The 144,179-nt window shown below is 45.6% G+C and overlaps 3 protein-coding genes across 6 annotated transcripts; 1 reads left to right on the forward strand and 2 right to left on the reverse strand.

Moving 5' to 3' along the window:
- Positions 1-7,001: 7,001 nt before the first annotated feature.
- DRAP1 (DR1 associated protein 1) lies at positions 7,002-34,959 on the reverse strand. Of its 2 annotated transcripts, none has more exons than XM_073563256.1 (7): positions 34,939-34,959; positions 32,653-32,725; positions 30,510-30,603; positions 18,388-18,507; positions 17,548-17,638; positions 7,480-7,568; positions 7,002-7,300 (listed from the first exon to the last, which is right to left on the reverse strand). In XM_073563256.1, the coding sequence occupies exons 2-7, from the start codon at positions 32,705-32,707 to the stop codon at positions 7,168-7,170; spliced, it is 582 nt and encodes a 193-aa protein (XP_073419357.1). In that variant the 5' UTR covers positions 32,708-32,725; positions 34,939-34,959; the 3' UTR covers positions 7,002-7,167. The 2 variants fall into 2 exon arrangements, with proteins under 2 accessions (XP_073419357.1, XP_073419356.1); XM_073563255.1 differs by lacking the exon at positions 34,939-34,959 and adding an exon at positions 34,021-34,217.
- Positions 34,341-47,914, forward strand: CUNH11orf68 (chromosome unknown C11orf68 homolog). 2 transcript variants are annotated; one of them, XM_073563253.1, is made up of 2 exons: positions 34,341-34,516; positions 44,753-47,914. In XM_073563253.1, exon 2 carries the CDS (start codon positions 44,763-44,765, stop codon positions 45,486-45,488), a length of 726 nt encoding a protein of 241 aa, XP_073419354.1. In that variant the 5' UTR covers positions 34,341-34,516; positions 44,753-44,762; the 3' UTR covers positions 45,489-47,914. The 2 variants fall into 2 exon arrangements, with proteins under 2 accessions (XP_073419354.1, XP_073419355.1); XM_073563254.1 differs by lacking the exon at positions 34,341-34,516 and adding an exon at positions 35,308-35,500.
- A 4,109-nt stretch (positions 47,915-52,023) lies between these two features.
- On the reverse strand, positions 52,024-103,482 carry RELA (RELA proto-oncogene, NF-kB subunit). Of its 2 annotated transcripts, none has more exons than XM_073563238.1 (11): positions 103,255-103,482; positions 88,448-88,486; positions 87,596-87,744; positions 86,319-86,467; positions 86,008-86,099; positions 85,755-85,889; positions 85,348-85,452; positions 65,251-65,460; positions 62,653-62,733; positions 62,124-62,183; positions 52,024-59,810 (listed from the first exon to the last, which is right to left on the reverse strand). In XM_073563238.1, exons 1-11 carry the CDS (start codon positions 103,259-103,261, stop codon positions 59,218-59,220), a joined length of 1,620 nt encoding a protein of 539 aa, XP_073419339.1. In that variant the 5' UTR covers positions 103,262-103,482; the 3' UTR covers positions 52,024-59,217. The 2 variants fall into 2 exon arrangements, with proteins under 2 accessions (XP_073419339.1, XP_073419338.1); XM_073563237.1 differs by having other exon boundaries at positions 65,251-65,463; positions 103,255-103,479.
- Positions 103,483-144,179: the final 40,697 nt, after the last annotated feature.

Raw genomic sequence — 144,179 nt, forward strand, 5'->3', positions numbered from 1 at the left:
TGTCATGGACGACCGATAAACTCTCCTTGGGAATATCCATCTTGACGCAGGATACAGCCTCAAAATCTGCTGTTTTCAGCTCTACAAGGGTCTATACAACAAAATGCCATGAGACACGCCCATTAGGCGGGGCTTGGGTCCCAGAACATGTCATGGAAACATTTTACCAAATGGGAGGCATACAAAAAAAAAAAAAAAAAAAAAAAAAAAAAAGGAAAAACAGATGCATGCAAAAACACATGCAGACGCAGCGGTTTTTTTTTTGTTTTTTTTTTAACGTCTAGCGTAAGATGATGCGGCTAAAAAAAACCGCTGTGATTTTATGTGTTTACATACGTTCACGGCTGCGGATGATACGCAGCAGACTCAACCGCAAATGTGAACCTAGCCGAACAGCTGCAAAACACGGCCGCGGAGACTCGAACATGTCACTCGAGCACCCCAATACCCGATCCCAAACTCGAGTAAAGGGCACTTGCGCAAGTGACTAGTCCTACGTAATCCACACAGCTTTTCCCAAACTTGCGCAGGCGTACTTCTCTCTGCCATGCCGAGGGAAGCGCAAAGTACTTTAATGAGTATGCAACGGGAAAGACGAAAAAAAGCCGATGACCCAGAAGTAAAGCCTCTGCATGCGCACTACAGTACTTTAGGGTAGAGAAGTGCGCCTGCACAGAAGCGCAATGAATGACACTGGGAGGATGACGTAGGAAGCGACATCTACATAAAGCAGAGAAGGAGGATGGCATCACGAGAGGAGACCGCACTGGAGTACAATTATTGGTCGTTTGTGCTATGCAGAGGGGATTGGGGACTTGCATACAGTATTCTAGACCAGGGTTCCCCAACTCCAGTCCTCAAGGCCCACCAACAGATCATGTTTTCAGGATTTCCTTAGTATTGCTCAGGTGATAATTGCTTCACCTGTGCAATACAAAGGAAATCCTGAAAACATGATCTGCTGGTGGGCCTTGAGGACTGGAGTTGGGGAACCCTGGTCTAGACTAGTGCCTGAAAAGGTGGCGGCAGTACTTTATATTGGAAAACCTGGTGACAGATTCCCTTTAAAAGTGTTTTCCGGGCTACACAAATTTCTGCAGTCACTCTAGGAGACTGCAACCTATCAAGATTATCCAACAGGGGTGTAACTACCGTGGTTACAGCGGTCGCCACCGCAACTGGCGGGTAGGGGTTTCACCTACAGTACAGACCAAAAGTATGGACACACCTTCTCAAAGAGTTTTCTTTATTTTCATGACTATGAAAATTGTAGATTCACTCTGAAGGCATCAGAACTATGAATTAACACATGTGGAATTATATAGTTAACAAAAAAGTGTGAAACAACTGAAAATATGTCTTATATTCTAGGTTCTTCAAAGTAGCCACCTTTTGCTTTGATTATTGCTTTGCACACTCTTGGCATTCTCTTGATGAGCTTCAAGAGGTAGTCACCAGAAATAGTTTTCACTTCACAGGTGTGCCCTGTCAGATTTAATAAGTGGGACTTCTTGCCTTATAAATGGGGTTGGGACCATCAGCTGTGTTGTGCAGAAGTCTTGTGGATACACAGCTGATAGTCCTACTGAATAGACTGTTAGAGGCAAGAAAAAAAGCAGCCAAGTAAAGAAATAGAGTGGCTATCATTACTTTAAGAAATGAAGGTCAGTCAGTCCGAAAAATTGGGAAAACCTTGAAAGTGTCCTCAAGTGCAGTGGCAAAAACCATCAAGCGCTACAAAGAAACTGGCTCACATGAGGACCGCCCCAGGAAAGGAAGACCAAGAGTCACCTCTGCTGCGGAGGATAAGTTCATCCGAGTCACCAGCCTCAGAAATCGCAGGTTAACAGCATCTCAGATTAGAGACCAGGTCAATGCCACACAGAGTTCTAGCAGCAGACACATCTCTACAACAACTGTTAAGAGGAGACTTTGTGCAGCAGGCCTTCATGGTAAAATAGCTGCTAGGAAACCACTGCTAAGGACAGGCAACAAGCAGAAGAGACTTGTTTGGGCTAAAGAACACAAGGAATGGACATTAGACCAGTGGAAATCTGTGCTTTGGTCTGATGAGTCCAAATTTGAGATCTTTGGTTCCAACCACCGTGTGTTATGACAGGGTCACCGAAGAGGAAAGCAAGACCAAGCTAAGCCACAGAAAACCAGAGAGGTTGGTAACTAAGCGGATTGCATACCCCTGATCCTATCCACACAACTAGCAGTAGCCGTGGAGCGTACCTACGATGATTCTAGACGCCTCGACACAGCCGGAGAACTAAAGCAAGAAAGGGGAAATCTAAACTGCCCCAGAGCAAACCCCAAAGGAATAGATAGCCCCCAAACATATATTGTCGGAGACCAGATGAAAACACAAACGCAGGTAGGAAAATAGGCTGAGCAAACGATGGGGCCCACACTAACTAGACAGGAAAGGAAAGCCTGTCTGCAATCATGCAAAAAATCCTGCAAAAAATGCCCAACACGTCTGATAGAAAAATTACTGAAATCACTAGACTTCGCCCACTATATCAGCACTCTGGTATATTCTGAAAGCAGAGCAAAGAGAGGCAAATCTAATAAGGGACAAAAACAAACTGGCACAAACTAACATAAGGATGGAAATTCAGCACAGCCCCAGCCGGGGCTGGCTGACCACACAAAACTGAAATAGACAGAACCAAATCAAATGTAAACAATAGCAAAAGAACACTTAGCTTGAGCATGCAGGGACTGAGCTGGAAACTAAGACCTCAGGAGGCAGGAAAAAAATCACCAGCAGGGATAGAGGGAGTCAGCTGTCTTAAATCCAATCAGAAACTCCAGATGTCCAATCGTCCTCCTCATTATCAGGTGGCAGACCTCTGTTAATTAGATCAGCTCCATTACCTCCAGTAACCACCAGAGGGAGCCCAGAAAGTTCACTAGTAACCAGAGGTAGGCCAGAAAGTGAATTCACAACACCGTGTCTTTGTGCGACGCAGAAAAGGTGAATGGATGGACTCTACATGCCTGGTTCCCACCGTGAAACACGGAGGAGGAGGTGTGGTGTGGGGGTGCTTTGCTGGTGATACTGTTGGGGATTTATTCAAAACTAGCTGAAGAGCCCGGCGCTGCCCGGGCATAGTAACTAACTGTGGTTAGTTATAACAAATTATTATTATCCTCCATCCCATAGTCGAGTGCCCATATACCCATCACACATCCTTCATCTCATAGTCCCATGCCCATATACCCATCATACATATCCTCCATCCCTTAGTCCAATACCCATTATGACATCACCATGGCAACCGTTATGACATAAACGTCCCCATTGCAACCTATGACATCAGCGTCGCCATGGCAACCATTATGACATCATAATGAGGGGCAGGGCTTGATACACACTTTTTCCCATTATGTAGATAGGGTCAAAATGGTTTGGTGAATTGGAATGCGCAGGGTTAAAATTTCGCCTCACAACATAGCCTAGGACACTCTCGGGGTCCAGACGTGTGACTGCCAAATTTTGTGGCTGTAGCTGCGACGGTGCGGATGCCAATCCCGGACATACACACACATACATACACACACACTTGAGCTTTATATATTAGATTGAAGCCATACTGAACCAGCATGGCTACCACAGCATCTTGCAGCGGCATGCTATTCCATCCGGTTTGTGTTTAGTTGGACCATCGTTTACTTTTCAACAAGACAGTGACCCCAAACACACCCCCAGGCTGTGTAAGGGCTATTTCACCAAGAAGGAGAGTGATGGGGTGCTATGCCAGATGACCTGGCCTCCACAGTCACCAGACCTCAACCTAGTCAAGATGGTTTGGGGTGAGCTGGACCGCAGAGTGAAGGCAAAAGGGCCAACAAGTGCTAAGCATCTCTGGGAACTCCTTCAAGACTGTGGGAAGACCATTTCTGGTGGCTACCTCTTGAAGCTCATCAAGAGAATGCCAAGAGTGTGCAAAGCAGTAATCAAAGCAAAAGGTGGCTACTTTGAAGAGCCTAGAATATAAGACATATTTTCAGCTGTTTCACACTTTGTGAATTATATAATTCCACATGTGTTAATTCTTGTTTTGATGCCTTCAGAGTGAATCTACAATTTTCATAGTCATAAAAATAAAGAAAACTCTTTGCATTAGAAAGTGTGTCCAAAATTCTGGTTCGTACTGTATGTCAGCAAATACTTCAGCTGAATGTGCATCCTTGTATTGCGGCACAGAGATCCATTTGGTCCGTACGCGGCAATACATGATCCTGGCCACTCAGAGGCCAGAGCTGACGCCTGCGTGCACATAACTGAGGGCGCATGGCAGTGAAATCAGGCGCTCTTGAAGTCAGCTGCCAGCTTCAGAAGAGAACACCACGTGGCGGGGTAGCACAGGGAAGGGGATTATTTATTAGTGAGTACATGGTGGCCATACTACTACACGGAGGACTGTGGGCTGTGCATTATACGACACGGAGGACTGTGGGCTGTGCATTATACGACACGGAGGACTGTGGGCTGTGCATTATACGACACGGAGGACTGTGGGCTGTGCATTATACGACACGGAGGACTGTGGGCTGTGCATTATACGACACGGAGGACTGTGGGCTGTGCATTATACGACACGGAGGACTGTGGGCTGTGCATTATACGACACGGAGGACTGTGGGCTGTGCATTATACGACACGGAGGACTGTGGGCTGTGCATTATACGACACGGAGGACTGTGGGCTGTGCATTATACGACACGGAGGACTGTGGGCTGTGCATTATACGACACGGAGGACTGTGGGCTGTGCATTATACGACACGGAGGACTGTGGGCAGTGCATTATACGACACGGAGGACTGTGGGCAGTGCATTATACGACACGGAGGACTGTGGGCAGTGCATTATACGACACGGAGGACTGTGGGCAGTGCATTATACGACACGGAGGACTGTGGGCAGTGCATTATACGACACGGAGGACTGTGGGCAGTGCATTATACGACACGGAGGACTGTGGGCAGTGCATTATACGACACGGAGGACTGTGGGCTGTGCATTATACGACACGGAGGACTATGGGCTGTGCATTATACGACACGGTGGACTATGGGCTGTGCATTATACGACACGGAGGACTATGGGCTGTGCATTATACGACACGGAGGACTATGGGCTGTGCATTATACGACACGGAGGACTATGGGCTGTGCATTATACGACAAGGAGGACTATGGGCTGTGCATTATACGACACGGAGGACTATGGGCTGTGCATTATACGACACGGAGGACTATGGGCTGTGCATTATACGACACGGAGGACTATGGGCAGTGCATCATCGTATATTATAAGAAGGATATGGGTTGTGTATTTTACTAATATGGAGGACTATGGGCTTTGCGATATATATGGATGTGCATTACACTATATGGAGGAATAAGGAGGGTGCATTATATTATATGGTTGACTATAGAGTGTATTATACTATATGACAGACTAAGGGGGTGCAATACACTGTATGAAGGACTATGGGGGTGCATTATACAGGGTGGGCCATTTATATATTCCTAAATTAAATGGGAATGGTTGGTGATATCAACTTCCTGTTTGTGGCACATTAGTATATGGGAGGGGGAAAACTTTTCATGACGGGTGGTGACCATGGCGGCCATTTTGAAGTCAGCTCACCCAGGTGTATCCATATACATGACCCACCCAGTAATATAAGGAGGACAATAGGGGGCACACTATACTATAAGGAGGACTATGGGGAGTTCATTAAACTTCTGTTATGGGGTGCCATGACTTCTATATACACTCCTGGTGAGTATAATGATTTTATGTTCTATACATTAAAAATCAGCGTCAGAATGGGGGGGGGGGGGGGGGGGACATACTAGGATGGGGATATCAGGAAGGGCTCATCGTAATATATACCTATTAAAACATTACTTTTAATAAATATTAATAAAACCACATTTATTGAAATAGAAGTCAAGATCCAGAAATAGAAATTAAATAATCACATTACAAAACAAAAAAAAAAAAAAATCCACCCAATATCCATTATTATGGCCAATCTGAACATGAGTTTATGTGCTGCATTTATGCCAAGCTCAATTTTTGTATTTTTTCCCCAATATCTATTTAGTCTGGATATATCTCAAGCCCATCAGAAATATTTTTGTAAAATAGCCAAAGTCCAAGAGGGGTGATAATGCCACGAAGCTGAAAAACTAGTTGGTGTCAGAGTACTCCATTACAACCCTAGTTCTGCCCCTGCCATGCCCTAAAATTGTAAATGCCATCCCGCTCACAGCGGCCTGGCACCATTACACCTTAAAAAAGACTATTACTAATGTGCCCACAGATCAGCACCTAGAACCATAGAGAAAACCCAAGAGGGCAAATACATTACAGGTAAATAAAATAGCAGCCTTATATTCAATTTGCCACAAAAACTCAGTATATCACACAACAGGTTTCGCCTTCACAAGGTTCTTCAGGAGTGCATACTGGAAGATAAAAAGCCATAATACTTTGCTTATTCAAGTAGGTTTCTGTGATGTACGTGCTTTATAATAATGGGCTAAAGTGAATGCAGGAGAAAGATGTCCCAATGGATAGCGTGTGGCTGTAATACAATGGCTGCAGCAGGAGCCTCCCCCCCACCTCTTCAGTAGGAAACACTGATTGTTATCTCACCCTATTTTGCAAGCCAAAACTCTAATCAGTCATTCACTAGTTGAAAATGGAACTGAATTAACAGAAGAATTAACTCAGTTGAATACACACAAATTTCTCAAGACAAAAATGAATCCGAGTGGAATCAGAAGCGGGTGTAGCATTATTCACTTGCCTCAATTTCAAAGTTGCTGTACGAAAAGGACATTAAAATCTGTATGCAGAATCCCAATGTAAATTTTCCTTTCACTGGTCTCTTCTGGTAGTTTTCCTTTTTGAAGCGTCAGCATGATACGTGAATGACAACCAAGTTTTGTGAAATAACAAAAGTCGAATTCATCCACCTCCTTTTTTAATAAACTTAAGAACACATTTATCCCCCACCCTCCATCCCACCCAGGGGGCCCTTGGGCCCAATTTAAAAACCAAAAAACAATAAAAAGAACAAAACCAAAATAAGCAAATAAATGAAAACGGAAGTTGAACTGGTTTGTCCAGAGGCTACGAGTCATAATCTTCCTCCTCGTCACAGCCAACGGGCAACGATGGGGCTGGCATAGTGGGCAAAGCAGCAGGTGCAGAGGGCATGATTGGTACGGACTGAAAGTGTCGGAAAGTTGGAGCTGGAGGAGGACTGAAAAAAAAACAAAAAAACAAACAAAACCCCCCAATAATGAAATGTAAGAAATAAAAGACCAATGTGTATATACAATTATATTCCCCCCTAATGTTCATGCATAACTCTAGAGCTGGGATGTACCGATTTCTAATACTCCATTTATACAAGTCTGCAGATCATGCCACATTCAATACCTTTGAAATGAGACTTGGGATTGAATATTTGCAGGTGGGGCAGGACACATTTCTTCATCACCTTCCGACTCGGTGCCTTCTGAGTCATCCTGTTAAAAATAAATTTCTGATTAGCTTACAGAATAATAGCCCTTAAAGAGACTGCCCACTACTTTTACACTGATGGCCTATCCTTAGGGATAGCTCATCAATGTCTGATCGTCCTGTGTCTGTCACTCTCCACTCCCGCCAATCAGCTGTTATCGGTGTCACTGGCCGCAAGTACTCATTTGCCGAGCAGCTCAGTCCACTTGTAGTGACCACCGCAGGGTACTGCACACCCTCCTATTGATTTGCATAGGAGGCGGATGTGCAGTACCCTGCGGTGGCCACTGAGCAGCTCGGTGAGTACTTCTGGCCGGTGGTCACCAACACAGATAACAGCTGATTGGCGGGGGGTTCCGGGTGTCAAACCCCGGCCAATTAGACACTGATGGCCTACTTCTTTAAAGTGTGGATTGTGCAGTCAAAAGACCATGATGATCTATAGAGAATTGATATCACATTGCAGGGTGTCCGATACATGACACCCTGACCGATCAAGCTTCTCCAAGTTCAGGCAGCGCTCTTGGAGCAGTTCTGCAGTAACTTATACCAGCTGATTAGTGGGGTGCCAAATGTCCTGAACCCCCTACCCCAACTGATCTGATATTGATGACCTTTCCCAAAGATGGATTGTCGATATCTTTAGAGCAAATTAATGCTGGTTTCATACAAATACTTTTTAGATTGTCATTTTCACAGCATCTTAGCTCAAAATAGTTTTTGGGACACTTTTTTTTTTTTTTTTTAAACGTGTAACACTCGACATCCCCACCAACAGACCTAACCATTAAAACCAGTGGCTGCTCACTATCGACCAGTCCCACAAGCTCACTACCTCAGGGTAATCCTTGACTCTGATCTCACCTTCAAACTACATATCCAAGCCTTTTCCACCTCCTGCCAACTTCAACTCAAAAAAATTTCCTGGATCCGCAGATTCCTCAACCACGAATCTGCAAAAACCCTAGTCCATACGGAAGGTACTGGCATTACGGTGGATGGGAACTTTGTCCCTCTTAGAATTTGGGTTGACTTGCTGAATTCGATTATTCCATACGAGTGCACGTTACACCAAAACAGGGGATGCCCGGGTAAATTTGAAAAGATTTGGGGGAGGTGGAACTCCTCCCACCTTACCCTGCAAGGTTGAGACATCACATACGAGATAATATGCTGCAGGATGCTAGGCTGCGAAATAGTAATAATAATAATAATAATCTTTATTTATATAGCGCCAACATATTCCGCAGCGCTTTACAGTTTAACAGTTTCAAAACACAAGTCATAAGTAACAACGCTAACAATACAATAATTAAAGCAAAATAAGACGACCCTGCTCGTGAGAGCTTACAATCTACAATGAGGTGAGGGAGATACAGAGTACAGGTGTGTATTTACCATGGTGTATTTACAATGAAGGTCCAGCCATCTTGCAGGAGTGAAGGATGGATGGAGATAGTGAATGGGCTACGCACGCACAGATATAGGTTAATGTAGTGGTTGTTGTAGTTTAGGAATTTCTGATTAGATTTCCTCATCCGAATAATATGTTAAAAGGCTTATGTGATTTGTTCGATATACATGTTTTATGATATATAACCAACTGTCCTTTGCGCATACTGGCAAGGTTATATATAATACTACGGTGTTCTTTGAAGAAAAAAAATAGTGTATAATTATTTGGCTTTATATTCTAATAATGGATGGAAACATGTATGCTCTGTGGAAAATGTTTATTAACATCAGGGCTGTGGAGTCGGTAAGCCAAACCTGCAACTCCGACTCCTCAATTTCCCTTACACCGACTCCGACATATATTGCTTATATTTAAGTGAAAAATGTATTGTAGTACAATGTGAACATCAGACATTTAATCATTTCTATGATCCAATAATCAAGATATTTAGATAGAACATAATATCTATTTATTGGAATACAACTTTAGAACACAAAAAACTAATAAATTGTACATATGTAATACACTGCATAATATTGATTACATACATACAAGTACAGACCAAAGTTTGGACATACCTTCTCATTCAAAGAGTTTTCTTTATTTTCATGACTATGAAAATTGCAGATTCACTCTAAAGGCATCAAAACTATGAATTAACACATGTGGAAATATATAATTCACAAAAAAGTGTGAAACTGAAAATATGCCTTATATTCTAGGTTCTTCAAAGTAGCCACCTTTTGCTTTGATTACTGCTTTGCACACTCTTGGCATTCTCTTGATGAGCTTCAAGAGGTAGTCACTGGTCTTCCCACAGTCTTGAAGGAGTTCCCAGAGATGCTTAGCACTTGTTGGCCCTTTTGCCTTCACTCTGCGGTCCAGCTCACCCCAAACCATCTCGATTGGGTTCAGGTCTGGTGACTATGGAGGCCAAGTCATCTGGCGTAGCACCCCATCATTCTCCTTCTTGGTCAAATAGCCCTTACACAGCCTGGAGGTGTGTTTGGGGTCATTGTCCTGTAGAAAAATAAATGAGATGGTCCAACTAAACACAAACCGGATGGAATAGCATGCCGCTGCAAGATGCTGTGGTAGCCATGCTGGTTCAGTATGCAGTAAGTTTTGAATAAACCCCCAACAGTGTCACCAGCAAAGCACCCCCACACATCCTCCTCCATGCTTCACGGTGGGAACAAGGCATGTAGAGTCCATCCGTTCATCTTTTCTGTGTCACACAAAGACATTGTGGTTGGAACCAAAGATCTCAAATTTGGACTCATCAGACCAAAGCACAGATTTCCACTGGTCTAATGTCCATTCCTTGTGTTCTTTAGCCCAAACAAGTCTCTTCTGCTTGTTGCCTGTCCTTAGCAGTGGTTTCCTAGCAGCTATTGTACTATGAAGGCATGCTGCACAAAGTCTCCTCTTAGGCTAGTTTCACACTAGCGTTTTGGAGCGCAGCGACGGCCTGCGCACGGCCGCCGCTAAGCCCCGCCGGTAGCTCCGCCCACCGGCGCATGACGCTGCATGCGCCCTGCGTCCCCTATCTTTATCACAGGGGGCGCAGGCCGTGCGCAGTATGCGTTTGGCGGCGCATGCGTCCTTTTGACGGTGCGCCGACCTGCGCCAAACACAACCTGCTGCATTTTGGTTGCGTCGGCGCACCGTCAAAAAGGCGCATGCGCCGCCAAACGCATACTGCACACGGCCTGCGCCCCCTGTGATAAAGATAGGGGACGCAAGGCGCATGCAGCGTCATGCGCCGGTGGGCGGAGCTACCGGTGGGGCGCGGCAAGGGGCGGGGCTTAGCGGCGGCCGTGCGCAGGCCGTCGCTGCGCTCATAAACGCTAGTGTGAAACTAGCCTTAACAGTTGTTGTAGAGATGTGTCTGCTGCTAGAACTCTGTGTGGCATTGACCTGGTCTCTAATCTGAGCTGCTGTTAACCTGCGATTTCTGAAGCTGGTGACTCGGATGAACTTATCCTCCGCAGCAGAGGTGACTCTTGGTCTTCCTTTCCTGGGGCGGTCCTCATGTGAGCCAGTTTCTTTGTAGCGCTTGATGTTTTTTACCACTGCACTTGAGGACACTTTCAATCTTTTCCCAATTTTTTGGACTGACTGACCTTCATTTCTTAAAGTAATGATGGCCACTCGTTTTTCTTTACTTAGCTGCTTTTTTCTTGCCATAATACAAATTCTAACAGTCTATTCAGTAGGACTATCACCTGTGTATCCACCAGACTTCTGCACAACACAACTGATGGTCCCAACCTCATTTATAAGGCAAGAAATCCCACTTATTAAACCTGACAGGGCACACCTGTGAAGTGAAAACCATTTCTGGTGACTACCTCTTGAAGCTCATCAAGAGAATGCCAAGAGTGTGCAAAGCAGAAATCAAAGCAAAAGGTGGCTACTTTGAAGAACCTAGAATATAAGACATTTTCAGTTGTTTCACACTTTTTTGTTAATTATATAATTCCACATGTGTTAATTTATAGTTTTGATGCCTTCAGAGTGAATCTACAATTTTCATAGTCATGAAAATAAAGAAAACGCTTTGATTGAGGCGTGTCCAAACTTTTGGTCGTGTGTGTGTGTGTGTGTGTGTGTGTGTGTGTGTGTGTGTGTGTACACACACACACACACACGCGCGCTGAAGAACCCGGCGCTGCCCGGGCATAGTAACTGTGGGTAGTTATAACAAATTATAATTATCCTCCATCCCATAGGCCAGTGCCCATATACCCATCATACATATTCTCCATCCCATAGTCCCATGCCCATATACCCGTCATACATATCCTCCATCCCACAGTCCAGTGCCCATATACCCATCACACATCCTCCATCCCAGTCAACCATTATGACATCATAATGAGGGGTGGGGCTTGACACTTTTTCCCCAGTATATAGACAGGGGCAAAATTGTTTGGTGAATTGGAACGCGCGGGGTTAAAATCTCACCTCACAACATAGCTTAGGACGCTCTTGGGGTCCAGACGTGTGACTGTGCCAAATTTTGTGGCTGTAGCTGCGACAGTGCGGATGCCTATCCCGGACATACACAAACACATACATACACACACTTTGAGCTTTATATATTAGATATATACACATACTAGCTGAAGAGCCCGGCGCTGCCCGGGCATAGTAACTAACTGTGGTTAGTTACAGAAAATTATAATTATCCTCCATCCCATAGTCCCGTGCCCATATACCCATCATACATATCCACGATCCCATAGGCCCGTGCCCATATACCCATCATACATATCCTCCATCCCATAGTCGAGTGCCCATATACCCATCACACATCCTCTATCCCATAGTTCCATGCCCATATACCCATCATACATATTCGCCATCCCATAGTCGAGTGCCCATATACCCATCACACATCCTTCACCTCATAGTCCCATGCCCTGCCCATATACCCATCATACATATCCTCCATCCCATAGTCCCGTGCCCATATACCCATCATACACATCCGCCATCTCATAGTCCCATGCCCATATACCCATCATACATATTCTCCATCCCATAGTTCCATGCCCATGTACCCATAACACATCCTCCATCCCATAGTCCCGTGCCCATATACCCATCATACACATCCGCCATCCCATAGTACCGTGCCCATATACCCGTCATACATATCCGCCATCCCATAGTCCCGTGCCCATATACCTGTCAAACATATCCTCTATCCCAAAAGTCCCGTGCCCATATACATATCCTCCATCCCATAGTCCAGTGCCCCATAGTCAACCATTATGACATCATAATGAGCGGCGGCAGGGCTTGCAACCTTTGATGACATCAACGTCGCCATGGCAACCATTGTGACATCATAATGAGGGGCGGGGCTTGATACGCACACACTGCTTCCCCAGTATGTAGATAGGGGCAAAATTGTTTGGTGAATTGGAACGCGCGGGGTTAAAATTTTGCCTCACAACATAGCTTAGGACGCTCTCGGGGTCCAGACGTGTGACTGTGCCAAATTTTGTGGCTGTAGCTGCGACGGTGCAGATGCCTATCCCGGACATACACACACACATACATACACACTTTGAGCTTTATATATTAGATATACACATACACTATCACTTATCTCGGCTAAGAAAGTCTAGATCCTCAGGCTACATTCACACTATGGGCGTAGCCAGGATCAAACCTGGGGGGGGGGGGGGGGGGGGGCAGAACCTCATACTGTCCTGCAGAATTTCATACTGCACACCTCAGCTGCTGCAGAACCTCATACTGCACACCCCTACTACTACTGAAGACGAGTAATGCCTGTCCTGGGCGTCCTTTTGGGCAGCTATGAGGTGTACCTGACTGCTGCTAAAAAAAGGAGTGTATAGTCTGTGTGCTATCCGGCTTTCATTCTTTTTGTTACAGATAAGATATGGATAGACAGATATGGATAAATGGATATATAGATAGAGCAGATTTCTAATCTGCTTTTGCTATTGAAAACATTATCTATGAGCTCAAAAACCTTTCAGGTGATGCGGTTTTTTTAAAAAGCTGATCTGCTTTTGCAACTGAAAAACGTATACTCAAAAAACGCAGGAAAAACGCTGTGTGTGAATGTAGCCTTAGATCAGGAATAGAACATTTCATAACTTTCCCAAATTCCTATGAAAAAATATTCAGCACATTCTGCATTGAACTACTGTACCCAATTTATTATATATTTTAGGAGTCTGAGTCAGTCCATTTTATACCGACTCCAACTCCACCAAAATGAGCACCGACTCAGACTCCACAGCCCTGATTAACATGGGCCAATTGTATGTTGTACATGTTTTATGTCCTAAAGTTCAATAAACGAATTAAAAAAAAAACAAAAACAAAAAAAACAACACCCTAGTCCACGCCCTCATCTCCCTCCTTGACTACTGTAACCTCCCCTCTAACACTCTCGCGCCCCTCCAATCTATTCTAAACTTTTCTGACAAACTAAAACTTTTACCCCGCTATTCCCCGGCCTCTCCCCTCTGTCATTCCCTTCATTTGCTCCCCATTACCTAGAGGCTCCAGTTCAAAACCCTATCCATGACATAGAAAGCCATCCACAACCTGTCTCCTCCATACATCTGTGACCTAGTCTCCCGGTACTTACCTGCACACAACCCCCGATCCTCACAAGATCTCCTTCTCTACTCCTCTCTTCCCACAATCGCATACAAGATTTTTTCCCGCGCATCCCTCCTACTCTCGAACTCTACCACAACATATCAGACTCTTGCCTACCATGGAAACCTTCGAAAGGAACCTGAAGACCTACCTCTTCTGGACAAGCCTACAACCTGCAGTAACCACCAAACCGCTACACGACCAGCTCTACCCGCACCAATTGTATCCTCACCCATTCCTTGTAGATTGAGCCCTCGCGGGAAGGGTCCTCTCTCGCCTTCTGTACCAGTCGTGACTTGTACAGTTTAAGATTATTGTACTTGCTTTTTATTATGTATACCCCTCCTCACATGTAAAGCGCCATGGAATAAATGGCGTTATAATAATCTTAACCCCTTTACTTCCAAGGGTGGTTTGCACGTTAATGCCGGGGCCAATTTTTACAATTCTGACCACTGTCCCTTTATGAGGTAATAACTCTGAAACGCTTCCATGGATCCTGGTAATTCTGACATGGTTTTCTCATGGCATATTGTACTTCATGTTTGTGGTAAAATGTCATTCATATAACTTGCGCTTATTTGTGAAAAAAAAAAACGGAAATATGGCGAAAACTTCGCAGTTTTCCAACTTTGAACTTTTATGCCCTTAAAATCAGAGATACGGCACACAAAAAACTTGAGTAATATTTCCCACGTTTACTTTACATCAGCACAATTTTGGAAGCAAAATTTTTTTGTTAGGAAATTATAAGGGTTAAAAGTTGACCAGCGATTTTTCATTTTTACAACACCATTTTTTTTTTTTTTTGGGACATCACATTTGAAGTCACTTTCTGTGGTCTATATGATAGAAAATACCCAAAAGTGACACCATTCTAAAAACTGCACCCCTCAAGCTGATTAAAACCACATTCAAGAAGCTTATTAATCCTTAAAGGTGCTTCACAGGAATGCTTTGAATGTAAAAAAAAACAAAAAAACGAACATTTAACTTTTTTTCACAAAAAAATTACTTCAGGTCCAATTTTTTTTTATTTTACCAAGGGTAATAGGAGAAAATGGACTGCAAAAGTTATTGTGCAATTTGTCCTGAGTACGCTGATACCTGATATGTGGGGGGGAACCACTGTTTCAGCGCATGGCAGAGCTCAGAAGGGAAGGAGCGCCGTTAGACTTTTTCAATGCAAAATTGGATGGAATTGAGATTGGACACCATGTCACGTTTGGAGATCCCCCCGATGTGCCTAAACAGTGGAAACCCCCCACAAGTGACCCCATTTTGGAAACTAGACCCCCCCCCCCCCCCCCCAAGGAACTTATCTAGATGTGTGGTGAGAACTTTAAACCCCCATGGGCTTCACAAAAGTTTAGAACGTACAGCCGTACAATTAAAAAAAATCATTTTTTCCACAAAAATAATCTTTTCACCCTCAATTTTTATTTTCCCAAGGGTAACAGGACCCTAAAAGTTATTGTGCAATTTGTCCTGAGTATGCTGATACCCCATATGTAAACCACTATTTTGGCGTATGGCAGAGCTCGGAAGGGAAGCAGCGCCATTTGACTTTTGGCTGGAATTGAGATTGGACACCATGTCACGTTTGCCCCCCGATGTGCCTAAACAGTGGAAACCCCCCACAAGTGACCCCATTTTGGAAACTAGACCCCCCAAGGAACTTATCTAGATGTGTGGTGAGCACTTTGAAGCCTCAAGTGCTTTGCAGAAGTGCAGAAGTTTATAACGTAGAGCCATAAAAATAAAAAAAACTTTTTTTTCCCACAAAAATGATATTTTTGCCCCCAATTTTTTATTTTCCCAAGGGTAACAGGAGAAATTGGACCCTAAAAGAAGTTGTGCAATTTGTCCTGAGTAGGCTGATACCTCATATGTGGGGGTAAACCACTGTTTGGGCGCATGGCAGAGCTTGGAAGGAGCACCATTTGACTTTTTCAACGTAGAATTGGCCGGAATTGAGATCTGACGCCATGTTGCGTTTGGAGAGCCCCTGATGTGCCCAAACAGTGGAAACCCCCCAATTCTAACTGCAACCCTAACCCCAACACACCCCTAACCCTAATCTCTGCCATAACCCTATCCCTAACGGGAAAATGGAAATAAACACTTTTTTATTTTATTATTTTTCCCCTAACTAAGGGGGTGATAAAGGGGGGTTGATTTACTATTTATGGCGGGTTTTTATGTTTGGCAGCTGACACACGCTAAAAGACGCTATTTATTGTAAAAATAGTTTTTGCATCACCACATTTTGAGAGCTGTAATTTTTCCATATTTTGACCACCTTATATAAAAAATTATTATTTTTGCATCGCTTTATTCTGCGAGCTATAACTATTTTTTCGCTGATGACGCTGTGTAGCAGCTCGTTTTTTGAAGGACAAGATGACATTTTCAACGCTACCATGTTTATTTATATACGTCTTTTTGATCGCATTATTGCACTTTTTGTTCGGCGGTATGATTATAAAGCCTTGTTTTGTGCTTTGCTATTTTTGAAGAGGTTCACTAAAGGGGTTAACCATTGGGACAGTTTTAAAGGGCGGGTCGTTATGACGCAGCGATACTAAATGTGTTTTTTTTTTTTTTATTTACAAAAAAAAATTGGGGAATTTTTTTTTAAATTTATTTAGGAATTTTTTATTAATTATTTGTACACATGATTTTTTTTTAACTTTATTATATTGTCTCAGTGTGGACATTACAAGAAAGTGTCAGATCACTGATCTGACACTTTGCAGTGCACTGTGTCAGATCAGTGATCTGACAAGCACTGCAGGGGCTTTCTCAGTGCCTGCTCTCTGCAGGCACTGAGGAAGCCACCCCCTGAAGGACCCCGAAGGCCCTGGCGGCCATATTGGATCCGGGGGCCTGCAGGGAGGACACCATCGAAGCAGGGCGAGCACTTCGCACTGCTCCGATGGTCTTAGGGAAGCACGCAGGGAGCCCCCTCCCTGCGAGATTCTTCCCTAATCCCCCGGTACACTGCGATCATGTTTGATCGCAGTGTGCCAGGGTTTAATGTGCTGGGCGCGGTCCGTGACCACCCCTGACACAGTGCTGGGAGTCAGCTGTGATAATCTGGCCGCGATCAGCGGCGCTCCCACGTGAGCACCGCTGATCGCGTGTGACGTACTATTCCATCCATGGGACTTCGGTCCCAGGTCACATGGACGGAATAGTACGTCCAATGTAAGGAAAGGGTTAATGTAAAACAGAGAAACCTATGGTAAAAATACATGTAAAAATAGCCCCCAAAATCACAAATGCCAGTTTAAAGGGGGAAAAAGGGTTTTAAAAACAGCCCTAAAGTACCCAATTGTCCCCAAAAATGTGTTTGAAAATAACATTCTCACCTCTTGCTCGGAGTCTGTTTCTGATTGCTTCTTATCTTTTCCTTTCATAGCCGTACCTCCATTTTTTCGACTGCTTCCTGGTTTTCGACCCCTTAAATATATAAAATCAGTGTCTATGGTTAAAAGCCAAATGCGATTGCAAAGCATAAATGTGTAAGGTGAGGAAGTGCCATCAGACTAGAAAAATCTGCTGAAAGTACATATGTTTATGCAGGAAAATCATTAAAGTAAAATAAGTGCATTTTTTGCATGCTTTTTTGTTGTGCATTTTTTCCTCCTTCATTCGCAAGGATTGACATGCTGCAGCTTTGAATCTGCAAGGAAAAAATAAGCAATGTGTGCATGAGACGTCAAAAATCTCATTCACTACTTCCTTGCTCCCCTACTAATTTCCTAGCCCGTGCCATCAGCCTAATTTTACGTGTTGGGCACTGCACTCCTGCCATCGACAGGACTACGATCATTCGAAACTGAAAGAATTGGTTTACAGTCCCTAAATTAATTTACAGAGCGGATATTAAGTGCAGGAGGAGCTGTAAAACACAGGCAGTAGCTAGTAAAGCATGTGATCTTTTTAACAAAGCAATATGTGCGATCTCAAAAATATTTTGAATAAAAAAAAAACCAAAAAAAAAAACAACAACACAACCCCAAACAAATATTACCAGGCAATTTGTTTTTATTTTTTTAAATCGAAGATGAAGGAACCCTTGTGCAAAACAAGGGTTTCTTGCCAGTCTTATTTCCTCCGATTGTAAGCTCTTGCGAGCAGAAATCTTTCCTTCTGTTTGAACTGTAAGAGATGATAATTATTATTAAAAAAAAAAAAAACCTTGCTACCTGCGTGACACCCTTTCCCCTTCCGTGTGATTGTCTTCATTCTCTCCCTGCATATCTGGGACAGTGGCGACGAGATCTTTTAAGAAGTCAAACTGCTGCTCGAGCTCTATACACTGTTTCCTGTAGGGATGAAGACGGAGGAGGTGGTTAGGAAATCAAAGTCCGGAATAATAGCAATTATTATTCCAACAAACCTTTTGCAAATAGAGCAACTCATGGAAAGCGATAGAACGGCATTAAACCACTACTGTAAAAAAAAAAAAAGTGTGGTTAGGTCAAGGACAAATATAGCTGAAATGTTTGGCCCCGATAAAATAAAGCCTGTACTCCCCTCCCGTGCCGGAGCCGTTCCAAAGGTGTCGGCACTCGCTCTCGTGTGGTTGTATGACACGTGGCGAGGGGACAGTGACCCCAGCACTGATTGGGTGCCAGGCGCCAAGTGTCATAACCGCAAGGGAGCCCAGGGAACGCGAGTACCACCACCGCTGGAACGGTAGGGGAGTATAAGCTTTCCCAAACATTTAGATCAAGAAGGGGTTGTCCTAGTAGTGGACAACCACTTTAAAGCAAACAGGTCAGCTACAAAATAGGGATTTTTGTGTACTCACCATAAAATCCTTTTCTCCGAGCCAATCATTGGGGGGACACGGACAGTGGGTGTTATGCTGCTTGCCACTAGGACGACACCAAGTAAACCGGAAAAAAAGTTAACTCCTCCCTGCAGTATACACTCTCTCGCTGGATGAGATTTCTCTAGTTCGGTGAAAAAAGCAGGAGCATAAACAGTGAACAATATCCATAACTATGTCAAAACCTAAGAATGCTACAGTGAGCCAATAGGCTAAACAGGGTGGGAGCTGTGTCCCCCAATGATTGGCTCGGAGAAAAGAATTTTACGGTGAGTACACAAAAATCCCTATTTCTCCTACGCCTCATCGGGGGACACAGACAGTGGGACATCCTAAAGCAGTCCCTGGGTGGGGAGCATACATCTGCTAATACCCCATGTACCACTGACTCCCTGTGGTACTGCCGATTGTAGGATGCGTCTGCCGAGAGCTGCATCCGCAGAGGCCTCAGAATGAATTTGGTAATGTTTTGTAAAGGTATGCAGACTGGACCAAGTCGCAGCCTTGCAGACGTGTTCTGCCGAGGCCTGGTGCCGAATGGCCCAAGAGGCGCCCACTGAGCGGGTAGAGTGCACCTTAATCCCTGCTGGGACAGACGCGTTATTGACACGGTAGGATTCATGAATAGCCAAGCGAATCCACCTGGCTAGCGTTGCTTTTGAAGCGGCTAGACCCTTCCTATGCCCCTCTGGAAGTATGAACAGGGCATCTGACTTGCGGAAGGGAGCCGTGCTGTACCATCTCAAAGCCCTAACCACATCCAGGGTGTGGAGGGCCTTCTCAATGCGATGGACTGGTGCCGGACAAAAGGAAGGCAAAACAATTTCCTTGTTGAGATGGAAAGAGGATACGACTTTGGGCAGGAAGGACGGGGACATCATGAGAACTGCCTTGTCCTGATGAAAATTCAGGAACGGAGGACGGCAGGGCAGGGCCGCAAATTCAGAAACTGTGACGTAATTGCCACTAGAAAGACCACCTTCCAAGAAAGAATAGTCAGTGGCACGTCCAGTAGCGGTTCGAAAGGAGCCTCCTGTAAGGCCCTGAGAACCAGGTTAAGGTCCCATGATTCCAATGGCCTTCTATAAAGGAGGAGCAACATGGGAAACTCCCTGAATGAACGTCTTGACCTGAAGTTTGGTGGCAATTTTGCGTTGGAATAACACTGACAAGGCTGAAATTTGGCCTTTGAGCGAGCCAAGCGTGAGCCCTGACTTTAATCAGGATTGAAGGAATTCCAATATGGCAGGAATGGAAAACACTAGAGGGGATCGACCATGATCCTTGCACCACGAAAAAAAAGGTTTTCCAGGTGCGGTGATAAGATGCACATGGACACAGGCTTCCTAGCACTAATCATGGTGGAAATCACGTCGAGAGAGAACCCAGTCTGTGCTAAAATCCAGGATTCAGCAGCCACGCCGTCAAAGACAGGGCTTCAGAGTTCTGGTGGTAAATCGGACCCTGAGAGAGTAGATCCATGCGATCTGGAAGTTGCCTGGGGACTTCGGCGACTAGTCATATTAGTTCTGCATACCATGCGCGGCCAATCTGGCGCGACTAGAATCACCGGTTCTCCCTCTGTTTTGATTTTCTTGATGACCCTCGGGAGCAAGGGGAGAGGGGGAAAGATGTACGGGAGCCAGAACAGGTGCCAAGGCAGAACTAGGGCGTCCGCTCTAATGGCGCATGGATCGTGCGATCGGGCAATGAATGGAGGAACCTTGTTGTTTAGTCTTGAGGCCATGAGATCCACATCCGGAGTCCCCCAACGATGACAAATCTGCTGAAAGACCTCCAGATGAAGAGACCACTCTCCCCAGGCAAGGCCTTGGCGACTGAAAAAATCTGCCGCCCAATTCTCTATGCCTCGGGATGTGGATTGCTGAGATGGGCGAATGGTTGGTCTCGACCGAATGAAGGATGTGACTCACTTTGTGCATGGCCATCCTGCTCCGAGTACCCCCCTGACGGTTGATATACGCTACAGCCGTGGATTTGTCAGATTGGATCCTGATGGGGTGGCCTGCAAGGAGGTGGTGGAAACTCCGTAGGGCTAATCCAAAATGTTGATGGGGAGACGGGACTCTCGAGTTGACCAACGACCCTGTGCAGTGTGGTGGCGAAAGACCACACCCCAGCCCAAAAGACTCACGTCGGTGGTCACTACCAACCATCGTACTGGCAGAAAAGACCTCCCTTGATACAGGGAGGACTTCAGTGTCCACCACTTGAGGGCTTGCCTGACCCGTAAGGACAGAAGGAACCAACGGTCCAAGGACAACGGGTTCTTGTCCCAAGCCAACAGCAACGCCTGTTGTAAGGGACGGAGATGGAACTGTGCGAATGGGACTGCCTCCATCCCTGCCACAATCTTTCCGAGAACGCTCATGCTGAAATGAATGGAGTGAGAAACCGGTCGGGAAAGAGTCCGCGCTGCCTGTTGTAAGGCTCGGGTCTTTTCTGGAGGGAGAATGACCAACCCGCGGGAAATGTCCAAGATCATTCCTAAAAAAGATATCCGCTGAGCCGGTTTTGGGAAAGACTTCTCGAAGTTTATCTTCCACCTAGGGGAAAAAGTGTATTTACTGTTATATCCAAAGATTCCTCACAGGCTGGAAGGGATGGACTCTTGATGAGCAGGTCGTCCAAATACGGTAACACTACCACTCCCCGAGAGTGGAGAATGGCCATGACAGCCTCCATGACCTTGGTAAAGACCCTGGGGGTGGTGGCGAGCCCGAAGGGCAAGGTAACCAACTGGAAGTGTTGCTTGTGAATTGCAAATCGCAGGAACTGCTGGTGGGATGGGCAAATCGGAATGTGAAGGTAAGCGTCCTTGATGTCTATGGATGCTAGGAACTCTCCTTTTTTCATGGAAGCGACAACTGATCGGAGAGATTCCATTCGGAATCGAAGTACCTTGACAAACTGATTTAACAGTTTGAGATCCAGTATGGGCCGCATCGTCCATTCTTTCTTTGGCACCACAAAAAGGTTTCTTAGGAATAAATTCTTGGACTTTTTAGGTGCGCTGCCAGACAGATTTCATATCCAAACAAGGTTAATGAATTAACCCTTTATTCCCTACGCGTTTCGAAGTATAACACTTCTTCCTCAGGGGATGTCATCCCCTGAGGAAGAAGTGTTATACTTCGAAACGCGTAGGGAATAAAGGGTTAATTCATTAACCTTGTTTGGATATGAAATCTGTCTGGCAGCGCACCTAAAAAGTCCAAGAATTTATTCCTAAGAATCCTTGTTGCGGTCACCGATGTGGACCGTTGGACGTGCAGCAGGCTGACATAACGACTATACAGGCTTTACTCTCTCTTGGAAAGGGTGAGTATAAAAACCTTTTTATCATATACGGTTTACCCAGATAAGACCCTATTGCGCTCTTGTTTCAACCTATAGTGTGTACAACCACAAAAAGGTTGGAATAAAAACCTCTGAACCCTTCGTCTTGAGGGACCGGGATGATGACTCCGTCCCTTTGCAGAGCCTGAACAGCCCAAAGGAAGGCTGTTGTCCTTTTCTTGGGGGGAAAGAAAAGTCTATCTTGTATAGGGAGGACACCAGTTCCCTGACCCACTTGTCGGGGACGACCGAGAGCCAGGTGTGAATGAAGGAAAGTAGACGACCGCCTACTTTGTCGGTGTCCGCCGGATACCGCAATAAGTCATTGCGTAGAAGATCTGGGAGATCTGGCTCCCCGAGATCCAGAAGCCCTTGGACTAGGCTTCCAAGAGCAGTTAGGTCTGTATGAGACCTGGGAGCCTCTGTTTCCACGCGGAGACTGGCCTGAACTGGACAAGAAGGTAGAGGAGGACCAACCGGAGTTGTTGCGGAAAGATCGAAAACTCGTCGGCTGTTGGTTCCGAAACGGCCGAACAACCTTTTATTGAGGAAGGAAATTAACCTTTCCCCCAGTAGTATGAAATTAGCTGGTCCAGTTTCTCCCCAAAAAGATGACCAGTTTGATAGGGCAGAGAAGTCAACTATCTTTTAGATGTGGCATCCGCCCGCCAGTCGCGGAGCCATAGGGCTCTCCTAATGAAGATCGCATTAGCAGCAGTTTGGGCAGCGCAATTGGCGGCATCCAAACAAGCATCCACTACAAAGTCCCCTGCATGAATTATCTGCCAGGCGACACTGGTTGCCTCCGGAGGGAAATTGCCACCCTGGAAGGCAGTAATTAAGAACTTTGTCCAAGCGGCCATTGCCGTCGTTACCCAAGTCGCCGCAAAAAAACGGCTCCTGAAACTTCAAAAAAACTGAGCTGGCGAGGTAGTCAATTTGACGATCGGAGGGGTTTCTGACTGAGGAGCCCTCCAACACAGATAGGAGCGTTTTTAAAGCAAGACGCGATACAGGAGGGTCCACCGAAGGGGACTGTAACCAATCCTTTATTAGGTCTGGAGCAAAAGGGTATTTAGCCTCAGTAGACTTTTGCCCTGTGAACCTCTTATGTGGCCGATCCCTATGTTTCTGGACAATGTCCTTAAACTCCGGATGGCTGGTAAATAACCTGCGTACACGGTTGGACCTCTTAAATGAGATGGCGTATGCTGGAGCGGGAATATTTTCCTCATCCAACTCCAGAATCCTGTTGACCGATTCTATAAGGCTAAGTGCACACGTTGCAGAAATTTTCTGCTCAAAAACCTGAATCCCTTCCCAGAAACCGCACCTATTTTTCCGCGGTTTTGATGCGTTTTTTTCCTCAGCGGTTTAAAACCGCATGGAAGAGGCCTAGAACGGGGAAAATCCACAAAATTAATGAGCATGCTGCGTTTTTTACCGCAATGTGGTTTTTTCGCGGTAAAAAACGCATCAATGTGCACAAAAAGTGCAAAATGCATAGAAATGACTGTGCAGCTTATTTTTAGCGGTTTTATAGCGAAAACCGCGGTAAAAAACGCTAAAAAAACGCTGTGTGTGAACACAGCCTCAGAGAATGAAGCGACTTTTGGTCAGATGGAGGGTTCTGAGGGACTGATGTATCAGATTCGAATTCAGAGTCATGCTCGCTTCAACATTAGGAGAGGGGGAGCGAGAGACAGAATTCGCCGGTGCTGAAACGCAAGCTTGACTAGGGAACGCGTCATGGGTCCCCTTTCTAGCCTGACCATCCCTTGAATGAGTATGGCCCCTGCTGGTGGACGGTTCCCCGCCGTCGCCAGAACCCTGCTCAGCCGGTAAAGACGCTTTCTGACTTAAAGAGGCTTCCCGGAGGGAGTCTATAGCCTGGGTCAGTGACTCCACCGACCGTGACAGGGACGCAGCCCACTCAGGGGGACTAAACGTAGGAAGCCCCGCAGCGGCGGCGGCAAGGGGCGTTTGAGCGCAGGCCGGGTCGCAGTCCGTGCATAATGGATTAGTCTGGACACTGGGCAAGGCAGACTTGCAAGTGGTACACACGGTAAAAAACGCAGTGTGCTTCATAGCAGCCCGTTTAGCCTCCTTAGATTGAGACATAGCGCTCTGGAAAGGGTTAAAGGCAGAGTCTGGGCTGCAGAGAATGTGCAGGGAAGGGGTTAAGCTTTGTTCTGAGGGCAGAGCAGCTTACCCACGGTCCTGTGCTGTGTCCCCAGGAGGAATAGCGGTGGCCCTGTGGTGTCACCCGGTGTCTGTGCGATCTGGAAGTCGCCAGGTAGAGTGCGCGCCTCACGGCTCATCTCCAGACGCAGGCTAAGGTAACTTACATGGCCCCCGAGACTAGGATTGCGCCTCTCGTAAGGGACAAAAGGCGCCAAGGAGGGGGGGGGGGGGGGGGGGGGAGCGCTAGCGTGGGCGGCGCTATTCAAATTGTGGCCTAGTAGGCCGGAAAAGCTGGGGACTAAATCTTTGGCCTACACGCGGTAGGCGCCGAGAGCGGGGGGGGGGGGACCACGATGGGGCGCCAGTGTACCGCCGCTGAGACCCAGTCAGCGCTTCTCCCGGGGTCCAGGACCCAACCCCAAACCTCTACTCCAGTGCTCAGGCAGGCCGCGCTGTCCAGGACCATCCAGCTGCAGGGTCTCATCCTCCTGTGTGATGCAGCAGAGCTGGAGGAGTTCTAAAAAGGGGTATGCTCAATCTATCCACCCTATGGGCAGGGGGATGGAGAGGTATGGGGCAGATTCAGGGCATTTGAAAAGTGCTGCTCAGTCTTCTCCATTAGCCTCGCCGTTCCATGTTGCGTCCTGCGCTTGCCCTCGTATCCGTGGAGTACCGGTGGACCGTAAGGAACCATCGCCAGAGGAATCAGCCCCATTAGTCGCAGGAAAGTGTACGGGGAGGTATACTCTGCGTGCTTGCCTGTTGTTGGTTCGGGTGAGAGCGGGCCGTAGAAAGGAACCGTCGTCCCCTTCACTCCGTTAATTAAAAAATAAAAATTTACAGAAAAATCAAAAGAAAATAAAAATGGTGGGGTCTGAAGCCAGACCCAAGTGCCTCCTATAGACACTAAGCAAGACCTGGAGAAATCGCATTCAGTGAGAGGGTGTATACTGCAAGGGAGGAGTTAACTTGTATTCTGGTTTACTTAGTGTCCTCCTAGTGGCCCGCAACACCCACTGTCTGTGTCCCCCAATGAGGCATAGGAGAAAACGCTGTTTACCTGTAGGTAAAGTGGTAACCTGCTGGTAAAGGGCATTTAAACCATGTTAAGATGGTTAACTGAAGCATGGGTACAGGGAGAAAATTAAGTTTTATTCTCCCTGCAGCTGCTTGCAGTCATCAGGGATGGTGCCTGGAGCAACAACAGTGACTGCTCACTACATATTGAGAGTGCAGTTAACACTCTTCTGCCTTTTGAGCACCGCCCTGATGATTGGGAGTCAGCAGCTGCAGGCAGAACAAATCTTAATTTTCTCCCAATAGCTGCTCCTCCATATAACTAAAGGTAAAGAAAAGTGATGGGCTAGCATGCTGGACAAAGGCGTTATCCGAACAGCCGCGAGAAATGCAACCGCAGGGACTCGAACATATTATTCGAGCAGGCTGAAGTCACTCTATTAGCACATGAGCATGCTCAGATAATTTATCCAAGCATGCTCGCTCATCACTAGTAAAGAGCATTTAATTTTGCGGCAGGTTCGCTTTAAATACGGACAGCGAACTTTACAGTAACGGATGGCAGCTTGGGTCACATCTTACAACATGGTCCGGGACAACAACGGTATTAAAACTATACCAGTTGACTGCAAAATGCAGATTGAAACCTACATAGAATGACCAAAAACATAACATACAGCTTCTTTGCGCAATCCATTAAGAAGGAAAACGTGATTTTGAAAGACAAAAATTACTCATAACTGAAAATTGGAAATCCCCGTCACTCGCCCTATGAAGGGCTTCTCCCACGAATACCATTTATTGTCTAACTGCAGCATACGTGATAACAGCCGGAACGCTCGGATGAACCATAATCTACTAAAGCAAATTTTGCACCTATGTATTATTACATAGATCTCTTAGACATGATGAGGCTGGTGCACATTCTTTGAAACTCCGTCTCACCAGAGATGAATAATCCTTTCTGAAATATTAAACTCAGTCTCTGCCCACCTAGCCTGATGAACAGCTCCTCAGTGTACCTCCTTCCTGCTGAGTGCTCACAATGCTCAGAAGTTGCAACCATCAATCAGGTTCGGTGGGCGAAGACTGAACACACTTGGCCTCATTTCAGCTGAACTCCTAGGAGAATGATATAAAAATTCTGAGATGGGGTTTATTTATTTATTTTTAAGTACAGCAGGCTCATCAGGTCTAAGATCTGATTAATATTATATACAGTTTGCACGGTGAAATCTGGTGACAGATCGGCATTAACAAAAGCACTAGAGCATGCGGGACTTCTCTCAACATCGTGATAAAAATATTGTGTGCATAGCGAGCTCAATTAAAGTGCTATTTGAAAACCCCGGCGGGAGGCGTGCAGATTTATTCTCGCTCAATATTAAAGAAGCATGCTAATAGCACCAGATGATTGACAAGATCAAATCATGCAGGTTATTTCATCGCTTTTTTTGTCGACAAAGCCATATGAGGATTTGCTTTTGCAGTTTTGAATGACGCCATTTAATGTGCTGAAATGGGAAAAATTGTGGTGAAATTGTAAAGAAAAAATAAATAAATAAGAAATAAATACAAAGTATGAAAAGTTTTTTTTTTTTTTTTTTTTCCTACATTCATTATTTATTAAATAGGACTCAAATATTCTCCAGGTCCATACCATTATGGCGCAACTAAACGTGCCTAAATTTTCATTTACATAAAGAAAAACAAAATTCAGAAGTTTGAAAAAAAAAAAAAAAAAAGATTTCCCCTTCATGTCGCCATTTTCAGAGACCTGGTAACATATGTATTTTTCCGTTGATAGAGCTGTGCAAGGTCTTATTTTCTTCCATGGCGAGATGACGCTTTAATTAATACTAATTTGGGGCATATATGACATTTTTATTATTTTTTTATTGCATTTTTTGGGGAGGGTGGACCCGAGAGGGGGAGTGATGACTGTAGATCTGCCATTCTGCTTTTGGATCCCCCCTCTGCAGCTTTAACTGTATGGGTCAACTGTTACTATATTTTGTTAGACTGGACATTTACAGACACGCTAAATCCAAATTTATTTGCTCCTTTAATTCCTTTTTTTTTAATGGGGAAAAAAGTAAGGGAATCAAGTTTGTTTTTTAAACATTTTTTTTTTGTACCCTTTGGGAACTTAAACCTGCGATCACCTGAATGGCTTGTACTATAAACGGCAATATCAGAGCACTTAGTGAAAATCTTGGCCTTTCTATAGAGCTTGAAGTATAAGGCTATGTGCACACGTTGCGGATTTTGATGCGGATCCGCTGCGTTCTTTCCGCTTGGATTTGCATCAAATCCGCAGTGTAGTGCACAGGCAATGTTAGTCTTTGGTAAATGAAGAATTACTGTGCACATGCTGCGGAAAAATCCGCGCAGATTTGCAGCTTTTTTTCCGCAGCATGTCAATTCTTTTTGCGGATCCGCAGCAGCGTTTTCCAGTCTAGCACATAACAATTCTCTCTCTCAATACCACCTTACAAATCTGCACACCAGAAACGCATTACAATCCGCAGGAAATCTGCATCAATTCCGCAAGCGTTTTCCCCTGCGCTTTCTGCCAAGAGATGTGGATTTTGTGCAGAAAATTCCGCACACTAATCTGCAACGTGTTCACATACCCTTAAGGGGCTTCTAAGAAGTACCAAGATGGCAGTGATGGGAGTCTTCAGCAGGTCTCTGGCTGTAACGGTAAACCACAGCTGTATTGCAAGAAGCTGATGGGAGCTGGTGAGAGCAAGCACCAATGCTCATTCCAATTAATTGCCGCTATCAGACACAGATGACGGCTATGTAATATGCCGTGTGTGGCGGGAGCTCAGATCCAGAGCCCCCTTTAAAATATAGGAACCCCCGCACTCATGTACATAAAGAAGTGTTAAGGGGGTTAAAAGGGTTGTCTCCTCAAAAATGGCTAGAAGTACAAAATGTTTGAAAAAAAAACAAAAAAACTTTGCACTGTACTATGTAAAGCGTCGGAGAGCACATAGTTCAGACCAGTCTGAACTGTCAATCTCTGGAGTGTCCCACCCCCAGCAAGCAGGGAGTAGGGAGGCAGAGTAGCAGTGCGCTCCTGAAGAATGAAGATTAGCACATGTCTTTAATATAAAAAGAGGATAAAAATTATAAATTAGGATATAAAAATATAAAAGACGTGAACCCTTCATTAAAGCGATTAGTTTTTTTGCTCCATAACCTGAGCAGCATAATGTGAAAACAGACAGACACTCTGATTCTTGTGCTGTATCATTTACTAGGATGCTTGTTGTAGTTTTGATGAAATCAATTGTTTTAAATCAGCAGATTATCTCTAGAGGACTAGTAACCTGCTGTCATTTAGTCCTCCATATTCATGAGCCCTGTATATCCCTGCCCCCACCACGGACTGGCAGCTTTCTGTGTACACTGTGCATATGCAGAAAACTGCCAATCAATGGTTTGGGTGAGGGTTATACAGGGCTCAATATTCAGAGAACTGCTAGATCTGCAAACTACAGCAAACAGCCCATCACTGAAATCAGAGTCTCTGCCCCTACATCATGCTGCTCTCAGATGGTATAGCCAAAATTTGGGCACAGATTTCCTTTAAAGACGAGACGATGTATCCACCTTGCTTCATTCTTTATTAGTTGTGTTCTCCCTCCCCCCTGCAGCTTTTCCTCCTCAGATTGTGTATACAGTTTATTAGATACTCACTAGGAAGTCAATAAATTAGCTCTCCAAGCACTAAGGGAAATGTGGTTTGATAAACACTTAACCTTGATCCTTCCTTTAGGCCTTAGCTTTTGCAAGTCTAAAGCCCCCGTCACACACAGCGATCTCGCTAGTGGGATCGATGCTGAGTCACAAGTTTTGTGTCGCAACAGCGATCTCACTAGCAAGATCGCTGTGTGTGACAGGTATCAGCGACCGGCCCCCCTGCCGGGTATCGCTGATTGTCCTGGAATGGCCAGGACATTTTTTTGATCGCTGGTCTCCCGCTGGCCAGCACGCATCGCTGCGTGTGGCAGGTGGGAAAGCAGCAATCAGCGAGCTGGTAACTAAGGTACACATCGGGTTTCTAAGCGCCGGGCGGCGCTTAGAAACCCGATGTGTGCCTTAGTTACCAGCGCGCTGGTGCAGGGAGCTGGTCACCAAGGTAAACATCAGGTTTCTAAGTGCCGTGCGTCTCTTGTTACCGGCGTGTTGCTGTCCTGATCGCTGGTGAAGCTGCCTGTTTGGCAGCTCACCAACGATCATGTAGCGACACACCAGCAATCCTGACAAGTTCACATCATTGTCGGGATCGCTGGTGAGTCGCTATGTGTGACGGGGCTCTAACCCTCACCGATCAGATCAACCAGTCACAATGATCCTGCAAATTCAGCATCTTTTTTAAGGCAAATGATTGTTTGTATGAGTGGTGGTGTCTGGTACAGAACCTCAGTCCCATTCTTAGGGTTTGATATCGCATTACCCCTAGAAGAACCCATTTAAAGAGTTTGTCCACTACTTTATCAATGATGGCCTATCCAAAAGATAGGCCATCAATTTCAGATCGATCGGGGTCTGACACTCGGCACTCCCGCTAATCAGCTGTTCTTGGTGTCGCCGGCCGCAAATGCTCAATTGCGGGGAGCTTCTCCATCTTCTGATAGTAGCCTTGGCTGTGTACTGCACATCCAGCTCCTATTCAAATCAATAGAAGGCGGATGTGCAGTACTCTGCGGCGGCCACTCTTAGAAGATGGAGAAGCTCCACAATTGAGCATTTTTGGCAAGGATTGGCAGGGGTGCCGGTCCCCGACCGTTCAGACATTAATGACCCATCCTAAGGATAGCTCATCGATGAAAAAGTAGTGGACAACTTCTTTAACTAAACTCTTCAGCTGACAACTAACAAAGTAAAGATTTTTCGGACAAAAGAACAAAAACTCACAGATGTGAAGTAGTCATGGTCTTTGCACTTCGAGACTGCGTCACCTGACAAGCTTTCTTCAACAGCGACTCTAGGAACAGCTCAAGTGCACGGGCTGCCAAAATGTCAAGGAGTATAATCGTTTATAAAGGGTGGCTGTCCGTTCCGAAATCTGTAACAAAGTAGGAGCGGGTCCTTGTCTGGCGACGTTCTGCTAAGAGAAGCCATAGCCAAGGTTCTCCGAGTGCATCTTTTGCATGTAATTTAAACCTATCCAGCAGATTTCTAAAGTAACAATATGGCTTCTCCAAGCGAAAGGTGTCCCCTAAAAAAGGGAATACGTTCTCAAAAAAAAAAAAAAATTACCTACTGTTTAAATCAGGTTTATTTTGTGTTACCTGTACTTTAAAGTTAACAAAATCACCAATCCAGAGGTAACCTTTATATTTAAAAAAATAATCGCAGCCTGAGATGGATGATAATTACCGTATATACTCGTGTATAAGCCGAGATTTTCAGCCCATTTTTTGGGGCTGAAAGTCCCCCTCTCGGCTTATACACGAGTCATATACCGGGGGTCGGCCGGGGAAGGGGGAACGGGGGTGTCAGATCATACTCACCCTTCTCTGCAGCTCCCCTGCTTGTTCCATGTTTGTCGGCGCGGCTCTCTTCCTGCTTCAGCTGTCAAATGGCACCCGCTCATTAAATATGGGCATATTTAATGAGCGGGTACCACGTGACCGCTGAACCAGGAAGAGAGCAGCGCCGACATACATGGAACAAGCAGAGGAGCTGCAGAGACAAGCGCCAGGACCCGGTGAGTATGAACGGGGGGTTGGGAGGCATATTCACCTGTCCCTGCGCTCTGCTGTCTTGCGTCCTCTGCAGTGACATTCAGGTCAGAGAGCGCTATCGCTCTCTGCCTGCACAGTCACTGCAGAGCGCAACGCTGATGAGCAGGGGGCAGCGACGGAGGTGAGTATGCAGTTTTTTTTGTTTTTTTTGTAAGGGAGTCAGGGGCAGCAGCAGCATAACAGGGGCCACTCACTGTGCAGCATAACAGGGGCCACTCACTGTGCAGCATAACAGGGGCCACTCACTGTGCACCCTCGGCTTATACACGAGTCAATAAGTTTTCCCAGTTTTTTGTGGCAAAATTAGGGGGGGTCGGCTTATACTCGGGTCGGCTTATACTCGAGTATATACGGTAGTTAAATTGTTAAATTAAACAAAATGTTGGCAAATGTCTCCAATAGCCTCCTAAAAAGGTCCAGTGTTTAGAGCAAAAGTCAAGTCTGAATTTCCAGGTTGTGGGATCCAATCATGCAGAACGTCGCCCTTCTTGTAATGAAAGCACGAAATCTCACGCAAACACTGAGGGGCCACAGAGTGTAGTGGCATCCCACTTAACATGCCGGGTTGCCAAAATCCAGATGTTTGTACCCGATTTTTGCTAGTGAGGGGCAGTTATAGACATAGGCCAACATTTTAATACATTTTTAATAAATGTTAATTCGTAAAATCACCAAATCAGAAAAAAAAAAAAAAGGGGGCAACCACAGATTGGGGATGGGTACTCTATACATATTTGTAGGTTAAAAGATAGAATAGAACAGCCCTTTCTTAAAAAAAAAAAAAAAAAAAAAATCATAAAATTTACATTACATAATTCTTCAACACAAGCAGTCTATTCTCAGAGGTAAGCAAGTGAAAGAAAAAATTTTTAAGACATTCTGCAATTTTAAATAGAATTACACAGATTTTTTCCTCATTCCTTGAGGCTCTCATAGGAATGAATGGAGAAAATAACTTCCAAACATCACACGATTCAGCGCAGGTTTCGATATATAACGGCGTACCGGAACAAGGCTGATAATCTGACAAAGCATTCATGAATGACCAGACGCTGAAGGGGGTTGTACGCATTTGTCGGATTAAAGCTATAATTATTAATCCATTAAAGTCATCTTTTTACTGTGCAGACTAAAGAAAGAAGGTGGCGCTGGAATCGTATCTACTTTTTAGCATTTACTTAAACACAAAGCTAAAGACTTTTAGCACGTATAAATCATACAAGTAAAAAAAAAAGAAAAAGTTAAACAATAGCTATTAAAAGGGAATCCAGGCAATACATAAAAGTATGAATTACTATACTCAAGGATACAAATTATGACGGGGACCGCTGCAGCAACTTTGCCTATTTCTTCATCAGTTTGCATAATCTTCTTAATCCTTGCCTATAATAAATATAAAAAGATATATCTTTAATATGTATTAACCACATTAAAACCACATTTCCATTTGGTTCATTGCCACCAAATTCACACAGTCAAATACACTGCTCAAAAAAATAACTAAAAAAAAAACCACGAACCACTCCAAGTTGATTAAACTTCTGTGAAATCAAACTGTCCACTTAGGAAGCAACACTGATTGACAATCAATTTCACATGCTGTTGTGCAAATGGAATAGACAACAGATGGAAATTATTGGCAATTATCAAGACACCCTCAATAAAGGAGTGGTTCTGCAGGTGGGGACCACAGACCACATCTCAGTACCAATGCTTCTGGCTGATGTTTTGGTCACTTTTGAATGTTGGTTGTGCTTTCACACTCGTGGTAGCATGAGACGGACTCTACAACCCACACAAGTGGCTCAGGTAGTGCAGCTCATCCAGGATGGCACATCAATGCGAGCTGTGGCAAAAAGGTTTGCTGTGTCTGTCAGCGTAGTGTCCAGAGACTGGAGGAGCTACCAGGAGACGTGGAGGGGGCCGTAGGAGGGCAACAACCCAGCAGCAGGACCGCTACCTCCGCCTTTGTGCAAGGAGGATCAGGAGGAGCACTGCCAGAGCCCTGCAAGATGACCTCCAGCCGGCCACAAATGTGCCTGCGCAAACATGATAAAATGAACAGTCGTTAAAAAAAAAAAAAAAAATACATGTTGTGACGCGAAAAAAAACCCAAAAACCATACATAATAGCTAAGCTAAATTATATAATAAGTATAGCATATAAAAAAAATATATATGTAAAAAATAAATAACAGAATAATAGAATATAAAAATATAATAGAAATGTATAAAAAAAAATATAATAATTCCTCATAAGCTGCGGGTGAGGAGAAGAGTTGTGGCTCTGGGATAAAGAAGACGCTAAAAGCCAGAGAATTATTAATCCCCCCATCATGAAAAGGTTAATACACAGGCCAGAAAGGGCCCACTGGGGAGGCGGTGGGAGACCCAGTGCTGGGACTAGGGGGGAACACAACAAAATGATGGATCTGGACCCAAAATCCAACCAATGCCAGACACAGCAGCAGAACAAAAAGTCGCGGGGACAATCGGCCATACTGTGCGACAAATGCAGCGGCCATAGAGAAAGGCTGGGGAGCGTCGCACAACACACGCAGGAGGCGCCCAGTCACACAGTGCGACAGTTACACACACAACCAGCCCGTGAAGGACGGAAACATGTCCCGGCCCCGCTTGGCGGCCTCAGGTAAATGAAGACCTAGGCCGCAGACCCACCGGCGGGAAGCGGGCGTTGTACTTCTTCTTCTTGCTCGGCATCGTCGAGTGAGGTGGCCGACTGTGACCCACCGGGGGCAGCGAGACCCGAGAACGAGCCACACACCGCAACCGCCGAGAATACTAGCAAGCGATGTTCGTTGGGAGCGGTTTAATAAAGTTTTGTTCTATTGACAAAAAAAGAAAAAAAAAACAGACGCTTCCTGGTGATTGCGGTAGGTTGTTCGCAAAGTAGCTGTTACAATAAAGTTGTTGAAAAAAAAAAGCTCTATTCGTGAGGCAAAAAGTAGGCGGGGCCGTCCTTGCTGTACTGACGTAAAGTAGGCGGGGTCTTCCTTCAGACACTGAACCTCGCGTGTTAATAAAGTTTTACAATAACAAAAACCTGTAGAAGCCACGCCCCCCAAAGGTTGTACAAGCATGGCTGCTGTCGTCTAGGCAACTGGGCCTAGTACCGGAAGTGTAAATTTGAGGACCGGCGGCAGCGGAGCCTCTAGTAAGACTTGTGTGACTCCTGTCATGTCTGTGGTCGTGGTGTTGTGTTAGTGTGAGGGGCTGGAGTGGGGGATGGTACAGAAGAAGGTAAAGGGGCAGACATTGCCCCCCAGCAGCCAGTGAGGGGCTTCCTGCACCCCATTCATTAATGACAGGCCTCTGCCACGGATTTGTTGCCATTTTTATGACCCGACCTGCTCTGCGCCTATAACGTGTCAGTAAACGCTGCCGTCACTGTCACAGGACCGCGTCCTCCGATCGGCTTGTGTCACGACTTGCTGCGAGTTTTTGCTAAAAATTGCGCCGCCTAACCGTGTAACTGCGCTCTACCCAGCAGAAAGATCAGGAAGCAGGAGGTGGCTCAGAGGGGTTTTCTGTTTTCACAAAACTGCAGTTTGTAACAGAAAAAAATTCTTTACTCGCCCTCCCCTGGTCCAGTGCTGACTCTCCACTTCTGCTTCCAATGTTTGTTACTTTCTTCAGCGCTGATGTCTCGCCGGTAATGCTGCGGCCAATTGGTGAGATCCACGGCACTCACAAGGTAGATGGCATGAACCTCTGATCTTAGTGATTGGCTGCAGCGTTAATCAATGAGATCAACGGCTCACAAGGTAGATGGCATGAGCTGCTCAGCTTAGTGATTGGCTGCAGCGTTAATCAATGAGATCAACGGTTCTCACAAGGTAGATGGCATAAGCCTCTGAGCTTAGTGATTAGCTGCAGCGTTAATTAGTGAGATCAACGGCTCTCACAAGGTAGATGGCATGAACCTCTGAGCTTAGTGATTGGCTGCAGCGTTAATGAGATCAATGGTTCTCACAAGGTAGATGGCATGAGCCGCTCAGCTTAGTGATTAGCTGCAGCGTTAATCAGTGAGATCAATGGCTCTCACAAGGTAGATTGGCTGCAGGGTTATCAACAAGACATCAACGCTGGAGACAATACGAGGAGCAGTGGCGGAGACTTACCACTGTTCCCTGGTGGGGTGAGAAAAGAACATTTATTTATTTTTTAAAATAAACTGACTGGAGACACAAACCTTTTTAAAGTTAAAGGGGTATTCCCCATCTCCAAGATTCTATTACAATACATACGTAGTAGGTGTAATAATATTAGGAAATGCCACCAGTTAGAAATGTATAGTTCTTCTGATTACCCCATTTGCAGGGCATTGCAGTAGCTTAGGTATCCATGGTTACAACCACTCATATAGTGTCAGTTGTTAGTGGTCTTAACCATGTATACCTAAGCTACTGCAATGACCTGCAGATGGGGTAATCAGAAGAACTAAAAAGTTAGAAATGTACAGTCATGGCCAAAAGTTTAGAGAATGACACAAATATTATATTTTCACATGATCTGCTGCCCTCTGGTTTTTATGTGTGTTTGTCAGATGTTTTTATCACATACAGAAATATAATTGCAATCATATTTGAGTAACAAAAGGTTATATTGACAGTTAGAATGAGTTAATGCAGCAAGTCAATAATTGCAGTGTTGACCCTTCTTCTTCAGGACCTCAGCAATTCTCCCTGGCATGCTCTCAATCAACTTCTGGATCAAATCCTGACTGATAGCAGTCCATTCTTGCAAAATCAATGCTTTTATTTGTCTGAATTTGAAGGTTTTTGTTTGACCACCCGTCTCTTGATGATTGACCACAAGTTCTCAATGGGATTAAGATCTGGGGAGTTTCCAGGCCATGGTCCCAAAATCTCTATGTTTTGTTCCCTGAGCCATTTAGTTATCACCTTTGCTTTATGGCAAGGTGCTCCATCATGTTGGAAAAGGCATTGTTGATCGCCAAACTGCTCTTGGACGGTTGGGAGAAGTTGCTCTTGGAGGACATTCTGGTACCATTCTTTATTCATGGCTGTGTTTTTAGGCAAGACTGAGAGAGAGCCCATTCCCTTGGCTGAGAAGCAACCCCACACATGAATGGTTTCAGGATGCTTGACAGTTGGCATGAGACAAGACTGGTGGTAGCGCTCACCTGGTCTTCTCCGAATAAGCCGTTTTCCAGATGTCCCAAACAATCGAAAAGGGGATTCATCAGAGAAAATGACTTTACCCCAGTCCTCAGCAGTCCACTCCCTGTACCTCTTGCAGAATATCAGTCTGTCCATGATGTTTTTTCTGGAGAGAAGTGGCTTCTTTGCTGCCCTCCTTGAGACCAGGCCTTGCTCCAAGAGTCTCCGACTCACAGTGCGTGCAGATGCACTCACACCTACCTGCTGCCATTCCTGAGCAAGCTCTGCACTGCTGGTAGCCCGATCCCGCAGCTGAAACACTTTTAAGAGACGGTCCTGGCGCTTGCTGGTCTTTCTTGGGCGCCCTGGAGCCTTTTTGGCAACAAGGGAACCTCTCTCCTTGAAGTTCTTGATGATGTGATAGATTGTTGACTGAGGTGCAATCTTTCTAGCTGCGATACTCTTCCCTGTTAGGCCATTTTTGTGCAGTGCAATGATGACTGCACGTGTTTCTTTAGAGATAACCATGGTTAACAGAAGAGAAACAATGATGCCAAGCACCAGCCTCCTTTTAAAGTGTCCAGTGGTGTCATTCTTACTTAATCATGACAGATTGATCTCCAGCCCTGTCCTCATCAACACCCACACCTGTGTTAATGGAGCAATCACTGAAACGATGTTAGCTGGTCCTTTTAAGGCAGGGCTGCAATGATGTTGAAATGTGTTTTGGGGGATAAAGTTCATTTTCTAGGCAAATATTGACTTTGCAAGTAATTGCTGTTAAGCTGATCACTCTTTATAACATTCTGGAGTATATGCAAATTGCCATTAGAAAAAATGAAGTAGTAGACTTTGTAAAAATTAATATTTGTGTCATTCTCAAAACTTTTGGCCATGACTGTATAGTTCTTCTGATTACCCCATTTGCAGGGCATTGCAGTAGCTTATGTATCCATGGTTATGACCACTAACAACTAACATACTATGAGTGGTCGTAACCATGGATACCTATGACCTGCAGACGGGATACGCGACCTAGTGAATCAGCAGAACTATGCTATATTTTTAATTGGAGGTATTTGCTAATATTATTATTGTTGCATCTTCTACATATTGGGATAGGATCTTGGAGATGGGAATACCTCTTTAAGTTCTCACGATGAGTTTTGACAATGTAAAATATCGCCACGGGAAAAAACAGCATTTTACGGTTCCAAGAAAGTGGATACGATTTTTAGAAATCTCCTGCCCACTCTGCTTTTTTCTTTTTTAACGCGACGTAAACTGACCCGCGTTGCGTGTTTCAAGTCCTCAACATTTCAATTTCTCTTGCTGGTGCACTGAGTTTTACGTGCGAATGTTCCCCATAGATTTGCATTAGATGCAGAAAATCCACAGGTAAAATACGCACATGCATTTTTAGGGCATTTTTTTACACTGCGGATTACATCCGCATATAACTGTAACAATAAAGTTTTGCCAAAGCCAAATTCCAGGAAGTATCAAAAACAAAGCAACTTTATTTCAATCATGACATCCTAACAAGATACAAAAAAGGCAGGGTCAAAAACGCGATAAAAATGCAACGAAAAAAATACAGACCTAATTTACTTAATAGATGCAATAAATCTGCAACATCTGAAACTCGCCAAATGCTCAACTTGGGAACGTAGCTTTAGGCCGGTTTCACACGTCAGTGGCTCTGATACGTGTAGTGAGTTTCATCACGTACCTGAGACACACGTAGACTCAGTGATGAGCGGTGACGTCACCACTAGTTACTGAGCATGCACCGGCTGCTTCTATTCATTCCCCAGTAGTTTACAGTTGGAGCCGTCGCATTAGCAGCGCTCTGGCTGTAAACTGATTAACCCGAGATGGATTACGCCGTTGGATTTAACTGAGTACCGGACAGGTATGTATATTGTTGGTTTATTATTTTATACTTTTTTTTTTTTACAGGAGAACAATGGCATCCTTTTGGATTTAGGAGTAGAATAAAGCTTTAAACACTGTGTGTAGTGTATTCTTTCATTAAAAGACTTTGTTCTTATTGTGTGTTTATTTAACCCTTGAATAACTCTAGGATTAGTAATGGATCGGTGTCTTATTGACACCTCTCCGTTATTAATCTGGGCTTAATGTCACCTTACAATAGAAAGGTGGCATTAACCCCTTATTGACCCCACTTGCCACCACTACCGGGCAAGAGGGAAGAATCTAACAAAGCTCCAGAATAGGCATATCTAATAGATGCGCCTTTTCTGGGCAGCTTGGGGCTGCTTTTTTTAGGCTGGGGGGCGCCAAGATCAGTGGCCCCTTACCAGCCTGAAAATACAAGCCCCTAGCTGTTAGTTTTGCCAGGTTGGTTCACAAACTGAGGGGGACCCCACGTCGGGTTTTCATTCATTCTTCTCTCCTGCTCACTGTTGCCGGCAGAGCAGGAGAGAATGACAGCCGCGTTCAGCACCAGCCGCCGGGAACAGCGCTTACTGTAGCGCTTCCCCGGCGGCCGTCTGTGTGGTCCTGATGCGGCACACGGTGGTACCACGTATCCACACGGACAGCTCCGGTACCATTTTTTTCGGTACTAGAATTATCTGGATGTGTGAGACCGCCTTTAAGAGGACCTTTCACCACTTTTTACATGTTAGGCCGGGATCACACATGGGAGAAACTCAGACGAGTTTCGCATGTAAATACCCGGCACTGCCACCTGCACTCAGGAGTGGAAAGTGCAGCTCCATGCATTGCTATGCACGCTCCGATCCGAGTGCCGGATATTTACATGTGAGACTCGTCCAAGTTTCTCGCATGTGTGATCCCATCCGCAAACCAACTATTTTTATGATAAAGAGACTAAGAGTGGAATAAGAGAGAAACAAAAAAGAAACAACAGCAATGTGTAATAAATAAATATATAATATACTACAAAATAATGAATAAGCGATGTGTCTCTTTCAAAAGTGGATGGCAGACCATCCGGTATACATAAGAAAAAAACTAACTCGTGATGTAAATGGGAGAACCAGAATAATGGGAATGTGTATGTGAAGCACTAAAATAAAAGCAAAAATATAAACAAAAATGTGTGTAATAAAATAAGCCTTTATTGTAAATTTGGCCAGACAACAACGGCAATAGAAAAATGTATCTAAGAACATATAATAAAATTGACAAGAAGACCGCACAATGAATTAATTGTCAAGTATCTATACTTATAATAGTATCACCACTATATAACAGGAATTGTTCAGATAGAGCATATATAATAATCCCCATGTGGAACAGCAAAAAACATGAAATGAGTGTAATAAATGGTGAAGTGATGAAAATTATATATATATATATATATGAAAATAATGTAATTAATGTTCTTTTTGGCATACCGCTTCCACAACTATTTGCCTCTCAGGTAATACATTGTGCTGTATATTCAGACCAGTACTTTATCGTACAGGCGTTTTATTGGGGCGCATTCTATTGACATACCGCTTCCACCATTGTCTGGTTAATTGCCTTCCAGGCAGTACATAGCGCTGTATCGTGCTGCTCAATTTGGGCCAGCATTTTGTTGCACAAGCGCTTCATTATCCATTTATATATATTAGGTCTATGTTCATTGTGGCCCATGTAATTTGTGCAGCATTGTTCAGCGTGTGTGCTGTCTGACTTTTGGCTCTGGCCCATTTTTACCACATAGCGCTTTGTATGGTATTTTTCAGTGGCCCCTCATATAGCTATTATATGGTGCACATTTATTACTAATTTTACAAGTGCATCATTACTTTTAGTACTATATTTTTTTCTTATGTATCTTCATATACAGCCATCCAATTCTATACAGTGCTATTATTACTGTTTTTATTATATTTCTCCCAGCATTTTTTGTGTGAGTTCAGCATCTATTTTTTGCAAATAATTGTTTTTGCCTTATTTTTCACCATGCTGAGTGTTTTTGGTTTTCAGTATATATATAATTTTTTCACAGTAGTTTTTCGTATTATTCACCTACATTGGTTTATATATACACATATACCTTGTTTTCACTAGTGATTTCCACATTTTTGTTAATTACATTATTTTCATTTTTTACACATATACATATATATATATATATAATTTTCATCACTTCACCATTTATTACACTCATTTCATGTTTTTTGCTGTTCCACATGGGGATTATTATATATGCTCCATCTGAACAATTCCTGTTATATAGTGGTGATACTATTATAAGTATAGATACTTGACAATTAATTCATTGTGCGGTCTTCTTGTCAATTTTATTATATGTTCTTAGATACATTTTTCTATTGCCGTTGTTGTCTGGCCAAATTTACAATAAAGGCTTATTTTATTACACACATTTTTGTTTATATTTTTGCTTTTATTTTAGTGCTTCACATACACATTCCCATTATTCTGGTTCTCCCATTTACATCACGAGTTAGTTTTTTTCTTAAGAGTGGAATAAAACATACCATAGTTTTTATTTCTCTTTTCCGGAGATATGGGGTGTATTGAAGTCACTTTTTTAGTCTTGCATAGTTAGTTGACGTTTTCTTGTAAAAAAAAAAAAAAAAAAGTCTTCAAAATAGCTTACTCAGTTTAGAAAACTTACTCTAGGATGTGACTGGAGTGAGATGCACCTACAAAAAAAGTGTGACATTTGGTAAAAGTTACATTTTATGAATCTGTCAAAAATATCTGGATAAGCAAAGTTTTTGAGGAAGAATGAAAAAAAATAAAGAGAGGCAACTAAAAAAGTGGCAGAGAATGTATTGAAATGAAGGCGCAAATACTAAATCAGTAATAAAGGAGGAATTTCTCCAGAATCTATGGAAATGGCAATGATGAATCAGGGGCCATGGGCTTCTAAACTTGAGCGCACCTAATATGCTAATTTCCTTCAATCAAGGGGGCGATAGCAGAGATTCTTTTCTGCATACGTCTGCTTTTTCCCCTGTATGACGTTGCCCAATCATAAAAAAAAAATCAGTGTCATAAAGGGGAAATAAAGCACCAGGGAAGCTTAGGGTCCCGTTTCACTTAGCGACGCACCAGCGATCCCAACAACGATACGACCTGGTAAGGATCGCTGGTGCGTCGCTAGTAAGCTGCCAAACAGGCAGATCTCTTCAGCAACCATCCAGCAATCCTCGGCAGTCGTTGGTACCTTGTCACACAGCAGCTTTTCTGATCGATGTCAGCCTGCGTCCCTGAGTTCTGCATTGCTAACGAGGTCGCTTGTCGGGTCAAACACAGCGATGCGCACTGGCCAGCGGGACACCGACAATAAAAAAATGGCCCAGGACAGTCGAGCATGATCAGCGATATCCAGCGGGGGGGGCGGTCACCGGTCGCCGCTGCGTGTCACATGGAGCGAGATCGCTGGTATCCAACGTAAACATCGGGTAACTAAGAGCCGCGCGGCTCTTAGATACCCGCTGTTTACCCTAGATACTAGCATGTGCTGGTATCTAGGGTAAACAGCAGGTATCCAAGAGCCGCGCGGCTCTTAGTTACCCGGTTTACATTGGAAACCAGCGTCGCTGATCGCTGGTCTCTCGCTGCCACACGCAGCGATGCGTGCTGGCCAGCGGGAGACCAGCGATTAAAAAATGGCCCAGGACGATCGTGCACGATCAGCGATACCCGGCAGGGGGGCCAGTCACTGATCCCTGTCACACATAGCGATATCGCTGGAGAGATCGCTGATGCATCACAAAATCAGCGATCTCGCTGTGACAAGGCCCTAACTGACATTAACAAGTGATGGGAGTGGAGGAGAGCTGTGCTATTAAGTCATTATATTATGCTGTGTAACCACTGGAGATAAATAGACCCTAAGCTTTGTATGTGACCAATGCTGCTTGCACACTGCAGCTCTCCTCTCACAGCACTGTCATGGCATTCATAATGTAATGACTTGACAGTGTCGGGAGACTAGAGCTGCAGGATATGAGCAGAGTGTCATATACAACACTTTATCTGTACCAGATATCAGGACATTACTCATTAATAGTGGGGATGGTTACATAGCTTTGTTTGTAATGATTTACGAGAAAGCTGGTAGCTTTTTATCTTGAAACAGCTTTCCATCATTTTGCTGTGGGTCTTTTCTATTACTTCCTCATTAAGAGAACAATGAACATTTTACTTCTTTTAACCACTACAGGGTTTCTAAATCCTGAAGAGGTTAAAACAAAATACTGAATATGTGGTCAGCAATATCGTTTTTACATTGGAAGGAGCAAAAGGAGGTTTTAACATAACTGGATGGAAGTGCCGACCTCCTTTCTCCCATTCCATTAGTTTCTGGGCATCACCAGCAAGACCTGGCACCCACCGGTTTCAAGTTTTCCTATTCTGTTGATCATCAGGCGTAGACGAGCTTCAATTTTATTTCTGTGTTACAGTTTTTACATTGCTTGTCGTTATGTACAGTTTTTGCTGCGCTTTTTCAGCCGTATTCCGGATGGTCACGACCACAAGTATGAGATTTGCGTGTATGCGTTGACTTTCCGACTAGACGTACGCGGCCTCGCTTAATACCAGTGAATGAATCTAGACCGGACACATCTAGTGGCCGGCAGTATGCAAATCAAAAATGTGGTCATGTGACCACCTGGGACCATAGAATCCTGACAGTGAGTAGTGCGCGCAATGTGAGGATTCGCAAGTATTCAGTCACATAGAGTGACTGCAGACTTTAGCATCATGCTTAAACGTGAGAAAGAAATTTTTTGCCTTCAGCTGCTATATTCTGAGAGTTAATATAATGAAACTAGGAAACAAAAGAGCGCAATAGGGTCTTATCTGGTGATAAATGGAATAGATATGAAAAAAGTCTACTCACCCTTTCCAGGAGAGGTATAAGCATATAGACTCGCCGTCAGCTTGCTGCACGCCCGAAGGTCCACTGCGTAACCTCCAATGCAAATTCTTAAGGATATAAAGTTATTCTCGGGCTTGCTGTGCGCTGCTTGACCGGAATGAAATCACCACAATGTGAGAAATTTGACCATTTAATTCCCTACGTGTTTCAAAGTGTGAAGAAGTGGTTCACACTTTGAAACGCGTAGGGAATCAAATGGTCAAATTTCTCACATTGTGGTGATTTCATTCCGGTCAAGCAGCGCACAGCAAGTCCGAGAATAACTTTATATCCTTAAGGATATTCTGAGAGTTGTATGAGGGCTTGTATTTTACACGGCAAGCTGTCTTTGTGATTGATGCCATTTTGCAGTCATGAAAGTGATTCTACCAGTTTTAATTTTTTTGTTTTGTTTCAGCATTCTTAAATATTTTTATCAGTTCACACAGTTGCGATAGCATGGAGAAAATGTGTTTGTGTAAACTTCGAAAATTGTTTTAACATTTTTATTAGTAACGTGGCAGACACCAGGGGCTTTAGTAGTCCCATGGTAGCTAAAACAACCCTTTGTCACCTTAGCACAGTGGGGATGATTGACATTGGACACAAACATACCTCTCTTCCTAATCTTCTAGATTCTGCTGTCTTGATTGACTGCGGCATATAAGAGGTAAAGCTGGAGTCACACATAGCGACTCACCAGCGATCCCGACAACGATATCAACGTGTCAGGATCGCTGGTGAGCTGTCACACAGACAGCTTCATCAGCAATCAGCACAGCGGCGCCAAGCGCGCGGCGTCGCTGTGTTAGTTAGTTACCAGCTCCCTGCATCAGCGCGCTGGTAACTGACGTACACATCGGGTATCCAAGGGACGCGCGTCCCTTGGATACCCGATGTGTACATTAGTTACCAGCTGATCGCTGGTCTCCCGCCTGTCACACGCAGCGATGCGTGTGGGCCAGCGGGAGACCAGCGACAAAAGAAATGTCCAGCGGTTTCCTACAGCGATCAGCGATACCGGCAGCGGGGCCGGTCGCTGATCGCTGTCACGATCGCTGTTGTCACAAAACTTGTGACTCAGCAGCGATCTCGCTAGCAAGAGCGCTGTGTGATGGGGCCCTTACACTGTTGTGGTCGAACCTTGCGTCTATCACAGCATGTATTTTTGTGTGCTAGCAGTATAACACAGCCAGCACCTGATTTGTGTTTGCTCCTTCTGGTTTACTCCTACGTAGTGAAAATTTTGACTCGTCTTTCTCCAGAAGCATTTTAAAGGCTATGAAGTCCCAAAGAAAAACAAACAAAGCATTGTTAGTATTCTTGCACGATTAGTTTTTATGAATGTAGTTATATTATTTTTATTTTTTTATCTTTATCCTTGCAGCTGTGCAAACATGTTAAATTGTGAGGAGGGTGAGCGAGTGTCGAAAGGAGCAGAAGACCATGCTGCCGAGTCCATGGCTGCTGATATGGATCCCTGGATAATCTTTGATGCCCGCAAAACTCCACGAGCGGAATTTCATGAGTGGTTAGAAACGTATCGTCCTTCCAGGGTCCCTCGTTTTGGAGATTCTGAAGAAGGATCTGGTCCAGTAGGGTGGATTGCTGTTTATGGCCCAGGCTACTGTCCACAGGTTGAAGGCGGCAAGAACCTTCAAGATGCCTGGGAGAAGCTCCAAAGTACAGGATGCACAGTTAATTATGAACTTGTTCGAGAGTTGGCACTTAATTATGGAGTAACATCTGGAAAATGGCTGATGCATTTAGATACTGGATTTAAAGTTGACCACGCCTGGCGTGGATTAGCTACTGCCGTAGTAGAAGGTCGGCTTAATGTTGCTAAAGTGAGTCCTCACCATCCTGAAAGTAAGCATGTGATATGTGTGTATACTCAAGACTTCACAGATGAAGAAAGTATCATGCAAACAGATGCCGTCATTCGGAGTTCTGGGGTGAAATGCTTACTGACCTACAAGCCTGATGTGTACACCTATTTAGGCATTTACAGAAACAATCACTGGCAGATATGCCCCACTATCTATGAAAGCCGATTTGATTTGGAATGCATTCCTCGACGGTCCAGAGTTACCAATAAGGTTACCAATATAGAAGTTACTTGAAAAAAAACAAAAACCTCAAGTTGCACTAATGCTTAAAAGTTCTATAGAAATTTTTCCCAAATGTTATCACTGAGGCTTCATTCACGCTTCCAATTTTTTTCTTGAGAAAATTGGAAAGTTTTTATTTTGACCTAAGGTGTGATTTTTGAAGGACCCATTGCCTTGCTTTGCTGAATTTGATCCGACCGTCGGATGAAAATCAGACATGTCTACGATATTTTCCACGAACCACTTGATCCGCGGTAAAAACAGACATGTGAAACAGGCTATCTGTGAAAAACACGGGTAGCACTCTTAGGCTGGAGTCACACACAACCATTAATAATTTTGTCCGATTTTTACGGTCCGAAATCACACAAAGGTTTCTTGACCAGTGATCCGTCTGTCATCCGAATTTCCTGTGATGATGCGATTTTAATCGCATCTAAGCATCCGTTCGACATCCGTCTGCCGAGATTTTCTCGCAGGCTTCCAAAACGGACATATAATAGAGAACAATGACAGGTTTTCAAACACAAAGGAAAGAATAGCTATAGACACATAGTATACACACTATATATATATATATATATATATACACACACATACACACACACACACGTCATAGAGACACAAAATATATATATATATATATATATATATATATATATACACATTTATAATTCATACAGTTCTTCATAGCAGAATAGCCGCTGAAACATTTGCCGGCTTTTGTAAAATCATTCCCCAGGTGTTAATTTAAGGGGTTAATTCGTTGTTAAAAATTGCGGGGACTCCCGCTGACGTCACTGAGGCTGCAGGGATTCCCCGCAATTTTTAACAACAAATTAATTAACCCCTTAAATTAACACCTACAATTCCTAAATTTTACAGACAAACCCTCATCTAATTACTAGTGATAACCATTTCATGGTTTTTTTAATATGTCTAACTGTATGTAAACCATGTCTCATTTCATGTCGGGTTGGGGAATGATTTTACTAAAGCCGGCAAATGTTTCAGCGGCTATTCTGCTATGAAGAACTGTATGAATTAATATATTCTATGTGTATATATCTATTCTTTCGTTTCTTTATTTAACCTGTCAGTGTGGTTTTACTGTATTGCTAAATGAATTGCTGGCTTTTTGTAAAGGACACCGGTTGCGATTTTATCGCAAGTCACACATCTGGTCCGTTTGTAATCCGATTTTTTATCGCACCCATAGACTTGCATTGGGGAATCCCATCCGAAAATCGGTGACAATTGTAGCATGCTGCGATTGTCTCGGTCCGAGGAAACGTTCCGATAAAAAAAAAATCAGATGATGGGAGCTGCCCCATCGAATAACATTGGGACGAATGCAATGCGATTTTTTTTTATCGCATTGCATTCGTCCGAGTTTTTCGCTAGTGTGACTCCAGCCTAATGCAAAAATCGGACGTGTGAATGAAGCCTGAGTGTAGTTTGTTACTGCTAATGTAAAACTTTTAGTAGTTCATTTATTGATTTTTTTATTAGATTATCTAGTATAATTGTTTCGTAGTTGTAAAGCGAGCTTCCAGTCCAAATTGAAAATGTATAATAAACATACCCGGTGAATGAACAGACCCTGCCACCTTTGCTCCGTTCTGGTGCACATTTTTCATCTTCACAAAATTATTAACAAAATGAATGACTTCTGTGGGGGGAGCACTCTCTTGGAAATAGGCACACAACTTCCACTGATGATGATGACAGAAGGAATAGGCACTGCGTTGACATCATAATTATTAATTTCAATGTTTGTATCATTTGTAATATAGTTTATGTATTCCAAATGGGTAATTTCTCACTATAATATTTAGAAAAATGGAGTAAAAAAATAAATGAATTAAAGGCGTTGGACAACCCCTTCTCAATCCCTGTTTCTCCCTTGTAAAATAATACCTTCTATTCTTACCTTGTGTGTCGGCGCCATTCCCACATCATCGATTCCGGCTTTCCCCGAGACTGCATGGCGTTATGTCATGCGATCCCTGTGGCCAATCAGCCCTGGCTTCACTCTCCTATCTTTTGGACTTATTACATACATTTGGAGGAAGTGAAAGAGCAGCAGCTTCCTCCGGATTTATGTGATTTGTCCGAAGGCAGGCAGAGTAAAGCCAGCACTGACTGGCCACAGGGATCGCATAACATAACGTCATGCAGTCTAAGGGAAAGCCAGTAACCCCACCACTGGAATGGTGCTTGCACCCTGAGGCTGTGTGCCCACGTTGCGTTTTTTCAAGCGTTTCCGCAGCGTTTGTGCCGGCTCATACACTGCAGAAACGCTTAAAAGATGCTTCAACTTAATTTGCATGCTTTTTGTGCCAATGCATGCGTTTTTAACCGCTCAGGAATCGCTTAGCGGCTAAAAACGCAGCATGCTCATTTAATTTCCGCATTGCTGAGCGTTTTTAGCCTTCCCCAATGTTCCCAGACAACGCGTGTCAAAACGCGTCAAACGCGTGGCTTTTTTGCACAAAACGCACAAGAAACGCGCGGAAAAAAGACGCGCGTTTTCTGGGAAGGGGATCAGTTTCCTGAGCGTTTAAAAATAAGTTATTTTTTAATGGCTTCAGTAAAATTTCAATAAATAAAAATGTGCATTAGTACATAAACATTATTTAACATGAGGTTAAAGTAGATATTACTTTATGGGCTTTCACTTTTAAAAGCCTTTTTTCATACATGCTTTTTATTTATTCCTTCTCTTCATTCCTTTTAGTTCGTTCCCCAGAACAGAGGGATGTTGGCTATACGTATATTTATGAATAGTCAAATTTTTACTTTGGACTTGAGCTTCTTTAGTTTAATATTTCTACTTTCTCTTTGTAAATGCGTTTACTTATATATGTGGGTGAATATGTTTGTATGTATGAATGCTGATGTTAATATGTATAAAAAGAAAAAAGTCTTTGCATGCAACACAATTTTTATCATACAGATAAAGGCTAATAAGCAGAGAACTGACTATACGTCTCTTTACTTGCTATCTGCAGCTTTTCTTGTATACATGTGGTTTTAGGTGCAACATATCAGTATGATCCTAAAGTAATGATTTACATGCCTTCATATCCTGCCTTACCAATGCAAACACTTTGTTTTAAAGGGAACCTGCCATGTAAAAAAAAAAAACTACTATTAGCCTAGAGATATGGGGGCTGTCCGCTATTAGGACAACCCCTTCTTAAACCAAATGTTCAGCTCCGATAAAGTAATAAAGCCTATACTCCCCTTCCGTCGCCAAGTCTCATAAATAAAATGGTTTAAGCAAAGTATATGATAACATATGGGGAAAATCTGCAGTGTGCTTAATTGTTGACATTTTTCTTCACAATGAGGTGATCTCTTGAAAAAAAGGATATGGAGGGACTTTTGGGACCTCTAGGCTGTGTGCACACGCTGCGGATTCATCTGCGTGGATTTTGCAAGATCCGCAGATAAATCCGTAGGTCAAAAGACCTGCGGTGTATCTGCGGATTAGCCTGCAGTTTTGCCCTGCGGTTTCACCATCTCCACAATGGTGGATAGGAAACCGCTGCAGATTCCGCAGAATGACATGTCAATTCTTTCTGCAGTTTCAAAACCGCGGAAAAATCCGCACCGTCTACACAGCGGGTTTTTTTTCCATTCATTTGAATGGTACTGTACACCACAGCTAAAACTGCTGCGGGTCCGCAGCGGCCGAATCCGCAGCGTGTGAACACAGCCTTAGGGTACGTGCACATGCGGAATGCTCTGCGGATTTTTCCGTGCGGATTTAGTAAAATCCGCAGGATTAGCCTGCGGGTTTGCCCTGCGGTTTATCACCTCTACCATGGAGGAGATGGAAAACCGCAGCGGAATCCACAGAAAAGAATGACATGTCAATTCTTTCTGCGAATTTGAAACCGCGGAAAATTCTGAAGCATCTGCACTGCGGTTTTCATTTTCCATTCATTTTAATGGTGCTGTACAACGCAGCGGATTCTGCTGCGGATCCGCAGCGTGTGCGCGCACCCTTAGAAGCTTGGAAATTTGTACGTATTCTGACAAAAGAAAAGCAGCTTCTGCAGCTGACATTTTGAGTTACCTTACTGCCAAAGCCTGTCTGAAGAAATGTAAAGTCTGACAAATCAGACCATTTTATTTATTTTTTTTCTCCCAAAGAACAATTCGGTGTGGCATATCATTCCTGGGGATGAAGCACTATTTAAAGATGAGATACATGAGAACTTAATCTGGTATTGTCAACCCTAAATGAACAAGATGCCAGGAACGCCAATGGCTTCTTAGTATCTGAACGTAAGCTCTTTCACCTGGAAAAGCATATCATTGAAGGCAAGGTTAAGGAGAGTGCACAAGGGCTTAGAAGAACTTTACTTTGGGGAATTAAACCCCAGTTTTTATCATCACAGGTGGTAAGGTAGTATATTCTCTGTGTGTTCTCTTCACCTGCCACCCATGTGAAGTGCAGGTTGTGTTACTTTCTGTATGCCCTCCATGTGTAGTACGGGGTCTCTGTACCTGCTCTCTAGGACTAAAATTAATTTAAATTGAGGTTAACCCCATCATCCATGTCATCCTCTCATCCTAATCCTGCAGCTCTAGAGGTGAATGAAGTATAAGACATGATGTGGCAGCAGGATATCGGATGCAGTTCTGAAGGTGACTGGAGTATAAGATGTGATGTAACAGCAGAGCGGTGACTGGAGTATAAGACAAGGTGTGCAGCTCTGAAGGTGACTGGAGTGAGAATAAGACAAGGTGTAACAACAGAACAGTGACTGCAGTATAAAACATGGTGTAGCAGCAGAACAGTGACTGCAGCTCTGAAGGTGACTGGAGTATAAGACAAAGTGTGACTGCAGCTCTGAAGGTGACTGGAATATAAGACAAGGTGTAGCAGCAGAACAGTGACTGCAGCTATATAGGTGACAGTAATATTAAACATGGTGTAACAGCAGAACAGTGACTGCAGCTCTGAAGGTGACAGGAGTATAAGACATGATGGAATCCACCTAAACTTGGCAAAAAAAAAAAAATGTTACTTGGTGCACAAATCCTCAGTAGCACGTACCTCGCACAGCAATATACCTGACGACTGGTTACAAGGGGCCAGCAAAAACAGCAGCGTACATTATAGAAAACCGGCATTTCAATTCCTTCACGATGAGGCCAATTTTTTCTTTTTTTTCCTCTCCTTCTTCCTAGACCCATAATTCTTCAAATGTTTTTGTCCACACAACCATATGAGGGTTTGTTTTTTGTTGTTGAACGAGTTGTACTTTTGAATGACACCATTCATTTTACTACATAGTGTGCTGGAAGCCGGGAAAAAAAATCTCCAAGTGGGGAGAAATTGTGGGGAGGGGGACAAAACACCATTCTGAAATTGTTTTATGGGAATTGTTTTTACAGTGTACATTTTGAGATAAAAAATGACCTCACAATATAATTCTGCTCATCAGTACAATTTCAACAATACCCACCCTATCCAGTTTATTTTAGTGGTGGTGAAAAAAAAAAAAAGTTTGCCAAAACATTAAAAAAAAATTAAATTTGTGGTTGTGTCTCCATTTTCTGAGACCTGTAAAGTTTTTATTTTTCAGTCGATAGAGCTAGGTCACTGCTTATTTTTTGCAGAATGAGATGATGTTTTTATTGATACCATTTTGGGATACATGTGACATTTTGATTACTTTTTACAGTATTTATTGTGGCATGACCGCGTAAAAAAAACAGTAATTTGGGCTTTTGTTTACGGATTGGGTTAATTATTCTTATTCTGATAGATCGGACTTTTCTGAACTCTGATACCAGAGATTGTATTTTTAATGACGGTAAAAGGGGAGTGATTTGAATTTGTCTTATATTGTAAATAAATATTCTAACTTTTTATTTTTTTACTTGTTAAAGCTGTGATCATGATCACTTGCGCTATATGCAGACTGTCAGCAATCCATCAGCTATGCCATGTATAGTGAAAATTCTAATATCCTATGAACACTGGCTTTCACAGGAGTATCATAAACAGAGGCATAGGGGTCTTGGACAGACCCCTGCCTGTCATGGCAACCCATGGGATTTTTAGTAATCTTATGCCCACTGTTTTCTTTTTTTTCCGCAGCATAAACGGACCTGCGGTGCATTTCAGAATTGCAAAATGTCAATTTCTTTTCCTGGTACGATGATTTCTCCTCATAGCCTCGTATTGGGTGCATTAAATCTGCATGTCAAATAACCCCCCAAAAATGCCTAAGCACTAAAAATGCTTGTAATCTGCACAGGACTGTATCAATAAAGTTTCGAAAAAGCCAAAACATCAGGAAGTAAAGTATCAAAAACAAAGAAGCTTTATATAAAAAAAACATTATAAAAACCGCGAGGAAAACCTAATTAACATAAAAAGAGCAGAAATTCTGCCCCATCAAATACTCATCATGGGAACATAGCAATGATCTCAAATGACCGATTCTAATGCAGCACATGGGATGTGGAATAAATTTGACAAATCGCCAGTTTTGCAGCAACAGTTAAGTGAAAAAGAAAGGACAACTCACACAGTTATTTTATTTAGTAAAATGCGCAGACATTTGATCAAGATTCCAGCATATACAGACAATAGTGATGACCTTTATGTACTTTATGCGATAGACTTCAGGATGATTTTTTTCCCCCTTTTTGAACACATGCAGAGAGCAGAAACTAGTGGTGCTTATATAGTGATTAACTTTAGTAATACTTGATATCTGTTTTTATGTTATCTATCCAGGATAATGGACACCTAAACTTTAATTCTACCTACAGCAATATTAAATATATATTTTACTCCTTTGTAATAACAAGTGATATCTGCATAGTTGTCTTGTTTTATGCTATGGTTTTTGTTCTACACCTTTTTTAGATTTCATTTATTCCACTCTGGGGTACATATTTACATAATATTCAGTTTTTTTTGTACTTTCACTATGGAACTCTGTCTTACGATGATTTGTCCATGTCACAGGCATGATAAAAAAAGGCCTAAATACAATGGAGATGGGCTCGTGCAAACGGCCGTAGAGTCCCTCATCTGAGAGATTCATGCAGATTGTGTGGTCAGATGAGAAGATGAAGACTTTCCCCCCCCACCCCCCCATCTTCTCCATTGTGCAGAAATCAGACTGCACTCAGATGTCTTCCGAGCGCAGTCCGAAGGTTTCCACACGCTCAGTTACCTAACAAGTAAAACGGTCATATGCTGGGTGAAATAACTGGTGCTGCACAAAAGACCGTTCTCGGCAGCAAAATGTAAACGGACCCCAAGTAAGTTCTCAGGATCGGTGAGTCAGCTGTGATTTAGTGCTGACAAGAGCTACTAATAGCAGCCCCTCTATGTGGCTTTCACCCTCAGTATGCGCTAAGAACAGCACAAGCTTGGTTTGCAATTAGTTAATCGCCACAAAGTTTTGCGGATAAAACGTATATTTACTTGCAAAGTTGTGTGTCATTAACAATCAAGTGAAGTTTTTTTTTTTTTTGAATCATTGCGTTTGGTTTGCTCAGTGGCCGCTCCATGTAGCTTTATCTTTATGCCATTTCCATCTGTTAAAAGTTAAAGTGGTAACCAGATGGAAATGACAAAATTGTTGGAGAGTTATGGAAAAACCCTTTTGGGTAAAGTTACACATTGTGGACTCGTCATTGATTTTCAGCGCCAAATTATTGCTGAACATGCAGCCGCGGGGACTCAACATATTTTTTGAGCACGCAGAAGACACTCGGTTAGCACTTGATCATGCTCAGATAACATCTTACTCGAGCACATTCGCTCATCACTAGTAGTTAGCAATTTCTCACCTACCAGGGCACGCGCAATGCGCCAACAATGCTGAAAAAGATATACCTGGCTTCGTTGCACATTCCTAAGACTTCTGGTAGTCCTAGCATGACGCTGATTGCATGGAGAACGTCAATCACTAGTTGTGACTGTTAAGGGACCCTAAAACCTTGGCTGAAAAATTGAACACTGCCTATAAAAAAAAAAAAATTCTTGTTACTTTCGACTTAGTTAGAAGTCAATGGCGCTGCATCGGGCACGTGTGAACCCCGTCTTTGGGGCTTCAAACCGAGGCCTCCAACAGAGTCAGGAACTATGACTCAAACGTGGTCTGAGAGAAGCCTTGGATTTAGCTTCGTTGAGTGCTTAACCACATCAATTACTGGTTAAAATATTAATATATTTTTGTTTCTTTCATAATAAAACATTTAGAACGTTAAGAGCTTTTAGGGTCAGATTCATATTGTACATTTGAAGAGCGCACTGTTCATTTAGTAAAGTTCAGGTTAAATTCATAGAATTAACCTCTACTAATAAGAAAAAAAAATTACAAAGAAATACAACCGAGATCAAGAGACTGAAGTATATTGGTTTGTTAAAAATCAGCACACCAAACTACAAGATTTATAAGACTGATTCTTAGTGAATGCATACGATATAATGTCATACATACAGCAGTTTGACCAGTTTATCGTTATTTTTTAAATATGCTGGAAACATCACTATAAGCAACTTACTAATCTTTATTATATGCTCATCACCAAATGTCCTCATCTGTGAAGTGATTTAGGCTATAGCCTTTATTAACACAAATACAGGTATTTTTGTGTGCTCACCGTAAAATCCTTTTCTCCTAGCCACTCATTGGGGGACACAGGACCATGGGTGTTATGCTGCTACCACTAAGAGGTTGACACCAACTGAAGAGAGAAAGATTAGCTCCTCCTCTGCAGTATACACCCACAAACTGGCTCCAGCCGAACCAGTTCAGTGACAAAGCAGTAACAGATCATAAACATCATGTAAGGGTACAACACATCAAACCAAAGTACAAACACAGCCAACAGGGTGGGTGCTGTGTCCCCCAATGAGTGGCTCGGAGAAAAGGATTTTACGTGGGGAGTACACAAAAATCCCAGTTTCTCCTTAACCTCTTTGGGGGACACAGTACCATGTGACATCCCAAAGCAGTCCCTGGGTCGGAAACCGACACAACGGATCAAACCCCATGTACCAACTGTCTAGACATGCGCTACCACCGCCTGCAAGATCCGTCTGTCCAGGCCTTCATCAGCGGAAGCCTGAGTGTGAATATTGTAGTGCTTAGAGAAAGTGTGCAGACTGGACCAGACGCAGCCTTGCAAACCTGTTCCGCCGACGCCTGGTGCTGAATGACCCAAGAAGCACCCACCGACCAAGTGGAGTGCATCTTAATCCCCGCAGGGGTAGGCTCTTGAATAGCCGGGCATATCCACCTGGCTATTGTGGACTTTGAAGCTGCGAGTCCCTTCCTGTGACCCTCAGGAAGACTAAAGCGTCTGTCTTACTGAAGGACGCCGTCCGCGAGACGTACCTTCTGAAAGCCCTCTCCACCCAGTGTACTGGTGTTGGGCAAAACGAGGGCAGGACAATGTCCTTGTTAAAGGTGAAAGAAGGAGATCACCTTAGGCAAGAATGACGGGGACGGTCTGAGAACCACTTTGTCCTGGTGGAAAATTAGGAAAGGAGCTTAATAGGACGGCTAGCTCCGAAACCCACCGGATTGACGTCACCGCGACAAAGGCGACCTTCCATGAAAGGTTGGGTAGCAAGACATCCTGCAGAGGTTCGAAGGGAGTCTCCTGTAGGACACCAAAGACCACGTTAAGGTCCCAGGCATCCAACGGCGTTCTATAGGGAGGTACCACGTCAGACCCCCTGCATGAAAGTCCTCACCTGAAGCTTGGAAACGATCCTGCGCTGGAACAAAACACATAAGGCAGAGACCTGACCTTTGAGGGAGCTAAGCGCTAGGCCTGATTGCAGGCCGGTGTGAAGGAACTCTAAAATGGTGGGGATGGAGAAGACTAGAGGAGGACGACCGCGGTCTTTACACCATGCGAAAAAGGCTTTCCAGGTGCGGTGATAAATGCGTACTGATACAGTCTTCCAAGCGCTATCATGATGGAAACCACCTCTTGGGAGAACCCAGCTTGGGTTAGGACCCAGGTTTCAATGGCCAAGCCCTTAAACACAGGGCCCCCGAGTTCTGGTGGCAAATCAGGCCCTGGGAGAGCAGATCTGATCGATCCGGTAATCTCCAGGGAACGTCGACGAGGAGCTGCACCAACTCTGCGTACCACGTTTGGCCAGTCTGGAGCGACTAGGATCACTGGGACCCTCTCCGCCTTGATCTTCCTGATGACCCTAGGAGGCAACAGCAGTGGGGGAAACACGTACGGAAGATGAAACTTACGCCATGGAAGAACCAGTGCATCCGCGCCAATGGCTTCTGGTTCCCGGGACCGAGCTATGAACTCGGGCACCTTGGAGTTTAATCTTGATGCCATCAGATTCACATCCGGAGTCCCCCAGCGATGACAGATCTGTTGGAAGTCCTCCGGATGAAGCAACCACTCTCCCGAGGCGAGATCCTGATGGCTGAGGAAGTCTGTGCCAGTTTTTCACGCCCGGGATGTGAACTGCTGAGATGACAGTTGTTCCTCTTGGCCCAGCGAAGGATGTGTTCCACCTTGCACATTGCCAGCCTACTGCAGGTGCCCCCTTGATGGTTGGCATATGCCACAGCTGTTGCATTGTCTGATTGAATGCAGATCGGACAACCTGCCAGGAAATGATGGAACCGCTGCAGGGACAAACTGATAGCCCGAATCTCCAGGACGTTGATCAGAAGACACGACTCCCGAGGTGACCAGTGCCCTTGGGCCATGTGGTGGCGGAAGACAGCTCCCCAGCTGAGAAGGCTGGCATCAGTAGTGACCACCAGCCATTGAACCGGGAGAAAGGATTTCCCCTGGGTTAGAGAAGACCGCAACATCCACATGAGCGCCTGCTTGACCCACGGGGACAAGCGGCACAGCCGGTCGAGGGAGAACGGGTTCCTGTCCCAGCCTGCCAGAAGTGCATGCTGCAGAGGACGGAGGTGTAGCTGGGCAAAGGGAACAGCTTCCATTTCTGCCACCATCCTGCCCAGGGCCCCCATGCCAGAATGGATGGAATGAGGAGACGGATGCCCAGGCACCCTGTTGATGGGCTAAGATCTTGTCTTGAGGGACAATCACCATCCCTCGGGAGGTGTCCAGGATCATCCCTAAAAAGGATATCTGCTTAGCTGGAATGGGGGAAGACTTGTTTAAGTTTATCATCTAGCCCAAGCGAGAAAGTGTATCCAAAGTGATACGCACGCACTCTGCCCAGGCTTGGAAAGATGGCCACTTGATCAGGAGGTCGTCTAAGTATGGCAAAACGACCAGGCCCCGAGAGTGCAGAATGAACATAACGGCCGCCATGACCTTCGTCAACACTCTGGGAGCAGTGGCGAGGCCGAAGGATGTCGATGGATGCTAGAAACTCCCCCTTCTCCATCGAGGTGATGACAGAAAGGAAGGACTCCATCCTGAAGTGCCGGACCTTGACAAACATGTTTAGGAGTTTTAGGTCCAGCATGGGCCGCATTGTTCCGTCCTTCTTCGGGACCGCAAATAGGTTTGAGTAGAACCCCTTGAACCTCTCGTTTTCTGGGATCGGAATAATGAACCCATCTTGGCGAACCGAATCGATGGCTCGGTAAAAGGACCGTGCTTGTTTTTTTTGGGGAGAAGGGGGGGCAAGAGGGGAAAAACCATGTCAAAGGTGGGAACAAAATTCTATTTGTATCTGGAAGACACCAGGTGCCTGACCCATTCGTCGTGAACGACAGAGGGCCAGGAACCCTCTAAAACACTCAGACGAATGCCCCGACACAAGGAGGGATCTTGAAGGGACTCAATCGCTTTAGCCAGTGAAGCCATGGACTGCGACAGTGACGAAGACCACTCAGAGGGGCTAAGTACAATGGGGTCAGTAGCGGCACAGGGCTCCTATGCGCATTCGGGATCACGGGCCCTGCAGAGTGGTGTACTTTGTCCCCGTGGCGATGAAATCTGGCTGGTGGTACATGAGGTGAAAAACACTGTCTTGTTAGCCCTCTTAGATGACTTTGAGAGTAACATGGTGTACCCCAGTATCTGCTTGAGTCTCCTAATATGCCCCAATAGGGAGGATCGTGGCTAATAACCTGAGTGAGATACACCCATTGGCCCTTCTCTGCAGTGTCGCAGCTCAGATCTTACCCAGGTCCTGTGGCCCTGTGAAACTACACATGCGAAAAGGCGGTCGGTAAAAAAAAATGGCCTCCGAGATTTGCAGAAGGCAGTCTCGCCCTGACCAAGAAGTGTCAAGTGCGTGGGCGGAGCCACTGGCGCGACGCACCCAGGAGGTGGTGCTTCCGGGTTGCAGCATAGAATAGGCCAAATCCGGGGACTAAACTTTTTGGCGCCGGCCGGGACGTGCCTGGGGGCGAGGAATCACCATGGGGAGATAGCGGGACGCGCTACCAGAGCCCTCCTGCCGACCATGACCTGGGCCATATTTACCCACGGTGCCGCTGGAGAAGAGGAGGCGCAGAGCCCATTCCTTCTGCCCGGACTGCTCTGCATACAGGTTAGCTGCTGCAGCATGGACGGTGCAGGAACCCTCCATCCACCATCCCTTTGTCAGGGAGGCAGAGAGGGGACCGTCCACCTCCTTCCATCGCCGCTGTTTGTCAGTGGTGATGCAGTGGGGGCCGCACAGACGCATAAGTGCCTCTGTACATCCTAAATTCCCCAGAGGGGACTGAGCTGTTGGTCCGGCTATAAGCCTGGCTTCAGAAGGAGATACATGGAGGTGACACTCCATGTTCCCATCTGCCCTGAAGGGACCTGTCACTCCTAAAACAGAGCTCAGGCATACTTTTTAACGGTGCAGGAGGGGGTATGGGGAGGCGACACTCCACTTTCCCGCCTGTTGTTGGTTTGTGGAGATTGGAACCCTGAAGGGATCTGTCGCCCCATGTAATCCTTGAAAAAGATTAATAAAAAGTAAAAAATTAAAAATAAAACAAAACTGCGGTCTGAAGATCAGACCCATGTGCTTCCTACAGACACTAAGCATGAACTGGTTTGACTGGAGCCAGTGGTTGGTGTATACTGCAGAGGAGGAGCTATTCTTTTTGTATTCACTTAGTGTCAGCCTCGTAGAGGCAGCAGCATAACTCCCATGGTCCTGTGCACCCCAATGAGGCGAAGGATAAAATATATATTATAGCACACTGTCTGCACATTATATGTATAGATATGTAAATTATATACACCAATACATATGTTCTGTGTCTAAAATACACACATGTGCACACACAATGTGCTATATATATATATATACACACACACACACACACACATATGTACTTGTTTTCTGCAAATTGGGAGATGCAATGATAACGCCCTCTTTCACCAACAAAACTCAGAATTTGAGGAATAGCTAACATAAGGGCTAAAATAAGTCGCATACATTCATTGAAAAGCCTCATGAATTAGCATTTATGAGTTAAATACAAAGCCCTCTAGAGTTGATGAAAAACTGCACCTTCTGTTTAAAAGTCCAAAAAAAAAAAAAAAAAAAAGTGTTTAAGCCCCAGTTTCTGCAATGATTTACAGACTGTATGGTTGTTTTCCAAAACCATGCTCTTCTCAAACGGATGTCAATATAAATGGGCCAGCACAATCTGAGTTCCAGTATTGACAAGACGACAGCATTTCGGATGGCCACTGTTCTCTTGACATCCATGTATCTGAATGAACATCGCTCAGTATGGAATTATGTATAGTTCCTTCGTAGGGATACATTTCATTTCATAGAGCCCATGAAAGATGCAAAGTCAAGATCCAAAATAGAGTTTAAACATTCCGCCTGTTGTATGTCAAACAACCCATTCATTAGTGCACTGTCAAGCCTTTCTGAATTTTCACTTCCTGCCACCTCATTGGGTCCAGTAGTCATCAGCCTAGTAATAGATTCGGGATAAGCCATGAGGGTATTTTGGCTAGTCCCTAGCTCATGAAGACTTTGTGAAAGAGTACTTGAAGACTGAGATTCACTGAGAAGTTGCCCAAAATCACTATTGTCAATAGAACTCAGACTTGCACAATGGCTGTCCGGGTCGTTCTGCAGCATGTTTCCTAGGTCAAGATTTCCATCATCTGTGAAGGAAGGGTAGCCTAACATAGAGTCCAAACGATCCTCTACCAACGCTGGAGCCTGCGGAGCCGGAGGTAGTGGAGAAAACCCCAGGTTGCTAAAATCACTAGCATTTACAGTGTAGAGCGGGGTCATTGAACTTCCAGCATCCGCTTTCACCACAGTAACTGGGTATGGAGAGGCTGAAGGACCGAGCTGCATAGGCATCGGAGGGGTTCTCTGAATAGAGATCGGTAAAGGTTCTAAGAAAAATAATAGAATCACAATCATGGAATGTTGTAAAAAGTAACCAATACCACTTCCCCAACTAGTCTGTTATAACCTCTGAATAAGGTACCGTTGTAAGCAAGGCATAGAGGACTTGGGTTGATGTGTAACACTATAAAGCCAACAGATTTCGTAGCCTGGGAAAAGGTAATTTACTGGATTATAACATGTGAGTTATGAAAATATCAGCCATAGCATGACAGGCAACCCACTTTTCTTTTTATTAGGGTGCAATCACATTGCGTTTTGACACCCATTCGATGGTCTGACCGGAGCTTACATCCGAACCTTCCCATAAAACAGGATTTGGGCTTAAGGGGGTTTTACACATAGCGATATCGCTAGCAATATCGCTATAACGTCACCGATTTTGTGACGTTATAGCGATATCGCTATGTGTGATACTTACCTCCGACCGGCTCCCCCGCTGTCCATCGCTGATCGCACGAGATCAACCAGCTCCATTTCTCATCTGGCGCTTCCTGCTGGGCTTCCTGTGGCGCCGACGAGCGACGTGTGGAGGCGGACAGGAGGACGTCAGCATCGCTGCGTCTGAAAGGTAAGTATCGTCCACTGCATCGCTGTGAGATCTGCCTGTTTGGCCGCTCACTAGCGATGCACCAGTGATCCTGACCGGGTCGTAATGCACCAATGAGACCATAGACTCGAATGTTGTCGACATAGCAAACGTGTGCTCTGGTGTGCATCATTTTCGGGCGTTTACGCCTACTGGAGGCGGTCACTAAGACGTAATGGACTACGACTGGGTGTCTGCCTCCAGTAGGCGAACACGCCCGAAAATGATGCACACCAGAGCACACGTTTGCTATGTCAACATCATTACAGACTACGGCCCCGAAAGCGCATACGCCCAAATCCCGTTTTGGATGTAAGCTCCGGTGGGACCAATGAACGGGTTCCAGAATGCAGTGTGAAAGCACCCTTATAAATGTAAAATAATGTGTAAAAGTTTAGGCAGGAATGGAAAAAAAAATGCTGCAAAGTAAGAATCTTCCAAAAACAGAAGTGTTAGATTATTTTGACCAAGTAAATGAACCAAAGAGAAATCTAAAGCAAATCAATATTTGGTGTGATTGACCTGTAGTTTCAAAACAGCAGACATTTTTCACACAGTTTTTGAAAGAACTCGGCAGGGAGGTTTTTCTGAATATCTTTGAGAACTAACTAACTATCCTGTATTTTGCTCAACATTGAAGACACTATTAATTCAGCCCAAATCAATATGCTGAAATGTAGCCTCAAACTTGCAGGAGCCTCCACCATGCTTCACTTGTTCCTGCAGACACTCATTACTGTACCGCACTCCAGGCATTTGGCAAATAAAATTAATTGTGTTACAGCCGAATATTTCACAGCACAGAGCACCTGCTGCCATTCTTCTGCAATTCAGTTCCCATGTTTTCGTGCATAGTTGAATCGCCTTCCTTTGTATCCATGTTGAAGGTATGGTTTTTGGCCACAATTCTTTCATGAAGACCACTTGTCTAAACAGTTGATGGGTATAGCTAGATCCCACAGGTCTGAGCTAATGGCACAGCTGGACATCTTCCGATTTCAAAAGGAAGTAAGAACTGATGCGTCGCCTCTCCTACACCAAATTTTCTTGGCCAACCACTGCATCTATGGTGCTCAATGTTGCCCATTTCTTAGTGCTTCTTCAAATAGAGCTTGAAAAGCACATCTTGAAGCCCAGTCCGCTTTGAAAATCTTTGCCTGGGTGAGACCTTCTGGATGCAGTACAACTACCTTGCGTCTTGTTGCGGTGCTCAGTCTTGCTATGGTGTATGACCTGTGATGTGAAACGGTCTTCCACAACCTCACCTTTGTAACAGTTTGTCTGTTCCTCACCCAGTATTAAAATCTCTTACACAGATGTTTCAGTTAATCATTGTTTCAAACTCCATATGAAGATCATCATTACTTGTTTGTTACTCATACACCTGACTATAATCCTACAAAATGCCTGACTGTGTGAAAGAGAACAGTACCAAGAAGAATTGATAATTTGATATAGTTTTGAAGGGGAAAGGGCAGTCACATCAAATATTGATTTGAATTCGATTTCTCTTAATAATAGTTTAATTATTATCTATTAACATTTTGATTTTTTTTAAAGCATTCTTATTTTGCAGCATTTTTTCCCACACCTGCCTAAAATTTCTGCACAGCACTGCATATAAACTAGGATTTTTCATGTATATTGCAATTAACACAAACCTGCATGTCACAAAACTAAAAACACTATTAGGCACCATAACCATACATACCAATCTTTGCAATATTCCGGTTTGGAATAGCAATTTTTCGTTGGGTCTTGAATTCAGCCCCTATAAAAGCACAAGTCAGTAATTGACTTTAAGTTTGATCCAAACATGTCAGGCTTCACTTTTGCATTGAACCAATTTTGAAAGGAAGAAATAAAGAAAAAAAAAAAAAAAAAAAATAAAAATTGGAGAAAGCGAGGTGTTAGGGGAGGTTGATGTTAGGTTAGTTAATGGTCCTGTCAATGAAAAAAAAAAAACTAAAATACCATAATTTTGTATTACATTTAATATTGAAAAGTTTTGCTTTAATTAAAAAAAAAAAAAATAATTTTAGTATAAAAATATTTTTCTTCCTGCTTTTAACTGATATTTTAAACAATATAATGAACAAATGTGTTAACAAGTTTCCCTAGGACAAGGAGGAGACTCAGAAAAAGTAAAAAACAAAACACTGACATGTGAATACATCAAATAATGCCCATCACATTCTCGTATGTACAGTGACAATAGTAAATGCACGGAGTAGGCTTACCAGCAAAAGGGCTTTTTTTCACAATATGCTTAAAACTTTCTAAACTTCTTTTCCTTTTCTCTTCGATATGATGAAGATCGCCTACATAATAAAATACAAAACATTACATCATTTCTTTCTTAGGACATTTTGAATTTGCCAAATTCAGATACGTCTTCACGTTTTGCAGGTGTGGAGTGAAGAAATAACTGATGCATTTGGAGAATTCTAAAACTAAAATAAAAATTAAAAAAAATAACTAGGTCTAAATGAGTGTTATCGTTTTGGTATAATTAGGAGAGTATAGAAATATAGGCACAAGTGATGGGCATGAGCTGGGCACGTGTCAGTCAAACATTTTTGCATCCATAAGTGTAAAGTATGTAATTTTTAAAACATGCAAGTTATCTATAATATTCAGTCACAATGTGTTGGCGCTGGAATATAATGTTTGCATCTTTTTTTATTTTATTTTTTTTATCTAGAAAACCGTTATACCGTGTTTCCCCGAAAGTAGGACCCCCCCAAAAGTAAGACAGGGTGGGGGTTACGGGGGGGTCCTTCAATGTAAGGCCTCCCCCGAATGTAAGGCAGGGTTGGGGGCCGCTGTGAAATGTAAGGCCCTTACCTTTGGGCCGCCGCTGTCCCCCATTGGGTCCCCAGGCTCCAGAGGTGTCCTCAGGTGCAGCTGGGCGGGTCCAGCGCTCATGGGGTTAACTCGCCGTGTTAACCCCGCAATCCGCCCAGCTCAACAGCTCATTGGCCGCCCCTGTTCCCCACGTCACCGCCGGCCCCCGGCTCGAGCACTGATTGGTCCAGCAGCTCGGGCTGTAATTGGCCGCCCCAGCCCCACGTCACCGCTGTTTCCCTGCTGATTGGGACAGCGTTCCCTGCAGCACAGGCCTTCCGCACCCACAGCCGCACCGCAGAGGAAAACGTCCAGCATTTAAAAACCAAGTAGGGAAACATGTACTGTATAGGGTATGGGGCTGTGTGCAGTGGGATACGGCACTGTTATGGGGTGTGGGGCTGTGTGCAGTGGGATACGGCACTGTTATGGGGTGTGGGGCTGTGTGCAGTGGGATACGGCACTGTTATGGGGTATAACAGCATGTTAATAAATGTTAATTTATTGGTTAAAAAGAAATTGTCATTTTTTTTCGGCTAATGTAAGACCTCCCCCGAAAGTAAGACAGGGTGGGACTTTTTAGGGTAAAATTAATGTAAGACAGGGTCTTACTTTCGGGGAAACACGGTAGTAACAAGGGTGGATCCACTAGCCAAATCACACACTCTGACCACACTCACGGTGACATTACATACCGACTCACAAGGAAAAACCCGAATTTAATGGTCAATAGTGCAAATATATAAAAATAATAAAAATAAAAAAATTATTTTAAAAAATATAAGAAATTCTTGAAACAATAATAATATTTAAAATACCTTTATTGTATAATAGTGGTACATATATATAAAAAAGCAATGTGTGCTCAAATTAATTAAAATATATACCAATATAGGTTTAATAGACAACATACACAACGGTCCACATATGTAAGATAATGTAATTACACCTTTTTAAAATAGTTGTCCAATAAAAGAGTGACAAGAAATATATAAAGAGCCAAAACAATTATGTAGGCTTAAACAAAGTGTCAGTATATTCAATGAAAAACTGCAAAGGTGCAATATAAGCCAACTAATAGTGAAATGTTCATCCAAATAGTGCAAATTAAAGTGCTGAGTGCAAAAAACTAGGAATAGAAGTGCACAAGGACAATTGAGGGTGTATACCTTTAAGGACCGCCGGTAAGCGAGCAACACAGCCCCGACGCGCGTTTCGGAATGAATCCTTCGTCAGGGGGTTATGACGAAGGATTCATTCCGAAACGCGCGTCGGGGCTGTGTTGCTCGCTTACCGGCGGTCCTTAAAGGTATACACCCTCAATTGTCCTTGTGCACTTCTATTCCTAGTTTTTTGCACTCAGCACTTTAATTTGCACTATTTGGATGAACATTTCACTATTAGTTGGCTTATATTGCACCTTTGCAGTTTTTCATTGAATATACTGACACTTTGTTTAAGCCTACATAATTGTTTTGGCTCTTTATATATTTCTTGTCACTCTTTTATTGGACAACTATTTTAAAAAGGTGTAATTACATTATCTTACATATGTGGACCGTTGTGTATGTTGTCTATTAAACCTATATTGGTATATATTTTAATTAATTTGAGCACACATTGCTTTTTTATATATATGTACCACTATTATACAATAAAGGTATTTTAAATATTATTGTTTCAAGAATTTCTTATATTTAAAATAATTTTTTTTATTTTTATTATTTTTATATATTTGCACTATTGACCATTAAATTCGGGTTTTTCCTTGTGATTCGGTATGCAGTTTCTCTCGAATGGTCTACCATTCATCCATGAGCATCCACTTTTAAACGTTGATATTAGGAACCCTATATGATTTCTGTTTTTTAATTTTCTACGTTTCTTTGTGGTATTGCTAATCAGGTCAATTGGTTTCATCACGGTGACATTAGCATAATCTGCCCAATTTTCACGGATGAGAGAATCTCTGGCAGTGTGAGCCAACATACCTTCATATGGGACATATTGGAACTCCATCGGTTCACTGACTTCTTTGTCAGATGGCCTTCTCAACTGCATCTGGACTTTCACAGGGTGCCGGATTTCTGGATCCTGGTAGGCGGGTGTCTTGAAGACTATGGCTACCTGCCTGTGAACATCTGCTTGGGAAAATGACCCTCGTGCTTCCCAATTTCCATGTATGAACACAACCTCAATGTCTTCTGGGAAGTTAAAACAAGAACTAGTTATCTTTTATTTTTTAACATTTGTTTCCTGCAAATTGATCAACGACATTAAACATATTCCTCTGACAGTTCAGGATCCCGGTATGGTTGCACCACTGGGCTGTACTGTGCGTTCTCACATTCTGCAAGCAGGTGCAGCTCGGCCTCTGCACACTGGAAGAGGACAGCTCGTGCCTCTGCACACCAGAAAAACAGGATTTTTGGGTTGCTTACCGTAAAATCTGTTTCTTGGAGCCTACATTGGGGGACACAGAAACCATGGGTGTATGCTGCTGCCACTAGGAGGCTGACACTATGCAAATACAAAAATTAGCTCCTCCTCCGCAGTATACACCTCACCGACAGGAAGTAAGATATCCAGTTAGTGAGAAAGCAGTAGGAGAAACAACAGAATAGAGAACAGACAACTCAACTGTAATCATAAGACACATAGCAAATAACAGGCGTTGCAGAACATGGGAGGGTGCTGTGTCCCCCAATGAAGGCTCCGAGAAACAGATTTTACGGTAAGCATCCCAAAAATCCTGTTTTCTCTATCGCTTCATTGGGGGACACAGAAACCATGGGACGTCCCAAAGCAGTCCCTGGGGAGGGAAAGCAAACTTCCATCAGGTCAGCGGACTCACCACCGCTGCCTGCATGATCCTTCTACGTAGGCTGGCATCCGCCAAAGCATAGGTGTGGCCCCTGTAGAATTTCACAAACGTGTGAACAGAAGACCAGGTTGCAGCTTTGCAAAGCTGCAACGCGGAAGCTCTGTGGTGCACCGACAAGGAGGCACCCACTGCCCGGGTAGAGTGGGCTCTAATTCCAGGAGGGACCACTCGATGCTTGACCCGGTAGGCTTCCAAATTTGCTGATCTGATCCAGCGAGCAATAGTAGCATTGGAGGCCGGCTGACCTTTCCGGCGCACCATCTGGAATGACGAAGAGAGTCTGTCTTCCGCAAGGGAGTCGTCCTAGCGAGGTAGACTTTCATCGCCCTGACCAGGTCTAGCTTGTTCAAGGAGCGTTGAAGAGGATGAGTTGGACCCGGACAAAAGGACGGGAGAACAACATCCTCATACAGGTGGAAAGTGGACACCACCTTAGGAAGGAAAGAGGGCGGAGGCCACAGGACCACCTTATCCTGGTGGAGTACCAAGAAAGGGGAGCGACATGAAAGGGCCGCCAATTCCGACACGCGCCGGATGGAGGTGATGGCCACCAAGAACACTACTTTCCATGAGAGAAGGGATAGCAAAAACTTCCCTGAGAGGTTGGAAGGGTGGACCTTGCAGAACCAGACTAAGATCCCATGGATCCACAGTCGCGCGGTACGGAGGTGCCGCATGAGCCACTCCCTGAAGAAAGGTCTTGACCTGCGGAAGGGAGGCCAACGTCTTCTGGAACAGAATGGAAAGCGCCGAGACTTGACCTTTTAAAGAGCTGAGGGCAAGGCCCATATCAAGGCCTGTCTGGAGGAACGCCAGGACAGAAGGGAGTGAAAAGGACATGGGCGGAATGTCATTGGCCTCGCACCAAGTGAAATAGGCCTTCCACATACGATAATAAATTTTGGAAGACAAAGGCTTTCTAGCCCGGATCATGGTGTGAATAACCGGATCCGAAAAACCTGACCATTTCAGAACCGCGGTCTCAACAGCCACGCCGTTAAATTGAGCGGCCGAGAATTGGGGTGGCAAATCGGACCCTGAGACAGCAGATCTGCTCTGTCTGGAAGCTTCCAGCGGGCGTCCGCGAGCAGGTTGACGATGTCCGCGAACCAAGATCCTCTGGGCCAATCCGGAGCGATGAGGATGACTGGGACCCCTAACGCCTTGATTTTCTTCAACAGCTTGGGAAGAAGAGGACGGGGAGGGAACAGGTAGGGGAGCTTGAACTGAGACCAGGGAGTGGTCAGAGCATCGGCGCCCACTGCGAGAGGATCTCGGGCCCTGGATACGAACTGTGGGACTTTCCCTTTCAGGGGAGATGCCAGCAGATGTACGTCTGGAGTCCCCAAACGACGGCAAAACTGATGAAAGATGCCCGGATGTAAGGACCACTCTCCCGCTGCGAGACCCTCGCGGCTGAGAAAATCGGCGGCCCAGTTGTCCACGCCGGGAATGTGCACCGCAGAAATCGCTGGGACTGATACCTGTGCCCAGTGAAGAATCTTGGACACTAACGCTAGCTGAGGAACTTCGTGTTCCCCCTTGGTGATAGACATATGCCACCGCTGTGGCATTGTCTGTCTGAATTCGGATTGCCGACCGCTGAGGAGCCTTTCCCAGTGAGAGATAGATAAATTGCCCTTATCTCGAGGACGTTGATGGGCAGGGTTGTCTTTTGAGTCAACCACCGACCCTGAACAGTGTGATTGCGAAACACTGCACCCCAGCCGAGAGGACTGGCATCCGTTATCACAAACTGCTAGTGAATCGAGAGGAATGACCTGCCCAGAGAAATGAGAGGTGACGTCAGCCCCCAACTGAGGGATTGCTTGACCCGGGGCGAAAGGAGAATTGGCCAATCTAGGGAAAGGACAGACCTGTTCCACCGAGACAGGATGGTCTGTTGAAGCGGTGTTGGGTGAAATTCGGCAAAGGGAACCGCTTCGGCCGTCGCCACCATCTTTCCTAAGACTTTCATGGCTGACTGGAGAGATGGAGACCGTGTGATCTGCAGTGATCGTACATCTCGCCGCAGAGATATCTTTTCTTGTGGAAGAAAAATTCTCGATCGACGGGTGTCGAACGATAGGCCTAGAAACACAAGACGTTGTGTCGGAACAAGGCAGGACTTCTTTTTTGTTGACAAGCCACCCGAAGTTGGACAGGGTGTCGGAAACGATGGTATGACTTTGGCGAGACTGGTGAAAAGACAGAGCTTTGATCAGAATGTCGTCGAGGTACGGAAAGAGGACGAGACCTCTGATCTTTCGAGACTGAACGGCAGGGCGACAAACTGGTAGTGGTCCAGGTGAATCGCGAAACACAGGGATCTCTGATGCCCGGAAAAGATGGGAACATGCAGAAGGGCATCTTGAATGTCTATTGAGCACATGATTTACTGCGCTTCCATGGAAGCGATTACTGAACGAAGAGACTCTATCCTGAAATGTCGTAGGCGGACTCTGTTGTTCAGTAACTTGAGGTCCAGGATGGCTGGACCGCACCGCCATTTTTTCAGTATTTCAAACAGGTTTGACTAAAACCATGTGAAACATTCTGACTCGGGAATGGGCATGATCACCCCGGAACTAAGGAGGGAGGCGATGGATGCAAAGAAAACCCGGAACTAAGGTAGGGTCCGGGGCCAAGAAGCGAACTTTATCTTGTATCCTGAGGATACAACCTCCCTGACCCAAGAGTCTTCTACTGAGGCAAGCCAGAAGTCTGAGAAGAAAAAGAAGTCGACCGCCCAGTTGGGAAGGCGCCTCGGGTTTCGTTGATAGTCATGCTGATGTGGACCGTCCAGTTCTGGACCTGGAGGATCTGCCTTGGGCGAGATCGCCAGGAGGGAGTGGGGCCTAAAGGAGACCTTGTTACTATCCTGGCGTACTTGCAGCCTTTGTTGGTTGGAAGAGTATTCTGCCATCGCGAAGCGGCGGGAAGACCGAAAGGGCAGAAACTGACGCCTTGAGGGGGTCTACGAGGCTTGGACTGAGGGAGAAGAGAGCTTGTGTCTCCAGTGGCGTCTTAATAGTCTGGTCCAGCTTGGATCCGAAAAGACGCACTCCCTGAAAAGGCAGATTGGTAAGGGACTTTTTGAAGACCAATCCGCCTGCCAAGCTTTGAGCGAAATTATACTCCGGATTGCAACCACGTTGCTGGACGCTTGAGCAGCGCAGGACGCGGCATCCAAGGAGGCCGAGACCAGATAAACCCCAGCATGGGAGATCTGGTTGGCTAGCTCGGCCAATCGCTCTGGTTGGGCTCTATCCAGAATGCCCTGGCAGAGATCCTCTGCCCAAGTAGTTATGGCCTTTGCTACCCAAGTGGAAGCGAAGGCCAGGATTAGCACCGTCGCAGCCGCTTCGAATGCTGACTTTGCTAAAGATTCTATGATCCTGTTAGAATCCTTTAGAGATGCCACACCTGAAATCGGAAAGACCATGTTGTTAGATACTCTGGACAGATGACACTAAACTCTGCAGGGTAATCAATACAGAGGAGGACAATTTTATATTACAGGAGGAATAATGTAAACTAGAATCTTGGGCTGATAAATGGCAAATGAGCTTTAATGGGGATAAATGTAAGGTCATGCACTTGGGTAGAACGAATAAGATGTATAATTATGTGCTTAATTGTAAAACACTGGGCAAAACTGTCACTGAAAAAGACCTGGGTGTATGGGTGGACGACAAACTCACACTTAGTGGCCAGTGTCAGGCAGCTGCTGCAAAGGCAAATAAAATAATGGGATGCATTAAAAGAGGCATAGATTCTCATGAGGAGAACATAATTTTACCTTTATATAAGTCACTAGTGCGACCACACTTAGAATACTGTGTACAGTTCTGGTCTCCGGTGTATAAGAAAGACATAGCTGAACTGGAGCGGGTGCAGAGAAGAGTGAACAAGGTTATTAGGGAACTAGGGGGTCTGCAATACCAAGACAGGTTATTACACTTGGGGTTATTTAGTTTGGAGAATCGAAGGCTTAGGGGTGATCTTATTACAATGTATAAATATATGCGGGGACAGTACAAAGACGTTTCTAATGATCTTTTTACTCTTAGACCTGTGACGGGGACAAGGGGGCATCCTCTACGTCTGGAGGAAAGAAGGTTTAAGCATACTCACAGACGCGGATTCTTTACTGTAAGAGCAGTGAGACTATGGAACTCTCTGCCATATGATGTTGTAATGAGTGATTCCCTACTAAAATTTAAGAAGGGACTGGATGCCTTTCTTGAAAAGTATAATATTACAGGGTATATACACTAGTTTCCTTAATATTGCGTTGATCCAGGGAGCTAGTCTGATTGCCGTATGGGGAGTCGGGAAGGAATTTTTTTTCCCCAATGTGAAGCTTACTGTTTGCCACATGGGTTTTTTTTGCCTTCCTCTGGATCAACATGTTAGGGCAAGTTAGGATAGGATATGGGTTGAACTAGATGGACTTAAAGTCTCCAACTATGTTACTATGACACGGGAGCGATAACAGAGGGGGAAGCCGACCAGTTGTCGGTGAGCTCTTGAGAAAATGAATACAGCACGCTGAGGCGCTTCCCTCTTTGAAAGCGCCTGGTCGGATTTTCTCTTTCCCTGGCAGGGTGCTGGCCCAACTCAGAGTGCGAAGTGAAGACCTTGGAAGGTGTTTCTGCCGTCTGAACGAACCTCCTGATCTGAGGATTTCGCAGGGGAGTCTGTGATTTCGAAGGGGTGGTTAATCGCTGCAATGAGGTTCTGTACCATAACCTTTATGTCCGCGTCATGGTCCGAATCCAGCTGTAAAATCTGTTCGGACGGCGCGTCTGAAAACGCCTCGCCTGACTAGACTGCTGGGAAGGACTGTGCGGTGAGATGGGGGGGGGGGGGGGGGGGGGGGAGTGGAGGATTCCGGCAGGAGATCCTGCCTGGGCCTTTTGCGGCTTATGCTGGCTGGCTTAGATTGGGCCTCTTGTAACCTGCTGGATCCTGCAGAAGTGTCCAGGGGCAACTTATCAAGAACGGCCACTAGGGACTGAGACACCCTGGTGAGTTCTGCCACTGATTGTGATAGAGAAGAAGCCCAGCCAGGAATGGGGGGTTCACTCCCACGTGACGCAATAGATGGCTCCCGGGCGGCGACGGACTGAATGGGATTGCTGCAGTCTAGGCAGAGTACGATTGCACGTTAAGAACTTGACTAAAGTGCAAGTGGGAGCCGGAGGACGAGCACGAACAGACTTAGGGATAGACATAATGAAGTAAGGTCCCTGAAGTAATGCCGGAAGGTTGGGGGATAGAATGGCAGAGGTGTCATTCTGCAGATGCAGAGCTACTCATGGTCCGGTTATACCCCCAGTAAGAGATGCTACATGGCTCGTCCGGCTTGCAGGCCCCAGCAGAGGAGAAAGGAGTCCGCTGACAGGCTGAAGAAAAAAATGGCGGCAGCCTGAGGGGAGAAGAAAAGGAGCGCGCTCCCAGGGAAGATGGGCGGAGCTAATCGCCTAGAGAGAAGATGGCACCGCCCACTGTAATAGACGAGGCTAGCCAGGGAAGGGCCGGTGGGCGGGCCTAAAACGGGCGGGAAAGAAGCCCGTCTATGACTGAAGGCGGGGGGCGTGGCCGCGACGCAGGACAAGGCCGCAACTGAAGCCGAGGCCTAAATTAACCGCAGCGGCCGCCTGTCAGCGCGGGTCGGACCGGAGGCCTCGGAGCCCTGCCGCGGCAACCGCTCCCGAGGACCGCCGCTAGCCAGGCGGGAGGGAAGGTCGCCTAAAGATGAGAGGGAAGAGCTGTGAAGCCGGGTCCTGGCGTAAATGTGGCAGCCGCCGGGAGGCGAGGGGTGGCACAGAGGTCCCGCAGCCCTGCCACAGCGACCGCTCTGTGGTGCACCGCATCCGTATGAAGCTGCTGAGGACGCGACTCGGGGGCCCATCTGTGATCCGTTTGCTGAGTACCGTTAAAATCCAACGCTGTCTGATCCGTCAGAATGATGTCCGCGCCTCATCCAACCGACAGGCTCTGGTAGGTGAGTGGGTGGGTGGGAGACGGGGGGGCGAGGACCATATGTGCTGAGCGCCCGTGCTAGGCTCTTGGTCCTGCCGTGGAGCGCTATGAGGATACGGGGTGGCAGTACACGCCGTACTCATAGTCTCTTTGTGGGACTACAGATGTGACTATTCACTCTGCATCCCTCCGGAACCTGCAAGAAAAACGACGCACACTGAGGTAGATATGGGTCTAATGAAAGACCCGTGTCCACCTCCTACTGACACTAAGCTAAACTGGATATCTTACTTCCTGTTGGTGGGGTGTATACTGTGGAGGAGGAGCTAACTTTTATTTGCATAGTGTCAGCCTCATAGTGGCAGCAGCATACACCCATGGTTTCTGTGTCCCCCAATGAAGCGATAGAGAAAGTGCAGCTGCAATAAAGTTGTCCAAATCCAGGATCTAGTCAGTTTCAGAGCAGAGCTTACAAGCTCAATTTGAGAAAGCTTGTAAGCACTTCATTCCTTGCCTAAGAGATTCATCACCGCAGATAGAATGAAGGATTGGCTAGAAACAGACAATGAACAAGATTTAAAAAAAAAAAAAAAAAAAAAAAAAAAAACACAACACTCTGTTCTGAAGAACAGAAAGGATCCTGGATTCAAGGCAAGTAGCTTGTGGGCTGCGGTAAAATAGCTGCCGGAGGTGGCGCATGTGCAGACTGAGATCTTGGGATACCACATCTCAATCTGTGCATGTGCCGCCTCCGGCAGCTATTTTTCCGAGGCCAACCGCAGAGATATGTACGGGAGAGGGGACCTCCGCTCACCGGCACCAACATCTTCTGAGAGAACAGGGCCTGCAGCATCGCCCCACTCCTCCTGCCACTGACCACCTGAATCAGGGACCCCCTTCTGAGACTACATGGCCCACATTGCCCCACTGCTGCTGCCACCGACAACCCTGGCTCCTGTGACCCTGCTCCACTGCTGCTGCCCCCAAGTAAGCTTCCCTTATAATTTATTATAAGGATCACCACCATTTTATTTAAAAACATTTTTTTTCTATTTTACACCCCAAAATTTGGGGTGCGTCTTATAATGGTGCATATTTTGTGACCATCTTAGTATATAGTAAAATAAAAAATCATAGCCTCCTATGAGGTCCAGCCACAAGTTGCTTTTCACAGAAGTACAGTCATGGCAGGCACAAGAGCCTAAGCCAGCATCATACATTGTGTTAAATCACGGATGCATTGGTATTTAAGTGGATATATGTATTTGAAGAACATATAAAGAGACTACTTTTTATGCATTTGCGTAAAACACTACTATCCCGTCCATGTGCCCTAGGACTTAATTCCCAGGGACGGAATAGTACGTCACAGCGATCAGCGGCGCCCACGTGATTATCACAGCTGACACCCGGCACAATGTGTCAGGGGCGGTCACGGACCACCCCCGACACATTAACCCCTTGCACACCGCGATCAAACATGATTGCGGTGTACCGGGGGTTAAAGGGAAGCATCGACAGGGAGGAGGCTCCCTCTGTGCTTCCCAGAGCCCTCCACAGCAGCGCAATGTGCAGCGCTGCTGCGGGGGCCTCCATCCCTGCAGGTCCCCAAATCCAAGATGGCGACGGGGACCTTCGGGGGCCTGCAGGGAGCTGGCTTCCTCAGTGCCTGCAAAGTGCAGGCATGAGGAAGCCTGTGCAGTGCCTGTGACAGATCGCTGATCTGTCACAGTGATCTATGATGTGACAGATCAGCGATCTGTCACAGGACAGGTATGTCCCCCCTGGAACAATGTAATAAAGTTGAAAAAAAAAAAAAAAGGTGTAAAAATAATTAAAAATCGCCAAATAAATTAAAAAAAAATATTCCCTAATAAATTCATTTTTGGAAAAAAAAACAAAAAAAACAACAACAGTACACATATTTGGTATCGCCGCGTCCATAACGACCCGCCCTATTAAACTGTCCCACTAGTTAAGCCCTTAAGTGAACCCCTTAAAAAATAAAAAAATAAAAAACTAAGCAAAAAATAATGATTTATTATACCGCCAAACAAAGTGCAATAACGCGCGATCAAAAAGACGCATATAAATATCCATGGTACCGCTGAAAATGTCATCTTGTCCTGAAAAAAAAGGAGCCGCCACCCAGCATCATCAGCAAAAAAATAAAAAAGTTATAGCTCGCAGAATAAAGCGATGCAAAAATAATCATTTTTTATATAAAATTGTTTTCATTTCATAAAAGCGCCAAAACATAAAAAAACGACCTAAGTGAGGTATCGCTGTAACCGTACTGACCCGAAGAATAAAACCGCTTTATCAATTTTACCGCACTCGGAACGGTGTAAACGCACCCCCCAAAAGAAATTCATGAAACACCAAGGTTACTTACCGGTAGCCGGTTTTTCCGGAGCCCATGACGGCACACATGAGAGGGGATCCGCCCAGTCAGGACAGGAACCCTACTGAAGATAAAGGGGCGGTACCTCTCCCTCGCTTCAGTTGGTTTACAGAGCATGAGAGGCCCCCTGGGTTAGTACACATGGTAAAACTATCACCACATTATATCTAACTAAAAAAAAAGCACCCAAACTATAGTGCACACCAAAGAAGTGAAAAGGGGGGGAGGGGGGGAATATACAGGTGCCGTCATGGGCTCCGGAAAAACCGGCTACCGCTAAGTAACCTTGGTGTTTTCTCGTCTCCATAACGGCACACATGAGAGACTTTTGTAGAATAAGACACCTTAGTGAGGGACCACTGCTTGAAGCACCCTTCTACCAAAGGTTAGGTCAGTAGAGGAAGATAGGTCAAGTCGGTAGTGCTTAAAAAAGGTTGACGGTGAGGACAAAGTAGCGGCTTTACAAATCTGCTCAATCGATACCTCAGCCTTCTCTGCCCAGGAGGTAGCCACGGCTCTGGTGGAGTGAGCCTTGATGCCTTCTGGAACCGGAGCGCCACTTGCGGAGTAGGATAACATAATGGCCTCCTTGATCCATCTGGCAATGGTACTCTTAGCTACCCCGTGCCCTTTCCTACTACCCTGAAAAGCTACAAAAAGGGACTGATCTTTCCTCCACTGACTAGTTACTGACATATATTGTACTATGGCTCTTCTTACATCTAATGTATGGAACTTTTGCTCCCCAGGGTTTCTAGGATTGTTACAGAAAGATGGCAAGGAGATCTCCTGAGTCCTATGAAACTTTTGGACTACCTTGGGGAGATAGGCCGGGTCTGGTCTTAGAACCACTCGGTCATCCAAGATCTGTGTATATGGAGGACATATAGATAGAGCTTGTAGGTCACTCACTCTTCGGGCTGATGTTAAGGCTACTAGTAAGACAGTTTTAAGTTTAAGTAGCTTTGGTGTCAGCTCTAGCAGTGGTTCAAAGGGATCTTTGGTTAAAGCCTCTAAAGGGCATGTCACACTAAGAGATATCGCTATAACTTGTGACGTTATAGCGATATTGCTAGCGATATCGCTATGTGTGATACTTACCTCCGACCGGCTCCCCCGCTGTCCATCGCTGATCGCGCGAGAACGTTCAGGACTGTTTCTCGTCATCTGCTTCCTGCTGTGAGGACGAGCGACGCGTGGAGCCGGGCGGGAGGACATCAGGATCGCCTCGTCTGACAGGTAAGTAGCGACCCCCGTCCCCATCGGTGTCGCTAGTGAGATCTGCCTGTGTGGCAGCTCACTAGCGACCACTTAGCGATGTACCAGCGATCCTGACCGCGTCATATCGCTGGTCGGGATTGCTGGTACATCGCTAAGTGTGACAGTACCTTAAGACTAGGTTGAGGTCCCAGGGTGGTATCTTTGGGATAATGACCGGCCTTGACCTGCCACAGGACTTTATGAATCGGGACACCCACCTATTGGCTGCTAAGTTGCAGTTATATAGGGCCCCCAAAGCTGAGACTTGGACTTTGAGTGTGTTAGTGGCTAACCCCAGTTGCAGCCCCGACAGTAAGAATTCTAGGATAGGTCCCACTGGCGCTACATCCCCCAAGGGTTCCCCCAGGAAGTCTAGGAACTTTTTCCACGTTCTACCGTAGATTTGGGATGTTATAGGTTTCCTTACCTTTTAACAGGGTGGAGACTAACCCTGGAGAGAATCCCTGGCGACTCAGTAGCGCCCTCTCAAATTCCAGGCTGCTAGATGGAAGCCTTTCACATGAGAGTGGACCACTGGTCCCTGGGAAAGCAGGTCTTGAATCTCCGGTAATATCCATGGATCTGTCACCGACATGAGTCTCAGAAGGGAGAACCAAGGCCTCCTCGGCCAAAACGGAACTATAAGAATTATTCTCGCTCGATCCTCCCTGATTTTCCTGACCACTACTGGGATCATTGTTATCGGGGGAAATGCATAGACCAGGATGAACTTCCAGGGTATTTGTAGGGCATCTACTGCGAAGGGGTTTTCCCTTGGATTTAGTGAGCAGAACTTCCTGACCTTCCGGTTGTGTGCGGTAGCGAACAGGTCTATTTCTGGTTTGCCCCAGGCCTGAACTATTTGTTGGAAGACTTGGGGTTTAGGGACCATTCCCCTTGTCTTAGGTGCCTGCGACTCAGGAAGTCTGCCTGTATATTTTCTGCCCCCTTTATGTGCAGTGCTGTGATGGATAACCGATGTTGTTCAGCTAGCTGGAAGAGTAGATCCGATATTTGCATGAGGCCCCTAGATCTCGTTCCCCCTTGGTGATTGATGTAGGCTACTACTGCTTGATTGTCCGTCATGACTCGGGTGTGGCGGCCCCGAAGTAAAGGAAGGAAATGTTTCACGGCTTTTTCCACTGCCCATAGTTCTTTTACATTTGAACCATGATCCTTTTCTAGCGAGGACCAGGTCCCCTGTATTGAGTGGGATCTCAGGCGTGCTCCCCATCCTGTGGCACTCGCGTCTGCTGTAATGATGTCCTCGACTGGTTTTTGCCACGGGACACCAGCTCTTATCTTTTCTACAGTCCACCAGAGCAGGGAATCTCTTACAGCCACTGAGAGACATAGTTTGCCTTCTAAATGTCCTTTTAATTGTTTCTGCGCTGACAGAACTTCCCACTGTAGTTGCCTTATGTGGTACTGTGCCCATGCTACTGCGGGATGCATGATGTCAGTGAGCCTAAAAGGGACATTGCGTTCCTCAGTGTCATATTTGGTCTTTGTATTGCTGTGCGAGCTAGGCCTCTTATCTTGGTCACTTTGCTCTCTGGTAGGAGGCAGCGTTGTTGCTCGGAGTCCAATATCAACCCTAGGAAGGATTGCTCTTTTACTGGTGTTATCCTTGACTTGGGGATGTTTACTATCCATCCTAGTCCTACTAGAATTGCCATCACTTCCTTCACTTGATGTGCGCAGTGGGACTCTGACCTCCCTATTACAAGAAAGTCGTCTAGGTATGGGACGATCACTATGTCCCTGGAATGAAGAAAAGACTTTTACTTCGGCCATCACTTTGGTGAATACTCTGGGGGCTGTTGACAGGCCAAATGGAAGGGCTGCGTATTGGTAGTGTTTCACCTGCCCCTGGACATAGAGCGCTACTCTCAAATATTTTTGATACTCCCGATGAATTGGGATGTGATAGTAGGCATCTTTTAAGTCTATCACTGCCATGAGGCAATGCTGGAACAGGATCTTTGTGGCCGTGTTGATTGACTCCATTTTGAAGGAGCAATTGTCTACCCACTGATTGAGTCTCCTCAGGTTGACAATGGTTCTCCAAGAGCCGTCTGGTTTTTGTATTAAGAAGAGGGGGGAGTACAGTCAAGGCCAAAAAGTTTAGAGAATGACACAAATATTAATTTTTACAAAGTCTACTGCTTCATTTTTTCTAATGGCAATTTGCATATACTCCAGAATGTTATAAAGAGTGATCAGCTTAACAGCAATTACTTGCAAAGTCAATATTTGCCTAGAAAATGAACTTTATCCCCCAAAACACATTTCAACATCATTGCAGCCCTGCCTTAAAAGGACCAGCTAACATCGTTTCAGTGATTGCTCCATTAACACAGGTGTGGGTGTTGATGAGGACAGGGCTGGAGATCAATCTGTCATGATTAAGTAAGAATGACACCACTGGACACTTTAAAAGGAGGCTGGTGCTTGGCATCATTGTTTCTCTTCTGTTAACCATGGTTATCTCTAAAGAAACACGTGCAGTCATCATTGCACTGCACAAAAATGGCCTAACAAGGAAGAGTATCGCAGCTAGAAAGATTGCACCTCAGTCAACAATCTATCGCATCATCAAGAACTTCAAGGAGAGAGGTTCCCTTGTTGCCAAAAAGGCTCCAGGGCGCCCAAGAAAGACCAGCAAGCGCCAGGACCGTCTCTTAAAAGTGTTTCAGCTGCGGGATCGGGCTACCAGCAGTGCAGAGCTTGCTCAGGAATGGCAGCAGGTAGGTGTGAGTGCATCTGCACGCACTGTGAGTCGGAGACTCTTGGAGCAAGGCCTGGTCTCAAGGAGGGCAGCAAAGAAGCCACTTCTCTCCAGAAAAAACATCATGGACACACTGATATTCTGCAAGAGGTACATGGAGTGGACTGCTGAGGACTGGGGTAAAGTCATTTTCTCTGATGAATCCCCTTTTCGATTGTTTGGGACATCTGGAAAACGGCTTATTCGGAGAAGACCAGGTGAGCGCTACCACCAGTCTTGTCTCATGCCAACTGTCAAGCATCCTGAAACCATTCATGTGTGGGGTTGCTTCTCAGCCAAGGGAATGGGCTCTCTCTCAGTCTCGCCTAAAAACACAGCCATGAATAAAGAATGGTTCCAGAATGTCCTCCAAGAGCAACTTCTCCCAACCGTCCAAGAGCAGTTTGGCGATCAACAATGCCTTTTTCAACATGATGGAGCACTTTGCCATAAAGCAAAGGTGATAACTAAATGGCTCAGGGAACAAAACATAGAGATTTTGGGACCATGGCCTGGAAACTCCCCAGATCTTAATCCCATTGAGAACTTGTGGTCAATCATCAAGAGACGGGTGGACAAACAAAAACCTTCAAATTCAGACAAAATAAAAGCATTGATTTTGCAAGAATGGACTGCTATCAGTCAGGATTTGATCCAGAAGTTGATTGAGAGCATGCCAGGGAGAATTGCTGAGGTCCTGAAGAAGAAGGGTCAACACTGCAATTATTGACTTGCTGCATTAACTCATTCTGTTAATATAACCTTTTGTTACTCATAATATGATTGCAATTATATTTCTGTATGTGATAAAAACATCTAACACACATAAAAACCAGAGGCCAGCAGATCATGTGAAAATATAATATGTGTGTCATTCTCTAAACTTTTGGCCATGACTGTAGAACCCCCTTTCCTTCTTCTTGCACTTGGACTTCCTGTAGGACTTGTTTTTTCACTAGTCCCAAGACTTCCATCTCCAGGGCCAGCTGTTGCTCTTGGGCTTTCCTTCTGGGTGTCATTATGAAGGTATGCCTGGGCGGACGGATGAATTTTATTTTTAAACCGTCCTTTATTATGTTTAGGACCCATGTACTGGGAGAGATATTTGCCCAGGCGGGAAGGAAGAGAGAGAGCCTTCCCCCTACCTCCGGCCCGATGTAATTGGGGAGATATTTTGGAGGAAGTGGAGGGCCCTTTAAACATATAGCCCACTCCTCTTCTTTCTTTAAAGTCCCAGCCTTTTCTATCTCCCGGGGGACGAACCTTGTTAAATCTCCTCCTCCGAAAGGGCTGCTTTTTAGGTTCTCCCGGAAATCAGGGAAAGCTTTTCTTCCTATCCCCCGCATGTTCCAAAATCTCTTCTAGTTTTTTTCCGAAGAGGAATTGGCCATCGCATGGAATGGAATATAACCTATGTTTTGATGGTAAATCTCCGGGACACCCTTTAAGCCACAGGGGTCGTCTTGCTGCATTTGACAGGCTTGCTGCTCTAGCTGTCAATCTTGCGGAATCCGCTAGGAAAGCCGCTGCTCCGTGCACCAGTGTCAGATTAGACAGAATTTCGTCCCTAGGAACTCTATCCTTGATCTGGTCTTCTATTTGTTGTAGCCAGACCATGAGGGCACGAGCGGTACAGGTACCAGCTATCGCTGGCTTTAATCCACCTGCTGAAGCTTCCCATATATGTTTTAGGAAATCATCTGCTTTTTTATCAAGTGGGTCTTTCAACATGCCCGAGTCCTCTAATGGCAGAGATACCTTTTTTGAGAATTTGGCTACGGCCCCATCAATTTTTGGGACTTTTTCCCAGGTCTCTGAATCCTTTTGTTCAAAAGGGTACCTTCTTTCTGATGTAGAAGGTAAGCCCCCTGACCTCTCAAGTTTTTTCCATTCCCTGTCAATTAGGGCCTTTATTTTATCTTTTACAGGGAAGGTGCGTTTTTTCCTTTCCTCCAAACATTACATCCTCTAATGATTTGGGAGTCTTTTCCTCTTTAAGGCCCATTGTAGCCCTGATAGCTTTGACCAGCTTTTCCACGTCCTCCGTTGGGAAACATGGACGGTCGCCTATATCGCTGTCCGAGGAGGATTCTGAGGACTGAGTAGAGGAAGAGGAGGTGGAGGGGGACAAGGATCTATCCCGCCCCTTCTGCCCTGGCAAGGCCTCTGAATCAGAATCCCTTCTATGACCTCTTTTATCCTTCTTTTTAAGGGCTGCCTTTAGGGAACCTTTCACCTCATGCTGTATTAACGCCTTAAGGCTGGTTACCAAATCAGGGGTTTCCTCCTGTATAGTTTTATTTATACAGTCAGCGCAGAGGTCTTTCTGCCACTGATCTGCCAGCGGGTGTTTGCATAGGGTGCCTTCTCTATTTTTGGTTTTGCTGCTGGCCTTCCTTGACCCCTAGTGATCAAACAGAGAAAAAAGGAACCCCGTTACCATAAGAGTGACATTCACGTAGATCACTCACCACCGCTGTCAATCAGGGGTACCGATCTCGGAGGCTCCTCAGATGCACTCGTGACGTTTCCTCTGGACGTCTCAAGAGTCATGCCGGTCGCGTTTACTACTGCCGCTCCCACCACTCGAGCGGCTGCTCCTGGTATGCTGGCGGCCCGGCCTGGCATCTGGCGAGAGCTCTTGCTGCTGACGCTGCTGCTCATCTTTCCCCACTTCAATCATGAAGCCTTGGGCATGAGTGCGTCTTCTGTGGTCATCCCCCTTATGTAAGGGAGATCCACTGCACTCTCCGCCTCCTCCGGTTATCCCCACAGCCCCTCCCCCCACCATGCTGCCGGGATCTTATCTTGCCGGCCGGCATTTTTTTCCTATGGGCGCCGCCATCTTGGATCCTGGCGCCGCCTCCCGACGTCACGAGGGCACGCCCCTTCCCAGCGTGCCCTGCGTGTGACGTCAGAGGGGCGCGACCCGGAAGCGGCCCTCTGCTTTCTCCGTGCTCCAGGATGCGCCAGAGGGGGAGAGGGCGGCGCAGCAGCCACGGCAGAGCCCCAGGACCCCAGGCCGTGCTGCTTCTGCCCCCGCTCGGACGCTGAGCCCCCGGTGGTCCGCGGACGTCGCTTCCCTCTCCCGTCGCACGGCGCCCAGGACCCTGCCTGTTCTTTCACGCCGGCATGAGAGAGCGGCAGGTACGTGATCTTCAGTACATGGGTCCCTGTCAGGACAGGAAACCCAACTGAAGCGAGGGAGAGGTACCACCCCTTTTATCTTCAGTAGGGTTCCTGTCCTGATCCCCTCTCTCATGTGTGCCGTCATGGGAGACGGGAAAACGCTGGTTTTTGTTCATTCTGCGTCCCAAAAATTGGAATAAAAAGCGATCAAAAGATGTCACGTGCCCGAGCATGATACCAATAAAAACGCCAACTCGTCCCGCAAAAAATAAGACCTCACATGACTCGGTGGGTCAAAATATGGAAAAATTATAGCCCTCAATATGTGGTGATTAGTGTTGAACATTCCGATACCGCAAGTATCGGGTATCGGCAGATACTTGCTGTATCGGAATTCAGATACCGACATCCGATATTTTTTCAATATCGGATGTCGGTATCGGAATCGGAAGTTCAAAGTTGATTGACAGCCTGACGTCATCATGATGCGCGGTGTGTGCGCATCATGATGCGCCGTCATTTCGGGCCTTCCGGGGGTCTCTTCCGGCCTGCCGGGGGGCTGTGCAGGCTCCGGTGGTCTGTGCCGGCCTGCCGGTGGTCTGTGCAGGCTTCGGGGGTCTGTGCAGGCATCGTCCGATGGGACTACAAGTCCCATCGGGCAATGCCTGCTACCATGACAGTGATTGACACATTAGCCAATGATGGGACAGTAGTAGTCCCATCATCCGGCTAATGTGTTGAATGTAAAAAAAAAAAAAAAAAAAAATTACATGCTACATACATGCTACATATATACTACATGTAACATACATACTACATATATACTACATGCAACATGCATACTACATGCATGCTACATACATGCTACATGCTACATACATGCTACATTCATACTACATGCATGCTACATACATGCTACATGCTACATACATGCTACATTCATACTACATATATACTACATGCATGCAACATACATACTACATATATACTACATATAGCCCCCCGGAGCCTGCACAGACCACCGGCAGGCCGGCACAGACCACCGGAGCCTGCACAGCCCCCCCGGCAGGCCGTCACAGCCCCCCGGCAGGCCGGCACAGACCACCGGAGCCTGCACAGACCCCCTGGCAGGCCAGCACAGCCCCCCGAAAGGCCCGTACAGACCCCAGAGAGGCTGTACAAGGCAAAAATAGGGTTTTTCTTATTCCGATACCGAAAGTCCCATAGACTTGAATGGGACTTCCGGTATCGGAATCAGCGATACCGATACTTTTTTTTTTTTTTTTTTTAAGATCGGCCGATCCATTCCAATCCGATACTTTGAAGTATCGGACGGTATCGCTCAACTCTAATGGTGATGCAAAAACTATTTTTACAATAAAAAGCGTCTTTTAGCGTGTGACAGCTGCCAAACATAAAAACCCGCTATAAATAGTAAATCAAACCCCCCCCCCGTTATCACCCCCTTAGTTAGGGAAAAATAATAAAATTAAAAGAAAATGTATTTATTTCCATTTTCCCATTAGGGTTAGGACTGGGGTTAGGGCTGAGATTAGGGTTAGGGTTGGAGTTATAATTGGGGGGTTTCCACTGTTTGGGCACATCAGGTGCTCTCCAAATGCAGCATGGCGTCTGATCTCAATTCCAGCCAATTCTGCGTTGAAAAAGTCAAACGGCGCTCCTTCCCTTCCAAGCTCTGCCATGCGCCCAAACAGTGTTTTACCCCTACATATGGGGTATCAGCTTACTCAGGAGAAATTGCAAAACAACTTTTGGGGTCCAATTTCTCCTGTTACCCTTGCGAAAATATAAAATTGGGGGCAAAAATATCATTTTGTGGAAAAAAATGATTTTTTTATTTTCACGCCCGGGCTGTGAAGCCCTTTGGGGGTTCAAAGTGCTCACCACACATCTAGATAATTTCCTTGGGGGGTCTAGTTTCCAAAATGGTGTAATTTGTGGGGGGGTTTCCACTGTTTTGGTACATCAGGGGTTTTCCAATAGCGACATGGTGTCCGATCTCAATTTCAGACAAAAAAGTCAAACGACGCTGCTTCCCTTCTGAGCTCTGCCATGCGCCCAAATAGTCGTTTACACCCACATATGTATCAGCGTACTCAGGACAAATTGCACAATAACTTTTAGGGTCCTGTTACCCTTGGGAAAATAAAAATTGGGGGTGAAAAGATCATTTTTGTGGAAAAAATATGATTTTTTAATTGTACCGCTGTACGTTATAAACTTCTGTGAAGCCCTTGTGGGTTCAAAGTTCTCACCACATATCTAGACAAGTTCCTTGGGGGGTCTAGCTTCCAAAATGGGGTCACTTGTGGGGGGTTTCCACTGTTTAGGTACATCAGGGGCTCTCCAAACGCGACATGGCGTCCGATCTGAATTCCAGCCAATTTTGCATTGAAAAAGTCAAACGGCGCTCCTTCCCTTCTGAGCTCTGCCATGCGCCGAAACAGTGGTTCCCCCCCACATATCAGGTGTCAGCGTACTCAGGACAAACTGCACAATAACTTTTGCAGTCCAATTTCTCCTGTTACCCTTGGTAAAATAAAAAAAATTGATTCTGAAGTATTTTTTTTTGTGAAAAAAGGTTATGTTCATTTTTTTTTTTTAAATATTCAAAAAATTCCTGTGACGCACCTGAAGGGTTAATAAACTTCTAGAATGTGGTTTTTAGTACCTTAAGGGGTGCAGTTTTTAGAATGGTGTCACTTTTGGGTATTTTCTATCATATAGACCCCTCAAAGTGGCTTCAAATGTGATGTGGTCCGTAAAAATAAAATGGTGTTGCAAAAATGAGAAATTGCTGGTCAACTTTTAACCCTTATAACTTCCTAACAAAAAAAAAAATTTTGGTTCCAAAATTGTGCTGATGTAAAGTAAACATGTGGGAAATTTTAGTTAAGTTTTTTGTGTGCCGTATCTCTGTGATTTAAGGGCATAAAAAGTCAAAGTTGGAAAATTGCGAAATTTTAAAAATTTTCACCAAATTTCCGTTTGTTTTTTTTTCACATATAAACGCAAGTTATTTGAATGAAATTTTACCGCTAACATGAAGTACAATATGTCACGAGAAAACAATGTCAGAATCACCGGGATCCATGGAAGCGTTTCAGGGTTATGACCTCATAAAGGGACAGTGGTCAGAATTGTAAAAATTGGCCCGGTCATGAACGTGCAAACCACCCTTGGGGGTTAAGGGGTTAAAAATACCGCTTGTGAGTATAATAAAATAGCCTAAAACTAATTTTTCTGTTGGAGGACAATTGAATATAAGGTCCATTACACAGCAGAAGACAGAGCTGCAGTCTTCCACCCCATACATTGCTTATATCTGGCAACCACCACAGCAGCCAAAAGCTAATTGGTGGGCTTTGCTGGGTTTTGGACCCTCCACTGATATCATAATGACAACGGATATGCAAATAAGCAATCAATAAGAGAGTGCCTTTGAAAAGTATAAAGCCTACTATTTTTCAGGGGTTAGTGCCCAAGGTCAGTTGTCTACCAGGCTGCAGACTTAAGAATTACACCCAAATAATACAACAATAGGAACGGAATTCTAAAAGTATAAAAGAAAGTACTTCTATGGAAACACAACAGCAAAAGGACATTTGCAGGTCTAGACGACACGGTACCTTTTTGCACTTTATCACATAGTAAAAATATCTCATCGCCTCCCAAGCAACTTCCGGAATTCTTGTTAACTCTGCAAATCTTCAGTTCGGCAGTGTTAGGAGCTCCTACGAGACGATACAATAAAAACGCAGAAGTAAAACACCACTGTACCACCAGTGAAAAGCAAATCACGGTCACATAATAACAGCTATATTTTTAGTATGTTTTTTGCCATCATTAGATACGCTTTTGTAAAAAGTCCTTTTTTTATTTTTTTGCAATTCTGTTAATGCGGGATGATGCAGCCGTAGGGACTCAAACATATTATTCGAGCACGCTGAAGTCACTCTGTTAGCACCCGAGCATGCTCAGATAACACCTTATCCCAGCACGGTCGCTCATCACTAGCCTTGAGCAGGGGACTTACTGTTGTCGTAGATGGGCTGAGAAACCACAAATGGACCGAGTGGGGCGAGCCCTCCGCTTTGGTCAGGTGTGTAAACTTGAAAGCAAAGGCAGACGGTATTCAGGTCATACTCAGACTTCAGATCTTCCGGGGAGACTACAAAAAAAAAAAAAAAAAAAAAAAAAAAAAAAAAAAGTATTAATATATATCACAAACTTAACAGCGGCATAAATGGGATCGTACGGCAAGACGAGTATGCCTACTTATAGGTTACCGTTAAATGGGTTATTATGGGTCCGAATTCGCTGAGCGATGGCTTCTTCCACTTCCCTCTTTTTCACGCACTGAATTCCCAAATTCTGGAAACTGGATTCAAAATATATTAATGCAAAAACACGAAGATGCTGCATGTAACTAACACAAACCACAAAAAAGACAAGTTCCTTCAATGTAATAATAATAATAATAATAATAATATTTTTGTTGTTTGTTTTCTCGCGATGCTTGTTACATCCTCTCCGTGAAGGCTGCACAGGAGCGATCCAGTGCACATTGGCTTTCCCAAACGGTCACGTTAATAATTACCTGTGAATATTACGGTCAGGCGACAGGTCGGCCTCATAATAACCATCTTTGCAATCCTTCCCGACAAGTTCATGAGGGTGCGGTTTATGGGGCGCATCTTTCGTAACCAGAGATATCCTTATCCGGGCTGGACCTTGGTAATTGTTTACCTGGCGTAAAAAAAAAAAAAAAAAAGGCTCAATTTGAAATATAAATTCTAATAAACCTTTATAATGTGCTTCCACCGATCACATATTGTCCTAGGAAATACTTTCCTTGTAGAAGACCCGAATATTAATCATATTTTAATATACTAGAATATTCGCAGTTTCTGACTGTGGCCTCGTCAGTACAGTGGGCGGACTAGCTCACTGATCGACCGCTCGCTCCTGTGGTAGGTTGACACTAGTGATTTTTTTTTTTCTTCTCTTTCATCAACTCACTTTGGCGTACGACTTACAAAACGTGAACCTATCCTAGTTCGTCAAGCTTGTATCATACGCCTAAACACTGGTTGATATGCCGCAATTTCTAATTTTAACTATCAGTCTTGTGAAAAATATTGGATACATATTTAAAAGGGAATCTGTCACTATGTTTTGCTATGTAATGCTGGGGCAGAGACCCTGACTACAGAGAGGTGTCACTTTCTCACCAGGTTGCTTAAGTTTCAATACCATCAGTGTTTTATCAGGAGGAAATTATCACTGGAGGACTAGGTGTCATGTGCCAGGAAGTCCAGCTAATCTGTTTAACCCCGCCCCCACCACTGATTGGCAGCTTCCTGTGTACACTTGTGACCAAGCTGCCAATCAGAGGTGTGGGCAGGGCTACACAAAGCTCAGCATTCCGATCACTGCCTCCCAGTAAGTGATTCAATGCTGTCCGATGGGTAGGTCCCCGGTGACTTCTCTCCACCAGATTAAATTCTAACGTCTCGATCTTTATGTCCAACAACAATCTATTCGAGGACAATTAGGAGACCCCCATAAGCATTAAATTGTGGTACCATCCTGCTTCAGTCAGTTGGCAGACTTATCTAACATGTATGGAGGCTTTAAAGGGAATCTGTGAAAAGGTTTTTGCCACCCAATCTGAGTGTAGCAAGATGCAGGGGCGGAGACCCTGATTCCAGTGATAGGCTGCTTGCTGAAGCTTTGATAAAAAGAGGACTAGTAAATCTGATGCCATGTAGTCCTTCATGAGCTCTGTATAACCCCACCCCCACCAGTGATAGGAAGCTTTCTGTGTGCACTGTGCATAGGCAGAAAGGTGCCAAACATTGAGTAAGTACTGACCTTAATAGTGGGATGCGTTTTAGTTGTATCTGTACTTCGCTCCCCAGGAATGCTTCCAGCAGAACGACCCTCGCACTTGTACCGAAATCTCATCCCTCGCTGTTTTGGCTGTTCAATAATCTCCACATATGGAACCGAAGGAGGCTGGCCTGTATACACAGGAAAAATCAGATTAAAATACAGAATAAACGTAGAATACTATCACAAGGGAGGATTTTATTCATTATTTTCCTTCAGTGTAAACAAGTCAAAATTAGGAGTGGAACCTGACCTTAGGAAAAAAAAAAAAAAAATACCCAGGGGAGAGTTGCATTTTTTTTTTTTTTTTTTTTGGAACCAGTCCTGATTTTGGTTTGCAAATACTGATGTGTGAAAGTGGTAGAAAAGAAAGACAAGGTGCATTAAGGTGCATTAGCCCAAATAAGAAAACCCAAGAAAAGGAGGAACATCAACATTTAGGATTAAAGAAACAGTGTCAAGGTGACAATGGTCTCTGACCCGCAGGCAGGATGTTATAGAGCAGGAGGAGCTGATCAGATCGACAGACTAAAATCAATAAAACTTGCATTTTATTCATTGAAATCCCTGGTATTTATATGCAGGAGTCCAGTGGGCGGTGCTACTAGTGATTGACAGCTGCCTGGGCATACACAGTCATACTAGAAAGACTGGTATTCACTAGTAGGCCGGCCCACCGGACTCCTACATATAAACATCAGGGATTTCAGTGAATAAAAGACGCTTTACTGAAATTTTTCCATAAATATTAATAATCTGAACATCATGCCTGTAGATCAGAGACCATTTTCGACACGACGGGGTTTCCTTGAAAGATGATAGATAATTTCTTACTTGACGCAATCCAGTCTTTTGTAAAACAATTAATTATATCTAGAAAGAAAAGAGAAAAAAAAAAATTGAAAACCCATTAAATGATAAATTCGAGGTGTGATGAATAATACTTTACGGTACAGAAAACAGAACACGCAATCACCGCACATCCGCAGTCCTTCTGCCCAGCTAAACAGAGATCGCCCACCTTGATATTTACAGCAATTTACTGCTTAGCAAAATTTTCAGATATTAAAGGAACAGTCCAGGACTTTAACATTGATGACATATCCTTAAAGGTAATGTCTGATGGGTGGGGGTGCGACACCCAGGACCCCCCGCCAATCAGCCGTTCCCGTTGTCGGCAGAAGCCAGAACCGCTCAGTTACGGATCCGTCTACGCCTCTATGGAATAGCAGCTGCGTATTGCCTATCAACCCCATCTTCATTTTTAATAAGGGGCAGATTTTCGGCACCTGGCCCCCGCCATTAAACAGTTAACAGAGCTGTGCTGTGCAGTTATGGATGCCGCAGACACCAGGAATGACATCGGGTGTCGCAACCCCACCAATTAGACATTGATGACCCATTCTAAATCCTGGAAACCCCTGTAAGACTTTTTTGTTACACCTTATTGCCTAGGAAACAGACCACTGCTGCTGTCCAGCTTGTACACACTGCACTAACACTGGCCGGGATTAGCAGTGCTCTAGCATTCCCGGCCAGCTTCAAAACCGTGCTTACAAGCTCAATAGAATGGCGCTAGTAAGCACAGTGCATTGTTTGACCACTGGTGGAAGATGGTAGAGTTAGTCAATCACTTAGGCAAAGAGCTATAAACATACGAAAGTGTTAATATCACAGTAAAGACTAGAATTTTAATCAGTATATTATAATTTGGGGGTTTTTTTTGGTTTTTTTTTTACAAGCAGTGCCAACCCCCAGCACCCCCGCCAATCATCCATGCACATGGGAATAATCCTTTAAGGCGCTCAAGATTACGGCCATTCTTCATTTTTAGAGTAGAACATGAGTTTCGAGTTTTAGATTCGTCTTGTTTGTGCCGTTCTTTGGTATCTTGGGTGCTTTAGCAGTGATACTTCAAGGCTTGTTATGACTAGAAATAGCTTGCACAAATAAATATGAGCATTGTTAGGAATATTGCTGAATCATTCACAAATGAGGAGTTCACAATTTAACTAGAGGTTGAACAACATGAGATTTAAAGTTCACCTCTGCATCAAGTCTGAAGATTAATATTTCGTCTCTAAGCAAACTGATAGGAATAAACCGGCCTTATTCTTACCTTAGAAACTGCAAAAACTCTGTCACTTTTATTTATTCTCATCTGGACTATTGCAACTCTCTACTGATCGGTCTCCCTCTAACCAAACTTTCTCCTCTCCAATCCATCCTGAACGCGGCAGCCAGGGTCCAGCTGCTTCACTCATGTCTCCACCCAGTGCCAGTCATTGCACTGGTTACCCATTCGCTACAAAATACAATATAATCTTATTTCTCACCCACAAAGTGCTTCACAGTTGTGCACCACCCTACATCTCTGTCCATCACCGATCTAAGACATGCATCATCCATTATCCAAACCTTCCACTTCAGTCTCCAAGACTTCCGTGCTGGGCCAGTTTTCTGGAATGCACTACCCTGGACGATCTCATTGATAACTAGTCCTCACATTTTAAGTGTGTTTTAAAAACATATGAACATATGTCTTTAGACATGCCTATTAACTTACTTCACTAATCTAACTCTTCCTAACTCTTCCCTGTTCCATCATCCTAAATTTCTCTTAGAATCTGGTCCTTCCCACTCATCAGTCTCCACATCCTCCATGCATCCACTAGCACTTGGTAACTGTACTGGTACTGGCTGGTGACCGGATCATGCAGCTTTATTGAAATGCTGCTATTTATTATAATGATGGCCGGACAGTATATGACGAGCACTTTATACCTATTGTGCCCCTCCCTATTTCCTAATAGAGTAGCTGTGAGAAGGACCTTCACTCGCAGGACAGTATTTGGTTTTCATGTACACGGCTACATTGCCAGAACAACCGCCCGTACACGGCTACATTGCCAGAACCACCGCCCGTACACGGCTACATTGCCAGAACCACCGCCCGTACACGGCTACATTGCCAGAACCACCGCCCGTACACGGCTACATTGCCAGAACCACCGCCCGTACACGGCTACATTGCCAGAACCACCGCCCGTACACGGCTACATTGCCAGAACCACCGCCCGTACACGGCTACATTGCCAAGTTTAACACAGCGATCAATTGCAATCTCAGGCCTCATTCATTTGGACATTGAATTTTTGCCATGAAGACTTGTATCTGATCTCTCCTGATGATCCCAGAAAAGGAAGAAACGCATTGAGAGTATGGGAGGCTTTGTATAGCAGTGCTTTGCTGAACACCGCGATGGAAAAGATAAGTAGTTTCATCTTGCCTTTGGAGTTTCATATGCTATTGGGGCATCTGCTTTCTTTTGTGTATCTTGGACATGGGGTGCTCAAGCACTGTTGCTTACCAACTTAAAGGAATCTGTCACCTATTTTTTGCCCTATAAGATGCGGCCACCTCCATCGGGGGCTTATCTACAGCACTCTGCATCTTGGCGCCATCCAGGTTGAAAGCTATTCATCCCCCAGATATGGATTATGGTGTGGAACAGAGAGGTGAGGGATATTGTTGTTTTTTTTTATTTTTTGGTTTATTACAGGAGATGACGGATTCAGTGGAATTAGGTGTTAGGTGAGTATAACTGTGTTTTGTTTCTAATAAAAGACTTTATTCTGGCTGTGTCTTTATTTACCATATAAACTATAGGATTAGTAATGGAGAGGTGTCTTCTAGACACCTCTCCATTACTAAGCCATGGGCTTGATGTCACCTGACAATACAAATGTGACATCAACCCCACAAATATGAACCCCACTTGCCACCGCTACAGGGCAAGTGAGAAGAGGCGGGAATAGCGCCTTAGATGTGCCTTCTCTGGGCAGCTGCGGGCTGCTATTTTTAGGCTGGGGGGGGGCATATCAACGACCCCTTACCAGCCTGAGAATACCAGCCCCCAGCTTTAGCAGCAAGGCTGGTTGTCAAAAATGTGTGGGGGGCATGCCTTTTTTTAAATTTAAATAATTTAAAAAAAAAAAAAATCAGTGTGGGGACCCCTCCATTCTTGATAACCTGCCCTGCTGAAGCTGACAGCTGAGGTTTACAGTGCCTAACTGGGATTTTGCCTGGCTGGTTATAGAAAATACAGGGAAACCCATGGCAAATTTTTTATTTATTTATACCACAGGCAGCGGGTGATGAATACTCCCATCAGCCGGCGTCTGCTGTCATTGTTATCACTTGATTTTAACTCTGATCATTCTTCCCTACTTGTGCTGATCCCCGGCAGAGCAGAGGAGAATGATGAGAGCCGTCTTCAGCACCTGGTGCTGGGGAACAACGCTTACTGTACTGCAGCTTCTCAGGCGCCGGAACGTGTCACATGGATGACAACCCAGTGTGTCACCCATGTGTGGGACGTTTTGCAGCCTGTGCTGACAGTAAAAAATGGACATGTTAGTGTGTTTTGCCCACAGACACACGGTTCGTGGAAACACATTGACATGTGCACAGACCCATTCACTTGAATGGGTCTACATGTGTAAGTGTCTCCGGTACATGTGAAAACGGTCACCAGTGAAAGTGGCTTTAAGGTGATTTTTACCCACCCTAGGTCTAAACTAGAAGGTTCTGGCAAAGTTTGCTGGAGTTACTGCTGTCGTCTCTGCAATCAAGAGAAAAATCGCCAAGTAGAAAGTGGTGATGATTTTATTAACTTTTTCTTAGGGCAGCTACCATCTTTATTATAATATTCTTTAAGACCCTTAGAGCAGAGGAAAGTCTAAAGGTCGGGCGGTAGATTATAAAGACTTTACAGAAAACCTGAAGAATTGTTATGGGGCTTTGTGATTAGTAATTTGACCACTGAATTATTATTATTTTTTTAAAGGATTTCAATGTTTTATTATTCTATAAGAAGCATACAAAACATTCAGCAAGATCAAAGGAGGAAATGTGTCCAGCAACAGATCCATAGGTGAATATTTATTTAAAAACAAAAATCTTTAATGTATAACATGGTGAAAATTATGGTATAAAACCATTAGTTTAGTAAAAAAGGCAAGTAACCCGGGAAACTCATGGCCTTATGCGTTTCAAACCAACTGTTTGTTAATCATTGAACACTCTGAACTATGATGCCTTTTTTCTAAACTAATGGTTTTTAAATATAATTATAACCACGTTATACATTAAAGATTTTTGTTTTTAAATAATTATTCACCTATAGATCTGTTACTGGATACCCTTTCCTTCTTTGATACTGCTCGTTTGCTGCTAACATGAACTACTTTCCATGCACGGCCATTGGACTCTACTGCAGGGAGCTGGATTTTTTCTATAAAGTTTTTTTGTTAAACATTCAGCAAGCTACGATTTTAATATAGCGCACTGAACCTGTAGTAGGCGCCTACATCTCTATGCGCTGTGTCTCTTTACAAGGAAGGAATTTTCCTTGTTCTTCTTCTGGTACTTAGGCACTCACATCGCTGACAGAGAAGAATCTACACACTGGAGTATTTAATTTTTTTTCTGAAAGACGTCTTGCCGGTTGAATGAGCACCTGAAATTGTTGAGAAGGAAGAAAGAGAAAGTCTAGTCTATAGACAGTTTATTACATGAGTGTAGTTTTCTCCCTTACCAGCCTGAGAATACCAGTCCCCAGCTGTCTGATTTAGCTTAACTGGTTGTCAAAAATGGAGGGACCCCATGACGATTTTTTAAATTATTGAAATAATTTAAAAAAAAAAAAACACATAGGGACTCCTATTTTTGATGACCAGCCATGCTAAACTTGACAGCTGAGGGTTGCAGCCCTCATCTGTCACTTTTGCCTGGTTATCAAAAATACAGGGGAACCTACGCCATTTTTTAAATTTTTTTATTTATAGCGCAGGAATCAGCTGATGAATATTCCCATCAGCATGTGCCTCCTCTTTAGCGGCAGCAGGCGTGGGCTGATGGGAGTAGTAGTCCCATCAGCCGACACCTGTGACTGGAGGTAAACCTTTTACTTCTAGTCATAGTGGCCAGGCTCACACTATCATCTGAAAGTTAGGGCGCTGCGGCTCTCTGACCGATGGTAATGATCTTATCGCCAATCAGAGGCAGCGTTTGCCACGCTGTCATGCAGATGACAGTGTGGCAAAAATGGATGTGAATGGGGTCCGGGTACTGTTCCGTTACCCGAACCAAACTTTTTTTTTTTTTTTTTTTAAACTGTTCGGCTGAACCCGCGAGACCCGAACATCCACAGGTTAGCCCAAAATTAATAGTTACCCCAAAAAATAAAACAACCTCCTGTGGAGACAATGAATGCGCTGTCCATAATGTATGGACTGTTATGGGAGCCAAAAGGTTGTGATCATGTGATAATATACTGCAAAATACCGGTTTTCTGAGCAGAGCGAAAAAATAAACAGACAGTGCCATTGGTTTCACGCTTCACTATTGAATAGGTAGCTTTGAAATGTCACGAACCAATCTTGCATCAGAAGACCCAGCTTGATATCAAGGTCTCACAATCTTGACTAACTGCCTCATAGACGTTTATGAAGCAGTTTGCTCAGGCTCGTAGACCCACCATCAGGCTGGGTCTTCTCGTATGAGAATGGCTCCAATTTCATGGATGTATGAACCTGATATACAGTAAAGTGACCTTTTCGGGGGAACAGTCTAGGACTCTGTTTAAAGGAACAGACACATTTTTACCTCTTCTCTAATCAATAGTGCTTTATTCCCTGTAATTTGAATTTCGGCCGACAGCACCTGTGAGATCAGGTTGACGAAAACATAGCAGGAACCTGCTAAAGTATATATTCCTTGTTGGTTGGGATAGTTTTAAAGAAATGCTTTAAAATAAATAGAGCATAAAAGTGTATGCAAACACAATAAGTAAAACTATGCACCTCTTCTAGCCTCCTAGGCTACGTCTATAAAATGACAGCACATCACAGTCCAAAAACAGTGTACATGAGAAGACGAGCGTCATCATTCTCAAAACCAAGCTAACAATTCCATGTTTGTTTTACTAAGGGTTCCCACTCATCAGCGTAAATAAAACTGGGCAGATGTTGTTTCTGAAAAGTAGGACGAGTGTCATGCGAGTACAATGCGATTTTTGTAGCCGTATGCAATGCATTTGTAACCTCAGCTTTTACATAGAAAATTACTGTATTATTTCAAGCTTCAATTTGTAAGTAACAAAAGAATGTTAAATACAGATATAGTTAATAAGATGTCATTGATATATATAATTAGTGCAGTGCTTGTGTAGCTTTCTGTACATGTATTTAGCTACAAAATAAATAAAAAATGGCTTGGGGTCCCCCTTATTTTTCTTAACCAGCTGCAGGAAAGCAGACAGGTGTGGGCTGATAATATTCTGGGAAAGGGCCACTATCCTTTGACCATTCCTGCTTATTAGTACCAGTCCCCAGCTGTCTGCTTAGTCTTTACTGGTTATTTCAAAGGGGAACCCCCAAAAAACTACATGGGGTACCCCCTTTTTTTAAATTGCTAAATACATGTACATTAAACTACACACGCACATCCTCTGACACCACCTCCCCTGCTGCACTGTGTTACGGCGGCCTCCACTTCACCCACACTCCTCGCCCTGGCAACAGACACGGTGGAGGAGTGGGTCTTCTCCTTTCTTCCAACTGCACCTTCAAGCCAATCCCACCTCTTTCCTCCCTAATCATCCCCTCTTTTGAAGTCCACTATGTCCGCATCTACTCTCCCTCCAACCTCCAAGTGGCCGTCATATACCGACCTCCAGGCCCGACCACTGCCTTTATTGACCAATTCTCTACCTGGCTTCTTCATTTTCTTTCAACTGACACCCCCATTATCATCATGGGTGACTTCAACATCCCCACTGATACCCTTCAGTCAGCAGCCTCGAAACTCCTGTCTCTTACTTCATCCTTTGGACTTACTCAGTGGTCCTCCTCAGCTACCCACACAGACAGACACACATTAGACCTGATCTTCACCCGTCTCTGCTCTCTTTCTAACTTCACCACCTCCCCTCTCCCTCTATCTGACCACCATCTACTCACTTTCTCATCCCTGTCCTCCTCACCAGGCACCCAGGTCCAGCAACATGCACACCCCCGCAGAAACCTTGCGCACCTAGACACCCACGCGCTCCCTGACTCTATTCTACCACTGGCATCCATATCCTCACTCCATGACACAGACGGTGCCACTTCTTTCTACAATGCCACTCTCGCATCAGCTATTGACACAGTTGCCCCTCTCGTTCATGGCAGAATGCGACGTATCAACAGACAACCCTGGCACAACACCACCACTAAAAAGCTCCGGCAAGTGTCCAGGATTGCAGAGTGGTGCTGGAAGAAAACAAATTCGCAAGATGATTTCACCACATTCAAACAGGCAACACTCGATTTCAAATCTGCCCTCACCTCTGCTAAACAGGCCTACTTCACAACCCTTGTATCTTCTCTATCTTACAACCCCAAACAGTTATTCAAAACTTTTAACTCCCTCCTCCGCCCACCACTGCCTCCTCCAACCTCCCTCATCTCTGCCGAGGACTTTGCCACACACTTCAAAAACAAGATTGACCAAACAAGGCAAGTCTTCATCACTCAACCACCACAACCCCTTTGTATACCAGACCAATGCCCAAACCCCATAACCTTACTCTCCAACATCACTGAAGGGGAGCTTAATCGTCTCTTCTCCAAATCGCACCTCACAACCTGTGCATCGACCCCATCCCACCTCCTCTCCAACCTCACCACCACACTTATCCCATCCCTAACCCACCTCTTCAACCTATCACTAACGTCCGGTACCTTCCCTTCCGCTTTCAAACATGCCACAATCACGCCTATCTTTAAAAAGCCAACCCTCGACCCAACCGCTATGTCCAGCTATCGCCCAATATCGTTGCTCCCATTCGCTTCCAAACGCCTGGAACAGTACGTCCATGCTGAACTTTCCTCCCACCTATCGTCTAACTTGCTCTTTGAAAATCTACAATCTGGTTTCCGTCCCATCACTCCACTGAGACAGCCCTGACCAAAATTACTAACGATCTACTTACAGCCAAATCAAATCGACAATACTCTATACTCATGCTTCTAAACCTGTCCTCTGCATTCGACACAGTTGACCACTGCCTCCTACTACAGATCCTCTCCTCCTTCAGCATCAAAGGCCTTTCCCAATCTTGGATCTTCTCATACCTTTCCAAACGCACATTCAGCGTCTCCCACTCCCACACCACCTCCTCATCCCATCCTCTCTCTGTTAGAGTCCCCCAAGGCTCTGTTTTAGGACCCCTACTCTTCTCAATCTATACACTTGGTCTGGGGCAACTCATAAAGTCCCACAGATTCCACTACCACCTTTATGCTGATGACACCCAGATCTACCTCTCTGGCCCAGACGTCACCTCTCTGCTGTCCAGAATCCCAGAGTGTCTATCAGCCATATCCTCCTTCTCCTCTCACTTCCTCAAGCTCAATCTGGATAAATCTGAACTCATCATCTTTCCTCCATCTCTCAGATCTTTCTGCTATAAAAATTAATGACCTCACACTTTCCCCAGTACCGGAAGTCCGCTGCCTCGGAGTAACCTTTGACTCTGCCCTGTCCTTCAAACCGCACATCCAAGTTCTTTCTACCTCCTGTCGCCTCCAGCTCAAAAATATTTCCAGAATCCGTCCTTTCCTCAACCCTCAGTCTACTAAAATGCTTGTGCAGGCCCTCATCATCTCCCGCCTCGACTACTGCAACATCCTTTTCTGTGGTCTCCCTGCTAACACCCTTGCACCTCTCCAGTGCATCCTTAACTCTGTCGCCCGACTAATTCATCTCTCTCCTCGCTACTCCTCCGCTTCTCCCCTCTGCAAATCTCTTCACTGGCTCCAATTCCCTCAGCGTATCCAGTTCAATTTACTAACACTGACCTACAAGGCCATCTATAACCTGTCTCCCCCATATTTCTTTGAACTAATCTCCCGATACCTTCCCTCACGTAATCTCCGGTCCTCCCAAGACCTCCTTCTCTCCGCCACACTTATTCGCTCCTCACCCAACCGCCTCCAAGACTTCACCCGAATAGCCCCTATTCTCTGGAATACTTTGCCCCAACAAGTCCGACTATCAACCACATTTGGATCCTTCAGACGGAACCTGAAAACCCACCTCTTCAAGAAAGCCTACAGCCTGCAATGATCCCGCTACCTCCTTCTCTCTCACCACTACCGGCGATATCACCTCAACCAACACCGGAACTGCTGCAACCCACCAACCTGTAGCATGTAAGCCCGAAAGGGCAGGGTCCTCTCTCCCCTCTGTATCAGTCTGTCATTGTTAGTGTGTTTACTGTAAGTAATATCTGTAATTTGTATGTAACCCCTTCTCATGTAGAGCACCATGGAATCAATGGTGCTATATAAATAAATAATAACTAATTTAATACCGTATATACTCGATTTTAAGCTGAGGCAACTACCATAGTTTTGCATGGAAAACTGGATAAGCTTATTGACTCGAGTATAAGCCGGATACGCATTGTCCCCTCCTCCCTGTCCTGGTATGCGTGGCTCTCCCCCGTCCCTGTCATTGCATGCACGGCTCCCCCCGTCCCTGTCATTGCATGCACGGCTCCCCCCGTCCCTGTCATTGCATGCACGGCTCCCCCCGTCCCTGTCATTGCATGCACGGCTCCCCCCGTCCCTGTCATTGCATGCACGGCTCCCCACGGTCCCGTGTTGCGTGCACGGCTCCCCACGGTCCTGTTGTTGTGTGCACGGCTCACCCCCTCCTTTCCTGGTATGCATGCCTCAAAAGAGAAAAAAGAAAAAAAAAAAAACAAAAACATCCTACTCGCCCTCCTCTAGCATGCCATCGCAGGCAGCACCTCGTTCCGGCTTCCAGCAGCGCTTCCTGTGCTGAGCGGTTTCATGGCACTGTTCATTAAGGTAATGACTATGCGCTCCACGCCAACAGGAGTGGAGACACATGCATATTCATTACCTTAATGAGCAGTGCCAGGTGATTGCTCAGCACAGGAAGAGCTGCCGGCGCCTGGATGCAGCAACGGTGCGAGGAGGGCGAGTATGGTGTCTTCTGGAAGCCGGCGGCTGAGGCCGTCACTGCTATAAGAGAAATGAATGTTCATTTCTCTTTAGCAACGGCACAATTGTAACCGCAGCCGCCGACTCCTGCCGCTGCTCCCCACTCCCTCTCCCCCCGCTGGCTTTCTGGACAATGACTCATGTATTAGCCGAGGGGGGCGTTCTCAGCACAAAAAAAAATGTGCTGAAAAACTTGGCTTATACACAAGTATATATGGTATGTCACGGACATCTTTCTATTCTACTGGTTCATGCTGTGAATTTATTGTACTTTGCTGAGGAAATGTCATATCTCCTACTAGATGGGTGCATAACAAAAAAAAAAAAAAAATCGGACGGCACACGCATGGTGTGTGCTGTGTGATTTTTCTCTCACTGACTTGCACTGGCAAGTCTCATCCAATATACGCTCCCACTTGCAGCAAGCAAAGATTTTTTTCTCAGTCTGATCCAAAAGGGGGGGGGGGGGGGGGGCATATGAACACAATAATTCAATAACAGTCAGACTGCAATCCAATTTTTTATAGTATTGCACTATTCCGATTTAAAATAGGTAAGTATAAGACCTTATGGACATGTCGCAATTTCTCTGATTGCCTATACTTTGAATTAATAGTTCTGGCTCATATTTTCACCAATTTCACGTCACCTTGTAGTGTGATATTCCTTTTTATTTATGGACATTTCCGAATTAATAAATGGGAATTACCATATATACTCGCGTATAAGCCGAGATTTTCAGCCCATTTTTTGGGGCTGAAAATCCCCTTCTCGGCTTATACGCGAGTCACATAGCCAGGGGGTAGGTGGGGGAGGGGGGGCGAGGGTGTCAGATCATACTGACCCCCCCTGGCACAGTCTCTGCAACCACAAACCAGACAGGTCCAAATGCATCTGCACTAATCCAGGGTGCAGCGGACCCAAGTAAAATGGCAGCTGTACAGGTGCATAAATACCAAATTAAACAGCTAGCCTACAATCAGGGATTGGCCGTGTGGTACACCAGTGCAGAAAAGATAACAACACAGTCTCTGCAGCCCCCTGCTTGTCCCACTGTCTCCTTTCCTTCCTACAGCGGTTACATGGTACCGCTCATTAAAGACATGAATATGCGCATATTTATGACTTTAATAAGCGGTACCACATGACCGCTGAAGGAAGGAAGGGAGACCGTGGGAGAACGGGACTGCAAAGACCGCACCAGGAGGGGATAAGTATATGCAGTATTCACCTGTCCTGGTTCCAACGCTGCTCGCTGCTGTCTGCCTGCGGGGTCCTCTTGTCAGTGACGGTCAGACAGCAGAGGGCGCGATGACGTGGTTAGTGCACGCCCTCTGCTGACTGAACAGTCACTGACAGAGGGACCCGGCGGGCAGACAGCGGCGAGCAGCGTTGGAACCGGGACAGGTGAATATCTCAGGTGCCGGGTCCTGAGCGAGCGGCGACACCTGTCCCCCATAGCGCGCCGGTGTCTCCGCCTGCTCAGCACACTGGCACCTGGCCCCTAGGGACAAGAGGCGAGTATGTCTCTTTTTTTTTTTTTTTTTTTTTAAATACCTGCAGTAGCGGCAGCAGCAATATATGGAGGCATAATCTATGGGGCATCTTATGGGGGGCATCTGCTCAGAAGGCTGAGAGCCTTCGGAGTTAGAGGGGCACTCCTTGCATCCTTCTTCAACTCTGTTGTGGCATCAGTCATCTTCTTGGGTGTGGCGTGCTGGGGTAGTGGCATATCAACCAGGGACAGGAATAGGCTGGACAAACTGATTAGAAGGGCCAGCTCTGTCCTGGGATGCCCCCTTGACCCAGTTCAGGAAGTAGGCGACAGGAGGATACTGGCCAAGGTGAGCTACATGGTGCAGAATGATTCCCATCCCATGCATGAGACCGTGACAAAGATGTGTAGTACTGTCAGTGACCGGCTACTTCATTCTAAATGTGAGAGGGAGCGCTATCGAAAGTCCTTCCTTCCTGCTGCAGTTAGGCTGTATAACCAGCACTGTCCAAAACGGAGAACGACCCAAACAGAGAACTGATAGATCCAAAGTTGTGACAGTCCGGTTACATTTTTTTTTTTTCGTATATGTACCTACCTACTGTCAATGTAATGCCTTTATGCATCTGTATCTGTACTTGTTCCTGCCTTGCTGCTGTAGTGCTCTGAATTTCCCCATGGTGGGACGATTAAAGGATTATCTTATCTTATATTCAATGGAGCATCTTATGGGGAATATTCTATGGAGCATCTTATGGGGGATATTCTATGGAGCACCTTATGGGGCAGCATATGGGGCATAATCTATGGAACATCTTATGGGGCCATAACCTTTATGGAGCATCTTATGGGGCCATTAATAACCTTTGTGCAGCATTATATGTGGTGTATTTTGTTTGGAGCATCTTATGGGCCTCATCATGAACTGTATGGAGCATTATATGGGGCTCCTGATTCAATATGGCTATTCAAAAACATTTAACCTACTGATGTCTCAATTAATTTTACTTTTATTGGTTATCTATTTTTATTTTTGAAATTTACCAGTAGCTGCAGCATTTTCCACCCTAGGCTTATACGCGAATCAATAATTTTTCCCAGTTTTTTGTGGCAAAATTAAGGGGGTCGGCTTATACACGAGTATATACGGTACTAGTTGAAAACATGTCAAACTAATCTGACACTGTCCAGTTCCTTGCTCTCTCAGAATCTGCAGAGAAACAACTTTTTGACAAGAGAAATTGAAACGAATCTCCCAAGTGTCAATATATTCATGAATTTCCAGGAGGAATAACATGATTGGTAGAAAACAGAACTAGAAGGATAAATAATTCAGAATTGTTATTTTACAGAGAATGGACGCATTTACTAAAATCAGACATTTGAAAAGAAAGGTGACAGAGCCTCATTCTGTATTTACAAACTACATTTCTTTGCTCCCAAGGGCAAAAACAGCAAATTTTCATAGCAGAAAATAAGCTGCATATTACAGTAGTGTATGAATTATCCATACACTGTGGGGAAAAAAAGAAAGACGTGTAGGGCATAAATGGGGGCACTGTGTCAACTGCGCTATTTGCTATGAATCTGCAATCTAATGTGCAAAAATTGGAAAGGATTTTACACTGCTTACTAGTCTCATATACACATCTAACAGGTTAATAGACTTCAAACTTTTGTGAAGCAACTATTAATCCAGTATGCCCTGACAGCCTGTCACTGTAGGCCACGTTGGGAGATGTAGTGTTCACAGCCGTTCCAGCTTGTGACCACCTCCTAAGGGCTCATTCAGATGTCGGAGTTTTCACGTTTGCAAATAAATGGTCTGAAAGTAAAAACTGACATGCTGATTACAATCAGTGATTTTCACATAATGATAAATAAAAACAAATGATAAAGAATTTTTTTTTTTTTTAATCATAACATGGGCAGCACGGTGGCTCAGTGGTTGGCACTGCAGCCTTGCTGCGCTGGGGTCCTGGTTTCAAATCCCACCAAGGTCAACATCTGCAAGGAATTTGTATGTTCTCCCCGTGTTTGTGTGGGTTTCCTCCCACACTCCAAAGACATACTGATAGAGAATCTAGAATGTGAGCCCCAATGGGGACAGTGATGATACTGTCTGTAAAGCACTATGGAATATGATGGTGGCTACATAAGTGTCAGAAATAAACATTACACATCTTCTCCCAAACATTGTAGCTTTAATCCTGGACAGCACACTAATGCTGTTGTCCTTGGTGATTTCCATGGCGCTTTACATGAGAAAGCTTATATACATAAAAAAAAATAAAAAAAATCTTGAACGAAATGAGTCATCAACCGGTACAGGAGAAAAGGACCCTCACAATCTACAAGAGATGGGTGAGGATACAGTAGATTGTGCGTTGTATCCATGAAAAGAAAAACAGATACAACACACGGACGGCTGAATGAGGCGCTAAAGTATGTATAATTAAGATCCGCGCCGCCGATCAAAAAACAAAAAAAAACAAAACAAAAAGGGAAAAGTTTCAAAGATTTTTTGGTGGCCATACAAACAACAGACAGGACGGACGTGTGTGTGTGTGTGTGTGTGTGTGTGTGTGTGTGTGTGTGTGTGTGTGTGTGTTGGGGGGGGGGATCCGCAGGCCTTGCTCAAAAAGGTGCATTTGGAGAGCGAGATGGAAGATACAGGAAAAGTAACTCATGGCCTTCCATCAAAATCAGGAAGACTCAAAGGAGCAAGCTATGTAAATATTTACAAAGACTCCACCTAATATTTGATAAACAGTAGAAACATACAGATATTGGGCCGAATGACAGGATATTAATGACAGATATCAGTGTGTAGGGTGACACATTTCTGGAGGAGGAGCAGCTGGAGACAGGTTGGATATTTTTTGTAACATCGACCCAATAACTTGAATCAGACAGACATGCACACAACCCTAAGAGAAGGTCTAATCAGCTACTAAGATAAAAAAAAAACTTCCAAACTGTACTGAGACCCCATCATAGAGCAGGCCCAGCTCCAGGGATGGCACCCGACACACAGACCCCCACTCCCTAAATCCCCCCCTTACCGTCCATAGTCAGTGCAGTCAGCCCTCCGAGCCCGGGATCTAGGGGAGAACTGTTCACGTCCTGCAATTAACACTTGTAGTTCTCGAAATCAATTCTTCTCCTTCCACTTCACTTTGGCTTCTTTGAACCCACGCCCCCCTCTTACACGAGAAATTGCAGACGGTCCCTTGAAAGCTTTTGCGGAAATACCCAAATGACGTCACCGATGGAACGCCCTGCTCAGTGCGCGTGCTCCCGTCCCAGGCAAGCAGCCAATCAGCGAGCCGGACGTCGCATTCCCTCGCCGTTCTATTCTAACAAATATGCGAACTGCGGGAAGTCGCCAGGGACTGGGGAGAAATTAACACTCGTTTCCCGAAACGTTAAAAGAGAGAAAAAAAAAATGTTTGTTCCTTACTAGCTTGAAAAAAAACTGCTCTCGGTGTGACGCGGATGTTTTGGTGGCCATGTTTGGTGCGAATAGGAGAATTGAGCTTAGTAGATTTTTCTTTTTTGCATAATGTCAGAAAACTGAAAAATGAGGGGCCAACTGCTCTAAAAAAAAAACAAAAAAAAAAAAAACACGTCCTGTGAAATACACTAATTTAGGGATTTTCCCATTCCCCACTGAAAACACATGAAGAAAATCTACTGTCCTAGCATAAAGGCCATAGTTAAAGGGACTGTCCAGTCAAAACATTCTGTTGATGGGTGGGGGTCTGATCACCAGGAGCCTGTCTAGTAAATAGAATTGGGCACTTTTATCCCTTTAGCGCAGCTTTTTACGCCAGCTAATGTATAGAGCGGCGGTTAGGTGTGTGCACATCGGCTTCTTTCTATGTAAGGGTATGTGCACACGCTGCGGATTGTAGTGCGGATTTGGCCGCGCGGTTTTTGTAAAATCCGCAGGTAAATGCACGTCAAAAGACCTGCGGTTATAGGCTGGTTTCACATTTGCGTTAAAGGCCGCAGCGTCGGCCTGCGCACGGCCGCCGCTAAGCCCCTCCCCCTGTCGCGCCTCCGCCGGTAGCTCCGCCTCCAGGCGCTTGACGCTGCATGCGTCCCCTATCTTTATCACTGAGAACGCAGGCCGTGCGCAGTATGCGTTTGGCGGCGCCTGCGTCCTTTTGACGGTGCGCCGAGCGCAACCAAATTGCAGCAGGTTGCGTTTGGCGCTGGTCGGCACAACGTCAAAAGGACGCAGGCGCCACCAAAACACATACTGCGCACGGCCTGCGTCCTCAGTGATAAAGATAGGGGACGCATGATGCATGCAGCGTCATGCGCCCGGAGGCGGAGCTACCGGCGGAGGCATGGCAGGGGGCGGGGCTTAGCGGCGGACGTGCGCAGGCCGACGCTGCGGCCTTTAACGCAAATGTGAAACCGGCCTTACCTGCGGATTGCTCTGCGGTTTTGCCTTGCGGTTTTTCATCTCAATGGAGGAGATGGCAAACCGCAGCGGAATCCGCAGAAAGAATTGACATGTCAATTCTTTCTGCGGTTTCAAAACCGCAGCAAAACCGCGCGGAAAAATCCGCACTGTCTGCATTGCTGTTTTTTATTCCCATAGGGAATAATGGTACTGTACACCACAGCAAAAACTGCTGCGGACCCGCAGCGGCCAAATCCGCTGCGGAACCGCAGCAGAATCCGCAGCGTGTGCACACACCCTGAGAGTGCCCCATGCAGGTCCCAGCTGTCGGACCACCACTGATCAGCAAGTTATCACCGATCCTGTACTTGTTCACATCCAAAGAAATCCCTTTAAAGACATTATATAAGTAAAGTAGGTATGATTTTAGCTAAATATGTGGCTGGGGAGGGGGGTGAAAGCCTCTTCTGTTTTTTAATTTTCCTCCACACCTTCAAAGAGCTGTAAATTCTTGAGCAATAAAGTTTTCTGTATGGCATACATATGATACTTTATTCATTGGGATATGAATATGCGCTGCAATACAACGTTCCATTTTTTATGTTTTTGTTACATTAATTTTTCTCTGTTTTTTATTGGTTCACATAAGGAATATATTGCAGTGTATTGTAAGTTACATGTCACGGTCACGTGTGTCTGGACGCAGCGAGTACCGCAAGGTGAACCCATAAGACACCCGTGACCCTGGATACAGCACCTCCAGTGGTAATAAAACGTGCAGCTGGATACGCCGCCTCCAACTGGCGAATTTAGGTATTACACGTTATACATACAGTAGTCTGGAAACCCCGCCTCCAGTAAGGCGAATTTAAATAATAAAGGGGGAACCTGGGTAACATTAACAATGGTGGGCCCTGCAATAGGGAATAGGGAAGAGGAGACCTCCTGAACGCCCCTGAGCCAGTGTCCCTGCACTCCTAACGTTCCCTATGCCGGTTCCGCAGCGGGCGACGCCCAGGAACCTAAAAACCCTAGCTCGCCCTGAACCTAAACCCTCACTAGGGAATTGGTCGGTGCAGAAACTAATCCCAGCACTGCACTAAAACACACATGAGGAAAAATGACAATACAGGGGAAACACCACTTAGCTTTGCTCTGTTGCGTACGCTCCTAGCAACAGAGCCCACCACCTGTGTGCATCTTTTCCTCCACCCGAATCCATCACCATAACTGGATCCTTCACCATAGTGCAGCCTTGGAGCAGAGTCCCCCACCAATTGCAGAAGTCCAGTAGCAGAGTCCCAAAGATGAGTTCAGCTCCTGCCCAAAAAGTCAAGCATGCTTGAGTCCAGCTCTCAGCAACCAAGCCCCGCATGCTGAGTGCAACTCTCTCCATAGTCGTCACTCCACCAAGCCATGCAAGCACTTCCTGCCGACACCATAAACTGTGACTGCACCACGCCATGCCAGCCCTTCTTGCAGACCACCTAGCTGCCACTCGTCCCCTCTGGCTGGGCTGCGCAGGACTCATGTTCAGCTCCTTCATTCACCCAGGCTTCCTTGTGAATGACTAACACACAATATCACCAACAGTCATCAAACCCACCTGAACTCTTTTATAGAGCCTCACACCAGAATTATAATTACGTGCACTAAACCAAAGAAACTAAAGTGCACTACCACTCACCACCACCGGGGCAACTTAGAATGAACGACACCACGTGTAATAATTCTAATGGCCACCTGGGGCAATCACATCACTTTGGCACCTAGCCAAAGGAAAAAAAGTTCACTTATCCATTTAATCTGTCAGATCCATGCTGGATCATGACATTACATATCCTTGAATGGCTCCATATTCATTTGTATTGTAAGGCTACATTCCGACAGTGAGCTTTTGGTGCGTTTTTTCGCTGCGTCTGACCGTTCCAGCAGAGTGGATGGGAATTATAGAAATCTCATGCCTACTGGGCTCATTAACGCGGGGCAAACTGACCTGTGGTGCACATTTCAAATCTGCAGCAGGTCAGTTTCTCTTGCAGGTATAAAGTTGTGTCAAATACTAGGAAGTATCAAAAACTAAGCCGTTTTATGTAAAGCATGACACCAACGACGGAAAAAAAAAATGCAATGAAAAACCTCAAGTAACTCAATTTAAATAGGTGCAAAATTTTGGCAGTGTCTAAAAGTCATCAAAAGCTCATTGGGGGGACCGTAGCCTCAAACAACATTGGTGTTCATACATTAAAGGCATTGGTTAACAACTTTCAGTTTCCAAAAACGCAAAAAGAAGTGAGCTGACCTCTCATCAATGTTCCGTGCTTTGAAGCCACTCCATACTTTAAAATATTAGTTCATGGGAAGACAAATCCTTTTGTTATGTGCAATTATGAAGCCAGAAACACACCAAGGTATCTTTTTTGAGCATCTATAATATAACGGGCTAAGTGTCACTCTGTCTCTATAGACTGCGCAAGCGCGACGCGCCTGCATAGTCTGGACTCAGAGTGACGCTTCCCCCACAGAGTGACGCAGACCCCCAGGAGATCGCGGTAATGCATAAGCACTGAACGCATACCACGATCTCCGCAACACCTTACCGAACCCGGTGTTGCTGGCGGGGTCTTGCGTCCTCAGCTAATGTCTGGAGTGGGCGTGTTGTAGCGCCGGAATCGGCGCCTGCGCAGTCTGCGCTTACCATCGCCATTTTGTTGAACACACACTGCAGTGTGTCTTCAAGAACATGGCGGCAGAAAGGGAGGACTGCGCAGGCGCCGAGTCCGGCACCACAACACGCCCACTCCAGACATGAATCGGCGCCTGCGCAGTCCGCGCTTACCACCGCCATTTTCTTGAAGACACACTGCAGTGTGTCTTCAAGAACATGGCGGCGGAAAACAAGGACTGCACAGGCGCCGAGTCCAGCACCACAACATGCCCAGAACAGGAGGACAGCGCTGGACATTTGGAAGAAAGGTGAGTATAAATGTTTTGTTTTTTTAATGTGTGCAGTTTAATAGGGGTGTCCATTCATATCAGGATTGGGGGGTGAGAGAACCATGCATACCGGGATAGGGGGGTGATGGGACCATGCATACCAGGATTGGAGGGTGAGGGGACCATGCATACCGGGATAGGGGGGTGAGGGGACCATGCATACCAGGATTGGAGGGTGAGGGGACCATGCATGCTGGGATTGGGGGGTGAGGGCACCATGCATACCGGGTTAGGGGGGTAAAAGGACCATGCATTCCAGGATTGGGGGGTGAGAAGACCATGCATACCAGGATAGGGGGGTGAGGGGGCCATGCATACCAGGATTGGGGGGTGAGAAGACCATGCATACCAGGATAGGGGGGTGAGGGGGCCATGCATACCAGGATAGGGGGGTGAGGGGGCCATGCATACCAGGATTGGGTGGGTGAGGGGACCATGCACACCAGGATAGGGATGAGAGGTGCAGCATATACCAGGATGGGAGACCATATACCAATAAAAATGCCCGCCACCCGGGCATAGAACGGGTTCATAGCTAGTTTTATTATAAGCAGTTTTGCCTAAAAAAAACCCCTCTTATTTTATTTGTTGCTTAATGGTGCAGTCAGACAGCCGTATACAGTACATCTGAGCAAGATCAAACCGCAACGCAAGGACTGGCTGGTGGCTTTCCCGACTCGAGCGTGACAGCTGCATAGAAATATATGAAGCTGTCCTAAAGCTGGCAACCGATCTGTGCCGTGCGGTCTGATCTCGCTCTGATTTATACGGCTGTCTCACTGCGCCATTAAGGGACTCTGTCAGCACAAAGTTACCGAGCAAACGAAGTAAAGGCGCTGGGTGCACCATGAAGTGGCCAAACAGTTCAGTGCACCTTCCTATCTATTGCTGCCCCTATCTATGTTCATTAACATATCTAGATTTATGGTGCTAGAGATGGAAGAGTGCAAAAATGGAAAAAATAAAAAGAGCAGTAAAAAAAACCACTTGGACCTTAAATGGAAATCAGAACACCATAGTATAAAATTCTAGATGGAAAATAATTATTACTGCAAGCCTAGTCTGATATCAAAATGTATATTTATAGTAAAGGATAACACAACACAAAGCAGTCTAAAATAGCAACAATGAAAAAAAAAGTATAGAACAGTAACCACAACAAATACATTTCAAACATTTATTACACAATTATCACCAAGTTCATTTCACAGATCCTCTTCATGCAAGGTTCAGTGGAAAGTACCAGGTATTTATACCCGCATCACTTAACTTAAAATAATGAGATTCTGATGTAATTGTAAAAGTGCCCATGACAACTCTTGTTACACATCTCTACTGGCTTCCACAGTGTTCGTGTGTTTTAACCCCCTCATCTCCCAAGCCTGTTTTCACCTTCATGACCAGGCCAAATTTCACAATTCTGACCACTGTCACTTTATGTGGTAATAATAACTCTGCAACACTTCATCGGATCCCACTGATTCAAAGATTTTTCTTTTTTTCGTGACATATTGTACTTCCTGATGGTGGTAAAATTTGTTCGATATGACTTGCGTTTATTTGAGAACAAATTGGAAATTTGGCAAAAATTTAGAAAATGTCACAATTTTCAAACTTTTAATATTTATGCACTTAAATCAGAGAGTTATATCAAACAAAATAGCTAGTAAATAACATTTCCCACATGTCTACTTTACATCATCACAATTTTGGAAACATATTTTTTTCTTGTTAGGAAGTTAGAAGGGTTAAAAGTTGACCAGCGATTTCTCATTTTTCCAACAAAATTTACAAAACCATTTTTTTAGGAACCACATCACATTTGAAGTGACTTTGAGGCCTATGCCCATATTACAGAAAATACTCAAAAGAGACACGATTAATTATAAAAATTGCACCCCTCAAGGTGCTCAAAACTACATTCAAGAAGTTTATTAACCAGTCAAGTACTTTACAGGAAATTAAGCAATGTGCAAGGAAAAAAAAATTAACATTCACCTTTTTTTTTCACAAAAATTTTAATTTAGACCCACATTTTTTATTTTCACATAGGTAACAGTTGAAAATGGACCCCAAAATTTGTTGTGCAATTTCTCCTGAGTACGCTGATACCCCATTTCTGGGGGAAATCTACTGTTTGGCAGAACTCAGAACCGAAGGAGCACTGTTTAACTTTTTGAACACAAAATTGGCTGGAATCTAGAGTGGATGCCATGTCGCGTTTGGAGAGCCATTAATGTGCCTAAACAATGGAAACCCCACAAGTGACCCCATTTTGGAAACTAGACCCCTAAAGGAACTTATCTAGATGTGTGGTGAGCACCTTGAATCCCAAGTTGCTTCAAAGACATTTCTAACGTTTGGCCGTGAAAATAAAAAAATCACATTGTTTACACAGAAATGTTATTTAGCCCCATTTTTTTTACTTTCACAAGGGTAACATGAGAAAATGTACTGCAAAAATTGTTGTGCAATTTCTCCTGAGGATACTGATACCCCATATATGGGGGAAATCTACTGTTTTGGATGCAAGTCAGAGCTCGGAAGGGAAGGAGCACCGTTTGACTTTTTGAATGGAATGGTCTGTGGGCGTCATGTTGAGTTTGGAGAACCCCTGATGTGCCTAAACAGTGGAAACCCCTCCACCGAAAAGTGACCCCATTTTGGAAGCTAGACTCCTCAGTGAACTTATCTAAATGTGTGCTGAGAACTTTGAACCCATAGGTGCTTCACAGAAATTTATAACGTTGATACGTGAAAATAAAAAAAAAAATTCACCAAAAGTGTTCTTTTAGCCCCCAATTTTTTTTATTTTCACAAGGGTAACACAAGAAAATGGACTCCAAAATTGTTGTGCAATTTCTCCTGAGTATGCTGACTTCCCATATATGGGAGAAAAATACTGTTTGGGTGCATGGCAGGGCTCGGAAGGGAAGGAGTGACATTTTGGAATGCAGACTATGATGGAATGGTCTATGAGCATCATGTTGCGATTATAGAGTCCCTGATGTGCTGAAACAGTGTAAACCCACCCACCCACAAGTGACCCCATTTTGAAAAGTAGACTCCTCAAGGAAATTATCAAGATGTGTAGTGAGCACCTTGAACCCCCAGGTGCTTCACAGAAAATTATAACGTTGAACAGCGATGATAAAAAAATCAAATTTTTTCCACAGAAATGTTATTTTAGCCCCAAATTATTTTTATTTTCACAAGGGTAACAGGAGAAACTGGACTCCAAAATTTGTTGTGCAACTTCTCCTGAGTACGCTGATACCCTATCCCTATATGTGGGAGAAACTATTGTTTGGCACATGGCAGAGCTCGAAAGGGAAGGAGTGACGTTTTGGAATTCATACTTTGACGGAATGGTCTGTGGCAGTCAAGTTGCATTTGGAGAACCCTAAACAATGGATACCCCCCACAAGTGACCCATTTTGGAAACTAGACCCCCCCAAAGAAATTTATCTAGATGTGTGGTGAGTACCTTTAACCTCCAGGTTCTTCACAGAAATTTATAACGTTGAGTCGTGAAAAAAAAAATCACATTTTTCCACAAAAATGTTTTTTTAGTCCCCAACTTTTTTATTTTTTACAAGGGTAACACGAGAAAATGTACCCCAAAATGTGTTGTGCAACTTCTCCTGAGTACGCCGATACCCCATATTTGAGAGAAAACTACTGTTTGGGCACACAACAGGGCTTGAAAGGGGAGTGACGTTTTGGAATGCAGACTTTGATGGAATGGTCTGCAGGCGTCATGTCACGTTTGGAGAGCCCATGATGTGCCTGAACAGTGGAAACCTCCTCAAGTGACCCTATATTGGAATTAGTATTTCCTGATATGTGAATATTATATTGTAGTGGCATACATGAGTTGTGTAGTGTAGATCAGGTTGGCATGTGTGAGCTGTGTACAGTGCATAAGGTTGGCATACGTAAGTTGTGTAGTGTACGTCAGATTGACATACATCAGTCCTGTAGAGTGCATGAGGATGGCATATGTGAGTTGTGTATTGTACATCAGGTTGGCATACGTGAGTTTTGTAAGTCAGAATGAATTTAGTAGACCATGAATGTGTGGTACAGTTGATACAGGAAAGATGTATATCTAACATGGTACAGTTGAAGCATTCTTATATACACAGGACAGATTTGTTGCATTGATAAGTGGTATACTTGCGTATCTCCCTTCTGTACCACGCTGCGACCATCCTTTCTTTGTTAACTGCTACAATACGAGCACCTTCAGTTCAGGAAGTCCTGGCCCCCACTCCTTCCTGATCTCCAAAGATTAGGGTCTTGATCACTACCTCCTGGAACTGAAGGTACGTATCGGTCTAGCCTGCACATTGTGATAGCACGCAAGCGTTGTACATTGCCATCTGTACGATGTACACGTCCAGCTTGGCTTTTCTCTTGGCACTGTATGGCTGGAGGACTTGTTCAGAGAGATCAACTCTCCCCATGTCCATGTTGTACACCAGTACACAGTTTAATTTGGTAACCTGTGTAGAGGTATCTCGTACAGCAGTGAGGGTGCTTCCATCACCATGTATAGTGGTCAAGAAAAGGACATCCCTCTTGTCCTTGCCGTTGACCACCAGCATGTTGACGCTACATTGCCCTCTACTCTAGCTCTTTTTGAGTAGCTGCCCAATTAGCGTCTTAGGGAGGCCTCTCTGATTTTTGTGGATAGTTCCGCAGGCTGCTGTAGCTCACGCAGGGAGGGACTTGAAGAATTGGATGCTGGTATGAAAGTTATCTCTATAGAGGTAATAACCTTGGTCCATCAGTGTGTGCTTCAAATTCCACACAATTTCCCACTCACTCCCAGGTCAGGGGGATGGGTTCAATCCAGGGGTCCTTCACTTCATACACTCTAAACCTGTGGGTGTACCCTGAGGTACTCTCACGTAGCTTGTAGAGTTTAATTCCATACGTGGCCCTCTTACTTGGCAGGTATTGCTGGAATTTGAGCCTCCTCTTGAAATGTATTAGTGACTCATCCACGCAGGTGACCGTTTAGGGATCGTACACCTCAGCAAACCAAAAAACAAAGAACGGAGTACAGAGACAACACCAGAAAAGTAAAAGACCAAATTTCATTTATTGAAGAAAAACATATGAAAATATTACAAAGTATATACCATACATAATGGCACAAAGAGGAGAGTAAGAGGAGGAAACCGGACTCGTACAGCAGGGAGAGGGCAGACACCTAATTACCCAAGGTTAAGTGGAAGCATTTAAAGGGGTTGTTCACTACTTTTTATTAACCCCTCATTGTATCACCCCGGGACCCCTACTGCTTATTGTAATTACCTTGCGCTGCTAATTCTGCCTCTGAGCGGCGCTATGCCAGCGGCTGAGTCCAGGTCACGTGACCCCCAGGCTGCAGCCGCCGCTAACATCCGCCTACATCACGTCAACTTCCTGACTCTGGAATTTGACGTGACGAATCAGCAGGCGTGCCCCAGCCTCTGCACACTGCTGTCACTCATCAAGAGTGTCAGCAGTGTGTGGGCGGAGCTGCACCACATGTCACAAGCAGCCCCTTCGCTCTGCAACTTCTGTCTCACTCTCTCCCCCATCCAGAGTGACTGGGCTGTGGGGGGCGGCGATGTGCGGGCTGTGTGTGCAGGCTGTGTGTGGGGGGTAACGATGTGCAGGCTGTGTGTGCGGGAGGTGGCAATGTGCGAGCTGTGTGTGCGGGAGGCGGCGATGTGCGGGCTGTGTGCGGGGGGTGGCGATGTGCGAGCTGTGTGTGCGGGAGGCGGCGATGTGCGAGCTGTGTGTGTGGTGCCCCTGAGGCTCAGTCGCCACAGAGGTACTGCACCTCCTCCTGAGGTGTGGTGCTCCACCATCCAGGTAAGGTGGAAACACCTGACCACGCTCCAACACCTGCACCCCACACCACAAAGTAGTGTAGCAAAGCACCTTCAGTGGCTCCCTGCTTGGAGTATAGCAAAGCACCCCTTGATGGCTCCCTGCTTGGAGCACGAAATGTGCTGGGAGGTGGGTGGAGTTTAGTTCGCACCAAAAGAGCGGGAAGAGTTGAGTCAGTCAGTCAATCTTCGACTCAGTCAGTGAGTGAGGATGTAGAAGGACAGAGTGTGAGATAGAGAAGATCCCCGGGAGAGGGATGGAAGAAGGAAGTGCTGCAGCAGGCCACAGTGATCTAGGTCTGCTGGCACAGGAAAGAGACAGAGAAAGGAAGCTTGATTCTCCATTGGGAAGAAGGATTAGTACGGAACGTAAGGAGAATAAGAGAACAAGGACCAGGGTTAGAGGAGAACCCTTTTCAAGTTCTAAGCGCAAGGCCGGGGTCCGGTCCCCGAGGTTGTACGGATACTAATGGTCCTGCAGCAGACACCAGAGGAATAGAAGTAGTGACCACTTTATTCCCACACAAGACTTGGGGGCACAACAGCAACTGGATAGTGAACTGGGACTTAGTAGCAAGGAGTCCCCGAAGCAGGCTACAGCTGTCTGCCGTACAAGTAGAGTTCCTAGGAACATCTGACAGGAGGAACTCCAGTGTAACTCAGTACTAGGAGTACTTCACTCAAAGGCGCTATAAGAGGAGACGTTCAGAAAAGGCACATATGTTGGCGGAGTGTTGGAAAGGAGTACTCCATCTGGCCTGGAGGTTGACTGAGTCCCTAACCCGGAGTACATGGCACGGAAGCAGGCACCTGTTTGTACAACAGACTGTGAGTAAAGCTTTGGAACTACATGCCCTGGTGTCCTCCACTTATTTCCGCGCCAACCTGCCCAGCACTGCTACATCCCTCGCGCCTGACACTACACCATCTCAGTGTCACTTCACCTACACTGCCCTGGGACTACAGCCCTGCCTGTGGAGGGCTATAACATCACTGCTGCACCACACCATCTGTCCCAGAGGATCTATCTGCAGCGTCGGCTTACAAATCTATTGCCGAATACCACAGGTGGCGTCATGAATCACTTATAAACTTTCACTACCATCAGCACACTGAACATTCTCCTTTTTACACTGGGCGCCCAGGGCCACGGTCCGGGTCCCAGCTGCCGTGACATTTCTCATTGAAGCTCATCGGGCCCCGGTACCGAGTACCCACAGCCCTGGGTGTGTGGGCGACCCATGTGTGCCGGTTGCGGCGATGTGCGGGCTGTGTGCGGGGTGGGCGGCGGCGGCAATGTGCGGGGCGGGCGGCGGTAATGTGCGGCGGCAATGTGTGGGGCGGCGTTAATGTGCGGGCGGTGGCGTTAATGTGTGGGGTGGGTGGCATTAATGTACGGCGGCAATATGCGGGGTGGGCGGCGGTAAAGTGGGGGTGGTGGTAATGTGCGGGGTGGGCGGCGGTAATGTGCAGGGTGGCGGTAATGTGCAGGGTGGGTGGCGGTAATGTGCGGGGTGGACAGCGGTAATGTGCAGGGTGGGCGGCGGTAATGTGCGGGGTGGCAGTAATGTGCGGGGTGGGCGGCGGTAATGTGCGGGGTGGCGGTAATGTGCGGGGCGGTCGGCGGCAATGTGCAGCGGCAATGTGCAGGGCTGTGGGAAGAACGGCCCCCACCAAGTATCCGGGCCGGAACCAAGGGGACCATCATCTAGGTTCCGGGGGAAACTGTTCCCCCGGACAGAGTTCAGGGACGGACCGCTGAGATGGACAGATGGGCTGGGGGAGGAGCCAGTATAAAAGGGGCAGGGAGCGCTAGTCACGATGAGTCAGCTGACCGGGACAGAAGCAGCAGGAGACCGTGGGAGCGACTGAGAGCAAAAGCAACTCACCAGTGCCTGGGGAGACGCTCACCTAGGACATCAGAGGGACGGCGCCCAGACGACCATCCGAGACCTGCTGCCCCGCTTCAGCCCGCGGCAGCCGCCGCCTCACCTCAGCTCGTGGCCGCTGCCGCCTCGCCCCAGCCCGCGGCTGCGGCCTACCTGCAGTCGCTCGCGGCCGTTGCCGCCTCGCTCCAGCCCGCGGCTGCGGCCTGTCTCACGCCACCCGCAGCCGCTCTGCCCTCACCAGTGGTCGCGGCAAGTCCAGTGCCGTCGGCGGCCACCACTGTCCCGCTCCGGTCCGTGGCAGGGGCCGAGCCTCTGCTTGCCGCGGATTCCCCGTCGCAGCTGCTAGCTGCACAGGTGGCCTGCCACTCGCCACCCCGCACCACTACCGCTTACCCCAGTCCGGGGGCCGCGGCCCACTCGTCCAAGGACTCCTCCGGGGCCGGAGGTGCCCCAGTGTCACAGGAGCGTCGGAACGCTCGAAGACTACGTCGAATCTTCAGCAGCTGGACCCAGCGGCTACTCCGCCGAAGAACCACCGTCCAGGACGCCGAGGGACGTCAGGACGGCTAAGATGACTATATAGTTAAAGACCCGTAGTCGGCCATACCATGGCCCTATAGTGACTGGCTTTCGCCGGACGTAGTCGTGTTCTACTCTGGTTGTGTTTGCTTGTATTGAGCCCCTGCGAGGGCAACCCTTGCTACCCCTTTGGTTGGTCAGGCTGTGACTGAGGATAGTTACCTCTAGCTCATAAACAAAAACTAATTCTAAAATTACAATTGCTTTATTGAAATATACTAAAACCATAGACATACATGAACACCACGCAAATTTGATTGCTGATCAAAGTTGTGACCCTAGTCATATACAAGAATAGGGTAGGGGAAATCACAGGCCTTTTTTACCCCTAGAAGGCCCTTTTCTTCCCCGTCTAATAGCGGAGGTTGGCACCCTCTTGAAGCGCAAATTGCGCCCCCGCACCACGAAGGCTATCCCTATTCACCCTATTAAGTGGTACTCTTCAGGGCAACAACATCAGGTTATAACAGTTTAAAATACACAAGGATATGGTCGCCAAACAGTCACAGATTTTTACAGATACTTCCAACAGTCCCAATTCATCAAAGACCAATAAATACTACAAGGCCCAGGGTGAGGGGTATACAACCAGCAACCGATAAGCAGACTTACTTAAATTTATGGGAAACGGAACTTGGAATTTTGCCTAAATTCCCTATGTACATCATTCCCTGCCTACCAGCGGAGCTTTTTCACCCTACTTTAAATAGGTGCCCCCGCACCACGTCTATCCCTCACTGACCCTGTATATCCAATACGATACCAATTGGATCACAGGGACAAGGAGACCAAATGCTAATGGACTGTTTGACAAATCAAATTCATATCATAATACCTGAAAAAGGGTCATAGCAAAAATAGGGCTAGAAATGTCTCAATTCAAGAAGACATTCCTTTTTGTGCATAGGGGTTATTAATCTTAAAGGCACCAATAATAGGTACACATAGGGGTTGATAGTTGTAGAGGCACCAAAAATCAAAAATAATAATAAATTCACACCACTTCCCTATAATCTTAAAGGCACCAATAATGAGTACACATAGGAGTTATTAAATGTAGAGGCACCAAAAAGCACCAAAAATCAAAAATAAATTCACCATCACTCCTCTATATCCATACACATACTCAATTGGTGCTATTATTGCCACACACCCTCATATTGCACACTGCCCAAAAACTACAGATCAGTCAATATGTTCATCAGAAACACTTAGTGCTGATTTCTATTTCATCTCGCCCCGCCTCGACGCGTTTCTCTCCCATCCAGGGAGTTCCTCAGGAGGCATATAGTTAATGCTCATGCTGACCATAAGATATGGTGCCTGGTTGCAGGTTGTCACGGTTCCCGTGCCTTCCGTGTCTCCTATCGCGCACCACGCCGCCCCCCCCCATCGCAAGCGTCCATACTCACCCGGCGCCGCTGCCTCGCTCTCTCTTGCTCCAGTGACACCGTCCTCCTCTGACCGGCCCACGGCCTGTGACGTCATTGCAGGCTCTGCGCATGCGCCATAGGCCGCGGCCGGCTCACTGCCAATGATCTTATCCTCCGGCGGTGCCCTGACCCGGTAGCACTGCCGGACCAATGGGGGCACACCTGCAGGTATATCAGGCCGCCCTCCCATAGTGGAGGCGCCTGACCGTTGTTCTAGCTTCTGTCTAGGCTCTGTGGTTTGTCTGTGCAATTCGCCTCTGCTCTCGCTTATTGCCTTCTGCTTCCTTGCAGTCCTGCTCCAGTACAACCTGTCTGTGTCCGTACCTGCAGTCCTACTCCGGCCCTGCCTGTCTGTGTCTGCACCTGCAGTCCTACTCCGGTCCTGCCTGTCTGTGTCCGCACCAGCAGTCCTACTCCGGTCCTGCCTTTCTGTGTTCATACCTACAGTCCTGCTCCAGTCTAGCCTACCCGTGTCCGCACCTGCTGTTACCTACAGTCCTGCTCCATTCCAGCCTACCCGTGTCCGCACCTGATGTCCTACTCCGGTCCTGCCTGGCTGTGTCCATACCTACAGTCCCGCTCCAGTCCTGCCTACTCGTGTCCATTCCGGCAGTCCTGCTCCCATTCCGCTGATCCGTCTTAGCCCTACAATCCGTTCCGAGCCGCCCCTCTTGGTTCCGGCTGCCGTGGCATTCGAACCCCTGGACCTGCTCCAAATGATCCCTGTATAGGGGTCGGTTCCACCTGGTTGCTCGTCCGGGGCCCCTCGGTGTCACGGTCCAGAGGGTCCACTCCGGGAAGCCCGCCTTGCCTACCGGTGTGCTAACACAGTTATTAATAGGAATGTGGTTACCCGTGGTTTTTTTTATAGTTCCCACTTCATAAACATACATTTCCAGAGTAGACCAACTTGATCTCATTCACCACTTCCTGTCCCCATCTCCCCTACTGTGCCTGCTCAGCAATACAGACGCTAGAGGTTCTCCAATCAAGACCCCACCATTTCCTGTTTGTCAGCACACCGCCTACAAAATTACCTTCCCATGACCTACTGCGCATGTCACAGAATATCATGGCGGGCGCAATCCTACCACCTTTAAAAGGCCATAGATATCTCATCCGCGCATGCCCGGGACTCCACAAAGTGCGCGCGCTTACAAACCACACTGCACCTGGAGCCACATAGGGCGCGGGCTCATAAATCACTCTACGCCCATGATAGGACAGATCTTCTATGTAGGACCCGCCCACCTGTATCGGGCCACATAAGCACGCCCATCCAACAGACTGCGCTTGCTCAGGGATTAATTCATAGTGGTAAAGGGAAACAAAAACCTCCACCATACAATATCACTCCAGTGCTGTAATGGGAGGAGGACCTGTAGTGTTTTGTGCAGTTTTCTATGTCACCAAATTATTCTCCTGCACATAGGGGATTCAAAGTTGGTACGTTAAATCCTAATAATCATCAGGCACGGCACACTTAAAAACCACACATACTTTAGGAACATACGCAGGGGAAATATATATATCTCTCCATTTTATGCAATTAACCCCCAAACGAACACTGACCCATATATAAGCTCCAGAAAAAGTGGGAGAAGAGAATGGGACCCCAAGAGGGGAATTCTTCCTTATTCAAAACAACTCCCTGCACCTGAAACCATTTTGGGGTGCCGCGATGTAGTACTGCGTATACAATGTTCCTACAACTAGACATTCTATAGCTGGTCGAATATCCAAATATTATTGCCATGAACATCTAGTTCCATATCGATAGGATTACATAATCCCCATAAAAAGAGGACCCGAGGGGTAGATATATATAAGGGTGATATAGAGGAGAATAACATCACTCCATTCCATTTTATACCACTTATTCATCCCCCCGTCTCAATATGTAGAGTGCCAAGACCTTTAACTGACATTCCTAAGTATATCCTAATTGGTACCTGATATCACAAAAAAGGATAATTTACAAGGGCCTGATGAAACCCTAGGCTAACACAGATCATCTCTTAGACCTATGATGGGCTATAAGGCTCTTCTGTATTTATAAAGAAATGAGGCCAAATATACGAAGTTATCCAAACCTATATTCTTCAGATGAAACAACCATATGTTAATCGATCATTCAATCCCCTCGGGGCCATAGACTCCATTTTAAAAATCCAGCGTGTCTCCTTTTGCAAGATCAGATTATTCCAGTCACCCTGTCTTCCATTTTGTTTAATAACCTCCAAAACGCAAAAGGAAAGGGCCTCTCCATTACCGCCATGTTTCTCCCATACATGCCGAGCCACAGGAGTATCTCGTTTATTTCTTCTATCACCTAAGTGCTCACTTATTCTTTTCCTCAATTCTCTTTTAGGCTGTGTGCACACGATGCAGATATCCAGCGGATCCGCAGCGGATTTTACCGCGCAGAAACGTTGCATATCCGCATTGTGATGTACAGTACCGTGTAAGTCAATTGAAAAAAAAAACGCTGTGCAGACGCTGCGGATTTTTCCGCACGGTTTCTCTGCGGTACAAAATCTGCAGCATGTTACTTCTTTTGTGCGGTTTTCCACCTCCCCAGTCTCCAAATCCGCAGGGGGAAAACCGCAGTGGAAAACCGCACAAAAACCACAAGAAAACTGCAAGAAAAATGGAAGAAATCCGCAGGAAAAATGCAGGTCATTTGACCTGCGGATCTCTTCAATTCTGTGCGGAAAAATCCGCAGGGCAAAAAAGTACATGTGCACTCAGCCTTAGTTTTCCCAATGTAATTTTTTGGACAGGTACCGGTTGCCATATACACCACTCCATCGGTCTTGCAATTAGCAAAATCCCTCGAGAAGAACTTTTACCCATTGGATGCACTTATGAAGTTCTTCTCTGGTCTCACATAGTTACAAAATGAATAGTTTCCACACCTAAAAGTACCACAAACCTTCCTATCTAGCCACGTCCCCTCCTGTCTAGTTCTTTTATAGTGGCTATGAACCAATCTATCTCTGATGGACCGACCCTTCCGAAAGGTGATTGATGGTTTCCTAGGAATCGAATCCACTAACTGTTCGTCCGCCTGCAAGGATACTCCAATGTTTATTCAAGATCCTGAATATCTGATCCGCCTGGTTATCATATGTGCCTATTATCCTCATGGTGTTATTCTCCTCTTTTGGGGTATTCGGTCTTAGGAGTGATTGCCTCTCCCTTCCCAATGCATTCCTAAAGGCTGGATTTAAGACATGATCGGGATAACCTCGCTCTCTAAATTTTTCCCGAAGCTCAAAGGCTTGAGTTCTGAAAACCCCCGGGTTCGAGCAGTTCCTCTTAGCTCTGAGGTATTGTCCTCGAGGAATGCCCCTCTTGAGAGGGACAGGATGACAACTCTCCCACCTCAAGAGGGCATTCGTTGCTGTCAGTTTACGGTATACGCTCGTCCCCATAGTTCCCTGAGCGTCTTTTGTTATTCTTACATCAAGGAAAGCCAGCTCCATCTCGCTAACTTCTGAGGTGCATCTTAGGCCAATGGGGTTTATATTCAGTTCTTGTATGAATTTACCAAATTCATCCTTTGACCCCCCCCAGATGATAAACACGTCGTCTATATACCGGTACCAGGCAACAACTTTATCAATCCACCATTGCTCAGCACCAGTGAAGACCATGGTTTCCTCCCACCAGCCCAGGAGGAGATTCGCATATGAAGGTGCACAAGAGCAACCCATTGCGGTCCCCCTGCGCTGGTGGAAGTATTTACCATCAAAAACAAAATAATTATGGGTCAAAATGAAATCCATTAGTTCATGAACCAGCCTATTATGGTCCTGCATGTATACAGCCCTTGTTCCTAGATAGTAGTCCAAAGCTTTCAAGCCCATCTCATGCGGTATACTATTGTAGAGGGCTTCAACGTCTATAGACCCCAAAAGGGCATCCTTTTCCACAGTAACTCCATCAATTTTGAGTAATAGATCAGATGTATCCCACACATACGATGGCAGCGCTGTGACAAATGGACGTAGAATCTTATCTAGGTAAACCCCAACGTTTTGACTCAGGGAATTAACCCCGGATACAATGTGTCGCCCACGTAAAGGGGTCAGACCCTTGTGAACTTTAGGGAGGGCATAGAATGTCGCTATTGTAGGACAGGCTGGAGCCATGAACTTATACTCATCAACTGAGATTAATCTCTCATTAAGACCCCTATTCAAAATGGTAATCAGGGCCTCAGTGAATTCAACAGTAGGGTTTGTATCAGATCTATCATATGTATCCCCATCGTCTAGAATACGTTTGCACATCTCTGTATATTTTTCCTGGTCAAGGATGACTAGATTACCCCCTTTATCCGATGGTTTGATTATAATACTGGTATTTCTTTCCAAATCATCCAATGCTTTCAATTCCTCCTTACTCAGATTTGATATAATGTTGGGGTTACTGCTACTCAATTTTCTCAAATCATCCTCCACCACTTTCAAAAAGATGTCAATACTGGAATAATCCCCCGGAGGAGGCATCTTAGTGCTCTTTCGTTTTACATCTGTATGTGGACCCAAACCTCGGTCCCTCTCACTTTCCTCCAACAAGTCTACCAGGACATTAACCCTCTCAAGTTCATCCTCAGAAATCTCCAATCTGAGACACTGTTCTCTGTCATTCTGCAAGAAGAACTTCTTCCATTTTAGTTTACGGCAGAAAAGGTTAATGTCCTTAACCCATGAAAACAGGCCAAAATGTGTTGTCGGAACAAATGACAATCCTTTAGTTAGAACTTCCAATTCCCTCAGTGACAGATTGTGCTCACTCAAATTAATGATCTGATAATTCCCTACATACTCTGGTTCCGTTTACTCAGATCGTAGCCCAAAGGGGCCTTCTGATCCAAAAAAGAGGAAGTAGAAGAGGATGCCGAGGAGGAGGGCATTGGATTTGAGGGGCCCGAGGCATACTCTCCCCTTGTGGGACCCGACTGATTGTAACCTCGTCCTCTGCCACCATACTGACCTCCCTGACCTCCCCTTTGGTTTCTCCATTCTCCTCTAAAGAAATGACTCCCACCTCTACCTCTCTGTCTCCACGTTGTGTCCACAAAACTTCTTTCAGTATCGGAAGTCTCTGCTTCAGACGAAGACAGTTCCGATCCTATGTCCTTTGGCACTTCGAAGTTATACGCTTTATTGACCTTAAATTCGTTTGAATCCCTTAAAAATTGAGTATGTTTTCGATTTTTTATCTTATTCTGATATCTCTCAACCGATACCTGTAAAGTACTCTCTTTTCTATTGAAGTCAGGATCGGCTTTGAACTTCAGGGTTTTTTCAATAAGGTCATTAAGCTCCTTTGAAACCACTTCTAAATTTCTCTTTTCTTCCTCCAAGATTAATTTCATAAACCGAATGGATGAAGAAATAGATTCCTCCCTCCACAATCGGAGGAGGTTAGGACTACTAATCCTGGGGGAAGGGGCGATATTAATTCTTAATCCCCTTGGTACAATATTATTTTTAATATAGTTCCCCAATGCCTTAATTTCCCACCAGGATTTCAAGTAGCTTTTAGTTACCTCTAGGCCTATAAACGTTATTATAAAAAGCACCAAATCGTCTCGCGACTCGTCACTGCATCCTGCGTACCTGAAAGTACCACAGGGCGAGCGGTATTATTGTGCGGGGTGGGCGGTGGTAATGTGTGGGGTGGGCGGTGGTAATGTGCAGGGTGGGCGGCGGTAATGTGCGGGGTAGGCGGCGTTAATGTATGGCGGCAATGTGTGGGGTGGGCGGCGGTAATGTGGGGGGCGGCGGTAATGTGCGGGGTGGGCGGCGGTAATGTGCGTGGTGGCGGTAATGTGCGGGGTGGGCGGTGGTAATGTGTGGGGTGGGCGACGGTAATGTGCGGGGTGGGCGGCGGTAATGTGCGGGGTGGGTGGCGGTAATGTGCGGGGCGGCGGTAAAGTGTGGGGCGGTGGTAATATGCGGGGTGGGCAGCGGCAATGTGCGGGGTGGGCGGCGTTAATGTGCACGGCAGGCGGCGTTAATGTGCAGGGCGGGCGGCGGCAATGTGCGGGGCGGGCAGCGTTAATGTGCGGGGTGGGTGGCGGCAATGTGCGGGGTGGGCGGCGGCGGTAATGTGCGGGGTGGGCAGCGTTAATGTACGGTGGCAATGTGCGGGGTGGGCGGCGGTAATGTGGGGGGCAGCGGTAATGTGCAGGGTGGGCAGTGGTAATGTGTGGGTGGGCGGCCTGCAATGTGCGGGGTGGGCGGTGGTAATGTGCAGGGTGGTGGTAATGTGTGGGGTGGGCGGCGGTAATGTGCGGGGCGGCGGCAATGTGCGGCGGCAATGTGCGGGGTGGGCGACGTTAATGTGCGGGGCGGGCGGCGGCAATGTGCGGGTTGGGCGGCGGTAACGTGCAGGGTGGGCGGCAGTAATGTGCAGGGTGGGCGGCGGTAATGTGCAGGGTGGGCGGCGGTAATGTGCAGGGTGGTGGTAATGTGTGGGGCGGCGGTAATGTGCGGGGTGGCGGTATTGTGCGGGGCGGCGGTAATGTGCGGGGTGGCGGCAATGTGCGGGGCGGGTGGCGGCAATGTGTGGGATGGGCGGCGGTAATGTGCGGGGTGGTGGTAATGTGCGGGGTGGCGGTAATGTGCGGGGTGGGTGGCGGTAATGTGCAGTGTGGGCGGCGGTAATGTGCGGGGTGGGCAGCGGTAATGTGCGGGGCGGCGGTAATGTGCGGAGGGGGCGGCGGCAATGTGCGGCAGCAATGTGCAGGGTGGGCAGCGTTAATGTGCAGGGCTGGCGGCGGTAATGTGCGGGGTGGGCGGCGGTAATGTGCAGGGTGGGTGGCGGTAATGTGCGGGGTGGTGGTAATGTGCGGGGTGGGCGGCGGTAATGTGCGGAGTGGCGGTAATGTGCGGGGTGGGCGGCGTTAATATGCAGGGTGGCGGTAATGTGCGGGGCGGTGGCAATGTGTTGCGGCAATGTGCGGGGCGGGCGGCGTTAATGTGCGGGGCGGGGATGCGGCAATGTGCGGGGTGGGCGGCGGTAATGTGCGGGGTGGGCGGCGGTAATGTGTGGGGTGGCGGTAATGTGTGGGGTGGGCGGCGTTAATGTGCGGGGCGGTAGCAATGTGCGGACTGCTGTGCGGAGGGGTGGGCGGGCCTTGCGGGTGTCTGTATGCAGGCATCGTCCGATGGGACTACAAGTCCCATCGGGCGATGCCTGCTACCCTGACAGTGAGTGACACATTAGCCAATGATGGGTGGGACAGTAGCAGTCCCATCATCCGGCTAATGTGTTGAATGTAAAAAAAAACAAAAAAAACCCACATACATAACATACAACATACAACATATAACATACAACACATAACATAGAGCACGTACTCACCGCACACACCTAATTCCCCGATGCCCTCTATGACCTGTAATAAACATAAAATAATAAAGCAACCTATATTTACCTTTCCGTCGTAGTCTAATTAATATCGACGATCTCCCGTGGAGAACAGCCGCATCAGCTGATGCGACCACTCTCCAGGGGCTCCAGCACTGAAATGACAGGCGGACGTAATCCTCCGCGATGTATATCCCTCTGCCGGGAAACAGGTCCTATAACCCTAACCCTAGCCCTAACCTTATCCCTAGCCCTAACCCTAGCCCTAACCCTAGCGCTAACCCTAACCCTAATTCTCATGCAGCAATGCTGTAAAGTGAGACTCTGAACTCAGGTAACCTCAGTGATGGACTGCAGGAGGCATTGTCTCCTGTCAGTTCATTACTGGGAGGCCCCATAGAGCAGTGACATCACCTGATGTCACTGTTCTATAGGGGAGATCGACGTGGGACCCTCGTTATTAATTGGACTGCGTCAGACAGGGAGTATACGGTTTGTTTATTTTTTTACTTTTATTACAGGAGACGAGGGCTTCACTTGGATCTGGGCAAGCAATAAAAATATGAAAACCGTGTTGTGTTTATTTCATTAAAATACTTTATTCTTATGTGTGTGTTTTTTTTAACCCTTTATTACTTTAAGATTAATAATGGATCGGTGTCTTATTGACGCCGCTCCATTATTAATCAGGCTTAATGTCACCTTCCAATAGCAAGGTGACATTAACCCCTTATTACCCCATATCCCACCGCTACACGGGAGTGGGAAGAGAGGGGCTAAGTGCCAGAAATGGCGCATCTTATAGTTGCGACATTTCTGGGGTGGCTGCAGGCTGGTGTTTGTAGCCGGGGGAGGGGGGGGAAATATCCATGGCCCCTTCTTAGGCTATGAATATCAGCCCACAGCTGTCTGCGTAGCCTTTCTGGCTATAAAATATAGGGGGACCCCACGTCATTTTTTGGGGGGGTCCCCCTATTTTAGTAGCCAGTAAAGGCTATGCAGACAGCTGCGGGCTGATATTCATAGCCTGGGAAGGGGCCATGGGTATTACCCCCCTTCCCAGGCTACAAATATTGGCCCCTGGCTGTCGGCTTTCCCCCTATGGTGCAGAAATTTGCGCTGGAGCCCACGCCATTTTTTTTTTAAAGGGTATCTGTCGCCCTTTTTATCCCCTATTAGCTGCCGGCATAGACATTGGGGGCTTATCTACAGCATTCTGTAATGCTGTAGATAAGCCCCCGATGTAACCTGAAAGAGAAGAAAAACACGTTATATTATACTCACCGAGGTGGGCGGTCTGGTCCAATGGGTGTTGCAGTCCGGTCCGGCGCCTCCCTTCTTCATGCGATGACGTCCTCTTCTCCCGTCCTGAAATGGCTCAGGCGCAGGCACATTGCTCTGCCCTGTTGAGGGCAGAGCAGAATTCTGCAGTGCGCAGGCGCCAGACCACTCCCGACGCCTGCGCCGGAGCCATTACAGGATGGGGGAAGAAGACGTCATCGCATGAAGAAGGGAGGCGCCGGACGGGATGGCGACACCCATCGGACAGGACCGCCCACCTCGGTGAGTATAATATAACGTGTTTTTCTTCTCTTTCAGGTTACATCGGAGGCTTAGCTACAGCATTACAGAATGCTGTAGATAAGCCCCCGATGTCTATGCCAGCAGCTGCAAAGCCAACAAAAGGGTGACAGATTCCCTTTAAATGAAACATGGTTCATTAATAAACATGGATATGTATATATCTAAAGATATATCTATGGAAATATCTATAGATAGATAGATATATGGATATATCAATTTATCCCATATCTATCTATTATCTATCTTTCTATCCATTTGTCTGTCCATCTATCTGTGTGTAATGGAGTGTGGGTTGGACAGAAATGACAGCACAATTTTTTTTGTTAAATAACATATCTTTATTTAGGTTACAAAAACGCATACAATCTGCATGGAAAAAAATGCATGAAAAACCGCATCAAAAACGCACCTGCGTTTTCTGCCAAGAGATGCTTATTCTGTGCGGAAAAAGCCGCACTGGAATCTGCAACGTGTGCACATACCCTTATAGCTTTCAGCACTATAAGGCTATGTGCACACGTTGCGGAATTGTCACGGAAATATCAACGGAAATTCCGTAATTCCATTCCACGGGAAATATGTGAGAAAACCGCATTTTAAATTCCTGCGTATTTCCCGCAGAAAAACTAGCGATTTGCAAGCGTAATTAGCTTGCAGAATGCTAGCGTTTTCCCAGCGATCTGTAGCATCGCTTGGAGAACTGATTGACAGGTTGGTCACACTCGTCAAATATAGTGTTTGACAAGTGTGACCAACTTTTTACTATTGAGGCCGCCTATGCAGCATCAGTAGTAAAAAGATATAATGTTAAAAATAATTTAAAAAAAATAAAAAATCATGTCTTTCTCACCTTCCGGCGTCCCATGCAGCGTTCCCGATCACTGCGATGCTCCCGGCAGGTCCCGTTCCCAGTGATGCATTGCGACAATGACCTTTGATGACCGCGACGTCATCAAAGGTCATTGTCGCAATGCGTCACTCGAAACGGGACCTGCCGGGAGCATCGTTGAAGCCTGGTGACGCTGCGAGGGACGCCGGAAGGTGAGAATATGGCAATTTTTTATTTTAATTCTATTTTTTACAGTGATATGGTACCCAAGGCCTGGAGGAGAATCTCCTCTCCTCCGGACGGTGGGTACCATCCACAAATGTTCTGCTTACTTTTCGCATAGTGGGCACAGCCATATGCAGAAAGTAAGCGGAACAATGCATTCCTATGTGGGAGGAATCCCTGCCATTCCGCACAAAGAATGAGCATGCTGCGTATTTTTCCACGATACGATTCTGCCGCGGAAAAATCCGCAGCGCTAGCACAGCATGTGCGGAATGCCATACGAATGCATGGGATGCTTTTTTTTTGCATTATCGTGGCAAAATCGTGCATTTAAAATCGCCGCAAAAAAAACGCAACGTGTGAACACAGCCTAAAGGTATGTACATGGTACATATTCATTATTTTTTAAAAAACAATGTCTGTGTTTGTGCACGTTCGTGCGTGTGGATGTGCTCATGATGCTTGCAATGTGTTTTAGGGTATGTGCACACGTTGCGGATTTTGCTGCGGATTTAGTGCAGGTTTTCTGCGGATTTTCTGCAGTTTTTGTGCGGATTTCTCCTGCGTTTTTACACCTGCGGATTCCTGTATTGGAATTTCTGCAGCATGTCAATTCTTTGAGCAGATTCCGCAGCATTTTACACCTGCTCCATTCTAGGAATCCGCAAGTGTAAAAACACAGGTGAAATCCGCACAAAATCTGCAGAAAATTAATAGGCATATAGTAAATATGTCGCCAGACTTATAAACAAAAAGATCATAGTGAGCCCACCTTACCCCTAAAGAATGACAGTGTCCGCATGTCTCCCTACTGGCCCGTAAAGTAAGGTAGCATCCTCTCCCCTCACTATCGGTGTCGGAGGCAAGGAAGGCATATTCCTTCTCCACTGAATACTGTGATCGGGACAAGCGGGACATTTTTTCACAGATGCGGTGTTTGTGTGTGTAACAAATTTTATTCAGGTGTGTCTGTGTGATTGTTTGGTATAAACTTTTTTATTTAGAAGTGAAAAAAAAGAAGAGAATCTAGAAAGAAAAAATAAAATGAAAGAATATAAAGATTTTATAAAATACAAAACAAATGTACTAAATGGATGTCAGTAAAAAAAAAAAATTACTGAGGGCCACAACTATCTGACGGTAAAAAATACTGTATCAGTTGCCGATTACTACAATATATTTGTACTGTCCCTAATCTAGTCCTATCAACTAATCTAAATTTTTTATTATTCTTTTTTTCACACGAAAAAAAAGCAACAATCGGAGGCCGATAAGTGATGTGTCGCTGAGCAGCACTCGACATCTGTAGGACGCATGCAGGGATGTGATTCTTTTTTTCTGTGCTATATGACATTAATCCTAATTAAATTCAGTAAAAATTTTTGTAGTAGATGCTGATTTGATTACTACGGTATATTTTTACTGTCCATAATCTAGTCCTATCAATTAATCTAAAAAAGTATTGTTTTTGCGCACCAAAAAAAAAACAACAATAACAACCGTGGACCGATCAGTGATGTGTTGCTGATCAGCGCTCAATGGCTGTAGGCCGCACTCACAGATGTGATTCTTTTTTTCCACACTATCTCACACTAAGGCCTGTTTCACACTTCCGTTTTCGTCATCAGTCAAAATCCGCCAATTTTTTTAAAAAAACGGATCCGCCAAAAAGGGGCGGATCCGTTTTTTTTCCTCCATAGACTAACATTAGTGGCGGATTGTGACTGATGGTTGTCCGTCTCACCCGCTTTTTGACGGATCCGCCAAGATTTTAGCGGCTCCAGGGCGGAGGAAACGGACCCTGCAACTTTTTTTGCCTTGGCGGACCGCTATTTGTAGCTGTGCATGCCCGGCCGGGAGCTCTTTTAACCATATAATACCTTTCTCTCTCTCTCTCCGATTTCGCGGCCACCGATGTCCCCCTCCAACCTCCCGCGATGTCACCTCTCCCGCGACATCTCCCCACTGACCTCCCGCGAGGCCGATCTCACCTCTGACCTCCCGCGAGATCACGGCCGCCGATCTCACTTCCGATCTCCCGCGAGATCTCGGCCGCCGATCTCACCACCGACCTCCCGCGAGATCTCGGCCACCGATCTCACCACCGGCCTCCAGCGAGATCTCGGCTGCCGATCTCACCACCGACCTCCCGCTAGCCGCCGTGACGACCGCGGTCCCTTTAAATCACGCCGCTCCACGGATCCGTTCTACATGGTCCGATGTCATCCGACATCACTAAACGGAGACGGATCAGTTTCTTTCATCCTTTGGCGGATTTCAGCTGACCGCCGCCGACGGAGGTTTGAAACAGGCCTAACCCTGACTAATTCAGTAAAAAGATACTAGAGTACACACTGATTACTACGGTATATTTTTACTGTCTCTAATTTAGTCCTATCAACTAATCTAAATGATTTTTTTAAGTCTTTTTTCACAACAACCAGAGGCCGATCAGTTATGTACGGCACAGACCAGCGCTTGACAGCTGTAAGACGCATGCACGGATGTGGTGCAAAAAGGGATAAAGAAAATAGGGGAAAAAAGTCCTTGCAAAAGGGAGAAGGGGGATATAGACAGGGACAAAAAAAAGTCCTGGAAAACAGCGAGCACAAGTGCCTGTAAGTGATATGTGTCCCTGATCAGCGCCCGGTGACTGCAGGACGCAACCACGGGGGTGGCGCAAGAGGGGGTGAAATAGGGACAAAGAAAATTGTGAAAAACAGCGCGCACGGATGCTGATCAGTGTCACTGATCAGCACCTGACTGCTGCAGGACGCACAAACAAAAAGAACTGCCAAAAATCGAGTGATTAGTACTGATCAGCGCTCAGCAGCAAAAGGTGGGTGGTGAAGGCATTGGGGAGATGGAATTGGGGTGGATTAGGAAATCATGGATTAAGGTGGGATCAGGAACGTCTTTTTTTTCAACAGCAACACCAGCAGTGATGGCCCAGGCTTAAAAAAGTCTGTGGCACCCAGCACAGTGCAAAGAACAGCAGTATGACCACCCTGCACACGCCCAAATATAGAATGAGGAAGTGCAGGACGGTCATTCTGAAGTCAGATCGCCTCTGTGTACTCTGATTGGTGCGATCGATGTCAGCATTCTGAGCGCTTCTAGATCTGCAGAAGAGAAAACTGTGATGGTATAACAACTTCTGCACCCAGTAAACGAAGTGATATGTCGCTGGAATATAATAATAATAATAATAATAATAAATTTTATTTTTATAGCGCCGACATATTCCGCAGCACTTTACATTTCAGAGGGGATTTGTACAGACAATAGACATTACAGCATAACAATAATCACATACAGTAGATTATAACAAATACCAAGAGGAATGAGGGCCCTGCTCGCAAGCTTACAGTCTATGAGGAAAGAGGTAGACACGAAAGGTGGGTGGTAACAGTTGTCCTGATTGTATGGACCAGCCATAAAGTGTGTGACAGTACAGACAAAGAGGGCTAATGGATGCATAAAGCATGTGGGAACATGATGCGTGGAACCTGGTTATGGTAAAACTTTTGGCTCTGCCACACAGGGATAGATTAGGTTAATGTGTTGAGGCGATAGGCCAGTCTGAATAAATGCGTTTTCAGGGCACGCTTAAAATTGTGGGGATTGGCGACTAATCGTATTGACCTGGGAAGTGCATTCCAAAGAATTGGCGCGGCACGTGTAAAGTCTTGGAGACGGGAGTGGGAGGTTCTGACTATTGAGGATACTAACCTCAGGTTATCAGCAGAACGGAGGGCACGGGTAGGGTGGTATACTGAAACAAGGGAGGAGATGTAGGGTGGTGCTGAGCCATGGAGGGCTTTGTGGGTGAGGGTAATAAGTTTATACTGAATTCTGGAGTGGATGGGTAGCCAGTGTAATGACTGGCACAAGGTAGAGGCATCGGTGTAGCGATTGGTGAAGAATATGATCCTGGCTGCAGCATTCAAGACAGATTGGAGAGGGGAGAGTTTGGTAAGAGGGAGACCGATTAGAAGAGAGTTACAATAGTCGAGACGAGAATGAATAAGAGAAACAGTAAGAGTTTTTGCAGAGTCAAAAGTAAGAAAAGGTCGAATTCTAGAAATGTTTTTGAGGTGCAGATGACAAGAGCGAGCCAGTGATCGAATGTGGGGGGCAAAGGAAAGCTCAGAATCAAGTATGACCCCAAGACAGCGGGCCTGTTGCTGGGGAGTAATAGTGGAACCACACACAGAAATGGCAATGTCGGGTATAGGTACATTAGTAGCGGGAGGAAACACAAGGAGTTTAGTCTTTGACAGGTTCAGTTTCAGATATAGTGAGGACATGATATTAGACACAGCGTTTAGACAATCGCCGGTGTTTTCTAGAAAGGCTGGCGTGATGTCAGGAGAAGAAGCGTATAATTGGGTGTCATCAGCATAGAGATGGTACTGGAAACCAAATCTACTGATTGTTTGACCAATAGGGGCAGTGTACATGGAGAAGAGGAGGGGGCCTAGAACCGATCCTTGAGGAACCCCAACAGTAAGGGGAAGGTGAGAGGAGGAGGAACCGGCAAAAGATACAGTAAAGGAGCGGTCGGAGAGATAGGAGGAGAACCAGGAGAGAACGGTATCCTTGAGGCCAATGGAACGGAGCATAGTGAGGAGGAGCTGATGATCCACCGTGTCGAATGCTGCAGAGAGATCCAAGAGAATTAGCATGGAGTAATGACCATTTGATTTAGCTGTTAGCAGATCATTAGAGACTTTAGTGAGGGCAGTTTCAGTGGAGTGTAAAGAGCGGAAACCGGATTGGAGAGGGTCGAGAACAGAGTTTTCTGAGAGATAGCGGATAAGACGGGAGTGGACCAGGTGTTCCAGGAGTTTAGAGATGAAGGGAAGATTAGAGACAGGTCTATAGTTAGCGGCACAGTTTTGGTCGAGGGATGGTTTTTTAAGTAGTGGATGTATGATGGCATGCTTAAATGAGGAGGGAAAAATACCTGAAGAGAGAGAGAGGTTAAATATTTTAGTTAGGTGAGGGGTGACAGCAGGGGAAAGGGACTGGAGGAGATGTGACGGAAATGGGTCACTGGTGCAAGTAGTTGGGTGAGAGAATGCAAGGAGCCTGCTTACTTCTTCTTCTGTGACTGGTTCAAAATCAGAGAGTGAGCTAGATGCAGTGGGGGAGGGAGGACAGTGCATGGTATGTGGTGATTGGGAGATAACTTCCTGTCGAATCTGGTCAATTTTTTCTTTGAAGTAATTGGCCAGATCATCAGCTCGGAGCTCCGTGGTTGGGGCCTGTACTCTTGGATTGAGTAGAGAATGAAAAGTGTCAAAGAGACGTTTCGGGTTATTGGACAGTGAGGTGATGAGGGTGTTGAAATAGGTTTGTTTGGAGAGGTGAAGGGCAGTGTTGTATGTTCTAAGCATAAACTTAAAATGGATGAAATCTTCGTGTAGATTGGATTTTCTCCACAGACGTTCGGCGCACCTGGAGCACCGCTGCAGGAAACGTGTTTGCACCGTGTGCCAGGGTTGTCGCCGTCTGCATTGTGGTGTTCTATTTATAGGGGGTGCAAATTCATCCAGGGCACTTTGAAGTGTTTTATTGTAATGCTTCAATGCAGAATCAGGACATGAGAGGGAGGAGATAGGGGCCAATGAAGACTGCAAGTTCTTCATAAGTTTCTGGGTGTTAATGGCCTGTATGTTTCTATAAGTCTGGACAGTGGGGGTGACCTGAGCAGCCTGGCAGTTCTTTATAGAGAATGAAAGAAGATTGTGGTCAGAGAGCGGGAGAGGGGAGTTTGCAAAATCATCCACTGCACAAAGCCAAGAGAAGACCAAGTCGAGGGAATCAGGGTCTCTGTCCCTACATCATACTGCTGTCAGATTAAATAACTGACGGATTCATTTTAAGGCTTATAACTTACAAAACTCCAGAATGGGACTAAAGGACATTCTGTATCACAACGAATTGATGCCATTAGTACGCCTGCACCAAGCCTCTGACGGCAGAGTAATGGAGTTGTGAGACGGCAGCTCCCGGTTATTTCAAAGTATTCCACTGTATTTGGATTAGAGTTCCCCCAGGGTTCCAGGTTAGCAGACTAACAATCTGGATTTTATGTCCTGAACGCCTGGTGATAAGTTAAAAAAATTGCTACAAATATGTCAATATAGTTCTAAGTAAAGTAAACATGATATCAAATCTTTTGCTACTTTTCAGATTTTGGGGTTTTCTATTATGTTGCCAGTAATACGTTTTGAGCGGAAATCCTCCCAAAAGTGCCAATCTAAGTGACAATGATGCAATGATAGGAAACATTTGGCAAATACCGTGAAACATAGTAAATGTCCTTTGGAGTATCAGACTGTAAAGAAAATCCCGGCATGGTTGTACATTGGTTTATTCAAAGTTAAAGGTGTCGGCTGCTTGGAAAGTTAAAGAGTTAATGTGCTTACGATGCCTGTCCTTAGGGTGACAGGACCAGAAGGAAGGCGACAAGATTTACCAAGTCTCTTAATCTTCCTGGAGCTAAGAAGAAGCTTTTAAGAGTCATTATGTTCTGTCTGGTAAAACACGTACATCAGACATATGATGAATTCTCGCAATATAACAAAGGTGGACTACATGCATGAATGGAGAAAGGTGGATATTTTCCTTTTCTGCCATTGCCTCAAGCAGAAACCAATCTGCGGAGTCTACAGAGGGTTCTAAAGAAACAGCAGCAGATGAGGTAAGATGAATAATTCGGTTTTATCAATGCGCTGTACTTGATCATTCAAGTTCAAGGAAGCCCATCAGCACAAAATAACTGCTCAAACCAAGCACAGCACCTTATAGGGGACATAGCCCTAATAAAAATTGCACCTAGTGTCCAAATCTGTTGTTCCTTTGCCGCAAAATGCTCTTAATTCGGATCTTTTAATAAGGCACGTGGCACATCCTTGGGATGGACCAGAAGTTCAGGGCTCCTTCCCACCTACTTTCTATGTATCTGTCTCCTCCCTCCTTTTCTTTGATTGACAGTTCCGTCTTCCAGAGGAGGGTGGAGGTAGATGGAAAACAAGTAGATGTGGAGGTGCTGAACCTTGACAATTGTGCACCAAGACCCTCCATAGCATATAAGAAATGATTACTGGAAAATGCAGCCACTAATTTGGACATTATTATTATTTCCTGTGCAAGGTGTTGTGATTGGTTTGAACAGCCATTTTGTGCTCACAGATTGCTTTTAAGACCACCTACAATTTTAGTGTCCATATTGTCATGATCCAGTCCAGAGTTTGTTTTCTGCTGTCTTCTCTTTGGACTGGTCATGCGAGGGTTAATCCCCTCCGCCTCGTTCTGGAGCTGGTTGGGCTATTTCAGTCCTCTGCAGCCTGCGGCCCAGCATCAGCTATACTGCAAGCTTCCAAGCTAGTGCCTCTGACCTGTATTCCTTTAGTGTTCCTCCTGCCCCTGATTACCTGGACTTGTGTATGACCCGGCTTGATCTCTGGACTCTGCTTCTGGATTTTCAGTTTCTGATACCACGCTTTCCGACTGGCTTTTGACCCTCTGGCTTGTACCCTGACAACAGCTTACGTCTTACGTTTCTGATACCACATTCCTGGTAGGTCCTGATTTCTCGCTCGTCCCTGACTACGCACTTGCTGTCTCCCTTGGTACTTCTGCTCCTGACAGTTGATGACTTCGGCTAGTCTGACCACTCATTCATTACCTGTGACATCTGTGCTGTTGCTCTGTGTTTCTACGCTGTGTGTGTGTGTGCAACTTCTCTTCCCTCACCATCACCCCCTGGTGGAGGTTGCACTGTACTGCACTGCAGCAGCACATTACACTTATTCCATCTACAAGTTTTGGACAGACCATGGGTCTCATTATCTAATCCAACAGCATCATAAGGATCTGCAACTTGATGCATTGTAGCAAAGTATCAAAGTGCAGCCATTATTGGTTAGTTTGCATCTAAACTAGGCAACTGTAAAAAAAAAAAGTCAGTGACTAGAACCCTTATATTGAGCTAGACAATATTTATGCCCTTGAAACCGGCATATGTAGAAAGATGCAATCGGTATGGCCTGTTTCACACATCTGTTTGTCACCATCAGTCAAAATGCGCCGTGTTGGAAAAAAAACGGATCCGCCATTTTTCTTGGCGGATCCGTTTTTTCCCCCATTGACTTGCATTATCGGCGGATTTTGACTGATGGTGATCCGTTGCATCCGTTTGTCAGCGGATCCGCCAAGATTTTGGCGTTCGCTGACATGTCCGGACGGACCCTGCAACGTTTTTTCGCTGCCCGGATCCGCCATTTGGTATTTGTAAACATATTTAACCCCAATTCTGTCTGGCTGCTGGATCTCTCTCTCTCTCTCTCTCTCTCCATCCCCCGACCTTTCAGCGACATCAGCGGTTCTCCCGCAAAATCCCGCCGTGCCCGTGACTTCACCGGTGCTCCCGCGAGATCCCGCCATGCCCGCGACATCAGCGGTGCTCCCGTGAGATCCCGCCATGCCCGCGAGATCCCGCCGTGCCTGCGACATCAGCGGTGATCCCGCCGTGCCCGCGACAGATCCCGCTGTGCCCGCGACATCAGCGATGCTCCCGCGACATCCGGATGACAGCTCCCACGTAATCAGCATGCCCGCTCCCGCTACATGCAGATGCCCGCTCCCGGAGCACGCTACAGCGCCGGTATGCTTTTTTTTTTTCCCAGGCGCGGTTCCTTTAAATTTTAACCATCGGCGGATCCGTACATCCGCCGATCCGGTGGCACCCGTTCCTGTCAGTCCGCCTGCGGATCCGTTTTCCGCTATATTGGCGGATTTTGACTTACAAGAAAGACTGAAGTGTGAAACAGGCCTATGTATAGTAAAGAAATACATAAAAAGAGGAACAAAGTACATTTATTTTGGCATGGAGCTGGTTATTAAATAGTTAACTGTACGGTACTTTTTCAAAAAACTATTGGTTGTTAAATAACCACTTTTAAGACACTCAAAAGTAATACTGGGTAAGAAAGGTATATAGAATCAGCTAAAAGAAAAAAATAACACATAACTTATATTAGCCCAGTATAGACTAATAAGAGTTATGCTTTATTATTTCATTCCTATTTTTTTTAGATATTTTTGTGACATCCATTATAGACGTGGAGGGTTTTATCTTCACAGTTTAAGTATTTCAAGATTATATAACATGTATAAGTTCAAGTACAAAAGTTAAAGTCCAGGTCTAAAGAATTTAAGAACAGGAGCAAAATAGGTCTAAAAGTAATAGGGACTTGGGGGTCATTCAGACATCAGTGATTGTTATTGCATGAAAAAAAAATCGGTCCGAGCTTCATCAGTTTGGTCAGTGTCTGATGATTTGGTCAACGTTTCATCAGTTTCTCTCAGATGATAAAAAAAAAAACTGATGGAGGTTTCTCAAGCTTCTATCCAACAGTCTGTGAAAATGGACAGCAGACAGATTGCATCCGAGAGCTGTCCTAATTTTTCATAGACCTGTAAATTTGCATTGTTGAGTTTGATCCAACAATCTGATCAATATCAGACAAGTCTCCATGTTTGTATGGACTATTTGGTCGGAGGATAAAATCAGACACGTGAACAATCCCATAGACTAACACAAGTACGAAAATCATGGATAGAACTTATAATAGAAAAACTGATATCTGAGCGACTTTTTTTAAGATCCCAATTACTGTTCTCTATCACCTGAGTGCCCGTTAAAAAATGACTAAGTGACACAAAAAAGTGCACTAGGGTGCAGTCCATTGCAGCCCTTTCCAAAAGGAGAAAGGCCCCCAAGAAACCACCCTGTCCATCTGAGCCAAAAGGCCAAAGCAAGAGTCAGAGACTAATGGCCTCCCATAGACAAAGCTTAGGGAGACCGAAATGTTGCTCTCTCATCTACATGGCCTGTCATCTAAGCAGGACTAGAACCTAGTCTAGATCGTCTCCCATCCCAACAGAGGAGAGCCTGGGGTTTGCATGAGTGGAGAGGAACCTGATGGCCACACCCTTGCTTCCCCAGACCAATAAGGAGGGAACCCATAAGTGAACCGCAACCTGAACAAGTCCTGAAGTTGTAACAGGAATAGTGGAACCACTATGCCGTGGACCGAACATAGCCTAGAAGAGCCTGACTAGGCAAACACTTCACTTTTCCCTAGCGCCCCAGATGGTGGAGTTAGACTTGGTTGCGAATGGACGCCAGGTGCTACTCCAAAGCAAATCTCAGACACACGGCAGCTGACCCCAAAAGGGCAGGTAAATGGAATGGCCAAGAATGGATGGACTTGGACAAGTACAGGCAGGTACAGCAGAAGTACTGGAAGACAAAATAGGTGCAGGTAGGTACGGCTGGTATACAGACATGCAAGGCATTTTTAGGCAGGTACGGCTGGTATACAGACTGGCACAGCAGGTGCAGGCAGGTACGGCTGATATACAGACTGGCACGACAGATGCAGGCAGGTGTGGTTCGTATACAGACTGACACAGCAGGTTTAGGCAGGCACGGCTGGTATACAAATGGGCACAGCAGGTGCAGGCAGGTATGGATGGTATACAAATTGAGCAAACTGACACAGCAGGTGTAGGAAGGAGGGCTGGTATACAGACTGGCAAAGAAAGTGCAGGCAGGGATAACTAGTATACACACTGACACGGCAGGTGCAGGCAGGTATGGCTGGTACACAGGAAGGCAGATGCTGGAATGCACAAGCAGGGACAGGCAAGGACAAGCGAGTAGTGGTAGGGGACCTGAAAACTAGAAAGTGTGCAGACTAACTGACTATACACATTGCTCAGGCACCTTCCAACAGGTGGAGGTGCCTTAAATAATAAGTGTTTCCCAGCCATTGACTCAGTACTCTTTTGGACTGTGTGCACTGTCTCTTTAAAAGACAGAGGGCAAGCACGTGCCCTATGCTCAGTGCCCTGGAATTTGTCAGGCATGCGCAGACCTCGGGAAGCAGCAGGAGGAGGAGGATGCATGGGACGAGGGCTGGGGCACTGGGTAACTCGACTTCTGTGCCATGGAATAAGAGGATGGGAAGCGTGCAGGGACGCCGACTCTACAGAAGTGAAAACAAGTAAAATAAATAGTGACAGTGACTTAGTGTTATACTCATTGGAATCATCGAACGGGAGTTGAAAAAAAAACTCCCATACTGGCCAGAAGACCAGGAAAAGGATGTGTGCTTAAAGGGAACCTGTCATGTAAAATAATGCTATTAACCTACAGATTTGAGGTTAATCTGCAGGTTAATAGCGTTCTGAACTTTATTCCCCCCAGAAGCATTCGACTTCCAACCATAAAGGAGGCTCTAGCTCGGTTTCAGCCTTCGCTCTGTGAAAAGGAAATGACACATCCTTCTTTCCTCACTGATTTCTTCAGCTACTGTGTAGAGATACATCAGAACTGAGTTACAGTATGTATCATTACAAACAGTTCCAGACCTCATCTCACAGTCCTATCAGCTCTTGCCCTTCCCCACACTGACTGCTGTGAGATAAGATCTGAAAGTGTTTGTAATGATACATAACTCGACTCTGATGTCAGAAGCTGCAGAGATCAGTGAAGAGAGGAGGGGATGTTCTTTTCTCCCCTGCATGACGCTACTGCTTATAATTGGTCAACCTCATGCAGGGAAAGAAGCACATGCCCCTAAAGAAAAATCTCTGATAACTCCCAGTTGATCTATAACATAAATTATAACCTAAACTTTACAAGCTAATATCTACCCAATGGAGAGCAGAAATGAAGAAAATAAAAACTGTGTTTTATCAGCTCTGAATGGGTGTGCATTTACGCTGATGTGGGACTCCCTCACTTTGATGTGGGCTCCAGCAGTGAGCCCACGTCTTTCCCAGGGCATGTCAGCTGTTTTGAACAGCTGACATGTGCCCGCAATAGCCGCGATTCACCCGCGGCTATTAACCTGTTAAATGCCACTGTCAAACTCTGACAGCGGCATTTAACAAGCGCTTCTGGCAATTGCGCCAGAAATCTGCCCACCGGTGACCCGTGTCACGTCATCGTGGGTCACCGGATATTTGGCATGACAGCCAGAGGTCTCCTGGAGACCTCTATGGTTGCCAGTGATAGCTTGCTGTGAGCGCCACCTGGTTGTCGGCGCTAATAGCAAATTAGTAATTCTGCTATATAGAGGCGTTCTGATCATCGCCTGTATGTAGCAGAGCCGATCGGGTTATGACAGCTTCTAGTCTCCCATGGAGACTATTGAAGGATGCCAAAAGTAAAAAAAAAAAGAAAAGTTTTTAAAAATAATTAAAAAAAAATAAAAGTTTAAATCACCCCCCTTTCGACCCATTCAAAATAAAATCATAAAAAAACCAAACATACATATACAGTATTTGGTATCGCTGCATTCAGGATCGCCCGACCTATCAATAAAAAAGGATTAACCCGATCGTCAAACGGTGTAGCGAGAAAAAGTAAAAACGCCAGAATTACACGACATTTCATTAAAAAGCAATAACGGCGATCAAAAGATCGTATCTGCACCAAAATGGTATCATTAAAAACGTCAGCTCGGCGCTCAAAAAATAAGCGCTCACCCAACCTGAGATCATGAAAAATGGAGACGCTATGGGTATTGGAAAATGTCACAATTATTTTTTTTTAAACAAAGTTTTCAATTTTTTTTCCACACTTAGATAAAAAAGAACCTAGACATGTTTGGTGTCTATGAACTCGTAATGACCTGATGAATCATAATGGCAGGTCAGTTTTAGCATTTCGTGAACCAAGTAAAAAAGCCAAACAAAAAACAAGTGTGGGATTGCCTTCTTTTTCAATTTCACCGCACTTGGATTTTTTTCCCCGTTTTCTAGTACACGACATGGTGTCATTCGAAAGTATAACTCGTCCCGCAAAATAAGCCATCACAAGGCCATATTGATGGAAAAATAAAAAAGTTATGGCTCTGGGAAGAAGGGGAGCAAAAAACGAAAATGCACTAACGAAAAAAGCTCCGGATCCTTCTTAAAGGGAAGCTGAGAGCAAAGTTATGAGCAGAATAAACCAGACCCTCGCTGTGTTATTGCAGCTGTGTATGATTTACTCTGACCATACCATAGACCGACATGTCTTTCCCTTTGTATCCACATAAAGAAAGACCTGTCAGTCTATGGGAGGGGGCGGTAAGAAGCCACTGGAGACCGACCTCTTGGACTAGTCATTAGGGACTCCTGGTGGTTTTTCAAACTATGTTTTCTCTAAACACTACAGTGGCTACAAAATAGGAGCATGTCTCTGATTCATGCCACCCTTGGTTTGGGCTGCGCAGCTCGAGTCTCTGGTCAGGTTCCCTTTAAACAAGCTTTTCAACCTCTACTGTGTTCTGGGCCTTCTTCAGGTTAAGACTTCTAAATACTGACCAAAATACTCATTAAAAAGGAGTCTAAATCTGATTCTCACCATCGTCAGTGGTAAAAACAACCACATGTAACATGAACCAGAAGATGATACAATTCTAAGCCAGGATCTCTTTTTTATTCCAGTCGACCATAACCTTTTGATCTCCTTTGTTGTTTCCTGCTGATGTTTGTTGACCGTGCATTGCTATAAATATTTATAACACTAGAAACACAAGTAGAAATGAGAGAACCTTCTGTTGTGCAAATTAAAGTGAATTTAGGAGGATTATGGCGGTCGCCTCACTCAGGTTTACACCTATTAGAAATTGAGTCAATGAAACAATATTTTTAAAATAAACAAAATTAGTGCATCATTCCACAAGGATTAATTTTTACTGTTTTGTCAGTATCATATTAGAAAGAATATATGAGGATCATTATCAACCTCTCTTAACACTAGATGGAGACAAAGTACAGAAAGTTGGAAGTTACTGACTTAGATGCACAAACAAAACTTTCGGGATAAGGAGTTATCTGAGCTCACTCGAGTCTTAGGCCTCTTTCACACATCAGGTTTTCGGCTTCAGGCGCGATCCGGCGCTTTTGACTAAAACCGGATCCGTCGAAATGCAATGCCGGATCCGGTTTCCCCCCCATTGACTTGCATTAGAGCCGGATCGAGCCGGATGGCCATGCGTTTCATCCGATTTTCGCCGGATCCGGCAATGTGACGCGATCCGGCGTCTGGAAAAAACGGAGACTGTAACGTTTTTTGTATCCGTCGAAAAAGACGGACACGCCGCATCCGGCGTGTCCGGCTTTTTCATACAATGAAAGCCTATGAGCGCCGCAATGCGCCGGATCCGGCGACGGCCGGATCCGGTTTCTTTGGTCTGAGCATGCTCAGTAGCTCTGCCCACAGGACATATATAAAAGCAAGACAATGGGACCCTCAGCCACACCCAACATGCCACCCAAGCCAAGAACCAGGAGCAGGAGAAGGCAGCAGACATCTGCAGCAGCAGCACCATCAGCACCACCCCAAATGGAGCAGCATGCTGAACAACGGGAGGGGAGTCCAGCAGCAGATGAGAGACGGTAATTATCAAATCCCCCATTCCTCCAAACTAGGGCTATGGAATATCAAGATATTCATTGGCCCTTTGTTTCTCTTTATTCAACAGCCGCCCAATAGATGCAGCAGCAGCAGCAGCAGCAATGGCAGCAGCAGAAACACCACCCACAGCCATGGAGTCTGGCCATGAGGAAGACAGCACATCTTCTGGGAGCCCTCCCTCGCATCGTCAGCGTTTGACGGTAAATTTTTATTTCCAAAATCCATCATCTCTGTAATATATGTGTATTCATTGCCTTTTATTTCAAAACAGGAATCACAAGATGAAGAGGAGCTCCCAGAAGAAGAAGGAAGGGGTGGACAGACACCTGGAGTGGGCTCACAATTGGTAAGTTTTTTGCATCAAACGCAGAAACACAACATCACACTACACACAACACATAGAAAACAATGTTCTGCAGACCACACACAGCAAACAAATGCCTACATCCAAAGACATAACATTTTTTGTTTTCTTCTCTAGTCTTCCCAATCTGGTGCTCGGCCAAGAGGTCCTCGCAGTGCCTCCCAGGGTCGTCGGCGACAGCAACGCGGCGGTCACCAGCGTGTAAGTATAAATATTTTTGCTTTGTTTTTTTTGCACTTTTTATTTCATTTCTTTTGTGGAGGCTAATTATGTTATTTTTGTCTTTTTCTTTAACAGCCTTCACAGCGTGCTCCCGACTCTGACGGTGAGGATGGAGGGATTGATGTGGACCGCCTCATCGATCTCGTCAGAGAAAGGGAGCCGCTCTGGAATATGGCTGACCGACGCCACGCTGACCTGATCGTTACCCGACGACTCTGGGAGGAAATCTGTTCGCTCCTTGTGGACCGCTGGGAGGACCTCGAAGCTCGGGCCCAGATTACAGAGCGTAAGTATATACAGTACCGGTTGCTTGATTTAAACCAGTGTTTCCCGAACTCCAGTCCTCGTGGTCCCCACGGATCATGTGTTCAGGATTTCTATTTACTTTGGAAATCCTGAAAACATGACCCCTGGGGACCATGAGGACTGGAGTTTGGGAAACACTGATGTTGTATACTAACCACTTTGTCCTTTCTCGTTTCAGGGGAGAGAATTGTGAAGCGGTGGCGGTCTGTGAGGGATCGTTTCAAGAAGGAGTTCAATAAAGAGATGCGGGCCCCGAGTGGATCTGGAGGACGCAGGAGCAAGTACAAGTACGCACGAGCCCTGTCGTTCCTCCGGGAGACAATGCTCACCAGAAGGTAAATATTACACACCACATGTGACAAAAAAATGTTTAGATGTAACTTTTTTTTTTCAGGCAGGGCCATACCATGTCACTATTTTAATTGTTTTTTTTTCTCTTTATTCCACAGCACGGTGAGCAGCACTCGGGAGCCTGCACGATTGGACCCTTCTGAGGCGATCCCTGAGGAGACCGGCACCGAGGGACACTTCGACCGCCCCGGTACATCTGCACCTTCCCAGCCTTCCCACACATTCGACCCATCTGTCCCATCCACCAGTACAGGAGCATCGTGGCCGCCTACATTACATGAAGCTGCTGGTGAGGAGATCGCTTTCCCTTTACCCCACCCTTCTGCCCCTGCCACCTCTAGTACACCTGCGGGTACTGGGCGGCAGCGGCAGAGGGGTCAGGAAAAGACTTATGCGCCAGAGTTCTTGCATCTGAATGCATCTTTCCAGAACTGTCTAAAAGTCTTGTCAGAGCAAATCTCCGCAGGCTTTCAGCAGATCAACTCCAGCATTCTGGAGGTGAAGACACTTCTGCAAACCATGCATTCAGAAGCAAGATCTTCGCCAAACCACACCTTTTTCAGGTCTGTTGTGGAGCGCATGGAAACGCTCTCTCCTGCCCAGCAGATGCATGTAATGCATTCATGCCACGGTGCTCTCCAGCAAGTTACCTCCCAACCTCCTCCTCCCACCACAGTAGTTCCTCCACCTGCACCCCCTCCAGCCACTTTCCATCCTCCCCCTCCTATTACATCTACACCCCCTCCAGCCACTTTCCATCCTCCCCCTCCTATTACATCTACACCCCCTCCAGCCACTTTCCATCCTCCCCCTCCTATTACATACCATCCACCTTCCCAGCACCATCCACCTCCCCAGCACCATCCACCTCCCCAGCACCAGCAACCTCCCCAGCACCAGCAACCTCCCCAATACCAGCAACCTCCCCAATACCAGCAAACTCCCCAGTACCAGCAACCTCCCCAGTACCAGCAACCTCCCCAGTACCTGCAAACTCCCCAGTACCAGCAACCTCCCCAGTACCAG

Source organism: Dendrobates tinctorius, unplaced genomic scaffold, assembly GCF_039654945.1.
Source record: "Dendrobates tinctorius isolate UK_male_01 unplaced genomic scaffold, ASM3965494v1 ptg000384l, whole genome shotgun sequence".
NCBI lineage: Eukaryota > Metazoa > Chordata > Amphibia > Anura > Dendrobatidae > Dendrobates > Dendrobates tinctorius.

What these genes read in the sequence shown, in the direction of transcription:
- DRAP1 (XM_073563255.1), bottom strand. Translation starts at nt 34,062, where the DNA reads ATGCCGAGCAAGAAGAAGAAGTACAACGCCCGCTTCCCGCCG. An exon ending in AGCGGTCCCCGTCATAATTT is followed by an intron (nt 30,604 to 32,652) that starts GTATCCTTGAGT and finishes ACATTTTGGCAG; the next exon opens with CCCGTGCACTTGAGCTGTTC. An exon ending in ACCATGACTACTTCACATCT is followed by an intron (nt 18,508 to 30,509) that starts GTGAGTTTTTGT and finishes TCATCCCTACAG; the next exon opens with GAAACAGTGTATAGAGCTCG.
- CUNH11orf68 (XM_073563253.1), top strand. Translation starts at nt 44,763, where the DNA reads ATGTTAAATTGTGAGGAGGGTGAGCGAGTGTCGAAAGGAGCAGAAGAC.
- RELA (XM_073563237.1), bottom strand. An exon ending in AAACGCATCCCACTATTAAG is followed by an intron (nt 86,468 to 87,595) that starts GTCAGTACTTAC and finishes TTTTTACGCCAG; the next exon opens with GTAAACAATTACCAAGGTCC. An exon ending in TCAGCCCATCTACGACAACA is followed by an intron (nt 85,453 to 85,754) that starts GTAAGTCCCCTG and finishes ATCGTCTCGTAG; the next exon opens with GAGCTCCTAACACTGCCGAA.